We start from the raw sequence: 120,751 nt of genomic DNA on the forward strand, positions 1-120,751 counted from the left end.
TCAGCAAATGGTCCTTCCATCTATTCACCCATTCACCCAATATTATTCACCTATGTATATTTTGCAAATCATATATCTGATAAGGCATATTCCTTTCTCTTTTAAAAAATAAACTTAATTGTTGCATTGTATATATATAAAAAAAACCCCATACAAACCCGAAGGGTTCAGCTTGGTGAATTTTGACAAAGTAAACACATCCCCACATAGCCACCGTTCATGTCAAGAAACAATTAGGGCCAGGTGTGATGGCTCACTCCTCTAATCCCAACACTTTTTTGTCCCCTTTTCCTCCTGTGCTGTCTTCCTTTTTTTTTTTTTTTTTGTAGTGCCCTGTCTCTACTAAAAATACAAAAATTAGCCGGGCATGGTGGTGCATTCCTGTAATCCCAGCTACTTGAGAGGCTGAGGCAGGAGAATCATTTGAACCTGGTAGGCAGAGGTTGCAGTGAGCCGAGATCATGCCACTGCACTCCAGCCTGGGCAACAGAGTGAGACTCCGTCTAAAAAAAGAAAAAAAAAAAAAGAATTAAAAGTGACTTATGTACCACCATTACAGTATTACAGCATTCTGTATTTTTCTAAGTACATTTATCAGAAAGTTTTGTATTTTCATATGCTTTCGTGTTCCTGCCTAGCATTCTTTTGTTTCAACTTGAAGGGGTCCCTTTAGCATTTATTTAAAGGCAGGTCTAATGGTGATGAACTCCTCTTGTTTTTATTTATCTGGGAAAAGTTTTATATTTCCTTCATTTTTAAAGGACAACTCTCCTGGATATAGTATTTTTGGATGAGATTTTTTTGTTTTTGTTATTTTTTATTTTTATTATTATTTATTTATTTATTTATTTTGTGACAGAGTCTCACTGTGTCACCTAGGCTGGAATGCAGTGGTGTGATCTCAGCTTACTGCAAGCTCCACCTCCTGGATTCATGCCATTCTCCTGCCTCAGCCTCCTGACTAGCTGGGTCTACAGGCGCCCACCACCACGCCCGGCTAATTTTTTGTATTTGTAGTAGAGATGGGGTTTCACCGTGTTCGCCAGGATGGTCTCGATCTCCTGACCTTGTGATCTGCCTGCCTCAGCCTCCCAAAGTGCTGGGATTACAGCACTGCACCTGGCCGAGTTTTTGTTCTTTTTATAATGTGTCTCCTTGTGGATTACTTTGACTTTATCCTAGTTGGAATCCCTTGAGCTTCTTAAATATAGGTTTCTTTTCCTTTTTAAGATTTGAAACATTTTCAGCCATTATTTACTAAAATAAGCTTTTTGTCCCTTTCTCTCTCTCTCTCTCCTCCTTCTGGTACTACCATAATGCATATATTGTCCATTTGATGATGTCTCATAAATCCCTTAGGCTTTCTTTACTCTTTAAAATTCTTTTTTCTTTTTGCTTCTTTGACTGGATATCTTCAAGTCTGCTGATTTTTCCTTCTGCTTGATCAAGTCTACTGTAGATGACCTTTGAATTCAATTATTTTATTTTTCATCTTTGGCTCTAGAATTTTTTTTTTTTCTTTCTTCGAGATGGGGTCTTGCTCTGCCACCCAGGCTTGAGTGCAGTGGCACGAATTCAGCTCACTGAAGCCTTGACCTCCCAGCCTCAAGTGATCTTCCCACCTCAGCCTCCTGAGTAGCTGGGACTACAGGTGCATGCCATCACGCCTGGCTAATTTTTTGTATTGTTTGTAGAGACAGGGTTTCACCATGTTGCCCAGGCTGGCCTTGAATTCCTGAGCTCAAGTGATCCGCCCGCCTAAGCTTCCCAAAGTGTTGGGATCATAGTTGTGGGCCACCATGGCTGGCCTCTGGTTCTTTTCTATATTTTCTGGGTCCTCACTAGTATTCTCATTTTGTTCATGTATTGTTTCTGAGCTTGTTGAGCATTTTTATCATGGTTGCTTAGAATTCTTTGTCAAATAATTCATATACCTCAATTTCTTTAGCGGCAGTAAATTTGCAATTTACATGCATAAGTTTATTTTTTTTAGGAGTCCATTATCTCTTGCTCCCTCTGGTGTCTGTTTGGAGTACTGCAAGTTCTCTAGAGCTGCTACAAGCTTCCCCCAGGCCTCTAGAATATGCTGGGTCCTTCAATAGTCTGAGAGAGGCAAGACAGAAACCAGTCTCTTGGGTACCCCTCAAAGGCTAAGAAAGGCTAACACTGGATATATATGCTCCAAATCTGCTTCCTCAGGGAGAAGCTGGAAGTTGGGTTATTTTCCCTACTCATTCCTCAGAGCGGCAGGAGGGACTCTGATAGTGAGTGTATGCTAGTCTAAATTGTCACCTTTGTTCTTAGTAGCCCAGTCTGGTGCCCCTTCCTGTCAGTGCTTAGATTCAGGCAAGACAGAAACTGGTTCATCATGCAGCCCTCTGAAAAGTCTGCATGTTAGATGTACATCTCAGTCTTTCCCTCCCAGGGAGAAGCTGGAAGCTGGGGGTTCCTTCCCAATCTGCTTCACTGAGCCAGGAGGAGGGATTACAAGTGAGCACCATGAATTTTCCTACTGGCTTCAGTGCAGCTGGGGTGTGTGTGTGTGTGTGTGTGTTTGTTTGTTTTGCATTCATCTGGGATGAATGGTCCTGGTTTCTGGTCCATGTACTGTTGTTCAGTCAGTGTCTCCATAAGGGGAAGGAGGTGCTGGATCTTCCTATTCTACCATCTTGCTGATGTCACCCATTTTTTGTATCTTTCAAAGACGTCTTTGACTATCCCCTAAATATAATATCTAGTGTTTTTTTTAGAAGCTTGATTGTTTTAAAAATCAGATTTTTGAAGTGTAATTTATATCCAATAAAAGCACGTTTCAAAAGTATATAGTTCTATGAGGTTTCATGAATGCATAGAATTGTGTAATTGGTATCACAGTCAAGATATAGACATTACCCCAAAAAGCGACCTCATGTCTCCTCATGATAAACTCTATTTCCTTCTCCTAACCCCTGGCAGCCATTGATCTGTTTTGTCTCTATAGTTTTGCCTTTTCCAGATTATCATAAATGGAAACATACACATGTAGCTGAGTGAAATTCTAACTTTCACTTAGCATAATCAATTTTAGATTCATCTGTGTCGTTGAATGTTTCAGTAGTTTGTTCTTTTTATTGCTGAGTATTATTCCACTGTATGGCTCTGTCATAGTTTGTTAATCCATTCACCAGTTATAGGACATTTGGGTCATTGTCAGTTTTGGGTGATTATGAATGAAGCTGTTTTAAACATTGTTTTCATTTCTGTTGGGTAAGTATTTAGAAGCAGAACGACTGGGTTGTATGGTTAAGTGTATTGAAACTTTATGAGAAACGACCAAACTGTTTTGCATTTCTACCTCTGCGTCTTCATCAACATTTGGTGTTTGATCTGTTATTATTTTAAATTTTAATAATCTATGATTATAGCATGATATTTCAATACTCTTCTCTCAGTAATTTATAAAACAACTCTACAGAAAATCATTAATGATCTAGAATACTTGAATAACACTATCAAACAATTTTACTTAATTGACATTTATAGATCATTCATAAACAAAATAAACATTATTATTATTATTATTATTTTGAGACGGAGTCTCGCTCTGTCGCCAGGCTGGAGTGCAGTGGCGCAATCTCGGCTCACTGCAACCTCCGCCTCCCGGATTCACGCCATTCTCTTGCCTCAGCCGCCTGAGTTGCTAGGACTACAGGTGAGCGCCACCACACCCAGATAAATTTTTTTTTTGGAATTTTAGTAGAGATGGGATTTCACCATGTTGGCCAGAATGGTCTCGATCTCTCGACCTCATGATCCGCCCGCCTCGGCCTCCCAAAGTGCTGGGATTACAGGCGTGAGCCACCGCGCCTGGCCAACATTATTTTTAAGTGCACACAGAACATTAATTCAAACAGACCATATTCTGGGCCACAAAACAAATCTCAATAATTTCAAAAGGATTTATGCCATAGAGAGTATGTTCTCTGATCCCAATGAAACTGAATTATGAATCAAAAACAGAAATATCTTTGAAATATCCCTAAATATTTGGAAGATAAATGACACACTTCTAAATAACCCATGGGCCAAAAAAGAAATCCAGAGGGAAATTAGAAAACATTTTGAACTGAATGAAAATGAAAATATAACATTTCAAAATTTATGAGATGCCACAAAAAACAGTAGTAAGGGGGAAATTTATAACACTAAATTCCTATACTAGAAGGAAAAAAGTTCAAATCACTAGCCTCAACTTCCACATTAAGAAACTAGAAAGAGGCCTGGTGCAGTGGCTCACGACTTTGGGAGGCAGGTGGGGAGATCATTTGAACCCAGGAGTTCAAGACCAGCCTGGGCAACATAACGAGACCCCATCTCAATGAAAGAAAGAAAAGAAAGAAAGAAGGAAAGAAAGAAAGAGCAAGTTGAACCCAAAGTAAATAGAAGAAAGGAAATAATAAAGATTAGAATGGAAATCGATGAAACAGAAAAATAAAAAATAATAGGGAAAATCAATGAAGCCAGAAGCTGGTTCTTTGAAAAGATCAATTAAATTGATAAACCTCCAGCTAGACTGGGCAGGAAAAAGAGACAGAAGACACAAATTACCAATATCAGGAATAAGTGGGATGACATCACTGCTGATTCTACAGATGTTAAAAGGATAACAATGAAATACTATAAACAACTTTATACAATAAATTTGGCAACTTATATGAAATAAACTCCTTGAAAGACACAAACTACTAAAGCTTACACAAGAAGAAGCAGATAACCCAAATATCCTTATATCAAAGAAATTAAATTTGTAGTTTAAAACGCTCTTCACAAAGATATCTCCAGGCCTAAATGGCTTCCCTGGTGAATTTTACCAAATATTTGAAGGAGAAATAATATAAGTTCTACAGAAACTCTTCCAGAAAGTTGAAAAGGATACAATACTTCCCAACTCATGAGGCAACTTGGTACCAAAACCTGACTAAGACATTATAAGAAGAAAGTGAAAAAGAAAAGGAAAGAAAGAAAGAAAGAAACAAACAATTGATTAATATCCCTCATAAGCATAAATGCAAAATATCTTAACAAAACTTTTGCAGATAAAATCCAGCAATATATAAGAAGGGTAATATATCATGATCAAATAGGGTTTACCCCAGATATACAAGGTTGGTTTAATATTTGAAAATCAATATAATTTATTATATTAATAAACTTAAAGTGAAAAACTATGTGATTATCTTGTTATAATAAAGTCATTTGACCAAATTCAACATCCATTTCTGATAAAAACATTTAGCAAAATAGAAAAAAACTTCCTCAATCTGAGGAAGTGCATCTGTGAAAAAACCTAAAACTAACTTCACACCTAATGGTGAAAAGCTGAGTACTTTGCCCTAACCAGGAATAAGACATGCCACTTCGATTCAAAGTTAGACTAGAAGTGTAGAGGGCAGTTAGAGAAGGAAAAAAAAGGCATTCAGATTGGAAAGGAAGAAATAAAACTTTTTATTTGTAGTTGACTAATTGTCTATGTAGAAAATCCAGTGGATTTTACTAAAAAGAGTTAGTAAGGAGTTTAACAAGTTTGCAGGATACAAAATCAGTATAAAAAATCAATTGTATTTCTATATACTAGCAATGAACAGTCAGAAATGGAAGTAAAAGATACATTTACGATAACATAAAACATGAAATACCAAGATATGTAAGTACACAGAAAAGTACTACAAAACATTGCTGAGACAAAGTGTAGAAGATTTACTGTTAATGGGTAGAAGACTCTCTGATTAAGAATAAAATTATCTCCAAATTAATTTGTAGGTTAACTGAAATACCAATCAATATCCCAGAAGAATTTTTGCAGAAATTGACACACTGATTCTAAAATTTATATAAACCAGTCAAAATAGCTTTGGCAAAGGAAACTAAGATGAAGCGCTAACATTGCCTGATTTCAGGACTTATTGTGAAGCCATGGTAATCAAGACAGTGTGGTAATGGCATAGAGACAGACAACTAGATCAATGGAATGGCACAGAAAGTCCAGAGATACACCCATACATATACGGACATCTGTTTCCGACAAAGGTGCAAAGGCAATTCAGTGGAGAAAAGACAGACTTAAAGCAACGAACTTGGATCCACACTTCACACCACATACAAAAAGCAGCTCAAAATGGGCTGTGCATGGTGGTTCATGCCTGTAATCCAAACACTTTGGGAGGCTGAGGTGGGAAGATCACTTGAGGCCAGGAGTTCGAGACCAGACTGACCAACATGAGAAGACCCCATCTGCTAAACATACAAAAAATTAGCCAGGCATGGTGGTGCCGGCCTGCAATCCCAGCTACCCAGGAGGCTGAAGCACGAGAATGGCTTGAACCTGGGAGGTGGAGGCTGCAGTGAGCCCAGATCACGCCACTGCACTACAGCCTGGGCGACAAAGCAAGACTCTGTCTCAAAAAAACAAAACAAACAAAAACAATTCAAAATGGATCATAGAACTAAAGGCGAAAGTTAAAACTAAAACTTCTAGAAGAAATCATGGGAGAAAACCTTTGTGACCTTGGTTTAGGCAAAGATTGTTTGGATGCAACACCAGTAGAGCACAATTAATAAAATATCAAGTTAGTAACAGTTTATCAAACTTAAAAACTTCTGCTCTTCAAAAGACATTGTTAAGAGAACAGAAAGAGGCCGGGCGCGGTGGCTCAAGCCTGTAATCCCAGCACTTTGGGAGGCCGAGACGGGCGGATCACGAGGTCAGGAGATCGAGACCACCCTGGCTAACACGGTGAAACCCCGTCTCTACTAAAAAATACAAAAAACTAGCCGGGCGAGGTGGCGGGCGCCTGTAGTCCCAGCTACTCGGGAGGCTGAGGCAGGAGAATCGCGTAAACGCGGGAGGCGGAGCTTGCAGTGAGCTGAGATCCGGCCACTGCACTCCAGCCTGGGCGACAGAGCGAGACTCCGTCTCAAAAAAAAAAAAAAAAAAAAAAAGAGAACAGAAAGATAAACCACAGACTGGGAGAAGATATTTGCAAATCCTATATCTGATAAAGCTCCTATTTAGAATATATGAACTCTCAGAACTCAATAAGGAAACAAATAATACAATAAAAACATTAGAAAAAGGTTTGGATAGACCACAAATTTGAAGAAACTTCACTGTAAGAATTAAAGAGGAAACACGAAGGACAGCTCGACAGTCAGCAGGGACAGGTTTATTTTAAATAAACCTGAGAGGGGCGGCTGGCTGAGTTAGGTTAGAGCCACACTCTCTTACAGACTAAGAGTTTTTAAGGATTCAGGGTGGGAGAGTTTATCAGAGGCTTGGACTGCTTCTGTGTCTTTTTGTTGTGCTTATCTGGGAGGGAGAGTTGTGTGTCTGTTCCCATACATCTTTCTGCAGCTGCAGGCATATCCCCTCTGCTTTTAGCTTCCCTATCTTAGTGCACCTGAAGGGAAAGGAATGTGCTTATTAAGACCCACTGTTTTACTGGGGCCCATTGTATGAGGGTGAAGTTTAGCAGTTACCCAAGAGACTTTCCCCTGACCTCCCTCTGTGCCGGAGCTGTCTTATCAGTGTTTTACTGTCTGCTCTTTCTGTCTGCTTGTAGTTAGAAGTGATTTCCTTGAAATGCATGAGGCTAGAAAGGGAGCTGGAACTTAAAGTGGTGGTGTTTGTCCGCGATGACGGTGCTCCTGCTCTGTCATTCACCAAAGAAAATATATAGAAGCATGGAAAACAATGCTCAATATTTATTCATTAGAAGAGACATACTAATTAAAACCGCTAAAGATACCATTTATCTTATTAGAATGGCTGAAATTAAACAATATTGATCATACTAAGATGGTATATGAAGGAGCTGAAACTCTCCTGCATGGCTAATGGGAACGTATAATGGTACAACTGCTTTGGAAAGCATTTTGGCAGTTTCTTAATAAAGTTAAATGTGCCGCTATGATATGAGTCAGCTGTTCCACTTCTATGAAAGCATATGCCCGGGTAAAGACTACATACATAAATGTTCACAGCAGTATTTTTTATTTTATTTATTTATTTATTTATTTATTTTTGAGACGGAGTCTCGCTCTGTCGCCCAGGCTGGAGTACAGTGGCCGGATCTCAGCTCACTGCAAGCTCTGCCTCCTGGGTTTATGCCATTCTCCTGCCTCAGCCTCCCGAGTAGCTGGGACTACAGGCGCCCGCCGCCTCGCCCGGCTAGTTTTTTGTATTTTTTAGTAGAGACGGGGTTTCACTGTGTTAGCCAGGATGGTCTCAATCTCCTGACCTCGTGATCCGCCCGTCTCGGCCTCCCAAAGTGCTAGGATTACAGGCTTGAGCCACTGCGCCTGGCTAGATTTTTTTTTTTAGTTTTAGAGTGTCCATTTGATTCTTTTCTATAGATTGCAATTCTTCTTTTCCACCATTTTATTCAATTTTCTTTAATTTTATTTAACATTATTTGTAACAGTTATTTAAAGTTTTAATCTGCTAACTCCAATGTCTGAATCTTCTGGAGGGTCCACTTCTAATGCCTATTTCTTCTCTTGATTATTGGTTTTATTTGCCTTTTCAAATGTCATATATACAAAATAAAATTTAAAAAAATCCAAAACTTTTCTGGGCTTGTATAAATGGACTGCAAAGACTTTAGTTGATATTATTTCCCCCAGAGCATTTGCTCTTTCCTCTGTATAGGGCTGAGCATCTCCATCAAGTTGGGGATTGAACTGGGTTGGGGCTGAGTAGCAGCTTTAGGAGGACTCAGTTTGCCTCTGTGTTCAGTTGTCTCAAGGATGAAATCTGTGTCTGTTTCAGGCTCCTCCTTCAGTGGGACTCTGTTTCCCAATGATCTCATTCTGCTTTTCTATACCAGCACCTACAACCCCAGCCTCCCTGGTGCTCGGCAAATGTCCTAACAAGAAAAACAGCTGTGCATTCAGGCGAGATTTATTAATCATACCAGCCACAGTGGATGTCAGAAGCTCTGCTGGTCTCTGTCTCTCTAAGCCAAGTCTGATTCTCATTAAGCCCGTGTGTAGACTCAGGAGTGCCCCCGAGACAAGAAAGCAGCTCCTACTCCGAGCTTTTCTTGGAAAAACTTGTCCCTTTCTGTCATTTTAGTTCACCTGGCCCTCTGCTTCTATTGCTCTCCAGTGGTTTTTTTTGTTTGTTTTTAATGATTTTGTACCTATCTGTTTTATTTTTCTTAACTTTAAAAATCCTGCAGCAGGAGAATGGCCTGCTACTCACTATTCTCTGCCCAGGAGCAGGACTTAATTCTGTTTTCACTATCTACTTTTTACTCCAGCCCCATTCCTTCCCCCACCACCCCCAATCTCATATCTGATGGGTGTCTGACCATTTTATGCCATTGCCATTTTACACACAAGCTACCTGAAGCCCAACTGAGGATCATTCAGTCACTGCCATAGTACTCTCCCCATCTCAGTTCACATGTGGGGCAGGATGCTTTAGGCCTGAGCTCCGAATGTGTCCTAGGGCTTCTGTCTGGCTCCTCCACATATTTGTGGAGTACTCAGTGTCATGCTTGGCATATGGTGGGCACTCAACATTTGAGTGGGTGTGGGGGCTGAGGGTAGGGGTTGCTAGCTGACCCCTGAAGGTGGAGGATAAGGGGCAGAGGGCTTGGAGGAGGGGAGTATGCCAGTTGTGGTTCTGAGCAGTGTCTGGTCAAATCACAGGAACATTTGGCCTGAGTGTGTGGAAAAGACTACAGGATGCCCGTGATGGTCCTCATGAAAACAGAGCAAGCTTAGAGGAAGAGGGCAGCTCCACTGGCACCACCCAGAAGGCCTTCCATCTGGAACTGCAGTGAGTGAGCACAGCCTGCTTGATCTTCTCTGGCCTGAGGAGGGAGAGGCTGTGAGTCTTCCCAGGTCCCAGGAAGCCTCTGCCTGGGTTGAGTAGAGCTAGACATGGGTGAGGAGGACCCTCAGAAGGCCAGAGGCTTGAGAGTTGCAGGCAACTCTAGTCCACAGTGGCAGCTATGGCTGGAGAGCCCAGGCCCTGTTTTAGCCCAGCTCAGCTGAAAGGTTGAGTGGTGAAAGGGGAAAATACAAAAACCCAATTGCTTGGATGGGGCCCTGTCCCCCAGCCAGGCCCAGATTTGCTAGAGCTGACTTCCCTGCGGAGGTCATTGCTGCATGGCCAGAGGTCCCTGGCAGAGGAGTGCTCAGGCCCAAGGCCCTGATCCTGAGTGGACATTTGTGTTATTTCCCTGATTTGCAGGGAACATCAGGCTGCTGGCTACTTGTTCCTCCCCCTGCAGTTTCATCTCCTACCCACTCCATCCACTCCATCCTTATTCCTGACCAAGTCTCCAGTAATTCTGGTTCATTCAAGAAAATGTGTATTGAGATCCTACTGACTGCCAGACCTTGTGCTAGGTTCTAGAGATACAAGACATCCAGACACAGTCCTGCTTCAGAGAACTACAGTTTACTCGGGGAGGTGGACGTGCAGACTCATGGCTGCAGTTTTATGTGATAAGTAATGAGAGTATTAGGAACAGGGATGGCTCAGAGGACAATCTACGTGATTGAGTGGATCAAGTAAGGAAGGCTGCATAGGAGAGGTGATTTTGGAGTTGGGTTTTGACATTTAAGTAGGAGTCTGTCAGGTACCCACAGAATCTTTGTGGCTCCAGTGCTGCCATCAAGGCATACATCTTCACAGTGCTGTGGAGGGACATCAAACAAGGCAAAGGCAGGGTTTCCCTGGGGCAGGGGGCAGACATGTTTGAATAGTCCACAAGGGGAGGTCCAGATAAAGCCAGACGGGGTGTCAGGTCTGCATGGTGGAGAGGACAGAGTGGTGGGAGAGTGGCAGGACTTGCTGGGCCAGCTGCATCGATCCAGGATTTGCAAATTCCATACTTGCTCAGTGATGGGCTCTGGGAATTTGCCCTGGGGGAGGGATGGAAGTTTGGAAAGGATCAGGCCCAGGAAGGGAAAGCTTTTCAGGGTTTCTGGGAGGGTCACCCTGCCTTGTGGTGGGGGGACATCTTGTGAAGAAAAGCCCCCCACACTAGGGAGCAGCGGGATCTGGCTGAGGCCCTGATATACCAGCGGCGAGAGCAGGCGGCGCTGATGGCCCTCCTGCATGGGAAGGCAGATAAGGAGACAGAAGCTTGGGCCAGGCTGCAGAAGATGGCCCTGATGTCCCCATGGGCCGGAGAGCGCCCCCTGGAAGACATTGAGGACAGCTGGAGCAAGTGGGAGTCCAGGGACAAGCAGGTAAGGCTGGGAGGGGAGCACAGGGAGGGGTGCGGGGACCCCCAACTCGCAGGCTTCACTCTTGGGCGTGGCTCCTGCAGGTGAGCAAAGTCTTGGGAGCAGCGTATAAGCCCAAGGAACGCTTGCGGAATACCAGGTTCCTGTCCATGAGGGTGCCGTACGGCTGGATGAAGCAGCAGGTGAGGCGGGATGGGGCGGCTCCCCAGGAGGCTGGGTCAGGGGCCAGGGAATCCCATGTCCACCGGCAGCCACCCTTGTGCCCACACGGCCCTTCAGTGGGGGTGGACGGGAGCATTTGTCCTTTAACAGGATTCTGGGCCATAGACAGTTCTGGGATGAGACTGATGTGTCTGGTTTGTTTGCCAATGCCCTGGCTGAGGTCACTGGCGCAGCTTTTGTCCTTGAGAACAAGCCTCAAGGGCCTGTGGGACAAGGTCCCCCTTGGGCAGGGCCCCTGTCTATAGCCTCCAAGCATTTCCTATGGTCTGTGGCTGTCCATTTGCTGGTTAGCATATTTCCCACCTGTGTCCCCACTACCGTGGTGCTCAAACAGCAGACCAGGGTGTCGTGCCAGGCCCGTAGTAAGAGACAGGGTAAATGGAAGGAGTGGCTCTCCACTGGGGACAGAAAGGAGCAGGGGATGTTCGAAAGAGCAGATTAGAGCTCCAGATTTGAGATCCCAGCCTCTCCCAGCCTCCCTGTCCTTGTCTGCCATGGGAGATAACACTGAAGGCCATGTCTCTACAGGGCCCCCTGTCCCGGGCTGGGGAGAGGCTGGTGTGAGATGGATTGTTCCAAGGAGCTCTTTGCACCTGGGCCTCACCCAGCGTCCAGCTCGAGGCCTCATTCGCAGAAGCGGACAGTCTCCTCGCCAGCTCACAGGGTCGTCAGAAGCACCATAATTGGGTGGAGAGCAGGGCTGGGTGCCTGGCCTGGTGCAGGGTGGATGCATGGGTCTGCAGACAACGGTGATTAGTGGCAACCACGGTCCTCTGGACATGCCTTCTTGGCATGGGAAGACCCCAGGGCACCTGATCCTGGGTGTCCCTGGCTCCACCTGGTGCCCCGTTCCCGCTCCCCACTCTGTTCCCTGCAGATCTCGCCTCAGGTCTACCAAAGCCTGCACTTCAATGATCTGATGCCTACCCAGCAGCCCGACTTCCTGACCAGCAGGGGCCCAGACCAGCAGGACCAGCACATCCGCCTGGTAGCCCACGATGTCCAGAAGGACCTGGTGCCCAGCAGGGAGCAGGCTGTGCTGGATACCATGGACAGCACGCCTGCAGCCACCTCCTCCCCATCTTCCTTGTTATCTGTCACCGCCTCAGCCTCCAGGCTGCTGGACTCCAGCTTGCCTGCCTTCCTGAGGCCCCAGTTCTCTTTCTTGCTGTGGCCCCAGTCGGCCTCCACGGCCCATTCCACCCCCTCAGTCCCATCCCCGGTGTCCAAGTCCACCCTGCAGAGGTCAGCAACCCCCAAGCACATTGTCTCCTCCCTCGAGCAGCCCCCAAGGCCTCTGAAGGCCACCTTCATGTCTTCTGTGAAGGAGGGCTCCCATGTCAGGTTCTGAGGTGCTCTGCCATCTTCTCTAGTCCAGCAGCAGGGCCACCAGGCCCATGGCGGGCCTGCATGTCCCTGGCTTATTCCCTACCAGACCCAGAGGATGTGGCCCTTCCCCCGGCTGCCCCACTTGCCTCTCTGGGGAAGTCCACCTGTCTCCTAATCTTATCTTCTCTCTGGCCCCGCACAGAGCCCTGGGGCAGAAAATAAATGTTCTCAGCTGTGGGCGTCCACAGGCGATGAGGTCGGGCTGTGTGTTCCTTACCCCCTTAGGTCCCTCCTTATCTGAGACCGTTCACATCCCCTGGCCCTGGCAGAGGCAGAGAGGAGAGTCCCTCTCCAAGGACACCTGAGCGTGGCTGGTTGCCTTGGAAACTTGGTTCAGCCTCATTGCAAGAGTGAGGCCTGGCAGCCATCTGGTGAGGGTCATGGCTGTTTTTCTTCTGCCCCTGCTGTCTGTCAGTCTTCCCTCATCATCAAACACTCCATCCCAAGCACCCTTTTCTGTCCTGTGTGCAGAGAGGGCTGGAAGCACGGTGGGCAGCACCCCTCGTGGCTCTGCCGCTGTCTGGCTATGGAGTCCCATGTGTCCTTCCCCTCTGGCCCAGAGTCACCTGTCCAGACCTCTGCTGGGCCGTCAGCCCTCTCGGCAGCTGGAGACCCCATTCTGGGGCATGTGGGGTCTTCTGGACACATCATCTGCGGCCTGAAGGGAGCCGGGGCTGCCTGCTGCTGCTGAGCAAGGAGGAGGTGGCTATAGGCTTGGGGTTCTTGGGGGATCTGTCTGTCCCAGTGTCCCCACAGACCCTCCTGCCCAGTCCGAGGCTCAGCCCTGAGGGGCACCTGTGTCCTTTCTCATCTCTCTCTTTCTCCTTCCATCTCCCTTTACACTTCACAGCGGTGGAAACATGGGCTGCCCGCCACCACTCTGCTGGGAGGTGTTTTGGTTCTTTTTGTTGTTTCTGAGAAGGAGTCTCACTCTGTCACCCAGGCTGGAGTGCAGTGGCGCGATCTCGGCTCACTGCAACCTCTGCCTCCCAGGTTCGAGTGATTCTCCTGTCTCAGCCTCTCGAGTAGCTGGGATTACAGGCATGCGCCACCACACCCAGCTGATTTTTGTATTTTCAGTAGAGACAGGGTTTCGCCATGTTGGCCAGGCTGGTCTCGAACTCCTGATCCCAAATGATCCGCCCACTTTGGCCTCTCAAAGTGCTGGAATTACAGGCATGAGCCACCGCGCCCAGTCTGCTGGGAGTTTCTGGGTCACCTGTGCCTCCTTCCTGGGATCACTGCATCCTCTCCTGTGTGAAGAAATTATGATCTGAGCCCTCCCCGCTTGTTTCTTGCATTAAGGAGTCAGGGGCACCCAGGAGCCAGGCATTTTTGAGGCCAAAATCCATCTGCAGGTTGTATCCCAATTACCGTCTCTATCCGTTTCCTAGTGCTGCTGGAACAAAAGTACCATACTTGATGTCTTAAAACAACAGAAACTTATTGTCTCAGCTCTGGAGGCTGGAGGTCAAGGTGCCGGCTTGGAAGAGGCTGCAGCTTACGTGTCAGTAGCTTCCCAGTAAACCCGCCCAGCAGCCCTTGTTGATTTTCACTTTCACAGCAAACACCTATTAAGTGCCTTCTAATCTAGAAAACGCTTCCTTACGGCGGAGCTGAAAAAGGCGTCTGTCTGGGGCTGAGGAGAGGCTGCTGTCTGGGCCACAGAGGATCACGGCCTGTGTCCCTAGGAGGAGGTGCTGGGGATCAGACACCTTTGCGCTCGGGGTTGGGAGCACAGATTAAGGGGCCCTGCCCAGGCCACGCAGACCCCACGCAGTGCCTGCCGTGGCCTTCCCCTCATACCACCTCCCCTGGGAAGGGGCTTCTCATTTTAGACCTCTGCCTTTGCATCCTAGGGCTCCTGGATGCCCCTGGAAGTTGGTAACAGTTGAAGGCCACCACACAGGGGCCTTCAAGCACCAGATATTAATTTTTTCACAGTTCTGGAGGCCAGAAGCCCAAAATCAAGGTGTCAACAGGGCACCTTAAACCTGGTGGGGGAGGACCCTTCCTTGCCTCTTCCAGCTTCTGGTGTTTGCTGGTAATCCTTGCTTGGTGTTACTTGGCTTAGAGATGCATTCCCCGTCCCCCTCCTCACTCTGCCTCCATTGTCACACGGCCATCTCCGTCATGGGTCTCCATGATCCCTCCCTCCCTCTTTCTCTCTTTCCCGCCCTCCCTCCCTTCCTCCCTCCCTTCTTCCCTTCCTTCCTTCTCCCCCCCTTCTCCTCCTCCTTCTTCTTCTTCCTCTTCTCCTTCTTCTCCCCCCTCCTACCCCCTCCTCCTCCCCGTTTCCCTCCTCCTCCCCCTTCCCCTCCTCCTCCTTCCCCTCCTCCTCCCCTTTCTTCTTCTTTCTTCTTTCTTCTTCTTCTTCCCTCCCTCCTCTTCTTCTCCTTTTCCTTTGAGCCAGGGTCTCACTCTGTCTCCAAGGTGGAGTAGAGTGGTGTGATGATCATAGCTGACTGCAGCCTCAACCCCCCAGGCTCTAGAGATCCTTCCACCTCAGCCTCCCAAATAGCTGAGATCACAGGTGCACACCACTATGCCTGGCTACTTTTTAGAATTTTTTGTAGAGGCCGAGCACAGTGGCTCATGCCTGTAATCCCAGCACTTTGGGAGGCCGAGGTGGGTGGATCACCTGAGGTCAGGAGTTTGAGACCAGCCTGGCCAATATGGCGAAACCCTGTCTCTACTAAAAATACAATAATTAGTTGGGCGTGGTAGTGCATGCCTGTAATCCCAGTCACTCGGGAGGCTGAGACAGGAGAATTGCTTGAATCTGGGAGGCAGAGGTTGCAGTGAGCCTAGGTTGTGCCACTGCACTCCAGCCTGGGCAACAGAGCAAGACTCTGTCTCAAAAAAATAAAAAAATAAATGAATATTTTTGTAGATACTAGGTCTTGCTATGTTGCCCGGGCTGGTCTCAAACTCCTGGGCTCAAGGGATCCTCCTGCCTCAGACTCCCAAAGTGCTGGGATTACAGGCATGAGCCACTGCGCCCGACCACAATGTCTTCTCATAAGGACACCAGGCATATAGGATTAAGGGCCTGCCCTACTCTAGTATGACTTCATCTTAACTGATGACTTCTGCAACGACCCTATTTCCAAATCAGGCCACATTCTGGGGTACTGGGCCTGAGGGCTTCAACGTATCTTTTTGGAGGACACAGGTCAACCCATAACAGCCCCCGAGGTTGGGGAGTGGAAGAGAGTGTGGCTACACTGAAGATTTTCCCAGTTTCTTTTTTCTTTTATTTACTTTTGAGATAGAGTCTCTTGCCCAGGCTGGAGTGCAGTGGTGCGATCTCGGCTCACTGCAACCTCCGCCTCCCATGTTCAAGCGATTCTCCTGCTTCAGCCTCCCAAGTAACTGGGATTACAGGCATGCAGCACCATGCCAGGCTAATTTTTGTATTTTTAGTAGAGATGGGGTTTCACCATGTGGGCCAGGCTGGTGTTGAACCCCTGACCTCTGGTGACCCACCCACCTTGGCCTCCCAAGGGGCTGGGATTATAGGCATGAGCCACCAGGCCCGGACGATTTTCCTAGTTTCTAGAGCTTTCTTTCAGCTTTGTAACTGATGCTGTCTTCTTAAATCCCAGTTGTTCTCCCAGAAAATTTCAGCTAGAGTCCCGCAAACCAATGATGAACTCTAAGTTACCTGCCACCTCCCCACTGACCCAGGGACCGGCGTTTCCGAGCCAGGCACGGAATGGGGTGGCTGTGCTCGATCCCTCTCTTCCACCCTCACCGGATTTCCCTCGTTGACTTATCCCAGAAGGAGTGGGCTTGAACTCTTTTTCCCTTCTGCAAAAGGATGCAATTCCCAGCATTCCTTCTTTCCCAAAGTTGAAGGAAGTGAGAGACAACCTTTATTAGACACGTTCCAAGTGTCAGTCCCCGAACCAGATACTAAAAGTGCATTTAATCCTCACAGCATTCCATGAGGTGGGTGCTGATATGACCTCATTTTGCAGAGAAAGAAACAGAGGCTCAGAGAGGTGAAGTCGCTTGCCCACGATCACACCAGGAAGTGGGGGAATCGGTGTTTGAACGCTGGCCAGGCTCAGCTGCTTTGAGTGTAACTGCTGGGCTGTCCCAGATAACTCAGCCCCCACAAAGCTATGTCCAGTGGAGTTGGCTTTGGGGCCTGTCCTAGGCTCTGGCCTTGCTCCCTGGGAAGGAAGGACTCCTGGTCCCTCCTGACTGTCCTGTCCTGGTGTCTGTCCAGTTTAGCCCAGCCTGCGAAGGGCTTGGTGACCTTGGCCACCACTCGAGGTAGGAGGGGAGTGTCCCTGCCAAAGTCTCATTGGCTGATCCCAGAAATCAGCCTCATTTTACCAAGGTGCCCAGCTGATGTGCCCAGGCCTGGTTGCCAGCGCCTCAGTGTCCTGCCCCTCTGTCGCGGAGCCCTGGTGTAGTCTGTGCAGGTTTGGAAAGTGAGTTGTGGGCCCGGGCAGGGGCGCAGCTGGGATTGGAAAGGAAAGGCAGGACAGGCAGGGCCTGGGGTGGCCGTGGGCTCTCTCGAGGGGGATAAGTGAGATGCTTCTCACCAGTCCAGACTGTATTTCCAAAACCCTCTCCTGCCCATGAGCTCACTTGAGCTGGACAACAGTCTTCTTAGGCATTTGCCCCATTTGACAACAGGGCAAACTGAGGCTCAACGAGCAGTAAGGTTTCACAACTAGAAACTGGTAGAGCTAGGATTCGAACCCAGGGTTTTCTGAGCTAAAGCCCTCGATCCTTCCATTACATCGTGCTCTGCACAGCATCTCAGGTGGAGAACTCAGGAAGTGGGGAGGTGTGTGGATAAACTGGTGAAAAGGCCTGAGACCAGGCCTAGGGCTGGCCGCTCCTCTGCCCAGAGGAAGGACACGGGGGAAGGACACTGGGGCTGGGGAGTCGGGGAGACAGGGGTGGTAGCTACCAGGCTTCGGGGAATTTTCTTAGAGGCCTCTGCATAACCCTGACCTGGAGGGTGATTCAGGGTTTCCTTCAGAGACCCATGATCCTGACATGGGGCCACCTGGCTGGACAGCATGGACCAGGATAGGCCAACCTGTCCCCAATCCCCCAATTCTGGGACTCCTCAAACCTCCCCTGAGTGCACCCAGGCCCATTACAATAACCTTCTGTGACCCACCCTTGAAGGGGTCAGTTGACCCTAATGCATCCTATCCCTGCCCAGTGCTATTTGCGCCATGAAGACAAAACCCGGTTGGGCAAAGCAGAGTCAAACTTTATTTGTTGATCAAAGAATGGGGAAGGGGAGCTCCTGCTCAAAGCACCTTCTCCCTAAGGCATAGGGCAAAGGGGGATTTTAAGGGCTTTTAGGGCAGGTAAGTGGAGACTGGGCCAGGGATTCCTGGAGAAAGGTGGGTTCTTCCAGCGGGGGCTGGACCCTGCACAGTCTTGTCTTTTGCACCCAGCACTTTTTGTGCCTAGCAAAGTGCATTGCTCCCCCTGGGTGGAGATTTTCGCAGGGTAACGAGGCAAGATTCAGTCAAGGCAGCACTGCTCGGTTCAGCTCATCCTGTGGCTGGTTCATGGTTACTGGCTTCCAGCCTTCACTTCTGCAAGCACAGCTGCGAGCACAGGTCAATTTTGCGGGCTGTGGGGCTTTCTGAAGGAATTAAGACCATGCTGCTGTGACACTTTCACTATGTTTCTCACACACTCTAGATCTGGTGAGTTGTAGGCACTTAAATAATTGTAAGGTCTGAGTCTCATCTCCTACCCTGACTTCAGCCAACCCTGGAGATTTGCCTCAGGTACCAGAGCCCACAGGCCGTCCCTCCCTGCAGCAGGTATCCAAGATGCAGCCGTCACAGGCCGGGCATCACAGGCAGGGTTGAGCTCCAATAGCCAGTGAGCAGCCGTGTCTGCCCCGCTGCCCACACCCAGCCTCTGCCACCCAGGCCCTACCTGGGATGCCAGCTAGATCATTCCAGAACGCTAGAGTCAGAAGGAGCTTAGAACCCAGATGGGGAAACGAAGCCAACGTCCCCCGGGAGCCGGCACGAGGAAGCTGGATTGAGGCCCTGCCTCCTGGTCGCCGGTCACCCCGGTGCCTCCTCGAGTGCCCACGCCCTCCTTGCCTGCTCTCTGCTTTTTGGACCAATGGCGTAAACCCCACTTGGATTTAGCTCTTTTCTGATTCTAAAAGTAGCACAGACTGGGTATAGAACTTTAGAAAAACAGAGAAAAGCATCAACGTCAATAAAAACCGTCTGGACTCTATCACCCAGAGATCATTTTGGTGCAATTTTCTTCCAGATTTCTTACCCCCGCAAAAAAAAAAACCAGGGTTCATTTGCCTGGCGAGCCACAAACAGCTCTCTGCGAGCGCTCGGGCTTTGGTCAGTAGGGCTTCATTCCTTGGCACAAGTAAGGAGGGTGCTGGGTGTATTCTCCAAAGCATGGTCTCCCCGAGGGAAAGTGACGGGGGGATTCTGGGTGATGGAGAGGGGAGAGGGTGCGCCACAGCACATAGAGGAGCGGTCCCAGTGGCACAGACGCAGTGAGTCATCATGCGGCACACAGGTCTCATGTGCTGGTGATGAGGCTACAGCTCCTTCCGGGCAGGAGGCTTCAGCACGGTCGTGAGAAAGTTCACTGGGGTCCATCTGTAAGTTGCCGGTGTCTGTGTGGTGCCCGTTTTAACCACCTAGGCGACTGCATCCCACATAGGTTTTTTTTTTTTTTTTTTAGAGATAGAGTCTCGCTCTTGTCACCCAGGCTGAAGTGCAATGGCGTGATCTCGGCTCACTGCAACTTCTGCCTCCTGGGTCCAAGCGATTCTCCTGCCTCAGCCTCCTGAGTAGCTGGGACTACAGGCGTAAGTCACCACGCCTGGCTAATTTTTGTTAGAGATGGGGTTTCACCATGTTGGCCACGTTGGTCTCAAACTCCTGACCTTGGGTGATCCACCCACCTCGGCCTCCCAAAGTGCTGGGATGACAGGAATGAGCCACCACACCCGGCCCCACAGAGGGTTTAGGAGGACATGGGCTGCAGAGTGGGAGGCTGTCCAACAGGTTGACTGCCAAGTTGATCATGAAATTCCTATTGTCCCTGGAACTCTCCCTGTCTGTGTACAGAGACTTTTCTGTTTTTATGTGAATTTGTGCACACACCCACATACACACCCATGCATACCCTTACACTCACACTCAGACTCACACACACTCATTCACTCACTAAGATACTCACACACATGCACGACTCATAATCTTCAAACACATCATTCTTCATGTGATGAGTAAATGCCTCAGTGCTGCAATTCCTGGAGGCCTCGCCCACGATGGCTGCTCCTTGGGGGCTGAACCTTCTCCAGGATCTAGAGCCACTGCCCAGCTACTCTTGAAAGGAGCAGGAAGACATGCATGAGGGCATCCTGCCTGCCCCTAACAATGTACTTCTGCCACCAGACAAACGAATGCGCAGCCATCTCCCTGCACTGGAGCAGAACTGTCTCCCCGGGCCCAGCTGGGCTGAGGGGTCATGACCACAGGCTGGAAGCCCAAGGACGGGAGTCCCTCCATCAGGACATGGGACATGAGGGCACTGAGAAGAGTGTGGGGACAGCTTTGTCCTCAGAAAGAAGCCACCCTTGACCTCATTTTCTGGTACCACTTCCAAATTTCACATGTGCTCAACTCTTGTTAAGCATCGACTGTGTGCGGGGCACTGGGGACACCAGAGTGAGGAAGACCCCGCCCTTTCCTGTTGGGGCACGGATTATTCCTCTACAGCATGGATGCAGCTTCTTGTTAGCTTATCCAGCAGATTATCTGTCCTGAACGCAAGCCCAGTCTTCTGTGCTGGCCAGGCAAATCTCACGGGAGAGTGGGCAGACGTGGGAGAAGCAATCCAAGACGGCTTCCTGGAGGAGGGGGTCTATAAGCCCAGGGCCAAACAGGACCTTTGTGTCTGGAGAACAGGACCCTATTCTCTGCCTGAAAAGGCCTTCCCCCAGATGGAATGGCCTCTCCCTCAGGCTCTGCTTAGATATCCCCTCAGATACCCTGTCACCCCTGGCCTACTTTATCCTCTGATAAGCCCTGACTTTAGGGAGGATGGGGGTGGGGGAGGGAACGTGGCTCATGAAGGTGCCTGGGCACACAGGAAGTTCTCACCAGTTGCCGACAGTCCATGGGATAGGTCAGCTAGAAGCCTGGCATTGCCTGTAACCCACAGAAAGCAGTGGCAAGGCAGGGGGCAGCCGGCTGACTCAGCCTATGCCATCTCACGGCAGTTTCCTGGCCACGCATGTCCAAATCCTGGTCTCCAAAAGCATGCGGGAGCCGAGATCCTGCCTGGTGAGCCCTGGGGCCCTTGCAATTCCACTCATTCCCGTTGAGCCCGGAAAGGCTGGGCCATGGCCAGGGGTCATAGAGCACACTGGAGAGTGTCCAGCAGGCCACCATGACCAGGGACACACGCCTACTTTGCCCCGGCTGGTGGTGCCGCTTGTGGGAAGAGAAACATCCCAGGACCCAGAAACTGCTCGAGGCACCCAGAGGCTGTGCTCAGTCCCCCAGAATACTGCAAGGAAGGAGGAGAATAATGCAATGGGCTGAGCTGCGCCTATTATTCAGATGAGGAAACTGAGGCTCAGGAGGTGATGAGGACCAGGTGGTCTTGGGACATGGATATTTTGGAAAGTAGGGAAACTGAGCAGACCCAGGGGCCCAGGGACGTAGGCACAACTCTTGCTCACTTGCCCTATTCTCAGGTGGGAAGAGAGCTGCGCTTTGTGTTGGTGGCGTGGCCTAGCACCCTAACCCCATTTCCTCAGAGTTCACAGCAACACTGCAGGTCAGGGCAGTGGCCCAGAGATGGAATGGGACCAGGCAGGGGCCACACAACGAATCAATGGCACGGCCGGGTCCGGGTCTCAGCCCCATCCTGGCTCCCTCCTTCAGACCCCAGCCCTGTCTCCGGCCTCCTGAGCCCCTGGCTTGAGGCTGCGTTGGGGAGGCTTGGGGGTGGGATTCCTCTTCCACAGTGGGCTTGTCTTGGTCTGGGTGGGGCTAAAGTGCTGAGCTGCAGGGTCCAGGGGACACCAAGCCCCCTTTCCACCCTCTGGTCTTCTTGTCAGTCTTGGGGAAAGAGCTTGGGATCTGGGGCTAGCAAGGTTGGGTTCGAGTCCTGGTTGTGTGACCTCAGGTCAGAGATAGCTCCTTGCTGAGCCTCATCTGCAAAACCAGGGTGACAATACTGCCTGTCTCATGCCCGTTATGCCTGGGCATGCCGCCTGGCACACAGCAGCTGCTGGGGAGAGGCCATTATGCCCGGGCATGCCACCTGGCACATAGAAGCTGCTGAGGGAGGGCTGTGAGGTGCTTTCCCTTCCTCCCAGTGCCATGGGCAGCACGGAGTGGGCCCAGCTGTGGGCTCCAGCTCCCGCTTTGAGGTGCTGTGGGACCCCTGTGAGGCTCTTCCCTCCCTGAACCTGTCTCCCTAGATGGGGTACCGGCAGGCGGGGGCCTCTGTGCTCAACCGTGAACCAACATGAGCATGGGGTGGGGGTGGGAGGCAAGGTGGGGGGCCCAGGGCGGGAGGTGGGGGGCTGAGGGTTCAGCTGGGACAGGGAGGCAGTCACAGGGTCTTTGGATTGCCCCCAGTGAGCAGGAAAATAGGGTCTGGAGGCAGAGAACATAAGGCCAATTCCCACTTCAGCTAGGACAGGAAATATCCTCTCCATGGGGTGTAGGCCAAGTAAATAGCTTTGTAATTTTACTTCATCCTCTCTGTTTACATAGGGTGTACCTCAAGTAACCAATGGAATGCTCTAGAGGGTATTTAAACTCCCAAAAATTCTGTAATGGGGACCTTGAGCCCCTATGCTCGGGCCTGCTCCCACACTGTGGAGTGTACTTTGATTTTCAATAAATCTCTTCATTCCTTCCTTGCTTTGTTTGTGTGTTTTGTCCAATTCTTCATTCAAGATGCCAAGAACCTGGACACCCTCCACCATGAACGCCATCTCCCTGTCCCATTCCACTTCCTGCCTCTCTTTCCCCCGTCTCTGTGTCTCTAGCTGTGACTGTGTCTTCCTGTTTCTCCGTCCATTCTCTTTCTGCTTCAGTCTCACTGCCTCCCGTCTTTGGCCTTGTGTTTTCTCTGTCTCCACCTCTCTGCTCTCTCAGGCGCTGCTTCTCACCCTTATTCTCTCTCCTCTCAGGCATCCCGAGGTTCTAGTGTTATCGGCGCCCTGGGTTCTTGTAATCTGCCAGGATAGAAATCAAGAGCAATCACCAGACGTAGCAGCAAAGAGAAAGAGCTTTGTTTAGCTTGTGCACGAGGGAAGTCAGCAACGTGAAAGGAAAAGGGCGGGCTGCTCCCCAGGGGAGTGTGTGAGTTAGATTTCTAGGGCCTTTCTATAGGGAAGGGTTTCGCCAGGGCATGGACAGGAGGAGGGGTTTCTCTAGCATTTGCACAGTGGCTCAACGCGTTTTTTCAAACATTGCATGTAACATCAGCATTTTTAATCTCCACCCTTGTGTGTGATTTGCAGCATTAAATGAAGAAGTTAAGTCTAACTGCACATGCGGAGCCCCAGGGAAGTCCCTAGCCCGCTAAAGCAGAGACTCGTGGTTAATAGCTTCCTGTGTCTTTGGCTGCTGACTGGTTGGAAGTTAGGTGAGCTACAGCCTGATAAGGGGTTTTCGTACTTTTTCTTTAAACCACATCAAAATCAGGAAACCAGTCAGCCTGCTTGTGTCACTAGCCCTTATTTCCTGTTGTAGATGGTGACCAGCTTGTCCTGGTTTGCTTGGAACTGTCCTGGTTTTCAAACGTAAGGTCCCACATCCTGGGCACCCCCGAGTCCTGGGCAAACCAGAATGGTCGGCCAGACGGTTGCTGTGACTGGGGTGGGGCATATCCTGCCTGCTTTTCTCTGGGCCTTACCCGCTAAGTGGTGTCCAAGGAGAGGCCCTGGGGGTCCAGCTGTGGGATGGGCTTGTGACTCGTCCCTCCCTGCCCTTCCCACCCACTCTTGCCCTTAGTGCTGGTGCCCCTGGGCACCTGAGCATCCTGGACACTGTCCAGGGCATCGTGGCTGGATGGCCCATTTTCATGGGCCATGGTGCAGGGCTCAGGCTAGAGGCGAGTGGGGGATGGGGGGTCCGAAGCCCCTGCTGTGTCTGATGTGCCTTCGGTGTATCCCCTGTCCCCAGGTGGCTCTGCACTTGATGTCAAGGAACACAGCCATTGCCCCACAGCTTGGTCCTCTGACAGTGGCCCAGCCATGGCTCCAAGGGTATGCGCCCTCCCTGGGCATTCCCAGGCCTTCCTGTTGGCTTTGTTCTCTGTCCTGATCAACGTTCCCCCTGCAGACCCCTCCCTGCACGCAGAAGTTGGTGGTGAGGGGATGGCCCTGTGCTTCGGCCCCTAGATTCTCCGTGCAGCAATCACAGCCCAACCAGAAACTCCTCACTCATCAGGAGCTCACAATTACCGCAACCTCAGGCTTCTAGACTTTGGCTCGGGCCACGGATCACAGCCTCGGAACTCCACAGGTCCTCATGCATGATGTAGGTGAGATGTGTTTTAAGTCCTCTCTCGGTGCCAATTTGTTCAATGTGTTCACCGAGTTCTAACCACCTTGGATACAGGTTTTTCAAAGCTCAGAGCATGTTAGGCTGGTGATGTAGTATAGCTGTTAAGGGCATGGACCCAGATGGCCTGAAACTGAATTCGAATTCTGCCCTGTATTAGACCTTTTTTTTCTAAGCCTCAGTTTTCTCATCTATAAAATGGGTTCAATGGTATTACCTACCCCAGGAGATGTTGTGAGTATTCAATGAAATCATCATAGTGCCTGGCATGGAAAAATAACAATTTTTTATTGAGTAGTTGTTTTATGCAAGGCATGACTACATTTAACCCCTGCACCCATGGGATTCAGAGAGGTCAGGTAATTGGTCCAAGGTCACACAGTTAGGAGGAAGCTACATCCCTAACCAGCAGGCTGTCCTGCCTCTGCAGTAGTAATGACTAACATTTACAGAGCACTTGTTATGCACCAAGCACTATTCAAAAGGCTTGATATGTTCTAAAGATTTTACTTTTAATCCTCACAATTCTAAGAGGTAGCTACTAATATTATTCCAATCAGTTAGATTAGGAAACTGACGCACGGGTAGGTAAAGTCTCTTGCCAAAGGGTCACCTAGCTGGTTAGTGGTGAAGCTGGGATTTGAACCCAGGAAGAAGTCTAGCTGCAGAGATTGTTCTTCTTTTTCCTTTTTTTAGGTGATGCTTTTAACCACACTGTTTTTTCTTTTAAAACAGCCTGTGTCTTTATCTTGATCCTCTGAGGGTGCCTAATGCCCAGTAATTATGAGCTGTGATTATTATTATCATTATGATAGACAAGAAGCTGGAGGAAGGTGCAGGAGGCTTTGAGGGGAGGGGCATGCTGACAGCAGAGCGTGGAAAACTAAGAGCAGAATTCAGGTGCATAGGCTGGACATGGCCCCACGGCTCAGCAGGTGAAGGGGTTAACAGCTCTTCTTCATGGCTGAAGGAGCTACGTCCTTTCTGGAAAGACTTCCATCAAGACAGGGAGAACAAACAGAGATGTGACACCATCAGAGTGGGCCCGTGAGGACAAGAAATTGACACAGGGGACGTAGCCATGAAGTGGTGACTGCCAGCGCCCCTCTGATGTTTGCTGAGAACTTTGTTCCTCTTTCCATAGCCTCATGGCCGCAGTCCCATTTGATTCTCAGAATGGTCCCTGTCAGGCAAAATGACTGCTCTGTTTTATAGATTAGCAAACTGAGGCTCAGAGGGGAGCTGTGACTTGCTCAGTGGCACACTGGCTCCTGTGCTGAGTCCAGCCTCAGGCTGGAATGCTCACACACCCAAAAGTGGGCACTGCGGTCCTGGTTTCACAGTCCTGGGGTGTAGAGAGAAGTCAAACACGGCTTCCCGTGTAAACTGCAAGTATTGAGGCCGAGACAGGGTTTAACTATCAGGGCCTGGCAAGTTCAGTTTTCAGAGCTGCTGAATCTTTATCCCAGTGGTAGAATTACAGGAAGAAAAGGCCCATGGAGGCTTGCATTTACGCCCATTTTTACCATAGACACGCTGTGTACCCTTAGGCAAGACCTTGCTCCTCTCTGGGCCTCTGTTTGCCACGTGGGGCTTGAATTAGATCAGTGTTTCTCAACATGAGGACTCATTTTCTCAGCATGAGATGTCAGGATGGGGAGGACCCTAGAACAGGTAGTGTCTCAGGGTTGAGCTGATGCGCTGCAGAACGTGGGCTCTGGACTTGAACTGACTGGCTTGGGTTCAAATCCCAGCTTCTCTACTCACTCCTGGTGTGACCCTGAGGAAGTGTCTACACCTCTTAGAGCCTCAGTTTCCACATTCATAAAATGGGGATGCATGATTGGCAGCTGAATTCCCTGGTGAGGAGAAGACATGGGCTGGCGGCAGGGCTCTTGGGCTCTCATAGGGCCGAGGACAGTCGCAGGTACCCCATAGTGCTTCTTACACTTGCCAGCAGTGACCTTCGGGCTAAAGGTGACTTAGGCGCCCCCATGGTGCTGTTGGAGGAGAGCCGGTGGGTGGTAGAGATGTGCGCCCACGTGGAGCTGCTGCTGTGTGGACCCAATGGCTTGACTCGCTGCCGTTCCTGCTGCTTGGACTCAAAGAAGTGAGTGCTGCATGAGGCACCCTCACCCTCCAGTTCCTCCCCTCACTGTCCCTGTGCCATAGGCCCTGCCGGACTCCTCCCCACTGAGGGGTGAGTGACCGAGAGCAGCACAGACAGGGACAGAGCTTCAGGCCAAAGGCTCGTGATAGGAATGGAATGATCTCAGCAGCAGGCCCACAGGGAGCTGCACTTCCATGCACAGATCACCGGTGCCGGGTGGGGCTGGGGGCCAGGGAGAGTCCTGAGGGGTGGGGTGACTCATGGGTGTCACCTGCATGAACCCTGGGGGACTGAACAAAGGATGACAAACATGGTAATAAAGATAAAGACAAAAGAGTATATTTGGAAGAAGGGGTCAGGGGCCTCCTTGCTTCTAGTGAACAAGGGCCCTGAGCTTTAGAGCCCTTTGCATTTTATTGGGTAAAGGAGATAGGGAGAAGGCGGGGTGGTTGTCGGTCAGTGACTTGATTTACAGCAGGCTTTCAAGACTGCATTCTTCGAATAATAGGCTCTAGATGTCCCAGTAGATAACCTCAAGGAGCATGGCGCCAGGGCCCTCAGCAAACCTTCTGGCAGTAGGCGCAGTCGTGAGTTTGCCCACATCCTGCATTCATGATAAACAGTTTGCTGTTCGATCGTATAGCCTTCAGTGGAATGCTGAGTTGGTCTCGATTCCTTTGGCCTTTTTAGCTCCCAACACTTGGGAACTCCTCTTTGCCTCAGTCCCGATCCCCTTTGCAGGATCTGGTCCTCACAGCCATGCTTGTGGTTGATGGACGCAAACTCACAGTCTCTGTGGACGTGAAGAGATGAGCAGGATGGCTGCAGGCATGGCCCAGACTTCCTGGGGAGCAGAGGTTAGGCAGCGGGCAGGCTCCGCAGTCACAGCTGCTCAGGGAGTCCTCTCATTGCAGTTGCTCCCAGGAGGCTACCTCTCTTTCTGTCCCTCTTTGCCTGTGGATCCAGGGAATGGCTCCAAACCTTGCAGGGCCAGAGCTCACTCCCTCCTTGCTCCCAGGGAGTCTGGTCACATTGGCAGAAACAGAGGCTCAGAGAGGTTGAGACTTGCCCTCAGCCACACAGCGAGTGAGCAGGGATGAGTGCTGGATTCCTGTCCCAGGCTGTTCCAAGGCAGTCCCTCTTGGGGAGAGCCTCAGAGACGCCCTTTCTCTGCTGTGCCTCCCTCACCAGGTCCTCACTTTTCAGGAGGAATGTTCTTGTAAGTGAGGCCCTTGGGGATTCAGGCACATTCCCTCTGAAGGATGAAAGGTTGGTGGTGGAGGGAGATCCCCTCTGATGCCTCCTCCTTCACCAACCCAGGTGTCAGACCTCAGCCTATGAATTGTCAAGTTCCAGTGTGACCTCCTGGTGCCCAGCACTGATGGTCAGCTCCAACCCTGGCCTTCCTGGTGGGGTTGTGGTCGATAGCACTGCCCTGCCTGCCTGAGCCCCATGGCCGACCCCTGAGCTAGCTCCACTGGCTTCAGGACCCCACACAGTGCCCAGCAGGCCACTCAGTCATCCACACCTGAACGGAAGGGGAGGCATTGGTCTAGTCCTTCCTGAATGAACAAAGGCCCTGCGAGGGGTAGGGACTGGTGAGTGGTCACATAGCTGGGAGGTGGCCGAGCTGAGGTGTTGCTTACCCAGCTTCCCCCGGCAGTGCCGGAGTGCTCATGTCCTGCAGTCCAGCAGCCTGCACGTGGCAGGGCTCTTGTGATCACCAGATCCTGCAGAGACCTTTGGACTCGGGAAAGGAGGAATGAGCTAGCCTTGCCTGGTGTGGACACCGAAGGCAGAACCTGGACTCAGTGCCTCAGATACTGGCTGAGGCCCCCCAGCTCATGAGGGCGAGGGAGAGGTATTTGGAGGGTGGTGAGAAGGTTGGCCAGTGTGGGTCTGATCTCAGTCTCTCTGAAGGCAGCTGGCCGGGAGCCCACTGGAGACATAGCCCAAAAGAGTGCAGCAGAAGGCTCTGATTATTTTACGTAGATTAGCCTGATTTTGGCCTTCTATCCCATAACATAATTTAATATGAAAACACTGCTTAACAGCTGGGCGTGGTGGCTCATGCCTGTAATCACAGCACTTTGAGAGGCTGGGGGCAGGCAGATCGCTTGAGGTCAGGAATTCCAGACCAGCCTGTCCAACATGGTGAAATCCCGTTTCCACTAAAAAATAAAAATTAGCCAGGCGTGTTGGTGCATACTTGTAATCCCAACTACTTGGGAGGCTGAGGCAGGAGGATTGCTGGAACCCAGGAGGCAGAGGTTGCAGTGAGAAGAGATCGCACCACTGCACTCCAGCCTGGGCGACAGAGTGAGCCTCCATCTAAAAAAAAAAAAAAAAAAGAAAACACTGCTTAGGTACTTACAGATAAATTTCTTTACCTTTCTCTGCATGGGATTGACACCCCGTGTCTTCCCAACTTGCTGGCTTGGCCAGGGCATTCCTAGATGTTTTGGGGGCCAGTGGGTGTCATGGTTTGTGGGGGTAGGTTCTAAGTCTTGATGACTTTACTTTTTTTTTTTTTTTCCCGAAATGGAGTCTCGCTCTGACACTTGGGCAGGAGTGCCGTGGTGCAATGTCGGTTCACTGCAACCTCTGCTTCTCAGGTTCAAGCGATTCTCCTGCCTTAGCCTTTTGAGTAGCTAGGATTACAGGTGTGCACCACCATGCCCAGCTAATTTTTTGTGTTTTTAACAGAGACAGGGTTTTGCCATCTTGGCCAGGCTGGTCTCAAACTCCTGGCCTCAAGTGATCTGCCTGCCTCTGTCTCCCAAACTGCTGGGATTACAGGTATGAACCACTGTGCCGGCCGACTTTACACTTTCTAACTCTGGTCAGGATTAATAGGGTTGGTCTGGTCTTGTTCTTCCTTCCTTTCCTTCCCTTCCTTCCTTTCCTTCCTTTCCTTCCTTTCCTTTCTTTCTTTCTTTTTTTCTCTTCCTTTCTTTCTCTCTCTCTATCTCTCTTTCCTTTCTTTCTTTCTTTCTCTCTTTCTCTTTCTTTTCTATCTTCTTTTCCTTTCTTTTTTTCCCCTCTCTCTGCCCAGCATCCTGGGTGTCAGCTGGTGGGCACCATTGTGAGGCCGATAGAGTAGGAAGTGGTGTGCCCATTGTGTAGATGGGGAAACTGAGGCCCAGAGAGGGCTTTGGCTCGACCCCAGGCCTCCCACTTCTCAGCCCTTGCTTTCCTCCCCACCCATTTGTGGATGAACCACCATGAGATTGTCACCCTGAGATTGTCTTGTCCAGGGAATGCTGCTGGTGTGCTTGTGACCCTGAACCTAGCCTCAGTGAGGACTCTCAAGGAGTGTCCCCTGGGGACTTGGGCGAGGGCAGGCCATGCCAGCCCCCTGCCCATCCACAGCGGGCCTTATGCTGCAAATAAACGTCGCTGTTTGCTCCGGTCCCAGAGTCTGAAGCTCTGCCATCTCCCCCGCTGGCAGCTCCCGGCGTCGAAAGCCCTCCTGTTCACTCATCCGCTTCTATTTATGGAGCAGCTCTTGCGTGACAGGCTCTGTGCTAGGCTGTGGGGACCCCACTTATCATACAGCCAGCAAGAGCCTTTCACACCGGCATCCTGGGGGCCTCAGGCCACCTCTGGCAGGGAGGGAGAAGGTGAGGACAGGCATCTCCTGGTGCAGATGAGGAAAGTGAGGCTTAAAGACCGACTCCCTTGGGTACTCGGTGAAGGGGCACAGGCCAGGGGAAGGGCCTAGGCTCTGTCTCATCACTGGGGCCCTTGCCATCGTCTGTCCAGGGGTCTCATGCAGGGGTCTCTGAGTCTCATCACTGGGCCCTTGCCACCATCTGTATGGGGTCTCATCGCTGAGGCCCTCACCACCGTCTGTCCAGGGGTCTCTGAGTCTCAGAGAAGCAGCCTGCCCCAGCCATGCCTGGTCTAGTCTCCAGGGATTAGCGGATTAGCTAAAACCTCAGGGCTTGAACTGGGCTTAACGGAGGCGCCACTCTGGGGCCCTGTGGGTGGTTGGCACTCTGCACCTCCGGTTCTTGTCTTGGTTGCCTTGGATCCCACCCTGGCTGGCAGCCGGCTCCTCTGCTGTAGTCCAGTGGGTGGGCTGAGTGGCGGGCAGGCGGCCAGCCTTGTGCATTGTGGACCTGGACTGGGGGTAGGTGGGAGAGAGACCTTTGTTCTGCTGCTGCCCCAGAAACGAGTCCCTGTCCCTGCTGGGCTGAATCAAGGTCCTGTTGTGGGACTTGGGTGAGACCGGGTCCCTCGCAGGGCCTCAGCCTCTTTGTCCACACAGAGGGGCTATTCGACTGCACTGTGAACTGTAATGCTCCATCCAGGGACTGCTGACCTTGGAGGATGGGAGGGATGTGGGGAAGGGGTGGGTGGATAAAGGGGACCTAATCATTTGGGCAGGGGGCTGAGCTGCACGCAGTGGGGCTCCTCAGACGTATGACAGAACTCCCATTCATCGAGCACCTGTACATTGTTTGTGTGACGGTCTCAGCCATCTGGGTTGGTGGGGGCACCATCTGCTCCCTGGGACATCACTGTAAGAATCACGGTTCAACCTTCTACTCACGGCTCCACAGAGTTGGCTCAGCCAAACCCACTGGGACCTGAATGGCTGTAGGAAGGGTTGGGCAGGGACCAAGCATTCTGGGGCCTGGCAGGTCTGGACTGGGGGTCAGAGCATCACTGTGACTCACTGTGTGACCTTGGGAAGCTGCCACATCTTTCTGTGTCTTGGTTTCCTTGTTTAGGGGAATGTTCAGTCCCCGTGGTGGGGCGGGGAGAGGGGGGAGATGTGGTGACAGGTGTGACACACTGTGGATTACGTAGTGTTTGTGGACCGGGTGTCCTTCTGGGAGAATTACGTGAACTCTCAGGAGGGTGACATGGGGTTGGGGCGAGTGCCACATGAGTGTCAGGCAGCAGGAGCTTCCTCCACCACAGCCCTGACCATAGAGAATGTCACCAAGGGTAAGGATCCCATTCATCACAACTCTAAAACTGGTAAAGTATCCAGGATTAAATCTGGCAAGAAAAGTACAGAATTCATATGAAAAAAGTGAGGACACCTGACTGAAGGATGTTGAAGGAAAATCATAAGAAATGGGAGAAGAGTCCATGTTTTGAGAAGAGCTAACATGGCCAAGAGATTTGTTCTTCATGCATAAAACCAGTGTCAATTCAGCAGCATTTAAAAAATGTAAGTTGACAAGCTGACCCTCAGTTTGCCTGGAAAAGAAAGTGGATGAGAATGGCCAAGAAAGTTTTGAAACAGGAAGAAAGATGGGGTGCTGGCACGTACCAAATGTATTCCAAAGCTGGAGTCATAGAGCATGGTGCTGATGCAGGACCAGGTGGGGCTCAATGAAACAAAAAAGAGGCCAGGCACTGCATGGAGAGTGTTTCCAAGCTCTGGGAAAAGACAAACCATTCAATGATGATCCCATATTGTGGTCTTTGGGTAGTAACACACAAAAATTAAATTAGATTCCCTACCTTACACCATGCAAAAATAAATTCCAAATGCGTTAAGGAGGTTTTATACATTTATATCTTGTGTGGGTTTATGCACTAACAAGTGTATATATATTCATATATATGTATGTATAAAATATGTGTATAATCAAATTAATAGAAGACAAGCCTGGCCAACATTGTGAAACCCCGTCTCTACCAAAAAGTACAAAAATTAGCTGGGTGTGGTGGTGGGCGCCTGTAGTCCCAGCTACTTAGGAGGCTGAGGCAGGAGAATTGCTTGAACCTGGAAGGTGGAGGTTGCAGGGAGCTGAGATCACACCACTGCACTCCAGCTTGGACGACAGAGTGAGATCCTGTTCCCAAAAAAAAAAAAAAAGATTAGTAGAAGAAAATACAGGAGTATATGTCTATAAACTTGGAACTGGGGATGTCCTTCCCAACAATGCACACAACTTAGATGCCATAAAGAAAAACATTGAGTTGATAATATTTTCGAGAAAATCTGTTGAACAAAAGACACTTAAAAGACAAGTGATTGGGAAAAAAACACACGCCAGCTAGAGGAGTGAGCCTGGGAGGGGCATGAGGGGGTGGGGGAAGTGGGGTTTTTCAATGGATTCGCTTTTTAGAAAACCTCAGTTTGATTTGGCTTTTTAAAAACAAGAATGGTTTACAGAAAGACTGCCCTAATGATGCCAGGCTGGACGTGTGTGGCTTCCAGGTCCCCTGATTGCTGGGAGGAGCAGGGAGCAGCAGGGATGTGAGGTGACCCCTTGAAGCCCATTTCACTGTGAGGTCCATCAGAGATGGGCTTGGGCCAGGTGCTGGAGGAACCCTGGGTGCTGGCGTGGAGGCCTGGCAGATGGCCAGGGTGGCAGATTCTGCAGCAGGGCAGGCTGGTGCAGGGTGCCCTCCCTGGAGACAAGCATATTTGTGATCTGTCCACCCTTCTAATGCCCAGCTGGCCCTGTGCCAGCATCTCCACTTCCCTGCCCCTGCCTGCCAGGAATTCCCTCCTTTGAAGGCTCCAGTTCCTGCTGCCATTCCGGCTGGGCCAGTCTGCCCTATTCTGGAGCTCAGCCCCTCCCAGAGGACTAGGCCTCCTATCACTTGTCTGGGGCCAGAGGTTGACAATAACCTCGAGGATCATTTACCCAGCACCCATCGTGTGTCATGCTCTGTGCTGAGAGCCTTGTGCACACAGCTGCTGTAGGTACCAGGAATAGGCACTGTTTTTAGCACCTCTATAAGCTCTCAAGACAATGCTAGAGCAGGAGGGACCTCAGCTATGGCAAAGATTACACGGACAAAATATGAGTGACTGAAGTTTGCGAAACAATACTTACATACCTGGAAAAACTGAAGTCCAGAGAGGGTGTCTGACTTGCGCAATGTCACACAGTAAATTGTCAGTATGATGTTGAAACACTCCACAGTGGGTAGGGTTGGGACCTCTGATCTATCACCTTGTGTGACACAATAACCAAAATCCTGTCCGTATTTTTTTTTTTTTTTTTTGAGATGGAGTCTTGCTCTGTTGCCCAGGTTGGAGTGCAGTGGCCGGATCTCAGCTCACTGCAAGCTCCGCCTCCCGGGTTTACGCCATTCTCCTGCCTCAGCCTCCCGAGTAGCTGGGACTACAGGCGCCCGCCACCTCGCCCAGCTAGTTTTTTGTATTTTTTAGTAGAGACGGGGTTTCACCGTATTAGCCAGGATGGTCTTGATCTCCTGACCTCGTGATCCGCCCGTCTCGGCCTCCCAGAGTGCTGGGATTACAGGCTTGAGCCACCGCGCCCGGCCCCTGTCCGTATTTTATGGCTAGGGAGACCGAGGCTCCTAGAGGGTAGGGTGCTGACCGATGTCACACATAGTTTGGGGACAGAGCTTAACTTGAAGCAAGAAAGACTTCTCACGTACAGGAGTCAGACTGCTTGGGTTTGAATCCTGGAGCTGCCATTTGTTGGCTGTCACCTGCAGCAAGTCAGTTTGCTGCTTGGAGCCTTCACTGTCCCCATCTGTGAATGGGGTCTCCTGGGGCTGTTGAGAAGGTGCCTGGGCACCCGGCATGGGATCAACCATTGCTAACCATCAAATGCTCAGAGGTCAAAGGCTAGCCCACTCTCTCTCTTTGGGGCCAAAAGACACTCAGCCTTGGTCTGGGGGTGAAGAATAAATTTTAATCTCTCTCAGGGTAGGGGTTCTGGTGAGGCTTGCTCTCCGGGCGGGGCCACAGAGCCATGCACTCGCACGCGGTACAGGCAAGTGAAGGCTGGGTTCCCCCAGTTGCTTGAGATCTTCACCTTGACCGCACCGAAAGCCCGGGCCGGCTGATTCTGGAAGAGAATCAGTCACAGAAGCAGCTCACCCATAGACTCCCACCCTGCCTGTCCAAAGGTGGGAACTTTCCCATTTCATAGGTGGGAAAACTAAGGCCCAGAGAGGAGGATGGACCGTCCCAAGGCCTCACAACAAGTCGATATTCAGGAGTTCTTACTGAAGATGCTGAGGTCAGAAGGACGGACACGCTATGGGTGAGGAAATGTCCCAGCCTTGGTGCTGTGGGATCTTGGGCAAACCTCCACCCTTTCTGGGCCTCAGTCCTCCACTCCTGCCCTGCCCCCTACCCCATAAGATGGGAGTGGTAATATCTGCTTCCCAGGATTGCCGTGGGCATGAAATGAGATTTGGGGGCCAGGCGGCCTCTGGAAGCGAATCAGTCAAAGAGGCGGCTCACCCACAGACTCCTGGCACATAGTAAGTGCTCTGTAAGTGAGGCCCCTCCCCGTTTTTGCCAAGCAAGAGGGGGTGGAGCCTGTGTTTATTACTCTCCCTATATAGTGCAAAAAGTGGGGCAGGCTTGGCCTTCACTGGATGGTTTCAACCTCCCAGGGAATGACAGAAGGGGAAACTGAGGCTCCAGAGAAGCAGGGCTTGGTCCAAGCTCACACATAATTTGTGGTTGGGCCGAGATTCAGGCCAGTATGGGTTTGATTCCTAAGCCTGAACATTCGCCCTGTCAAGCCCCAGGGCCATTCCAGTGGTCACTCCTCCGGACCTGCTTCTGTCTCCAAACCCCTCTCCTTCAGGCCTCAGTTTCCCCACCTGTGGTTGGATCAGGTGCTGATTATGGGGTCACCCACTAGGGAGACTCTGCCTTTGGAACCAGCAGCCCCTGCCCAGTGGGAACCTCTTGCTCAACGTCTGCTGTCTCTGGGAAGAAACGCAGCAAGACGGCTCCCGGGCGCATCAGGGAAAAGGGGACACGGCCACAGGCGGTGGGATCTCCCTGGAGTCCCACTTGGTCCTGGGTAGCGGCTCCCACTCTCTGAGTCTCAGTTTCCCTGTCTGTCAAACAGGTTAGTCATGATTGGGCACCTCCTGGCGATACTGGGGGATGAAGAGGGGGCCCTGGGTACAGACTACACACTGTGCATTCAGCAGGTGCTCAGCACAGGCGGCTCTTCGCGGGTACCTGGAGTGGGAACATCTGGATGATGCTTTCTGGCTGAAACTGAAATGCCCCCAGGAACACCTCCTCCTTGGGGGAGCCCTCCATGCCCTGTGGAACCAGAACCAAGGTGATGGTGTCAGATACAAGCAGGGCCTTCAGAGGGTGTCTCCCCTCTCCAGTGGAGACTTGCACACTCCCCAGGATGGGAGCTCACTACCTCTTTGGGCACCGTTTCACTGCAGCACAGTGTAATGAACAGGAAAGAGCACTGGCCTGGGAGTCAGAGGCTAAGGGTCTATTTCTAGCTCTGCCATTGACTTGTAGGATTTCCCTGATCCTTCTCTGGACCTTATTTTACTAAGATAGTTCAGATAATGCTTCGGACCTTCTTAGCAAAATGGGGGCTCCATGGTCTCTGAAGATTATCTTAGCTCTGAAAAGCTGGGTTTGAAATAGAGTAGCTGTTTATCCCCTACCCTTGAAGGCTGAAATCAGACCCCAGCCCTGGCCACTTCCAGCCTTAACCAAGCTGCATCCAGCCCCTCCAGCCTGCATGCGTTGGGCAGACGCTGCTTACCCCAGGCCTGGAATACCACTGTTGGAAGGTTGTCCCCTTAGCTAAGCATAGCTCCCTACAGGGGAGTGCTCACGTAGATGACGAAGTCCTTGGGGGCAGTGTCCAGGCTGCCTGATGGCGAGATGGTCTTGGGGATGTGCTGCAGTGTGAGGTTGGACAGGTAGACCTTCTGAGCCAATTGGATGGTCACCTGGCCGCGGTTACCCTCAAACGCCCAGCAATTGCCAGGTGTCACGTTGGGCTAGAAGAGGCAAGTACAATAAGGGATATGCTGGGTGGGTAGGGGGGTCATCCCACCTTTGATCCCCTGCACTTCCTGGGCCCTCCTGGGTAAGCCAGTCCTTTCTCGTCTCCAAAGCTTGGCTCAAGTGCCACCTCCTCCAGGAAGCTCTCCTGACTGCCCATGCAGGGGTAAGCCTTACCTCAGTTCAATGCAGTAAGGGAGGGGCCTGCTTGGGGCCTCCCAGCCTCCACCCGCTCCCCATTGGCACCCATTCATTCATTAATTTACTCACTCACTCATTCATTTATTCATTCATTCATCCCTCCCATTATTCTTTACATGGTCTCACAATCACCCCATGACTTAGGCACCATCACTATCCCCATTTTGAAGGTGAGGAAACTGAGTTGGGGGAGCAGGACAATGATTGGTCCAGGGCCATGCAGAGCTGGAAGTGCAGCCCAGGGAATCTGACCTTGGAACTTGCCATTAACTACCACAATCTCCTGCCCCACAGGAGGGGAAACAGGCCCAGGGAGAGAAAGAGGTTTGATGGAAATCACCCAGGAAAGGCGATTACTCGGTGGGTTCTGAGCCTTTGGAGCCGTGGCATGGACAGTCCTTATCTGAACAGTAGATGCTAGCCCAGGGGTGCAGGGGGCTGTGGGCGTCAGGGAAGGCCTCCTGAGGAGCTGGGGCCAAGGGAGTTGAGGAGCCAGCTGGGAAAGGGAGCTGAGGGAACAGCACAGGAAAGGACCAGGGGCGAACCAGGCTCGATGATGTGGGGACCTGGAGAGCTCAGTCAGGCCGGAGCTGGGAGAGGGCCCAGGAGGGGCAGAGTCTTGCCTGGGCTGCCTTTCACTACTGCTCCAAACCTGACGGTAGCCAGTGCTTTGCAACCCAGTCACTGCCTCCCATACCCCTGCCCCAGCCTGGATGTGGGCACCACCCTGCACTCCCGGGCCCTGTGCTTGGCCTGTGCCCCTGGGTTCTCTCTGCCTGCAGATCTGCTAGTCCTTGGCTGCCTCCACCAGGAAGCCCTTCGCCCCGTCCAAGCTGAGCAAGGTCAATACCCCAGCTTGACCTCAAGTGCCAAGATCTTGGAGCTCCTTAAGGTAGAACCCACGGATGAGTGGCTTGTGACCTTCCGGCATCACCCAGGGTCGGCCACTGGGATGAGACTCTCAGCTGGTGTTCACTGAATGAAGGCACCTGCTTTGTGACCAGGACAAGCCCTTTCCTTCTCTGGGCCTCATTTTCCTCATCTGTGAGGCAGGATCCTGGAAGGGTGAGGAGTTCAGGTTTGAACTCTGGCTCTGCTACATACTAGTGACCAGCTGTGTGGCTGCAGTCAAGTGACCTGGCTCTTTGAGCCTCAGTTTCCTCTTCTGCAAAATGGGTCTATGATGGGTCCATGCCCAGTGTAGTCCTGAGGTTTCTCTGATCCTCAAGTCTTAAGGGCTGAGTGGTGGGGTCTCTTCCAATGCCAAAGCAAGCTGTCCCTCTGCTTCACTCCTACCCTAGCCCCAGCAGCCCCTGCTGTCTGTTCTCACCTCCTGCCCCCTGCCTTCTTCCCAGCCCCTGCCTTGTCAATAGCCCCCTCCTTCTGTTCCCTGCCTTTGCCCCGCATGTCTCCTGCTCCTACCTCTAACCCCGCCCCTGCCCCCACTCCCTTTGCTCCCACCCCCTACCTCTTCTGCCAGCTCCTGTCCCCAAACCCTGCCCAGACCACTCCCCTGCCGCTGTCCCATCTCCCGCCATCCCCCCTGCCTCGAGGATCACGTCTGGGGGCTGTGCGTAGTTCCACAGCTGGATCCAGTTCCAGTAGGAGTGGGCCTTCTCATGGTTATAGGTGGCTGATGTGTGCTCAAAGTCAATGCTGGCCCCTGTATAGGAGAAGAGGGTCTCAGTCAAGCAGCCGGGCTTCTGCCTGGTAGAGGGGCCCACTGACGGGCCCTCACTATGTGCCGGGTGAGCACTTTGGATGAGTCACTGGTCCTGTTCTCCTCTAGGAAATGGGATTACAGCCATGTTAATAATGGTAATCATGGTGGCTATTTATTTATTTATTTATTTATTTTTTTGGGACAGAGTCTTGCTCTGTCCCCAGGCTGGGGTGCAGTGGCGCGATCTTGGCTCACTGCAACCTCTGCCTCCCAGGTTCAAGCAATTCTCATGGTGGCTATTATTAGCAGAGCCATGGTGGTGGCAATGGCCCTCACGTCATAGGGCTGCTGTGGCGCTGAGATGAGCCATCAGAGCACATTTCCCAAAGTGCCTGGCACAGGGTGAGCGCTCCCCATGTAACAGTCTTGTGATGACGAACGATACCCATTGTGCAGAGGAGGAAATTTCAGCTCTGGGAGGCTAAGTGAGGCCCCGCATCACTCAGGGGCTGGGCTGACACTATCTGACCCCACGTCTCACTGATCCTGGGGTGCCCGAGTTGGCGGTGCTGCCTGGTAGGGGTCTGCGCCCCAAGCCTGCAGCCCATACTTCGCCTCCTCCCGGCTGTCCCTGAATGGCTCTCACCCGCCTTCTCACAGCCTGCCTTGGTCTGGAATACTTTCTCTCCTCAGCAAGTCTCAGCCCAAATGTTCTCCCGAGTGGGAGGCCTCTCGGCCCAGGTCCCCTCCCTCCTCGCCACCTGCCTTATTCTTCCGGAAGCACTGATTCTTTTTTTTTTTTTTTTATTGAGACAGTCTGGCTCTGTTGCCCAGGCTGGAGTGCAGTGGTGCAATCTCAGCTCACGGCAACCTCCGCCCCCCGGGTTCAAGCAATTTTCCTGCCTCAGCCTCCCGAGTAGCTGGAATAACATGTGCCCATAGCCACGCCTGGCTAACTTTTTTATTTTTCGTAGAGATGGGGTTTTACCATGTTGGCCAGGGTGGTTTTGAACTCCTGACCTCAGGTGATCCACCTGCCTCGGCCTCCCAAAGTGCTGGGATTACAGGTGTGAGCCACCGCACCCAGCCAAAGCACTGATTCTTGACTGCGGGGTGGGGATGGCTCTGTCCTGCTGACCTGTGTGCCCAGCACCGGGTTTGGAGAAGAGTGGTGGGTGGAGGCGGTGGAGAGGTAAAGCCGAGAACAGCCCGAGCACATAGTAGGGGCTTTATAGATCTTCTCATAGCAGTGGGGTCTGGATTCCTGTGCTCTCTCCCACCCCACCCCGTCTCCCATACCCCACCCCGTCCCCAGACCCCACCCGTCCCCATACCCCACCCTGTCCCCCCTACCCCCTGCCCCCCACTTACCCCTCTGTCCACCCAGACCCCTTGCGTCCCAGACCCCACACATCCCCCAGACCCCACCCCTGTCCCCAGATGACCCACCCTATCCCCAGACCCCACCCATTCCACCACTATCCTTCCACCACTATACCCTATCCCTACCACCATCCCTTCCAGACCCCATGAGAAACAAATTGTAGCCAAGTAAGCTTGGAATTAAATCTAGGGATGAACTTCCCAAGTGGCTTGAATTCAGTGCACCACACCAAGACCAGAGCCACCCACCCTTTGTGAGGCCGAGATGCTTGAGGCCGGTGGATGGTGGGATCCGCCTACCTGTGGACTTCAGGAATAGAGTCTGGCACCGGTGTAATCACCATGTATCATCTTCATTATTTTCTGGGCCACTTTTTGCTGAGAAGGCAGAAAACACAAGTTGTCCCCTGGTGTGTTGTCACGGACTGTGATCTCCACGTGTCCACGGGAGGTAACAGGGGGCTGCAGGATGCTGTCCTCTCCCTAACAGCCTGCCCCTGCCTGTGGAAGCCTGTGGCTCTGTGAAAGCCCAGGAGACACAAAGCCATCCTGACCCCACCCGTGGGTTTACTGGGTGCTTTCAAGTCCATGTGACCGGATGTCATACGGGGGTCCCGGAGTCTCAGTGCGGTTCAGACAGGGGCTCCGATGTCAGGCCAACCTTTACTGTTGTGGGGCCTTGGGCAAGTTACTGCCCCTCTGAGACTCGATTTTCTCGCCTGTAAGATGGGGACAATAATCGTGGCTCCCTCCCACTGTAGGTCCATAAAGCCCCTACTATGTGCCAGGGCTGTTCTCGGCTTCACATATGCTCACCCTTTCCCCTCCCAGCACCCCTAAGAAGTATCACTATTATCATCCTTGTATTAAAGATGAGAATACTGAGGCACAAAGGTGTGGCTTGTTCAAGATCACCCAGCTGGCATGAGGCAGAGCGATCACTGTGGTTCCAGAGTTCAGGCCCTTAACCATTCCACTCTGCTGCCAGATGCAGATGGCAAAGCACTTAGCACAGTAGGTGCACAATAAATACCAGCTGTTCTTTTTATTAGACTCTTCCCAGTGGTGGAAGATTCTGTTTTCCAAAAACGACTGCAACAGGGTCTCCCATTCCAGGCTCTTCTTTCAGGGTGACCTCCCACTGAGAGTTGGGGTCTCAGCCTACCAGTTTGGGCTTATGACTATGGCAGAAGTGATGCTGTGTGACTTCTGGGGCTAAGTGCTAAAAAAACGATACAGCACTGCTTGGTTCTCTGGGCACACTCACTCTTGGAGGCCAGCCGCCATGTTGAGAGGAAGCCCAGGTCACTACTTTTTTAGTAGAGACGGGGTTTCACCATGTTAGCCAGGATGGTCTCGATCTTCTGACCTCATGATCCGCCCGTCTCGGCCTCCCAAAGTGCTGGGATTACAGGCTTGAGCCACCGTGCCCGGCCCCGGCTAATTTTTTTTGTATTTTTAGTAGAGATGGGGTTTCGGTCTTTAGTAGAGACCGTGGTCTCGATCTCCTGACCTCATGATCCACCTGCCTCAGCCTCCCAAAGTGCTGAGATTACAGGCGTGAGCCACCACGCCCGGCCAAGTCTTTTTTACTTTATTCTGCAGGGTGAGAAGTGGTATCTCACTATGGCTTTAATTTGCATTTCTGGTTGTTAATAATGTGGAGTGTCTTTTCATGTATCCAGTGGCCATTTGGATTTTGTCTGTTGCCTTTTGGGGGAGAGTGCCGTTTCTTATTGATATGTAGGAGTTCTTATGTGTTCTGGGTAAACATATTTTATTGGATGTATATATTGCAAATATCTTCTCCGAGGCTATAGTGTAGCTTTTCACTCTCAATGGTGACAAAAATGTCTAATTTTAATTAAGTCAAGTGCATCTACCTTTTTGAAGCGAGTCTGCGCTCTGTCATGGGCTACTATGATCCCGATAAGCTGGCGATCTCGACTCACTACAACGCCTCCCGAAGGGTTTCAGCCGTCTCCTGCCTCAGCCTCGGTAGCTGGGACTACAGGCATATACCAGCCGGCTAATTTTTGTATTTTTAGTAGGGCAGTACTGTGATCAGCCAGGATGGTCTCGATCTCTGACCTCGTGATCCAGCCCGTCTCGGCCTCCCCAATTACGGGATTACAGGCTTGGAGCTACCCTTCCCGGCATAATCTACCTTTTATGTTACGGTGCTGATTGTCCTATTTAAGAACTATGCCGCAGCTCCCAACAGAAGCCCTCTGTTTTACCCTCTCCAGAATAACTTCTAGTCTTCTGCTGGGGAGCAGAAAATCCTTTCGGCTTCTCCAGGTAAAGAGGAGTCCCAGAGATGAAGTCCTCTTAAGTAAACAACACCCAATCCTCCACCCCAATTTCAGAGGCACCCAAGACCACCAATCCTGAACTTTTTGAGGATGGCCAGTTTCAGATTCAGATTTCTCATTTTTGCTAAATCAGTGGTTCTCAATTGGGGATTATTTTGCCCCCTGGGGAACAGTTAGCAATGTCTGGAGATATTTTGGGTTCTCGTCTTCAGAGCCTCTGATTCAGAAGGTCTGAGTGAGGCCTATTAATTAGAATTGCTAACATTTTCCCAGGTGATACTCGTGATGCAGGCACGTGGGCCGTACTTGGAGCTCCATTGCCCTAGAAGGGGTGGTAGTGAGTCAATACTGTGCTTCAGCTGCATTTCACCTGGGGGCACTAAACCAATTCTGGGCACAATTAGCAGCCAAGAATCCACGTTTGCCACTGGCAGAGAAGGCTGCCTGCCACCAGGTCCAGAGATTTTTGCGTTCATGCAGGGGTGAGAGACAAATTTGGAGACTTGTGAGGCCTCAAACATATGGTAAGTCTTTGCCACTAAGACAGTTGCCAAATTTTTGAAGCTGCATGGGAAGGAGTCTAAAGAATGAAGCTTAAAACCTCTGGATAAATCTTTTAAAAATTGTGATCCAGGTCTGTCTGAACTAGCTTAACACATGTCTAGATAGAAGTGACCAGTCTATTTCATCTTCCTTATAAAGAAAAGGGGAACTTTCTCTAGTGGAATTATAATTATTTGGAACAGCTGCAGTTCTTTCATATACAATGTTCAGAAACCACTAAAAGTTACTAGACTTGAAGAGGCAAGACCATATGATTGACACCCAAGATAAAAAGCAGAAAACAGAGGGAGGCCACAGATGATCCAGATATTAGAGTTAGCAGACAAGGATTTTTAAAATAACTGTTGTTAATGTGTTAATTAAAATAAAGGAAAAGATGGACAACATAGGTTAAATGTTGGAGAATTTCACCACAGAATTAAAGTCTGTGGAAAAAAATCAAGTGTATATCCTAGAACTAAACAATGCAGTATCTGAAATTAATAACTAAGGCTGGAAGCGGTGGCTCAAGCTGTAATCTCAGCACTTTAGGAGGCTGAGGCAGGTGGATCACTTGAGGTCAGGAGTTCAAGACCAGCCAAGTCGACAGGTGAAACCCTGTCTCCACTAAAAATACAAAAATTAGCTGAGCGTGGTAACACGCACCTGTAATCCCAGCTACTCAGGAGGCCAAGGCATAGGATTCACTTGAACCCAGGAGGCAGAGTTTGCAGTGAGCCAAGATTGCGCCACTGCACTCCAGCCTGGGTGACACAGGGAGACTCCATTAAGGAAAAAAAAAACCAAAAAACAAAAAACTAAATGCATAGATTTAATAGTAAATTGGAGAGACAGAATGATGCAAGATTATTAGTAAACCTGAAGAAAGGTTAATAGGAAAATATCAAAACATAAGCACATACAGAAAAATAATGAAAAACAAACCAGGTAATAGCATAGGAATCACATGAAGCATTCTAAAGGCCTTCAAAGCATAGGCCTAGCATAGGTGTAATTAGAATCCAAGGAAAGGAGACAGATAATGGAAAGAAGAAATATTTTAAGAGATAAAAGGTAAAAGTTTCCCAAAACTATTGAAAAATATCAACCCACAGATTCAGTAAGCTCAGTAAACCCCAAACCAGTTTATATGAGGAACATTAGAGACAAAAAAGAGTGTTCTACAAGCTCCCAGGTATAAAAAATAAATCAGACTCAAAGGATCAATAATAAGACTGACATTAGACTTCTCAATAGCAACAGTATAAACTATAATACAGTGGTGGGCTTCCTTCAAAATTCTCAGGAGAAATTATTTCATATTTAGAATTCTATACCCAGCCAAACTATCAACCAAGTGCAAGGATAGAAAAAGATGCTTTTAAAAATATAAGCACTAAAAAATATACTTCTTTCACTCTTTTCCTGGAAGTCACTGGGGGGTGTGCTCCATCAAAATGAGAGATAAAACCAAGAAAGAAGACTTGAGGTATAGGAAACAGGACATCAAACAGAGAGAAATTAGATGTTTGGGGCAGAATGGCCAGTGTCTCACCTCATCAGACATGGCTTCCATCTCCTGGAGCTTGGCAATGAGCAGGTTCATGCTACCTCGGAGGTCCTGGATTTCCCCACTGTGATGTCTCACCTTCTCCTGGTACAACCTTATCAGGAAGGAGTGATAACAAGAATGGGTTGATTTGTGATGCTGTTGTTGTTACCCTCAGATTTTCCCTTTGCTAGTTGGCTCTCAAAGAATGAGTTTCAGATTTTCCTACTCTCTTGGTCCCATCCCTCGACCCATTCACCAGGTTATTATCTCTAAAACATTACTTATTCTCTTTTCTTCTGCTTGGAATATCCTTATGCCCAGCTCATTCCTTCCACATATTCCTATTTTGTCTGCAATTAAGGATGCTGCCATCATGTGGTGTCTTGGTTAAAATTTCTTCTCAGCTACCATTTGCCAAGTACTGACTATGGGTCAGGAACTATTCAAGACACTTCACATCTTCTTTAATGCCCATAGTTGCCAAGAGCAAGATGGGTGTTATGCTTCATCTCATAAATGAGGAGTCAAAGGCCCAGAGAGAAGAGGTGACTTGCCTAAGGTCAGCCATGTAGAAGGTATGGGAGTTAGGATTTAAACCCAGGTTGGTCTGACTGCAGAGCCTACATTTGTAGCCAATACACCTCAGATTCTGGCTATAGCTCTGCTTTTTAGGTAATAATATGGTTACTCAGAAGATTCCTCTTACCTCAAGCTCTGCAGTGGACCATTTATGCTGTCATCCTGGTGGAGTATTGAGAAAAGTAAGGGGTCTCCTTCAGGTGGCGTAATCTGGCCCCAGGAGAACTTCATCCATCTATTCTCCCACAATTATAAACCCATACATTCATCCACTTTCCTGTTGACTCTTCCATCCATCTACCCACCTATCATTTATCCAAACTCTAATTTACTGTCCTTTTTATTCATCTATCCACACTTTTATCCATCCAACCACACCTTCATCCATCCACCCTTCTACCCACCCACCCTCATCAATCTCTTCTTCCAACTCCCCAACCTCCCCGACCTGTTTACACTCCAACCCATATACCACTATCCATCTACCCACTCTTTCATCCATCCATCTATCCACCAACCTACCCATCCACTCATCTATCCCATCTGCTCTTCCATCCACCCATCATTTCATCCATCTATTCACCTATTCATGTATTCATCTAGCCTCCTATCTCTTTCCCCCAGTCCTACATCCATCAAATCCAACCTTCCATCTGTCCATCCTCCCATCCATTCTCTCTCCATGCACACTCCCATCTGGCCATCCAGTCATCCAACACTGACAGTGGCAACCCTCTTGCTGGCACCAAACTAAACATTGCTGCGGTGAATAGGACCTGGCTCCTTCTTTCAAGAAGCTGCCAGTACAGTTGGAGAGACAGTCATGACCACAGAAAATTATGGGAGGAAAGAGGAATGTGACCACTTCTGCCTGGGTGTTTCTAGAGGAGGTGACATTTTAGCTGGACCTTGACGGATATGAAGGGGTTTAGAAGGAGGAAAAGAGGAGAGGGAGGTACAGGCCTTTTGGATCCCCTTTCTGAGGTCCTCTGAGACTTTTTGCGGACCTCAAGTAGGAGTTTCGCCACTTATTTCCTCCTCCTTCCTCCTCAGAAACCCGAAAGCAAATGAGTATCATTGCTGTTAAGCAGAATGACAAGCTGCCTTAAGTACAGAAATGTGTTCCCTGTTATCACCACCCCACTTTAAGTGGGGCCTTGAGAAAGGAGAGATGGGTCATCTTTGAGAGTAAAAGGCAGGAGAGCCATCTTGGAGGAGGGACTATCGCATCCAATCTTTGAAAGTCACCTCTGGCAGAAGAGATGGGTTCTAGGTGGGTGGCACGATGAAGACAGAGATTTGGATCTGGATCTGGGTTAAGTCAGGAACTGATTAGGGGCCTGATTTGGTGAGAATGAGTGGAGCTATGGAGGTGATATTGACTGGTTAGGGTGAGACCAGTCAGCCGTGGGGCCTGAGGCGGGGGCACACTCACCTGCCAGACTTTCATTTTCGATGGTAAGTGAATAGAAAACATCCAGAATCCTGTGAGGCCATGAGAATAAGAATGAGCCATTTAACATGCAAGATGAAGAGCTTAGGCACTGGAGTTAAGGCGTCTGGGCTCAAATCCCAGCTATGCCACTTGCCAGCATTGTGCAACACTGGGGGAGTTACTTAATGCTCTATGCCTCAGTTCCCTCCTCTGTAAAAATATGAATAACAATAATATCCACTTTGTGATCAAATGATATCAAATGTGTAATATGTGGCACATCAACCAAGTCATCTGTGGCTCTCCCTTCCCTGTTCCAACTCTACTGGGGACAACTGGCAAAGAGAAGAAGGCACTCTGCATTTTATGATCTCCATGCTGGCTGAAAAGCCACCATTCAAGCCATTATTTAAAAGTCTTGAGGGTGCAGTGGCTCACGCCCATAATCCTAGCACGTTGGAAGGCTGAGGCAGGCAAATCACTTGAGCCCAGGAGTTCAAGACCAGCCTGGCCAATGTGGCGAAACCTGGTCTCTACAAAAAAATCCAAAAATTAGTCAGGTGTGGTGGTGCACGTCTATAGTCCCAGCTACCTGGAGGCTGAAGTGGGAGGATCACTTGTGCCAGGAAGTCGAGGCTGCGGTGAGCTGTGATCCACTGCACTCCAGCCTGGGCAATAGAGTGAGACCCCGCCTAAAAAAACCCAGCTTTTACTGAGGCAAGAGAATCGCTTGAACCTGGGAGGGAGAGGTTGCAGTGAGCAGAGATCATGCTGCTGCACTCCAGCCTGGGCGACAGAGACTCTGTCTCAAAAACCCCAAAAACCAAAAAACAAAAACAGCCTTTAAAATTTATTTGTTGTTCTTGATAAAACCCTCAACGAACTAGGAATAGAAGGGAACCTCCTCACCGTGATAAAGACTATCTATGAAGAACTCACAGCTCATATCCTCTTTAATGGTGAAAGACTGGGCGCTTTCCCCCTAAGATCAGGGATGAGACAGGGATGCTTGTTCTTGCTAATTCTATTTAACACGGTACTGGAGATTCTAGCCTGGCCAATTAGTCAAGAAAAAGAAGTAGGCCAGGCGTGGTGTCTCGCACCTGTAATCCTAGCACTTTGGGAGGCTGAGGTACGATGGTTTGAGGCTAGGAATTCTAGACCGAACTGGGCAATACAAGACTCCATCTCTACAAAAAAAATAAAAATAAATAAATAAACAAAAATTAAAAAATTAGCTGGGGGTGGTGGTGCACGCTCATAGTCCTAGTTACTCAGGAGGCTGAGGTGGGAGGATCACTTGAACCCAGGAGTTCGAGGCTGCAGTGAGCTATCAATGCACCAGTGCACTCCAGCCTAGGTGACAGAGGGAGACCCTGTCTTAAAAAACAAAAAAGAAGTAAAGCTCGTCCAGATTATCATGCAGAAAAGAGTTAAACTACCACTATTTGCAAACGACATGATCTTGCATTAGAATTCTAAGGGATCCGAGATTAGGTGTCTTGCCTTGTGTTGTAACTAAAAATTGGGTTCAGCAAGGTTGCAGGATATAAGATCAAGGTACAAAAAGTCAGCGGTATACACTAGCAATAGATAACCTGAAAACAAAATTAAGAAACCCATTTCTAATAGCATCACAATAAAGGTGTTATTTAGGCCGGGCGCGGTGGCTCACACCTGTAATCCCAGCACTTTGTGAGGCCAAGGCGGGTGGATCATGAGGTCAGGAATTCAAGACCAGCCTGGCCAAGATGATGAAACCCCATCTCTACCAAAAACACAAATATTAGCGGGGGGTGGTGGTGCGCACCTGTAATCCCAGCTACTCAGGAGACTGAGGCAGAGAATGGCTTGAACCCGGGAGGTGGAGGTTGCAGTGAGCCGAGATTGTGCCACTGTACTCCAGCCTGGCAACAGAGTGAGACTCTATCTCAAAAAAAAAAGGTGTTATTTATCGAAGTCCTGGTTGTTGGATTTTAAAGCAGGACAGTTCTCTAGGATTCAGTGTTCATTTTCCCACGGGAAGCTGATTCTCCCTGCTTCCCCCAACCCCAGCCTCCACTCCAAAGCCAGTATATTTCAGTGGAGGGAGGAGATTCCTTTGCTTGGGAAAGCTAAGTTGTGTGGTAGGAGGTTGGGGGCGGGTGGCTGGAAAGAAGCCATGGAAACCCAGAAAGCGGGAGTAACAATGTTTATAACACGGTTTGGGGAGAGCTTTATAATTTCCGAAGCATTTCTTGGCTTCCAAAATATTTTCATGGTCATCACTTAATTTCATAATTTTCACAGCAACACCCATCAGGCGGATGGGGAAACTGAGTCATGTGGAGGGGCAGTGTCTTGCCCAGTGTCCTATAATCAGTGCCAGGGCCCAAGAATACCTCGACCTGGGACTGGGCAGGGCCCTGGGACGCACCGAAAGCACAGAGGAGCAGAATGCCTGTCTTCTCCATGAGCTTCTGGCACAGCAGCTTGCATCTGGAAGGCAGGGAGTGGTGGTCAAGGTCAGGTGGGCGAGGCCCTGCCAAGTGTTCACCCTCCTCTTTGTCACTCTCCTTCTCCGTAGGCATGCTGTTTGCCCTATCCCTTCTTCTCTCCCTGGTAAACGTGTCCTTCAGGATTCAGCTCAAATGTCCCCTCCTCCAAAGAGCTCCACAGGCAGCACTCCCAACCCTCCAAGCTTGCATGTTTTGGTGCCTGCCTTTCCCGCCTGAGTGGGAGCTCATGAGTGGCAGGGCTGAGCTAGGCTCAGAATAGATGTTAAGAAAACATTTAAAATTTAAACTTCAAATGAATGAATGAATGAGGTGGATATCTCTGCTGGAGCTGGGAAGAATTTCCAAGGACAAGAAAGGAAAAGGGAAAGAATGGGGCAGGCTGTCAGGGCAGGAAGAACAGCATGTGGTGGGCTGGGTGCGGTGGCTCATGCCTGTAATCCCAGCACTTCGGGAGGCTGAGGTGGGAGGATCGCTGGGGTTTGAGACCAGCCTGGGCAACATGGTGAAACTCTGTCTCTACAAAAAATACAAAAGTTAGCCAGATGTGGTGGTGTGTGCCTGTAGTCCCAGCTACTTGGGAGGCTGAGGTGGGACGATTGCTTGCACTTGAAAAGTAGAGGCTGCAGTGAGCCGTGATGGCATCACTGCACTCCAGCCCTGGTGTAGAGTGAAACCCTGTCTAAAGACAAAAAACAAACAAACAAAAAACTTAACAGCATGTGCAAATGTGTGGAGGCGGGAATAGGAATAGGAATGGTGTGTCCAGGGAGTGAGAACCCTGGCCTTGCTGCCCAGTGGGTCCCTGGCAGGAAGCCAATTGAGAGCAGCTTGGAAAGGAAGGGTGGGACAGGATTCCAGCGCCCTGCAGGCTGAGGGGCTGGAGCAATGGGGGGCCACAGTGGTTCTGGGGTGGGGGTGTTTGATAATAGCCAGGTTTGGGATAGCTTTTCTGGTCTGGCTACCAAGGGGTGATCCAAACTGATGGAGGGGCTGTTATGGTCCCCAGCTGCCATTTCCCCCTCCCCATCACCCTCCCGCTGCCTTCCCTGCTCACCTGCACGTGTTGAACAGAACCTGCTGGGCCTGAGTTCTCAGGGAGCAAGCAAAACAGGTGAACCAGGCTGTACAGGAGACAGAAAAGCAGTGAGTCACTGTGCCCTCATCTTCGTTCCACTACAAGGACCTGCTGACCTTTCTGGGGCTGGGGGAGGCCCTGGAGCTGGGCCACTCTCTCAACTTGTTGGCTGAGCCCAGGACAGCACCAGGCTCTGCTTATGGGTACGCACTAGCCTGGAATGAGTACCGGTCACTACAGGTGGACACTGCTTGCCACTGGCAGTTAACAGACGTTTTCTTTCTCCTTCCTTCCTTCCTTCCTTCCTTCCTTCCTTCCTTCCTTCCTTCCTTCCTTCCTTCCTTCCTTCCTTCTTTTCTTTTTTCTTTTCTTTTCTTTTCTTTTCTTTTCTTTTCTTTTCTTTCTTTCTTTTCTTTTTGATAGAGTCTCAGCATGCCATTAGGCTGGGATGCACTGCGTGACCTTGGCCCACTGCAACCTCCACCTCCCGAGTTCAAGCAATTCTCTTGCCTCAGCCTCCTGAGTAGCTGGGACTGCAGGTGTGAGCCACCATGCCCGGCTAATTTTTGTATTTTTTAGTAGAGATGGGGTTTCACCGTATTGGCCAGGTTGGTCTCAAACTCCTGACCTCGTGATCTGCCCGCCTCGGCTTCCCAAAGTGCTGGGATTACAGGCTTGAGCCACCGTGCCTGGCCAATAGACAATAGTGACTCAGGAGCACAAAAGGCCTGGAAGGTAACAATGCCCATTTCTAGACACTGGGAGCTTGGCAAGAGTGGGGGCCTTGTCTGGTTTATCCTAGAATGCCCACTATGGAGCTAGTCAAAAAGTACGGACTCAGAATGGACGGGAAGGTGAGAGGACACGGGGTGGATTGAAGAAGGAAGAAGGGAATGGCTGTCTGGCTTGGAAGATGGATGAATCGGGAGATAAGCGAGAGAATGGGAGGCTGAGAGGATGGGTGGATAAACAGAAAGAGGGATGATTGGGTGGATGTGCCTATGAAATAAGGTCTGGGTGAATTGAACTCAACAGGTGGATAGATGGGTGAAACCAGCAGCCAGACTGGTGGTAGAGGAGGGTTGGCAGTTAACTCCTCCTCCAGACTGTAAGCCTCCCTCCCGGTTCCCCTCTCCAACCACCAAAGACATTGGCAGGAATGACACCTCCGATGGGTGGAACTCCAGAGTTCAACCTGCAGCTCCCCACCACCCCTGCAGCCCAGAGCAGGCCTTGCCACCCCCAGGTGGACCCTCTCCCCAGGCCCATGTTGATGACCAAGGCGATTATTCAGTATATACGTACACACACATCCCAGCATGCACTGAGTCAGGCCTAGGGCTTGGGCGTTGATGCGCACAGGCAACAGGAAGTTGTCATCTGCAGAGAGCACAGAACTGTCATGTCACTGCCAGCCTCTGGATTTGGTGCTTGCAGAGACCTGGGGAGCATCCAGAGCTTGGTGCAAACATCCTTGCCCCCTGCCCCTTGCTGGGTAGCCCCAGGTTGCCCGTTTGACATCCCTGAGCCTCAGCCCCTCAGCTGCCCATGAAAATACCAGGGCACCTGTCCTTGCTCACTCATGTTTGAGGAGGTGTCCTCTACCATTCTGCTGGTGTTCCGGCCTCGCTGGACGATCCTGGGGATGATAAGATTCACGGTTGCATTTTACAATTATGAGGAACGTAGTGACCTTGGAATGTGCATACCGCATTCCAGATTGGGGAGCTGAGGGACAGAGAAGCTTTCCCAACACCACCAGCCTGGGATTCAGGGACAGACCCAGGTCTGGCTGACCCCAAATCCAGGTATCCATCAAGGAAAAGACCCAGGTTGCAGTGGCAGTCACAGGTGGTTGTCGCCATGTCCCAGAGGTTGGCAGAAGCCTGGTTTTGTTCCTTTGTCTGCTCCTACCCCATGTGATTTTAGGCCATTTTGATTGGTCAAAGCCTGCCGTTGTGCTCCCATTCCCTGTGCTGTGATTGGTTCAAGCGTGAGGAAGTCTGCAGGGGTGAGGTGGGGTGGGGTAGGGGGGTGGTTATGCGGTAAGGGACTTGGGGGAAAAGTTAGGTTTAGGATTAGCTAAATGAGAACCACAGAAAACGATACTTATTCTCCTTCCCCTAGACGGCCACATTTCTGCATGATATCTGAAACTGTGGTGGCCATCTTGTGACCATGAGAGGGGACTAAAAGAGCAAAATGATGATAGGAACCTGGGTCTTGGGTGGCAGAACCAAGGAATTAATGCACTCCGGAGCCCCCTGCACCTTGGGACGTCTTGATATGTGAGATTTAAAATTTTCCCTTATTAAGTCAAAGCTCCCTAAACATTTTTATCATACCCTCAGTGTATTTATGTTGGTTTATTAATAAATTATGTATACACCCAATTATACTAATACATTATTTACCCTTCCCAAATGTGCAGATTTAGTGATAACATTCCTGAAGAATACAAATTAAAAGAGGATGAAAGACATACGTTCTAGCACGGCCATTTCTTTTCTCACCTTTGCGGATTGTTTGGTATACTCTCTTGGGATATACACCCAGATTTGGGTGCCCAGAGATAGGCATCATTTTGAGTTGGAATTTCTGTCACCTGCAGCCAGAGGCCTTCTGACAGATAAAGATGGCGAAATACTTGTTTCCTTGTTTCATATCAGTCTCCTGCACTAGACTGTGCGCTCCATGAGGGAAGGGAGCACATCAGGCTGATGCCACACCGTGTTCCCTGTCCTCTGTGCATTGCCTGGCACACAGTAGATGCTCAATATATGTGCTGAAAGGATGGCTGCCTCGCCACTTCCTGGCTGGGAGACTTTAGGAATACCACTGCCAAACCTCTCTGGTCTTGCTGGCTGCCTCTGTACAGTACAGTTGACAATGCTGCTCACCTCCAAGGACAGGGTGGAGGGGCAGCATTTTGTAAACTGCAAAGGGCTGGGCAAAGGGAGGGGGTGCCCTCCTCACCTCCGGGGTCTGGGATTGTGGGCCACATCTTCGAGTGGGGCACCTGGGTCCCCAGGGCTCCTTGAGGACCGTGGCATCAATATCCTTCTCTAGGACTGGGGATGGAGGCGGGGATCTCTGGGAGCTGGTGAGAAGGAAGTGGCTGATGCCTCTGAATGTCCTCTGAAAAGTGCCAGTGGAATCTACCAGGATCAGTGGAGCAGTTGGCACTGTGACCTCACAGAGCAGGTGAGTGAAGGGACAGGGGGTGGGGGCTAGTCTCCAGCTTGGCTCTAGAACCTCCCCCAGAGGAAGCCATTGTGACCCACTTTCCTTTTTTAAGATGGGGAAATTGAGGCATCAAGACAGGAAGGGCCATGCCGGGGTCTCAGGAGCTAGACAGGGGCGAGAGCTGAAGCTCCAGTAACCCAACCATGATTTTCCGTGTTCCCTAGACCCCTTCCTGCCCCAAGCTTCCCAGGTTTTTCACCCTCTTAGGTTGCCTGTGAATGCATTTTGTAATGCTGAGCTTCTCACTGGTGGACATTGTGCATAACACAAAATACATGGCATGTGTTGTTATTTTAATAAAGTTCTACTTTTTGGCTGGGCGCGGTGGTTGATGCCTGTAATCCTAGTATTTTGGGAGGCTGAGGCGGGTGGATTGCCTGAGCTCAGGAATTTGAGACCTGCCTAGGCAACATGGCAAAACCTCTTCTCTACTAAAAATACAAAAAATTGGCTGGGCGTGGTGGTGTGTGCCTGTAATCCCAGCTACTCAGGAGGGAGGCATGAGAATTGCTTGAACTCGGGAGGTGGCAGAGATTGCCATGAGCCAAAATTGCGCCACTGCACTCTGGCCTGGGCCACAGAGTGAGACTGTCTCCGGAAAAAAAAAAAAAAAAAAAAAAAAAAAAAAGTTCTACTTTTTTACTGGGAAAAAATAAAAGCATAACCAAGTGGAAATGTCAGGCTAAGTTTTTTCTGTTAGCCCTGCCTGTAGGGAGCTTGACTATTTGGACAGCAAAACTAAAATGAATTCACTTTTGCCCCCTAGTGGCAATTGCTTAAAATTGCAGGCTAATGACCAATGGGAAGTGGTCCACATACTAAAACTTGAACATGTAAATATGTTAAGTCACAAGGCAAAGGGGAGCTAAAGCTAGAAGAGGAATTTAAGTTGCTAATCAGTCGATCTTGAGATGGGGAGAATACCCTAGATTACCCATGTGGGTGCAATGTAATGAAAAGGGTCCTTATAAGTAGAAGAGGGAGGCAGGGAGATGGCTGCACAAGAAGCACTCAGCTCAACATGCTGGCTTTGAAGATGGAGGAAGGGACCAGGAGCCAAGGAATAAGGGCGGCTTCTAGAAGCTGGAAAAGGCAGGTGGACAGTTCCTCTCCTACAGCCTCCAGCAAGGAACGCAGCCCTGCCAATATTTCCTTGATTTTAGCCCAGGGAGACCCATCTGAGACTTCAGACCTCCAGAATGGTAACATGATAAATTGTGTCTTAAGTCACTAAGTTTGTGATAATACATTACTGCAGCAAGAGGACACCAATGCAAACCCCCTGAGAATATTCAGTGAAGGGGAAACTCTGAAATGCCACCACTACAATTGTTACAAGGGTCTTTCAAATGTATACTCATTCATTTATTCATTCAACAAATATTTATGCATCCTAGTATGGTCCAGGTGCTGGAAACAGGGCTGAGCAGAACCAGCTCCCATCCCTGTAGATGCAGGCAAAGTGGCTGGCAGAACATTCTGCATATGGCAGGTGCTCACCAAATGGTACTTACCATTGCTGTAGGGAGCTGGTTGAGATCTGAGATGGGCTGGTGAGAGTCTTCCTCTTTTATGTCTACTGGCTGTCACCCAGATGGCTCCTGTGCTGGAAATATTTAGGAAAAGGAAGTGTCCAGGCCAAGAGCAAACACCAAGAGCGGCTTTGGTCAATATTTGCACCTCTGTCCATTGAGTCTGCTGTTTGCATCATCAGCTATGGTGAGGGTGCAGGAGGGCCCTGTCTTATGCACTGGTGGACAGACCAAGGCCAGGAGCAGGGTGTCAGGGAGCTCACAGCAGGCTCTTCTCGTTCCTCTTTGCCTCTAGAATAGGGGCAGGGGAGCACTGGTTGGGAGGCAGGGCTGGTTCAAGTGAGCTCCAGCTGCTCAGGGGAGGGCTTGATGGTGTCTGTGGTCAGCTTTGTAGGCACTGGTGGGGGCCTAGCACAGGGTGGGCCTAGGAGCTGGGCCTGATATTTGAGCTGGTGTGGGGTCAGTGGGAGTCAAGGAGTGCCCTGGAGTTGGGGAAAGGCCCCAAGGCATCCTGTGCCAATGAAGAAAAATGGCAAGGCCATCACCTGCTGTGCCCACGTGTATGCACAGACATATATGTACCTCCCCATCCCAGGAAACAGTCCACTCACATACACACATGCACCTAACACCACACACTCACAGACCCACAAACACTCAGTAGGCCAAGCCCACACATGCATACATGTACACAGAACTCCCCACTTCTGTGGTCCTGTCGGATTGTGTGAATAGACACGTAACACCATAAACAAAGACACCAACGCGCCCATTTCATGTCCACACCCACACTTAAGAGCACACATTTTCCCTGCACATGTGTACATGTGACTGTGCACACACAACCACACACATGTATCAACACACACAATCCTCATCCACACACGTGCATGTACAAATTCCTTCATGGGCACACACAGTTCCTTAGATCCCATATAGTCAAGGCAGAGGCTGGCGTTTGTAATGTAGAAAGAGACGGTGGACGAATCCATTGTGAATGGAATGTGCATTTGGAGAGGGGCTGGGGTGTTAAGCTGCGGGGATGGGTCACGCACACTTTCTCTTCTGTTCCCTACTGAGTTAGGGCTCAGTTTGTCACTGGGATCAGGGCTCAGCATGTGATCAGGGTCAGAGCTCGGTAACTGGGGTCAGCACTCAGTGTGTGAATATGTGACAGGGTCAGGGCTGTCAGTGAATGAGAATGGTGCTCAGGTAGCCTCCTGCCCCTCCTTCTGCCCCTCTCTCTGAGAGAGCTTGGAGGTACCACGCTTGAGGGGTCATTGTAGCCATCCCCCTGCCTATGGGAGGGGGGGTGGGGTCCTCATGGGCCCCATCCTCCCAGGCCTTGGCTGGGCATAAGGGTACCCTCCTAGAAGCGGCTTTCCTTCCAGAGATCTCCTGGCCCCTAAGGCCATAGCTGCCTAGCCCCAGGGGCTTGTAGTCGTTGGGAGCTGGGCCCGGCTACTGGCTACGTGGCAGCCCCAGCACACATGTGGGATGAGACACTTTGGCAAAGGCCATGTTTGCAGGGAAAACACTTGCAACCACAAGCAAACTTGCCGCTCCCTGGGTCCCTTCCCAGTGGACCCTGCACATTGGGAGCCTTATAAAGTAGCCTCTGCATCTGCCTGCCTGGGGCAGAGGAGGGCTACCCTGGGGCTGAGAGTTCACCTGTCTCAGGAACCACCTGAGGTAGGCACGGGGTTGGGCTGGTACTCCACCTCCGAGGAGTCTCAGCTTCTTTATCTGTTCAATGGGGATGCTACTTCCAGCCACCCTCTGCAGAAGGGTCCTTCCATCCCTGGCCTTGCTGTGGGACCTGGGCAAGTGCCACCGTCCTGGGTCTCAGCTGACCCACCTGAGCAGCAGTCCCTCATTCCTGCCTGGCTCCCTCTCCCTGAGTCAGACACAGATCTGCCTACTTGGCCAGACTGCGTCAGGAGTGGATGGGGGCCATGTGAGAGGCCTACTCTTAGGCCATTTCTCACCTGGCCAGGAGGGGATGAGGACAGGAGCCACCCTGGATCTTCCCCTGGCTGAGTTTGGACAGCTGGACACCAGGCTGGGCTGTCACACTGGGCTGGGCTCCAGCATCAGGTGACACAGTCCTGGGTCTCTTCTTAGGACAGGAAACTACCCTCAGTCTCCCCATTTGGGAGGCTCACCATCCTTCTCTGCCATGGCTTGGGTCCTGCACCTGGTCCCAGTCCACTGTGTGGCCCTAGGCAAGACCATTTCTTCTCTGGGCATTGGAGGTCATTTCCAGAAAGGACTCTCCCATGATTCCTGAAGAAGCAAGCAAGGCAGGGTGATGGTTACCAACGCAGAGATGCAAAAACGATGTCTGTGGGCCTGGGGTAGGGCTGGGATCACCAGTCAGGGCTTGTTCCCTCCAGGCTGGAGCGGGCTTCGGGCGGCTCAGGGGTGGGCTGTTCTGGCTGAGCTCCCTGATGCTCGTTTCTACCCCAGCCCACAGATCCTGTGGCCAGCGGCCAGGGCAGCCATGGCTTGGGCGTGTAGACTGGGCCTGCTGCTGGCACTGCTGCTGCCCGTGGTCAGTGCCTCCATGCCGGGCACCGTGGTCCGACTCAACAAGGCAGCATTGAGCTACGGTAAGGGGGCGTGCCACCCAGCGAGTGCCTGCGAGCCGGTACATGCGTGCGCAGTCCTAAGTGTGTGTGCTCATCCGTGAACTCAAAAGCCCCATGAGGACCCAGATTTTAATCGGAAATTGTGTCCCTGGCACCCAGACAGTGCCGGACACCCAGCGCTGCTCAACAAATGCTTATTACATAAATGCGTGAGGGGGAGTACGTCACGTGGCCAGTGTGCAAGTGTGCACACATGATCTGCTCACGTGCTTTAGTGATGTGGGCATAGGTCAGTTTGAGGGGCTGTTTTTACCTGTGTGTGTCTACTTATGAGTTTGAAATTTCATAGAGCTGTGCCCACGTGTGTACTTAAGTGTCGGGGAGGGTGCAAGCCCATGACGCTGCCTGGATGTGTGTGCACAGGTATGGATGTGCACCCTGGGTGTACAGGTTTGCGTATGTGGCGTGTGCACGCACACGTGTGCTTGGGAGAGATCTGTCCAGCACCGTGATGCAGGGAGTGTTCTAAAGTATAGCCCTTCTGAGCTCCGTTTGAGAGAACCATCTGCTCTCTGGGTCCCACTTGTGTGAGGGCTCTGTCTTATGGCTTTGCTGCTAGATCCTTCCAAGTCTTGCCCCAATCCCCTACGGAGGGCACAATGAGGAAACTTAGGCCCAGGGAGGCACAGACATTGCCAAGGTCCAGGACGCCAGCACAAACATGTTTATTCACCTTCAGCTGCCTCTCGGTGAGAATTTGGTTTCCCACCAAAGCCGGAGATCAGAAGCTGTTTCCCCCAAGGCCAAACACAGATGATCGTGTGAGAAAGTCAGGTCAGACAGTAGATGGGACTTTCAGTGGCCCAGGACACGAAGCAGGGGCTCAGGGAAGTAGCAGGGTTCCCCCACCCCTGGGTACACGCAGCCTTCCGGGACCTTGTATCCGGGCTGATGGGCAGGCAATGAAAAGGGTCAGTGATCCGTGCCAGAGCGTGACATGGAGCCATTCATGGATGCCCGCAGGTAGGGCCATGAGGTCCGCTCCCTCTGCTGCCTTCCTGCCCTCTGCCTATCCTGTGCAAGCCTCCTGTGTTCCCAGGGAGCCCTTCCCCGCTTGCCTGCCTGTGTTTGTTCTTGGCAGAAATCCGGCTGGAGGCCCAAGCTGGATGCATTGCTCCCCAGGCTGGGCTTAGTGGCTACTTCCAGTGTCCTCCCCACCCCATCCTGCAAGCCCCAGAGTTCAAACCCTGTGTCAAAGGAGCACTGTAGATGGAGTCTGAGGTCTGGGTGTGAGTCCCAGCTCAGCTGCAGATGGTTAGGTGGGAGAGGGGTGCTGGGAAACGTGGAAACCGGCGCCTTTATGCTTCTTGTTGGGGGAGACTAAGACCCAGAGAGGTGCAGGGACTTCCCGAGTTCCCACAGTGAGTCTGAGCAGTGGGCAGTCCTCTTGACTCCTCATCTGAAGCTCACTTCCAGCACCATTACCTCTTATTTTAATTCAACTTCCGTTTAATTAGCACCTCTCTGGGGCCCAGCAGCACAGGTGAGTGAGGATGCCCAGAGGCTCGGGAACCAGGTCCCTTGTCCAAAGCCAGCTTCCCCCGGCCAGGTGCCCTCACCTCTCTGTAAACTGGGCATGATAGTAGGAAAAGTAGAGCACTCAGAACAGGGCCTGACACTACAGGATCATGACATAAGTGATCGCTGCTATTATTACAAAAATAAATAGCAATGGTAGTAGCTAGCATTTGGTGTGCACTGAGTGTTTACAATGATCCTACGTGACAGATAACATTAGAATCATTGCAAATGTATAGATGGGGAAACTGAGGCACAGAGTAGCCACAGAGGCAGTGAGTAGCAGTGAGCACTGGGGTTTGAACCCAGGATCTAAGAGACTCTTGAGTCCTCAGCCTCCAGGTGAGGCTGTCCCCTCCCCTCCTAAGGGATGTCCCCCCTGCTCCCATGGGTGCCTCTGCAGCAGGCCAGGGATGACTGGGAGATGCTCCTTCTGCTTGGGAACTTAGGGAAGGCTCCTAGAGGAGGTGGGATCTGATTGAAACCTTGCAAGAGGCAAAGGATTTTGTTGCTTTTGAAGGATGGGGTGAATCAGCAGGATTTTGAGAGGCAGAGTGGGGGAAGGAGGCCATGCCCAGGTGGAGAAGGCCTGGTGCGAGTGGCACACCCAAGGTGGGCTCATGGGGAGTCAGCTGCCCTCCGCACATGCTTGGAGCAAGTCTACCCCTTCCAGTCTGAGTACCCTCTGCCCAAGGTGCAGGGTAGATGGCAGGCAGTGTGTTCTTGCTACTTGGTGGTTCTCGAGGGCACCCTGACCTCAGTCTACCCTGGCCCCACAGTGTCTGAAATTGGGAAAGCCCCTCTACAGCGGGCCCTGCAGGTCACTGTCCCGCATTTCCTGGACTGGAGTGGAGAGGTGCTTCAGCCGACCAGGTGAGTGCTCCCCTTGTCCAGAGAAGGTGCTCCTGCCACCAAGTGGAGTGTTCCTGCTTGCCAGGTGGGTGCTTCAGTCCACTGGGTATGTGTTCCTGCCTGCTGGGCAGGTGCTCCTATCCACGGGGCAAAGTGTTCCAGTCCACCAGATGAGCACTCTTCACTGAAGGTGAGTGCTCCCTCCCACCAGGTGAGTGGTTACAAGATGATTTAAGAGACGGACTCAAGGTGGAGATGCCGGGGCCTGGTGCCTCTGAATTAGTGAATTTCTGCCCTCAGAGGCTAAGACTGGCTCCTGGGTCCCCAGGGCTGGCAGGACCCTCTGTTTCTAGAAACTGGACACTGAATTTAGACACGAATCTGAGCCTCCCTTACCTCCACGCCACCCTGCTTAATGCAGAGACTGAAGACACAGGGAGGTGGAGCATCCCAAACTTAGACACCCCCAGGGCTGGTCAACAGCTGCCTTCCACATAGGAACTCGGGCTCACTACTGTCGGATCTTTGGGTTTCCAAGGGAAAATATACATCTAGAATCCATCAAATTTGGAAAGATAGCAACTAATTAAAAAACATTTAAAGGCCAGGCTTGGTGGCCCACACCTGTAATCCCAGCACTTTGGGAGGCTGAGGCGGGTGGATCACCTGAAGTCAGGAGTTCAAGACCAGCCTGGCTAACATGGTGAAACCCCATCTCAACTAAAAATACAAAAATTAGCTGGGCGTGGTGGCGGGTGCCTGTAATTCCAGCTACTTGGGAAGCTGAGGTGGGAGAATCTCTTGAACCTGGGAGGCAGAGGTTATAGTGAGCCGAGATCGTGCCATTGCACTCCAGCCTGGGCGACAAGAGAGAAACTCCATCTCAAAACAAACAAACACAAGCAAACAAACAAACAAAAAACATTTAAGACTTTAAGACCCTGGAATAGTGGGTGGGTGGTTAAAAAAACAAAACAAAACAAAAACACATCTGGCTTGGGGGCCACTAGTTTGAGATCCCTTAGGTAGAGCTGAAATGCAGTTCATGACACGGTTAATAAAGGTAGAGAACTGGACATAAAGACCCAACGACCAAAGATGCCTAAATCACTTGTGGTCTGGCCACACAATGGACACCACATGGCTGTTTGAAAACAGCACCCATGGTTCTCATTTGTAGACACAGGATCGAACCCAGGATTGTTGCGTGTACAGAAGCAGCTTCTGTACAGGGGACCTGAACTGTACTGTGCAGAAATGACTTTCATTTAGGAAATAAAAGACATCACAGGTTAGCTGGAGAGTGCTTGGAGCTTTGAAGTGGGGGCGTTTCTGTTGCTGTAGGCTACGAGCTGCAGACATTGACTAGGATCCCAGAGAGAGGATTTCTGCCTTCTGTGGTTCCCGAAGTTTTTCTTTTCCAACCTTTCCAATTTTCCAGGCAGGTGTCAGAAACTGTCAAAAACCTGAGCAATCATCTCACCCAAGTTCTACCCAAAGCGGGGGCCCCCTCTGCATGTTCTCCCTACCAGCTGGTGTCCAACCTTGGTTTGCATGCCCCGTGGTGATGGAGAACTCACCACCTCCCCCTCACCTCATGGTTCCAATTGTCAGAAAGCCCTTCTTTATAACATCGTGTGGGTATGACTCAGAGCACCCAGCTCAGAGTTGATCCCATGGTTTAATGGGGGCCATCCCGTCATCTTGATTACTATCCTGCAGGATCCGGATTCTGAATGTCCATGTGCCCCGCCTCCACCTGAAATTCATTGCTGGTTTCGGAGTGCGCCTGCTGGCAGCAGCTAATTTTACTTTCAAGGTGTTTCGGTGAGCGGATCTCCTTGTTAGGGGGTGAGAAGGGTTTCAGGGATGCTTTGAGGGGGCACAGTGAGGGGATGGGGGGTAGCAGCTCCTCCAGGACTCTCATCCAGGCCTCTTGACTCCCTGTCCAGTGCTCTGTCTCCCCTCACCCTTGGAGGGGAGCAAGATAGTGAGAGCATTTCTGAGAACCCTGCTCAACAGCTCTGCAACTGGGCAGAGTCACTTCACTTGTTTAGCCCTCAGCTCCCTCATCTGTAAAACGGGATGAACTTCTGCAGAGTGCCAGTGGGTTCATTGCTGTGGTTATAATGTGAGAGACGCTCAATAAGCATAATGATCAGAGTTATTTTTGTGTGCCTGGCATCTTATATGTTACTGTATTTAATTTTCACACCGTGAGCTGTGCAGTCAGAGGGGTCTATTATCTTGCTCCTCTACCCTGACACTATGATTTTATGCATGCTTCCTGTGGGCCAGGCTCTGTGATTATCTCACAGGAAGCTCAGCACAGCCCTGCGACATAGGTCCCACCAACCTTATGTCCATTTTGCAGAAGAGGAAACTGAGGCTCAGCATGGTAAATGGCTGGCCCAAGGTCTCACAGTGAGAGGCTCTGGACAGCCAGTGCTCACACCCACTGCTGCAACGTCCATGACCCCAAGTGGAGTCTTGGGGCCGGGGGCTGTGGGCCTGCCCCAGGTAGGGCCATCTCAGTCTGGGAGCGGGGGGCCTGCCTGGGCCAAGTGGAGGGCAGGCAGGGGCTGGGGAGTTTGTAAGATCTCTTGTCAGTCACGGTAGGCTCTACTGGGCGGTGCTGCTTGGACTCAGGACTGTCCTCCCTGCAGCGCCGCAGAGCCCCTGGAGCTGACGCTGCCTGTGGAACTGCTGGCTGACACCCGTGTGACCCAGAGCTCCATCAGGACCCCTGTGGTCAGCATCTCTACCTGCTCTTCATTCTCAGGCCACGCCAACGAGTTTGATGGTAGTAACAGGTGGGTGCCTGGTGAGGGCAGGGCCACAGGAATCCTGGATGCCAAAGCTGTGCTGCTGTTTCCTGAGCTGCCCACTCAGGACTTTAACCAATGGCCACAAGGGCCTGAGAGGCCCCCATTATTGTGTTTGTTTTATGATGGAGTACACTGAGGCTCGGAGAGGGGGCGAGGCATGCCTGAGGTCACACAGCAAGTGAGCAGCCAGAACCTGGGATCTTTCCATCTCCTTGACAATACACTTTCCATTCCCTTCCACCACTTGACAACACACACTAGCTATTAGCACACTCTTTGGGGAGAGATTTTGGGTGGATTAGACTGGCTGTTAGGACCTCGGAGACCCACCCCTCCTTACAGAGATGGAAGCCAGGCAGGGGCGGGACCCGCCAAGAGTGAGCTCTCGCAGGTGGCGGCTCCCTTCTGCATAAAGGCTGACCGCAGCTCCCGCCTCCAGAGCACCTGTGTGTGCTGAGCACTGTTCCAGGCCCTGTCGGTGGATCATTTCGTTTGATCCTCACAGTATCCTACCAGGTAGGTGTTAAGTATTTCCTGCATTTTACAGGAGAGCAAACGGAGGCCCAGAGCAGTTAAGTGACTTGCCTAAGACCACCAGCTGACAAATGGTGTAGCCAGATTCAAGCCCAGGCAGCCTGACTAATCCCATGGCTTGCAAATCCCCCTAGATGATGTCTGCACCTTCCCAATGTGAGCAGGACTTGCTGAGGTGTTGAGCATCTTGGAGGCTTAGAAGAATGCAATGTTTGCATCAAGACTGAGCTTTTTCCCCAGAGAGGGGTGTGGCTGTATAAACCCATTCACACTTGTGTCCCGTGATCATCATGTGTGACTCGTGACCCCTCGCTGTCCTCCCAGGCAAGGGATGCTTACAGCTTATTGAAGGGGAGATGAAAGCCAAGAGGCTTTGGAAACACAGACGCCACCCTCCTACCTCCCCAGGGAGCTGGTTCAGCGAGGTTGGGCTGTGGCTTGGATCGACATTTTTGCAAATCAAGGAACCATTGGTGCCTATGGAGCACTGTTGAGTTGTTTAAAGGAGAAACGGAGGCCCAGAGCCAGGAAGGTATTTTGTTAGGTGTGTTACAGAAAATTGGACCCAAACCATGAAGCAGACCCAGGATCCCAGCTCTAGCCCCTAACCCAACCTTCACTAGGCTTAGAGTGGCCACGAACCCAGCTGGCCAAGGTCATGGCCACGTCTGGCTTTTGCAACGCCCTCCTGGTCTCACTTGCCACATTCTTGGCCATTTCCAAACCTTGAGATAAATGACCCTCTCTTTTGAGACTCAATTTCCTTATCTGTGGGGCCAATTATGCCAGCACTGTGTGTGGCAGGTGGCAGGGCATCGAATGGGATTGATGGACCTCCTGGCTGAGGACAGAGACTTCTCTTCCCAGACACTGCTGAGCGACGGAACCTAATGTGTTTGGGGGCCCAGGAACTCTTTCTCTGTTTCCCCCTCAGCACCTCCCACGCACTGCTGGTCCTGCTGCAGAAGCACATTAAAGCTGTCTTGAGTAACAAGGTAAAGGGCTTGCAGATTTCTCAGAAAGGAGGGCATGGCTTCACCAAGAAGGCACAGTGAAGAAAGAGTGGGATTTCAGGCAGCGGGTACTTTGCTTGGGATTAAAAAAAAAGAAGCCCCTTCATGGTCCCCATGAAGGCAGGGAAGAGGCTGGTGCCAGGGTCCAGGGGAGTGATGGGGAGATACAAATGAGGGCAGAGTTTATGGGGTTGGAGGAGAGGGAGGTTCATCCTCTTGGGACAGCTCCAATTTCATGCCAGAGGGTGGATGGAGTGGGGTTCATGGGCCTGTGGTGTGTGAAAAGAAGACAGAACGAGAGTGAAGGAGGGTGTGGGCATGGGGCCAGCTGTAGCCTGGATGGGTCCCTGTCCTTTCCAGATGTGCACTGTCTCTGCTTCTGGTTCCACATCTGTACTGAAAGAGACAAAGCCCCTCCTTCGTGGGGCGATTGCAGGCACAAAATGCATTAACATTTCAGAAGAGTTCGGGACAGTGGTTGACAGAGTGGGTGCTGCTATAATTATTGCTGTCTTAGCTCTTGTCATTGTCTGCATGGAGCTGACTTGGTGAGAGAGGGTAGCCCAGGGGCTAGGGTCCCACTGCCCAGGGGGAGCTCATTTTCTCCCTGCCCTATCCCATCCCAACCCCACTTACTGCTTTAAGGGGCAGTAGTAGAGACGAAGTCAACCTTCTGCGTGCCACCCCACGCCCCCCAGAGGGCAACTGCAGCATGCCCACCTTACAGATGAGAAAACCGAGGCTCGAGGGGCGAAGGTGGGGCAGCTCCTCTTGAGAGTCCTATGGGATGCCCAAGTGGACGGCTTGACTTTGCCTGTTGGTCCAGCCTCTTCCTCTCCTTGTAGTCCCCCTGCTGCCCTCATAGCCAGCCTCTTCTGGGCAAGGGGCTTCAGGCAGCACTGCAGGAAAGAAGACCCACCCTCTCCTCTTCCTCTTGACCTCGCCCTGCGCAGCCAGCTCTTGCCTGGTCGAGGCTGTGAGTGCCCCTGGCCTTGCAGTTCCTCCTCTGCCCCCATCTTCTATCACACGGATCCCAGCATAATATACTTATCTGGCTGCCCATGGTGCCCAGGGGAAACCTCTGTAGCTCCCTGGCCTGGCATCTGAAGCTTGGCTGGTCTGGCTTGCTGATCACTGCCTGCCCCTGCGTGGGCACCACCCTCCCACCAGCTGAGCTCCAAGAGTGAGCTCTGAGCCCCGTTGCAGCAGACTCCCTGCCTCAGTTGCTCAAGCCCAGCTGTGACCACCACTGCTGGGCTCCACGGCCCCTGTTCTTTCTTTGTGCCTGGGGACCTATGCTCACACTGCCATCAGCCTTTGGGCTGCTTCTCCTTTGTTTCTTCGGTGCCTGGAAGGGGTCCTAGGAGATGCCCACTGGCCGGTGGAGGAAGGGGTTCCAGGCATGGCGTACAGGTTGGGGAGGCTTTTAGACAGGGACTCTAGACCCCTCCCAGCCTTGTGCCCTCCAGCCTGAGGGCTGCCCTAACCCCAGCCTCCTTCTCTCTGTCTTACCACAGCTGTGCCTGAGCATCTCCAACCTGGTGCAGGGCGTCAATGTCCACCTGGGCACTTTAATTGGTAAGATCTGGGAGCCAGGGGAGGGGGGTGGGGCCTCTGGGACCCCCTGGAGCCCCTAGGACCCTCCAAAGGTTCCACTGTGGATCACCATCGACCTCTAGGAGGGTCAGTTGTAGGGTGACTGAATTGTGAGCTCCCAAAACAGTATAATTATTCATGAAATCTGGGAATCTCCAAATTCTGGAACCAAAACCAAGTCTTTGATTCTAGGATCTGCATATCTTAGATCAAAAAAGCTGAAAAAAATTATAATTTTGAAATCATGAGTCTTAACATTGGAGAATCCAAGGACCATTGACACTTACAATCTAGAATCATTCTAGAATCTAGAATCCTCATTCCAAAGACCAGCTCTTGCCTCGGCCTCCCAAAGTGCTGGGATCACAGGCGTGAGCCACTGTGCCCGGCCTTGCCCTTTGAAACTTCCCTGCAAGAGTATTCTGAGGCTCAGAGGAGTTGGGCTCTGAGCTGTGCCTCCCTGAAGGCTGCTCGGAGGGTCTGTTAGGGAAGCTGGACTTCTGTGATCTTGTATAACTGGCTCCAGTGGGGTGTGCCCTTGGAGTTCCCATAGGAGACAGTGTGATGAGGTGGGGAGAGCATAGCTTTAGGGTCAGACTGACCAGGTATTACACTCCTGGGCAAGACCGAACCTCACCAGACTGTGTGTGCGTGTGTGTGTATGTGTGTGTGCATGTGTGCATGCATGTGTATAAAATAACCCTACACGATTGTAACGAGGATTGAATGAGATACTATAAGTCCAATGTCTGGACCTTGATAAGTGAGAGCTCTCTTCTTTTTCTGTGGTTGCTTCTCACTTTTGTCAGGGGATATTTGTGCCTAAACTGGGCCCTTCTCCTTCCTTCTAACTTGGAGTCACTAGTCTTCCACTGAGGGGAAAAGCAGAAACCATACCTGTTAGAATTGTGTCTAAACTAAGAGTCAGCAGGCTGTGAGTAGCTTAATCCTGGCCGTGTGCACTTTGCCACTTAAATTTGCTTATTCAGAGGCTTGCTCTGCCTCTTTTGTTTTGTGGCCTGGCTCTGGCTAATCAGGATAATCAGACAATAAATAAACTTTTCTGGATAGATGAAACGTTGGTGAGCAGTGCTAAATATGTCATCTTTTCTTCTCCACCCTGGTTTCATGAAGGCCTCAACCCCGTGGGTCCTGAGTCCCAGATCCGCTATTCCATGGTCAGTGTGCCCACTGTCACCAGTGACTACATTTCCCTGGAAGTCAATGTAAGTGCCTCCTGGCCAGCCCAGAGCTGGGGGCTTGCTGCCCCTGGAGTCCTTGGTGTTCCAGAAGATTCCTAAAGGAGCGGGGGAGTGGGAAATGAGAGGAGGAGCTGGAACAGTGTCCCAGCCGGGGGCACGCCACACGGGCAAAAGTGTGAGCTAGACATATGGCATCTTGCAGGGGGTGGGGGGGCAGGGAGTGGCATCTAGGAGCCCAGGTGCTGCCATGGAGCCACCTCCCTGCTGAGGCCCTGCTGCTTTTCTCCCATTTCCCCCTCCTACCCCCACAGGCTGTTCTCTTCCTGCTGGGCAAGCCCATCATCCTGCCCACGGATGCCACCCCTTTTGTGTTGCCAAGGCATGTGGGCACTGAGGGCTCCATGGCCACTGTGGGCCTCTCCCAGCACCTGTTTGACTCTGCTCTCCTGCTGCTGCAGAAGTCCGGCGCCCTCAACCTGGACATCACAGGGCAGCTGGTGAGGGCCCGACCTGCAGCCCAGGGCCTGTGGGGCAAGAGCTCCCTGTGGCCCAGCCTAGGGAGACCCCCCAGAGGCCATATTGTGGGTGGGTGGGACTGCTAGAGTTGGCGCCACAGGGTGGCTGCTGGAAGGATTAAACAGGGGCTATGGGGAGCGATTGCTCGGGGGGGACAGTGGTGATCTATCTTGGGAGCAGCTGCCCTAAAACCTGTTGTGGCCTGGGGGGCTGATTTCAGAGGTCGGATGACAACCTGCTGAACACCTCTGCACTGGGCTGGCTCATCCCGGAGGTCGGTGATATTTCTGATCATTCCAGGGGTTGAGACAGGGGACGGGGTTGGGGTTCTCTGGGTCGTGGGATCTCTGCTGGGTCTTATCTGTCCCAAGTGAAGTTCAGCATCTGTCCTTAAACCTACTCCTCCATCTTGGGGAGGCTCCACCTTCTGCCCAGACATCACACTCTGTCTCTCCGGGCCTTCACTTGAGCAGTGTCTGCTGTTTGGAAGGTCTTTCTCCTCCCTTTCCCTTATCCTTCTTCAAGACCAAGCTCAGGGTCACCTCGTCGGGGAGACCCAACCCCTCATCTGGTCCAGCAGCCTGTGGGGGACCCACCTCTGTGCCCAGTCACATGCGGCACCATGGTGGCCCAATCAGCATTGGAGGAGTGACTGACCAGAGAGCCTGCCAGCCGCTGCCCCAGCAAGGCCTCCTCTGCCTCTGCCTCCCCAGGTGGCCCGCCAGTTCCCCGAGCCCATGCCCGTGGTGCTCAAGGTGAGGCTGGGTACCACACCTGTGGCCGTGCTCCACACCAGCAACGCCACCCTGCGGCTGCAGCCCTTCGTGGAGGTCCTGGCCGCAGCCTCCAACTCGGCTTTCCAGTCCCTCTTCTCCCTGGATGTGGTGAGTGTGGTGGGGCTGGCCGGAAGGCGGGCAACTGTCACGGAGACCTCCCTCCCTGCTGTGCTGTCCCCTCGTCTTTGCTCTACTCACACTAGTGTCTTCGCTGTTCCTTGAACATGTCAGGACACTCCTGCCCCGGGACCTTTGCATGTGCTGAGCCCTTGGCCTAGGACTCTCCCACCCGGGCTCTTGGCATGGCCAGCTCCCCCTCCTCTTCCAGGTCTCAGCTTAAATGTTGCAGCCTTGCTGGCCCACCCTGAGTAAGAAGGTCCCTTCAGCCTTCTCGGCACCTCCTCTCTGTGTTTGTGGCCCCTGCCACTCTCTGAAAGGATGGCTTCTGGTTACTGTGTTTACGGACCCCGTCTCCCACAGCTGGCGGCTCGTTCCCAGGGCAGGGAGCTGGTCTGTCTTGTTCACACTGTGTTGTTCCCAGCGTTCAGCGTGGGGCCTGGCGCATAGTGGGGGCTTCACAGCCACCTGCTGCCTGAATGAGTCGGGGGATGGGTGGGAGGCTGGGTAGCAGGTGCCCCCCTCATGCCTCTGTGCCCTCTGACCCTGCTCTCCCCATATGCCCAGGTAGTGAACTTGAGCCTCCAGCTCTCTGTGTCCAAGGTGAAGCTTCAGGGGACCACGTCTGTGCTGGGGTAAGCGAGCCCACCTGGAGCCAGCAGCCTCAGTGTGTTCTTGTGTGCAATGGGTCCACCACTACCCCGGGTCACGGTGTCAGCCAGGGAGCCTGGGGGTGGGGAGGTGCCAGACCCTGTCCTGAATTCTCCTGCTTCTCTTTCAGGGATGTCCAGCTCACGGTGGCCTCCTCCAACGTGGGCTTCATTGATGTGAGTGTGGGGCTGTGGCCTCTAGAGACCCCCCTCCTGGGTGGGGCATGCCTTGAGCCTGGGGAAGCCATGTCTGTGTGTGTGTGCAGACCCGTGTGCTTGTGTCTGCCACTATGGTCAGGCTTCCCCGGGCTGCTTGGGGACAGTGGCCAGTCAGTCCGTCTGCCTGACACTCTGCCTGGCAGTCGATGTTCTGTCACCCAGCCCTCAACCCAAGAGTCCATCGGCCAGTTGGACAATGAATGTTAGCTGTCCTTTCAGCCAGGTGATGTGACTGGGTCATCGGCCACCATACATCCACTTGTCAGCTGGCATGCCATCAACATGCCCCCCTTCTGCCCAGCTGTCAGTCTGTCTGTCTGTCGGTCATCTGTGTCAGGCAGTCTGCTGGCCAGTCCATCTGTGGGTCACACAGTGCGTGAGTGTCCACAGTCAGTGCTGTCCCTCAGCCTCCCATCCGGTGAGCGCTGCCGCTGGGTGTGATCCTGCGGAGGCAGAGCCAGCCCCGGAAGTGTTGCTGGGCCCCACTTGAACCCAGGACATGGATGATCTGCCCTCCTCCCCCTGCCTCAGCCTTTGCCACCCATCCATTGTCTATCTGTCTGTCTCTGTGTGTATTTATGTATGTGCCTTACTGTCCATCTCTCCTGGCCCCTCGGCTGGGACGGGCTCATCTCCCTGGCTCCGTGGCCACAGGCAGATCAGGTGCGCGCACTGATGGGCACCGTTTTTGAGAAGCCCCTGCTGGACCATCTCAATGGTAAGCCCTGCCCTCCACCCCATCAGGGCCCCTCTGGCCCCCTCTGTACCCCACATCTGCTCAGTGTGCAATCCCAGCCCCCTTCCCACTTTCCAGGCTCAGAGGGTGAGAGGGGGCCTCTGGAGTCTAGCAGCCCATGTGTGCATGCCCCTTGGCACATATCTGTGTAGCAGCTGTGTGATCTTCACCAAGTTCCTTTTTCTCTCTGAGCCCCAGCTTCCCCTTCTGTAAAATGGGTGTAATAATAATGGCATCTATCTCCCAGATGCCTGTGAGGACTCAGTGCCGTGATGCATATGAGGGCTTCAGCATAGGCTGGTTCCTTTCTTCTTTCTCGCCTGCAGCTCTCTTGGCCATGGGAATTGCCCTCCCCGGCGTGGTCAACCTCCAATATGTCGCCCCTGACATCTTTGTCTATGAGGTGAGAGCCTTTGGGTGTGACCAGAGGGATCTTCTTCACTCAGAGGGACTGAGTGAGGTGGGGGTCACCTCTCTCCCTCCCCACCTGCTGCCGCAAAAACCGTCCCATGAATCCTTAACTGCGATGAAATGAAAAGTCCAGGATGCCAAGAGACCCTGGGTCGAAGGTTTCATTCTTCCTTTAGTCCTCATAAAACATCATACCAGGCCACACTCGGGGAACTGGGGCTTTCACTTATCCCATGATCCTGTGCCCTGGGATGGGCACGACCCCTTTGGTATCTGGGGCAGACGACAGTGAGACCCCATCTGCTTTGTAGACAAACTGTGCAGGCTGGGTGGGAGTAGGGAACTTCCTGAACTTTCTAAAATTGCTTTCCCTGGATCTGAAATCATGGGCCCAGGGTGCGATTCAGTCATAACACTGCCCAGGGTGAGATCTTACCTGGGATATAAAAGGAAATTCACTGAACAAGACACGCGTAAGACAGAAAGCTGAACCCAGGTCTCTCAAGCCCAATGTCTCAGGTGCTGTTCATACCCCATGAGTGTGACCTGCTGATGTAATTCCAGGGAGGATGCCCTTGTTCCTTAAGAACCACTGTCTCAAGGCACTTGGGTGATCCGCCCCCACGAGAAGGAACAATTGACACACAGAGGAGCAGGGCTATGTGGGAATTTCCCTAGGACTTCCCAGAACAGGCACGGTTAGTGGCTGACCCACCTTGGCCCTTGACCCAGACACTGGGTCAGAGGTGACAAGTCCCTAGTCCAGTACTGTCCGATGGAACTTTCTGCAAGGATGGAAGTTTGTACTGTCCAAAGCAGCAGCCATGATCAGTCACAGGTGCATGTGGCTACTGAGCACTGAAGTGTGGCTAGTGCAACTGTGGACCTGAATTTTTTATTTTATTTCATTTTAATGAATTTCAGTTTAATTAGCCATAGGACTAATTAGCCATAGCCGCCAATTGTGGTTGCCTTATCGGACCACATAGCCCTACACTATGAGCTACATTGTGGCAGGAACTGGGTCTGGCTTTTTCTCTGCTGGTTCCCAGCACCTGCCACAGAACTTGGCTTGTAGTAGAGGCTTGATGAAGCTTTACTGAATGAATGAATGAATGAATGAATGAATGAATGAATGAATGATCGGCAGCCCTCCAGAATGCTCCTGCAGTGGAGTGTAGCATAGGGGAGCTATGGGGGGGGCGTGCCTGACTCTGCTGGAGAGACTTGGACTTGGAGAAGATGCTCCATGGTTCTGCGCTCCCATTCATAAAGCATCAATGATATCCACCATCGGAGCAGCAACCAGTGCCTTCCTGGGGGGTCTCACTGCCTCCTCACAGTGCCCTTGTGAGGTGGAGCCTGTTACTACCCCCAAAGTGACAGACTGGGAAACTGAAGCCCAGAGAGGCAAAGGACTCTCCTCACAAACCAAACCAAGAATGGCAGAGCAGAACTCAGAGCCAGGCTACGGGGGCGGCTGGGGTCCTGCCTGTGCCTGTGCCTCCTCTGACCCTCTGACCTGGTCCATCGTTTCCTTTGCCCTTCAGGGCTATGTGGTGATATCCAGTGAACTCTTCTACCAGAGCTGAGGCAGGACCACTGGGAGGCCTGAAAGTGGGCCAGCTCACTGCTCAGGCGAACTTCTTATCTCAAGTCACTGGGGAAACTGAGACAAAACCATACTTAGTAATCACCAACAAGCTGGACTGCCCAGCTGGGCTGTTTTATCTTCCCTGAGTGCCTGGGTCTCCCTCCCTCACTTCTGCCCTATCCCTTCCTCCTCCTTTCCTCCACCCTCTTCCCTCACCTCCCCACTCCTTCCTCTGTCCAACCCCCAGGGGGAGCAGACTGCTCCTACAGGCTGTATAGACCTGCCCTCTTGCATTAAACAACTTCTCTTGAGCTGCAACTTTCAGCCAAACACAGCAAACTCTTTGTGTACCTAAGGCCAGTTCCCTACATGCAGTCTCCAGGTTCTGTCTGTCCCTGGAGCCACCAAAGCTGCCTGGGAGAAGAAGAAGACATAACCACATCTCTGTCGATTACATCTCTGTTGATGACATCTCTGTTGACTGTATCACCTCTTTGCCTGGGGGAGCTCCTATTTTGAAAAAGGACCCTGGAGAGCCACACGGATGAGTCTGAAGTTAGAGCACCATGGTGGCACTTTGGGCACAGTGCCCCTTGCCTGGCGGCTTGCCCCATCTTGTAACTAGAACCTCATAGGAGCCCCATGAATCAGGCAGGCAGAGACTGGAGTTCCATTTTATGGATGTGGGGACTAAGGTCCACTGAGGACGGGAATGCATGGTGTCTGAGAGCTGGATGGTGACACAACCTTCCTTCAATCCAGACATGAGCTGTCTGTGTCCCTCTCCCATTCTCCGGCTCCCAGAGCTGGACCTTGTCCCTGAGCCACGAACTTCAGGTGATGGGGAGTTCATTGCTCTTCTAGGCAGCTTCCCCGTCTTTGGTTTACTCCAGTTACGAGCAAGATTTTTGTCCTAAGGGGGCAACATCTGCTTCCCAGGCCTCTGCCCTTCTGGTCACACTGAACATGTCTAACCCCTTTTCCCTCTGAATGCCCTTCACACCCAGTGAATCACACAGGACAAGATGACCTAAGAAACGCCAAGGGATGTAAATGCCAGCAAGTCAAAGTCATGTGATTTTCTAACCCTGATAAGTTAATCTCTTAGCCAGAGATAGGATTCCTTCCTGCCTAGATATATGGGATTTATGTTCTGTTTATGTTTCCTTTGGGAAGTAAAAGGTGCCTCAATTTTTACCACCAGTAGGCAAAGCCTTTGGTACAGTGTGACCCTAGCCACTCTTCCTGTGAGGGTTCAGGTTTCAGGTTCATTCCTAAAGTTTCCAGTGTGAGAGATTGAAGGGACTGGACCAAGCCAGGAGGCTTGGTGGTGGAGAACAGGTTGGGGGTGGTACTGAGAGAGTGGCAAGGGGCAGGTTGGAAAATCCACCCCCATGAGTTTGCTCAGGACAATGTGACTTGTATTTCATTTGGTTATTTGGTTAATTAAGTCATTCATCCTACTTTTATTGAGGGTTAAAATAGGCTCAGTTCTAGAAGTGAGGAAGGGAGATCCAGGCACTCAGAGTGCTCTGGAGTATGAAAGAGACAAAAATCTTAAGATAGAGCCATAGTCTATAAAGTTAATAACCTAGGGAAAGATTAGGAGCTCAATATGTCAGTCCAGTGATCGATCTATCTATCTATCTATCTATCTATCTATCTATCTATCTATCTATCTATCCTTCCACCCACCCACTCATCAATCCATATAACCATCCATCCATTTGTTCATCCATCCATTCATCCATCCATCCACCCATCAATCTATATAACCATCCCTCCATTTGTCTATCATCAATCCATCCATCTATGCATCCAACTACTCACTATCCATCAATCCATATAACCATCCATACATTTGTTCATCCATCCATCCACCCATCAATCTATATAACCATCCATCCATCCACTCACTACCCATCAGACCATATAACCATTCATCCATTTGTTCATCACCCATCTATCCGTCCATCCATCCATCTATCCATCCATCCATCCATCCATCCATCCATCCATCCACCCTTTTATTCAGTCATTTTTTCCAACCAGCCAGGCTTTGTTTGTACTCATGATATACCTATTTCAATAATACATATTCTTTTAGGAGAAGGGGGGATGAAAATGCCTGAGTCAAGCTCCCTGCCCTGAAGGAAGCTGGTGGTCTGTCCAAAGAGAGTTGCCCTAATCCTAAGGGACACCCTTTGGTCATTCAGTTAGGCGCCTGATGGGCTCTGGCTGCTGAGAGGGACAAATGGGTGTAGCAGTCTGAGTCCAGTTAGAGGATAGAAATCACACAGGAGCTCAAACGGGGGAAGTTTAACATGTAGAGTTATTAACTATGATAAAAGAGTCACTGCAAGACATAAGGAAACTCTATATGGTCCTCTAGGGCTGAGGGAGAGTACCCAAGGAAAGACAAACTCAGAAGGGCTTCAGGCCTCATTGGAGAAGACATTGCTCAGCCTGCTGGATAGCACAGATGTTGGCTGGTGTGGCCAGGCTGGAGATGACCTGAGCTGGCCTAGAGTTTCTGGGCAAACAACAGGCAACTAAGACCTTGGGAACCAGTGTGCAAGCAGCATGGGGGGACGAAAGAGGGGAGCACTGGGGTGTGACTTGCACATGGAACAGCTCAGGGTGTGGCTCTCTGGGCTACAGGTGACTGGATAGAGGTAACATGGGGCTACTTACAGAGGAGTCTGGGCACTGGCATGGGCAGGAGGCCTTCAGAGGGGCTGGGCCAGATGGGTGGGGGTATGGGGAGTAGCTCTGATTTCCGTTTGGAAGGGCTGGCCCCAGGCTGAAGCTGCAAGTTTGCAGAGGGATTGAGTTCTGGACCCATGGCTGGGACAGGCTTCACCTGCACACACTCACATAGCCAACCACAACCCACACTGGAAATTGCAGGAAGCCTCTTCCTCGTGCACTGCCCTCTCCTAAGAAAGGTTGACATCATGCTCACTGTAAAGGAGAAATGCTTAAATGAGTCCCATTGCTTATCATGGAACATACACTGAAAGGTGCTTTCAGAGCTGAGGGGCGGTAATAAATTGCTAACTGACACAATGGGGCAGAGGAGAAAAGGTCTGTGTTTTCCCAGCTCAGGTTCCTTTGCAAATCTCTCACTTGTCCACTTGCATGGCCCACTCTTCGCCCTGAATGTCTACCCTGCATATTTCCTTGCTAGGCTCTTTGCCCAACATGGGATGTCTTTACTGGAGCCTGCTACCCCCACACAGCAGCTCAGATGCAGTCTCCCCTGGCCACAGTGTGGGGTGACCTGCCTGCCTTGTTTCAGTCTCCAAACCCCTCCTCCCCAATCACTCTGATGCCCTTTGATTGCACACCATGGTTATTGGTGTCCATGGCTTCCTTCTCCACCACACCTCCCTGACCCCTCCCAGAGCCCAGCACACAAGTGCGTAATAAATGTGTGGCGAGTGAGCTGTTTGCACACATAGACAGTGGAGCTCTGGCCCAGGCTTGCCTCAACCCTAAGCCCTGGGCAGGCCATGTGGACAGCCCTATCCTCATAGGCAGGTGACGGCTGCTAGACTTGGAGTCAGTCCCCTGTGTTGGGTCCCCAGAGAGGGTCAGTGGGGAAGGGAAAAGATGACACTGAGCTTCAGGACCGGCCCGGTCTCCAATGTCTGAGAGTTAGAGGGAGGAAAGGAGGCTAGGGAAGGCTCCCTGGAGGAAGGATTCTCAGCTGCTGCTGGAAGCATGACTGAATTTAGAGCTGGAGGCAGGGAGGGTGTTATAAGGAACCAGGCAGGGCGATTCTGGGGCCCGGGAGAAGAGAGGAGCCCTGTTGGGTATGCCTTGGAAGGTGTTGGCCTGGGCTCTGGAGCCCTTGGATCCACATTCAACCCCCAGTTGTGCCATTCACTCGCTGTATGACCTTGAGCAAATGACTTGACCTCTCTGAGCCTTAGTTTCTCTAACTATAAAATGGAGAAAATTGCTGAAGCGCCCGCCTCGTAGGGTAGTTCTGAGGATTAAGTAGGTGAGTGTAAATAAACACTTAGCATGATGCCTGATACAGGGGGGATGCACAGTACATGGGTCCTACTGTTATTGGCAGCAGCATAGAGTTCTACTCCCTCATCCATCATAAAGAGGATTAAATCAAAGTGGCCCAGAGAGGTTGAGGGAGCTGCCCAAGGCCACACAGCTTGCAAGGGCAGTGGCTGGGACTGGGTCAGGTCCCTGAACCCATTCAAGGGGTTTCTCCTGTTTCTCCCGCCCCATGTCCTTTCTGCTCTCCACCCCAAATACGCTCCTTAATACCCAGATGGCCCTGGTGGGAGGCAGGGAGAGCCAGGAAACTGCAGTCAAGACACACCGGGGTGGATTTGTGGGCAGTAAGAGGATGTAAGTCCTGTCTGTCTGTCTGTCGGGGGCGGGTCAGCAGGGATAAGACGATGCTATCTGTGGACCTGGCTCCTGCAGCTCAGGGCTTGGATCAGGGTAGAGACCGTCTGGCCACCCTGGGTCCTGCTCTCACCCTTCCCGGCCTGGCTTCAGCCACGGCTTGTGACCTCAGGCAGGCCCTCACTCCCCTCGCCTCAGTGGCCCCACGTGCAAACGAGCACACGAGCACAGTGGCTTCCTCCATCTTCCTGGACCTGTGGAGTCCGTGTGGGGTGGGAAAGGAAAACCCCAGGCCCCCAGCAGCCTCCTGGGGACTGTTCCTCAAGCACAAAAGCCCTCAAGGGGCCTCCGAGCCAAGCCTCCCCAAGAAGCTCATGATGGGCAGAACAGAGGCTGAAAACCCCAGGCCGCCTGGTCCCAGCTCTGTGGCTGGCTCCCCTGTGCCTCTGAAGTCACCCCCGCATTCATTTCTCCCAGGTTTGGACCTTGAGAGAAAGCACCCCCTGACCTGGTACTGCATGATAGCATCTTCAGGGGGTCCCTTTGAAGACACCTCACTTGGCCATTAGCTCCTTGTGCCCGCTGTGAATGAACCTTGGGGGACACAAACCCCAGTGGGCTCAGCCAGCATCTCCTAAGCCTTGTGCACTTGCTGGCCCCTGTCTGAAACACCTTCGCTCCCGTCTTGCAGAGCTGTCTTTGCTCACCCCCCGGCATCAGCTCCAACAACCCTTGCTCATGGGTCTCCGGGTTCTGATGATCACCTTGTTCTTCCATCTCTGTCCCATCTCTCTGGTTTAGTGGCTTTCATCACCCTTGCCTCCCTTGGGAACAATAGGCTTTGCGGTTGTTGACTTGCACAGTGCCTGTCTCCCCCTTTGGCCACCAGAAACTCTCTCAGGGCAGGAAGCCCAATTGCCTGCTCACTGAGATAAACCCAGTGCCCTGCACAGGCGTGGCACGCAGTAGGTGCTCAATAAATGTTTCTTGAAGAAACAAATGCATGCCCTCTGTGTGCCCAGACTTGTGGGAGGTGCTGGGTCTAGGAGAGGGAACAGTGTGAGCACTGATGGCCATTTGCGCAGCCACATCCTGCCCCTGGTACCCGCTCTTATGCAGCCACCGGGATTCCCAGCCACTCTTGTCTTTCATGCTATTTACATTGGAACAGACTGAAACGTCACGTGAGCAATGGGGCTCCTGTTCTTCAAGCCTCTAGATAATTATCTGGGCCTTATTAAGCTCTTAATTATTCCAAGCCACCAATCAGGCTCCTGAATATAAGGGCTTCCTCAGCTCAGGGTCAGGAGGAAGGGGTCAGTCATCTGCAGAACTTCCCTGAGCTCAGCAAGGTAAGGACAGTCCCCTACCTGTGGAACTCTCCCCAGAGAGTGTCTTATCCAGCTTTGTCATTTTACAGATGAGAAAACTGAGGCCCAGAGAGGGGAAGAGACTTGCCTGAGGTCACACAGCAAATGGATGGCAGGGTCAGGGCTTGGATCTATGTCCTCACCTCCAACCAGTGCTCCCCACCTTACAGGTGACCACTGGGCATTGCAATTTTCTGATGCTGTAGGAGTTCGGAAAGATCAAGGAGACAGCAGATCAAATGGGTCTCCCTTGGGCTCCATCTGAGGCTGAAGGGAGACTAGGGAGGGGAACCCCAGGCTCTGCTTTGTAGGAGCTCAGAGCCGAGCTGGGCACCCAGGAGTGGGAGGGCATCTAGGAGTATGTGCCAGGCAGAGAAAGGGAGGAAGGGTCTTCTGGTGGGAGAAACCATGAGCAAAGGATGAGGGTGGTTGGGGGTAGCAGGAAACACTCATCACAGGTAGGGTGGATTATTTGCACGGTCAGGTTTAATTTGTGATTTTTGAGGACAGGGGCAGTAAGGGGTTGAGGGAGGCTTTGTGGTAGATAAGGCAAGGGCTGAAATTAGGACTTGAGGGTTGAGCTGGTGATAGATGGATGGAGGGAAGGCATTCTAAAAGGGAGGGACAGCTTAGGACATGCACATTCAGAAACAAAACCCTAGCATTAGCCATTTGTCCCAGAGACACCTGCATGACCATGTTACCTGAAGCCACTTATTATTCTGAGAGGGCAAAAAAAAAAAAAAAAAAAAAAACCCTGCGCCGAGTGACCATAACGCCTGGCATCAGTTCTGGCCTGGGTATGGGAGACTGGTGAGGCTCAGTCACCCCATCTGTGAGATGGGACTGGGGCTGGAGGAGACCTTCACCAAGCCCCTCCCAGCTCTGTTGCCTGGCTCAGAATTTCACAGCCCCTTTGGGGATGATTTTCAAAAAGATTTGACATGGGGTGTGCAGGGACATCAGCATATGTCATGGCACACACCTGTGCATTCACGGGGGTCGAGAAGCGCTACTGTGGATCATTTTAAACCCAGATATATCTTCCATGTAGTGAATATTGACTATTGACTTGAACGCTTCTTGATACTTAAGTTCCTTTTCATCCCTCAGGTCTCAGCCTAAATGTCTCCTCCGTAGAGAGTCTGTTCCTGACCCCTTTATCCCACATCCCACGCTATTGCTTCTCATTCCCCGCCGGACTTTAGGATTTAGGAGGAGCAGGGCTGTCTCTGCCACAGAGACAAAAAAGATAAGCCCAGTCTGCTTGGCACATAGAAGACACTCAATAGATGTGAGCCGAATGAATGAATGAGCGAATGAGTGAATGAGTGAATGAATGAATGAGTGAATGAGTGAATGAATGAATGAGTGAATGAGTGAATGAATGCAGGCATCGGCTCAGACTGGGAAGGCAGGCCCACGGTAAGGGCCCATCTTAGTTTGTGCATTAGGGGAGCCCTCAGTGACTTAGCCCGCTGAGAGCAAGAGAGTCCGGCCGGAACCTCCCCTCTCTGGGTGGAAACAGGCCCTGCTCCCAGGGGCCCTGCCTTCATTCTTTTCAGCCAAAGCTCAAAACTGAAATATACGCTTGGTCCCTGGTTGGGAGAGTTTCAGGTCTTGATAAGTAAGAGGGAGAGATTTCTATGGGCCCAAGGTTGGGATAGGACTTTCCTGGGAACCTGAAAAGGTCTGGGGTGGGAGGTCCTTACTCAGTTCACTGTTCACTGGCCATGATACCTAATGTCTGTGCCTCGGTTTCTCTATCAGGGAGGCGATGTCTCAAGGGGCCTTTCAGAGCTCATAGTTGAGCTTTCTGAGTTCCACATGGAAGTGAGCTGAGCTGGAAGAGGTCAGGGTGCGGCACTGGCTGTAGGATCAAGGTGGGAACACAGGACTCCCCACTCCTACAACATAGTGTGGGGCTCAGGGAAGGTCTGGAATTCTCTCTGTGGCTCCAGCATTGAGCTGCCCTTGAACCCATGAAAAACTGCAGTTGAACCTTCCTCTAACCCCATCTTGCAGGCTGGTCAGAACACATCATGCCCACGGGGAAACTGAGGCTTACAGAGGGAAATGAGCTACCTGGGCGTGGCTCCAGAGGCCCTGTGTTTAATCTGGGGGTTCCTCAATCCCTTGGGAGAGGGCAGTGCTTATGTTTGCTGAACTGGCTGGAGTCCAAAGCCTCTTGGACCCCAGAAACATCCAGGGGGCTCAATCTGCTCAGAGACAGGAGGTCCCCTAGGGAGCCAGGGTCTGGTCTGGTGGGCTGCACCCAATTCAGGCCCCTCGGCACAGGTGGCACCATGCTGCGGATCCTGTGCCTGGCACTCTGCAGCCTGCTGACCCACGTGCGAGCTGACCCTGGGGCACTGCTGCGGTTGGGCATGGACATCATGAATCGCGGTGAGATTGTGGGCCCGGGCGTGCGGCTGGGAGGCGGTGCTTGGGGTAGATGGTAGGTAGTCACTGCTCATGGTTGCACATCCTGGGGCATCCTGTGAGCTCAAAGTAAACTTATAAGCAAGAGTTATTATTATTCTCCCACTTTACAGAGGGGAGAAACCAAGGACCAGAGAAAATGGGATGATTTTCCCATGCTCCCTCTGCAAGTTAGAGGCAGAGCTGGAAATCCTGCTCCCTTGGAGTCTCTCCTTGGCCCTGATGGCAGGGGTGTTTAGCCACAAGTGGGCTGTGGGAGTGACAGACAAGGGTCAAATCCCAGCAACAACTTGCTGTGTGACCTCAGGCAAGTTGCTTGGCCTCTCTGTGTTGCTCTTTGTTCACCTGTAAAGGTGAAATGTAAAGAAATGTAAAATAGGGTGACCAGTCTGTCCCTAGCAGGACAGAATAAAATGTGAGATTAAAATCTCTTGGAGGAGACTTTAGTAAAATGTATTTTCCACCTCCACCTGCCACTCCACTAGCACAAGGGAAGGGGAGTCCCATCCAGGTACAAAAGGCTAATGACTGTTCTACCAACTCAGTGTTTGGCCCCTCTCTGGAATTAGCTTGTGGCCATAATGGAGGGGTTTCTGGTGGGGTGTTACTTGGGGTTGGGGCCTCTAGGTTTGGGGAATCAGAATTTCTCTGCTTCAGGCCCAAAATCTAAATTCAAGTCCCTGGAGGAGTGCCCTAATCACCTAGGCCTGGGAGTGGCTGGTCCACAGGACAAAATCAATACCCTAGGGTTCAAGAGCTTCACTTCATGCCCCCTGCAAACTGCTCCAGTTTCTCTGCCATGTCTGTCCTCACCCTCCAGCCATGCTGAATCTGTCCTCTTCCTCCCACTGTGCCATCTTCTTTCCCAACCACCTTTGCACTTTGCTGTGCCCTCTGCCCAGACTGATACCTTTTATCCCTTTGCTTCCTGCCGAAGATTACTATTCCCCCTTCAAGGACCAACTGATCTGTCGCTTCCTCCTGGAAGCCTTCCCCAGCTCTTCTCTTCCTGCCTAAATTCTCGTGTGGCTCCTACAGCTTGTTACTGTCGTTCCTGGTGACTCCATCTTCCCCCATGAGGCTGGGGCGCGTTGGGACTCATCTCTGGGTCTCTGCCATCGTCCAGCCCAGGGTGGGGCACAATGACTGTGAGTGGCCTGGGATGCCTGAGAGACTGGCCCAGGGATAATCTCTCCAACTAAGTGTCTCCACTCCAGAGGTCCAGAGCGCCATGGATGAGAGTCATATCCTGGAGAAGATGGCAGCTGAGGCAGGCAAGAAACAGCCAGGGATGAAGCCTATCAAGGGCATCACCAAGTAAGTTGGGAGTGAGGGGAGCTGGAGGGTGGTGGTTAGGGCAGAGGGTGGTGGGGAATGCTGTGCCCAAGATCTCAGGAGGCCAGGTGAGGGAGCTGGTGAGGGACGTGGGGTCTCTTCCCTGCCTTGTGCTGTCTTGCTGTGTGGCCTTGGGTAGGTCGCTGCTCCTGCCTGTGCCTGGACCTCCTCAGCCATTCACTGGGGAAAATTTCTGCCCTGTAGTGAGCAGGGTAATTTTGAGGAGGAAATGAGGTTGGAATGTCAAATTTCAACTCTGCATGCAACATGAGCTCACTGAATGTACATGAAATTAAATGAAAACGTCCTCAAATGGTAGAGCTGGAAAGGTGTCAACAATCATCTAATGACAAGAGGAAATTGGTTCCTCTGCCAGTGCCATGAGGGATTGATCAGTAGGGGCTGCCTGAAACGATGCACATGGGAGGGCTCTGAGGCACTATCTGCACTCTGCACACAGCACCTAGCAGGAACTAGGACTGTGATCAACCAGCAATGTCTGCCAAGAGCTCAGAATGGGCAAGTTGGGGTATGTGTGCTACATATTTTGTTACCCTGGATCTCAACTGGTGGTTCTCAACCAGGGGTGATTTTGCCTCCAATAGGACATTTGACAATGTCCAGAGACATTTTTGGTTGTCACAAGTTGTGGGGACTGGGGGAATGCTACTGGCATTTAGTGTGCTGAGGTCAGAGATGCTATTAGACATCCAATAATGAACAAATCAGCCTCATGACAAAGAATTATCCTGCCCAAAACGTGGATAGTGCCACTTTTGAGAAACCCTGATCTAAGCAAACCTCCCATTTTGTTGATGGGGAAATTGAGGCCCACATAAGGAAATGACACAGCCCAAGGTCACACAGAGTCAGCCATGTGTCCCACCTCCCATATAATGAGTGCTTTCTATATACAAATTGACTCATGTCCAGCCTTTTGTTTGCATTTCATAATGGCCCCATGAGGCAGGCTTACCCCCGTGACATGGGATGGGGGGCTGGGGTTATGGAAAGACCTCCCAGTAAAGTGGTGGAGAAGTGGGTGGAGGTCCTGGGTCTTGCCTGCTCAGATCTTACTGGTGTGGCTGCCCGTCCCTCCCAGTTTGAAGGTGAAGGATGTCCAGCTGCCCGTCATCACACTGAACTTTGTACCTGGAGTGGGCATCTTCCAATGTGTGTCCACAGGCATGACCATCACTGGCAAGAGGTGAGTGTGGCAGGGGAGGGGCAGCGGGGAGGAGAACAGCCTTCCTGTCTCATCCTTACATGCACATTTATTGAGTGCCTACTGTGTACCATCTGAGTGTTGTAATCTGGGATGATGTAGACTTGGTCCCTACCTTTGTCAGGAACCAAACCTAAGCACAATCACAGACTGAGTGACTGGTCTAGGGCAGAAGAAGCATTGAGCAGTGGTGGGGGATGGTCAGAAAATGTTTTGGGGAGGCAATGACAGCAAAGCAGAATTTAAAGGATGTGTAGGGGTTCACCGAAACAAGCAGGGAGGGAGAAAAGCTGGTTGTGTGACCTGGGGCAGGTCCCAGCCCCTTTTCTGTCTTGTAGGAGTGGTCTCCTACCCTTTCCCCCTCTCAGCTGCTGAGATTGTGAGCAAAGAGAAGGCAGGGAGAGTGGACACCATGGCAGAGATGCCCATGGTGCCTGCCTGCTCTGTCCTCCAGCTTCATGGGAGGGAACATGGAGATCATTGTGGCCCTGAACATCACAGCCACCAACCAGCTTCTGCGGGATGAGGAGACTGGCCTCCCTGTGTTCAAGAGTGAGGGCTGTGAGGTCATCCTGGTCAACGTGAAGACCAACCTGCCTAGCAAGTGAGGGGCTCTGTGGTTGGGGAGGAAGGCTGGTCCATATTGCTATACCCCCCAGTATATCACTTCCTGAGCCATGGAGCCTCCTTAACCATGCCCCTTCATATCCTGTGCCTAAACTCCTGCCCTGATGCACCTGCTCACCTATCCTTGTTGCCTGTGTCCATCTAGCATGCTGCCCAAGGTGGTCAACAAGTTCCTGGACAGCACACTGCACAAGGTCCTCCCTGGGCTGGTGAGTGGCCCAGAGAAAGCCACCACCCCTCGTTGCTGGGACTGCCTAGGCAAGGGCTGGCAAATGCATTTCATGTTTGGTGCTGACCCTGATTGGCTGATAGTGGCTGGGAAGTGTTCTGAGACTGTGGCTGGCTCAGTGGAAGAAAGTGCCACAATCATCTAGTGATGTCTGCCATGAACAGGGGAGGAGAAAATGACAGCCTGCATGCACAGCTTGCCAACCCTGCTTTGATGTCCAGTCCCTGGGAAAGAGTCCCTGCTAATTTTTGCAGACTTTGATTTGGTCAACAGATCTGCACTCTAGTCTGGGCTCTGCCATTGACTTTCTGTGGGACTTGGGACCTCAGTTTTCTCACCAGTCCCTATCCCACCAGGGCTCTTGGGATGCCCCATGGAGTACCATTCAGCTGTGTGGAGGCTCTCCATGCAGGGACCCTCTCAGCCTAGTGCCTTCTCTGCTTCCAGATGTGTCCTGCCATCGATGTGGTCCTGGTGTATGTGAACAGGAAGTGGACCAACCTCAGTGGTGAGTGTAGCCCTGCTCACACCTTGCCCCTACCTGAGGACATCAGGATAGATGGCTTTGATGTCCCATTCCCCATCCGAGTGCCTGCTTCCAGCCCAGTCTTAGGACTAGAGGAGGCTTGAGGTCATGATGTTCAACCCCCCACTGTCCCAATGGGAAGCCTGAAGTCCTCAGGGAATCTGGGTTCCTTTTCTCTCATCTCCCTATCCAATATTGCATCCCAAGCTCCACAAGACTCCAGAGACAGCAGCCCTTCTCTGCTCATCCACAAGCCTCATGCCTATATAGTAATGCCGCTGGTGGTAATGCCTGAATCACCTTTGCTGAGGGGATATACTGCCTCCATCATTTTGGGGTCCCAATGTGGGAGAGAGGAAACCTCCGTGACTGGGACTGAAGAAAACTCATTCATGTCCCCAGCAGTGTGGACTGGGAAAAGTCACTTCACTCTTCTCAGCCTCAGTTTGCTCAGCTGTGAAATAGAGCTGAAAATCCTGACCATGCCAGTCTGTTGCAAGGTCCAAGCAGTGACGGCCCTTGGTGAACTCTCAAGCTCTGTGCTGGCTGAGTGATGTGATTTTCCAGGCCAGGCACCATGGCCTCCATTCTACAGATGAAGTTACAGAGGCCCAGAGGTGCTAAGCAATTTGCCTTGAGTCACATGGAGGGAGAGGCGTAGGTAGCCGCTGGCTGGTGCCAGCTTCTCTGGGCTGTTCCTGGGGTTGGTGCCTCTTTTAGTGGAACCTCCTTTTCACACAGACCCCATGCCCGTGGGCCAGATGGGCACCATCAGATATGTCCTGACATCCACACCGGCCACCACAGCCAGCTACATCCAACTGGACTTCAGTGTAAGGGACAGGGGCCACCTGGGGTCTCAGGCTCACTGGTCTGGGTAGTGGGTGCTGCTTCTGCCAGGACAGGTGGCTGGACTAGGGCTGTGGAGGGAGGGAGGCCCCTCAAGCCCTGGAGGTCAATGCCATGAGTGTGTTTGTGGGCCCTGGGCCTCTCCCTCTTTCTGCTCTACATGTGAACCTTCAGTGCCCCAGCTGGCTTCTGAGCCTGCTGACTTCACACTCATGTTGCCCGCTAGGCTGTTTGCTTTTCCTAGTGAGTGGCTCACCCAGTTGTACCCTGCCATTGTACAGATGGGAACACTGAGGCCTAGCGGGAGGGTAGGACTGGGCTAGGGTTCTGCAGCGAGTTGGTGTCAGAATTGGGCCCTCACCCAGATCTCCAGAGCTCCAGGTGAAGGGGTGAGATGCATCTTCCAGGAATGCGAAGTAAAATGCTAAGACATCACCTCCCTGTGAAGTCTTCCTCCAGCAGGGTCCTTACATGCTCCGTGTCCATTTCCGCCTGCCTCTTTCTTTTGAGAACAAGGCAGAAATCATGTTCTGAATAAATGAAGGCCCCAACCACTCAGAGCAACTGAGGCTACCAAAGCAGTGCTAGGAGAAAGTGCCAGTGGTTTAGTGACGGACTCCCTTATCCTCCCAGGCCTCAGTCTACCCACCTGTACACTGGGAGGGTTGGCCCACTGTAGCCTGTTGTGGTTCTATTAAAAACATTTATTGATTTGCTGACTTTGGGTTTGGCTGGAGCCCCATTTTCTCAGAGGACTGAGACACTCCTGGCCACCATCCCTCTTGGCCAAGGCTGAGTGTCTCTCTCCCGCTGCCCCACAGCCTGTGGTGCAGCAGCAAAACAGCAAACCCATCAAGCTTGCTGATGCCGGGGAGGCCCTCGTGTTCCCCAAGGGTCATGCTGAAGGTTCGTCGCAGCTGCTGCTCCCAGACACCCTCCTTTCCGCAGAGCTTGCCCTTCTGCAGAAGTCCTTTCATGTGAACGTCCAGGATACGATGGTGAGCTGTCCAGTTCCCCATCCCATCTGCCTCTGTCCATTACAATGCAGTCCCTGCCTAGTTTTTCTATTATGAAAATTATCCTGGCCTTGTGGGCAACACTAGGACTGGAAGATGCAGGACTGATTTGAGTTTCTCTCAGCAGTTCATCTCACTACCCACCATCCCTCTGTCCATATAACTACCATCTACTCATCTGTATATCCATCTGTCCGTACAACCAACCATTTATCAACCTGCATCTCTAATATCTTGGCCATCCATCCACCAGTATCAAAGTCTGATACTGTTGAATGAATGAATGTATGTACCTGCCTTTTACCACCCAGACACCACTACATCCACCCAACTTTACGTTATCCATCCTCCTACTCATCCACTCATTCAGCCATCCATCTATCCAACCATCCACCCACCTGTCCATTCTTTCCCCACTGATCTATCCATTCATCTTCCCAACCATCTGTTTACCATTCATCTATGTACCTTCTCATCCATCCTCCCACCCATCAGTCCATTCATCTATTTTCTCATCCATTTATCATTCTACTCCACCATCTTCCCATCCACCTATCCTCCTATCCACCATTCCTTTCATTCATCCACCACCCATCTTTCCATCCACACATCATCCATCCATGTATTCTCCCCTAGATTTCCACCTACCCATCCATCCATTCATCATCCTCCCACCCATTTACCCACTTATCTGTTTATCCATTTCCCCATTCATCTGTCTATTCATCTCCAAATAGATCTACCCATCCCCTTTACCCATCACATCTACCACTCTCCCATCTATCTTCCTGCATTTTCATTCAACAACATTTTCTCAGCATTTGACCTTGTGCTAAGAGTTATGAGCACTGAAATGTGTAAGTCATCACCTGGGCTACCCAGAAAGCACAATATTTAGTTAAACCCAGAGTGGTAAGTATTGTGATGAAGGGAGCCTCAAAGGGTACACCTTATTACGTCAGTGGAGATGTTTGTTAGGATGGGCCAGGGAGGACTCCAGCAACCCTAACCTTGACTTTTATTTTGTAGATTGGTGAGCTGCCCCCACAAACCACCGAGACACTGGCTGGCTTCATTCCTGAAGTGAGTGCCCCACCTCCCCATCACCACTGCACCCTGTCCTGCCCTATTGTCCTCCAGTCTGTCCTCCAGTGGGACTTGGGAGACAGCTTCTCACGCCACATGTTCCTTGTCCAACGTTGAAACATCTTTTCTTCTTCATAAAGTACTTTTTGAGTCCAACGTAGAAAACAGCTCTACTTTTGTGCATTGTACTTTCTATGTCCATTAGAGAATAGCCAGATTGTGTATTTTGTTTCTTTTATTTCCTGATAGACACATCCTGGCCTTTGCATGTTGTACTTCCTGTGTCCAAGGTAGAAATTACCTATGTCTTGAGGGAGCCCTTATTTCAACTGAAGCCACCAGTCTAAGGACTGGCCCTGAGTGAAGTGTTCTGGTTTCTGTAGGTGTCTGTAGCTTATCCCAAGTCAACGCCCTTGACAACCCAGATCAAGATAAAGAAGCCTCCCAAGGTCACAATGAAGACAGGCAAGAGCCTGCTACACTTCCACGGCACCCTGGAGATGTTCGCAGCTTGGCAGAGGGGCAAGGCTCCAATGTCCCTCTTTCTCCTAGAAGTGGTGAGGGAAATCATTCCCTTCCCCGTTTATTCCCAACCGCTTGGATATTCAAGGCTGGAGGATGGGATTTTTAGTTGATAGCCAAGTCATGGATCAGAGGGTTCTCGGTTAGTTTTGATTATGTCTGATCCTTGACTCTGCCATTGAACCTTTGAATGGCTGGAAAGCCCAGCAAATGGAGGATCAGTGGCTTAGTCCTTCCTTTCTCTTTCCTCCCTGCAACATTCTTCAGCAACTACAAAGGCAGTGAAGGGTGCACTGAAGGGACTATGGGTGCCTAGGGAGATCCCAAATCCAATTTGGGGAAATCACAAAGGGCTTCCAAGAGGAGGTGATAGCTGAGCTATGTTTTGAAGGTTGAGTAGGAGCTTGCCAGAGAAGGGTTGGGGACAAAGAGTCTTACCAGGGAAACTGGGGACAGAGGACACCCCAGGCAGAGTTTCCAGCATGTGCAAAGACCCGGATCAATAGTATGATGTGTGCAGGGACCTACTGACGGTGCCAGGTATTTTGGGGGGTGCTGCCCTGGCTCAGGACAAGGAGGGATGAGAAGCCTGGGCTGGGGCTATGGGGAGATGGCTGGGTTCAGTTCCTGAGGACGGACAGAGAGAAGATCCCCTGCTTTGTCTTGGCAGTTGTGGTGGTGCTGGGAGGGTGATCATCTCTGGCTTTGCCAGCCCTGATGGTGGGGAACACACTGCCTTTTCCCTGCTTCCTCCCCACCATGTCAGCACTTCAATCTGAAAGTCCAGTACTCAGTGCGTGAGAACCGGCTGCAGATGGCCACCTCTTTGGACAGGTAGGACCCTGCTGCCCCATGCTGGCATCCCTGTTACCTTCACATTTGGCCTTCTGCTCCAGCACACCCCACACTACCGGGCTGATCCACCCAGCACACCCCCAACTACGAGGCTGCTCTAGTTACTCTTCCTGCTCTAGAACCCTCAATGGCTCCCCATTGTCTGCATAATCTTTTCTCAAATCTTAGCCTGGTACTCAAGGCCCTTCTCAGTTCTTTCGCCTCTACCCTCACTCTTCCCCTAGGCTCTTTTACAGTGAATCTGGTCATCACGCCCCCTTTTCCATCAATAAGCCTTTACCCATACCATTCCAATGTCACCTGAGAGTCAGGGTCCAGCTCAAATGCCACCTCCTCCACAAAGCCTTTCCTTATACTAATAGCAGCTAACATTTATTTACGGAGCTCTCTCTACATGTGAGGCACTGGCTGCATACATTATATTCATTATCCTATTTTATTCTTATGCTTTGGGAGGAGGGTACTACAAACATCTTAGCTTAACATTCAGTCCCTATTAATTCTTGTACTTGCCTTAATAATGAAGCACCTCAGGATTCATTCTGTCGGGATTCTTTCAGTTGCAAGAGAGAGAATTCCAACTTTAACTGGCTTAAGCCCCAAAGGGAATCCCTGGCTCATATAATTGAAAACTTTAGGGGTAGTTCTTTCTTTTTTCTTTTTTTCTTTTGAGACGGAGTCTCGCTGTGTCGTCCAGGCTGGAGTGCAGTGGTGCAGTCTCGGCTCACTGCAAGCTCCACCTCCCAGTTCACGCCATTCTCCTGCCTCAGCCTCCAGAGTAGCTGGGACTACAAGCGTCCGTCGCCACACCCGGCTAATTTTTTGTATTTTTAGTAGAGACAGGGTTTCACCATGTTAGCCAGGATGGTCTCGATCTCCTGACCTCATGATCCGCCCACCTCAGCCTCCCAAAGCACTGGCATTACAGGCATGAGCCACCGTGCCTGGCCTAACCTTAGGGGTAGGTCTGCCTTCAGGTGTGGTTGGATCCAGGCACACAAACAAACTCCTCGATAATCTATCTCCCTCTTCCTCTTGACTTTGCTACCCACTCTGTTGGCTAAATTCACAAGCACTTCTCCCCTCAGGGTGGCAGAGTGACCCTGGCAAGCGAAGCCTCTTGTCCAGTGGTTCTGACAAAATTACCAAGGCTTGGATGTAGTTTGGGTCACATGACCAACTCTAAGCCAGTCACTTGACTGAGAGATGGAATATGCTCTGATTGGCCAGACCTGGGTCATAGACTCACCCGAGGGACTTTGGGTTCAGTCCATCTGAATGACTTGGAATCAGAGTGGAAAATGGAGGATGTGTTACTGGAATACAGAACAGAAGGACAGAGCCACCAGATGGTCATCACATGGCCTGTTCTGGTGCCAACATATGTTAGTGCCTCCTGGAGATTGTGCAGGGGAGGGGGTCAGGGGAAGGGCTCCTGCTCTGTGTCCTGCAAGGACCTGAGACTGCCCAGTTGGGCTGTAAACTTCTGCATAGCTGGCCTTGGGCAGGAGCAATAGACACAAATGGGGGTCCCAGAGGGAAGAGTCAGGACCAGTCTACCGGTTTGAGCTTTGAGAAATCATGTGCTGTAATGAAAGGTGGTGAGTGTCCCATCACAGGCAGCAAGCAAGCAGACTCAGGAGCACCTGGTCTGAAGACTGTAGAGGGAACTCCTGCATCAGGGAGGCATTGGGGTGCTTGGGACCCCCTTCTCCAGGGCCAGGGCCACTGGCTCTGACAGTTCTTTCCCCTCCCCACCTGGCTTGCTTCCCCACTCCCCCACAGATTACTGAGCTTGTCCCGGAAGTCCTCATCGATTGGCAACTTCAATGTAAGTGTCCCAAGTGCTCTTGCCTGGTCCAGCGTGAGGACAAGACTGGGCCTATTCTCCCTTGGAACTGCAGGGCCGAGGCCCTGAAATGGAGGCAGATGAACAGAGCAAGGCCACTGTGAGGCCTGGCGCACCTGACTTGCCATGTGAGCTCAGGAAAGTCCCTTAGCCTCTCTGAATCCCTGTTTCCTTTTCTGGATAGAATCTGGACATCTCCCTGGATTGGTTTTAAAAACATTGTCATGAACAGTGGCAGCCTGGGTTGGCCTTGGTTGGCCAAGCTGTTATTTTTATTAGTCTCTGTAGCCTCAGGGCCCAACACAGAACCTGACGCCAGTAGGTGCCAACACCGCCATCACTTACTCTGCAATCGTATGCTTTATCCAACCTCTTTTAATCCTCATGGAAACCCTCACCTGGGAGCAGGTGTGATTACAGTTCACTTTCAAAGATGGGGAAACTCAGCTATAGAGAGGTGGTAAGTGAGTGACTCATCAAAGCTACTGAGTTTCTATAGGATCAGGAGTGGGGTCCACAAAGCCACCTCTTGTATCCTGAGGTTTCCTGTTCCTGCACCATGGGCCAAAGCCCCACATGTCATAGGTACTAAGCAGAGGTGATGGGCATGGGTCTACAGTTCAAACAGAGCCAAGGCCAGGCCCAGTTTTGATGCCAGCTGGACAAACCATTTGGTGTCTAATATTCACTTCTGTGGTCCCCAGGCCTAGCCAGAGGGGACCGAAAAGATCTGTTGAATGCTATTGGACTGAATGGAATGTGGATATTTTCTCTTTCTTCCTCTCTCCAGGAGAAGGAGTTAACTGGCTTCATCACCGACTATCTCGAAGAAGCCTACATCCCAGTTGTCAATGGTGAGGGCTCCAAAAGGCTTTGGACCATGGTGCCAAGAAGCACTTTAAGCAAGAAGGGATGCCACCTGGGTGGTCTCAAAGCCCTATCACTGGATCCAGATGGGGGAAGCTAAAAGGGGATAGAAGATAATTGCTGAATCTTTGAAGTGAATATAGTCTTAATGTCACCTGTCTGAAGACAAATGTCTCTCCCACAATTTGGGCTCTGACGCGGCCCCGTATCATAACCCTACATCTTGACCTGGGATGTAAATACATGGCAAATCAGGCTTATTAGCTCTTTGCCTGTACAGCTGGCAGGCATCATGAATCAATCACTGCACTATTTTCCACTATCCCTACCCCAGGCTGCCACTCTTTAATCAACTGCACAGCAGTCAGACTGATATGACTCTTACTCTATTTCTCAGATGTGCTCCAAGTGGGGCTCCCGCTCCCGGACTTTCTGGCCATGAATTACAACCTGGCTGAGCTGGATGTAGTGGAGGTGAGAGGAGGGGCTGGGGAAGGTCATGTCAATCAACACTGTCAGCCAATGAGTGATGAGCAAGAGGCTACCTCTCTCAAACTGGAAGGGGTAGAGCCTGGGAGGGCAGGTGGCCATCAGTATAATCCTGCCCTTTAAAACCTAGAACCCTCCTTGACCAGGGATTCCATAGAAGGATACTTGGACTCTGCTACTTTCTTGTTCTGCCATCTTGGGCCAATTACTTCACCTCTCTCTGTGTCTCCATTTTCCGGTGCTTAAAATGGAGATGATAATACAGATATTGTCCTCATAGAGCTTTTATTATGCTTCATTGAGATAATTTACCTAAAGGCACATAGTAAGTACTCAATAAATATTAGCTTTGCATTGCATGCCAGCCTTTGAGCTTGGAGTGGTAAATGTACATTTTTCTTATTTGATCTCTCTGCTCTGGGAGGTGGGGGTGCTTGTCCTTACTTAACAGTTGAGAAAATTGAGAGTAAGAGAGGTGAAGAGACCTCCCCAGGGTCACAAGGGAAGTCTACTTCAACCTTTGCTTAAACGCCACACTGGTTTCCATGTCCTGGCAAGAGGCCCAGTTCCATTCCATCCCTGGGCCTAGGTGGTCCCTGGTCATTGCTCGCCTACCCCTTTGCCTTTTGTCAGAATGCCCTGATGCTGGACTTGAAGCTTGGCTGACCATGGCAGGACTTCCCTGCCAGCTGCCTGCTTACCACCAACCGCCTGCACCCCATGGAGGAGCCCCCCTGATTGGAGCCAGGTGGGCCTGGCCCCCTACCACTTGTGGCTGCTTCCTTTGACAAGGAGTGAATGGATCAGGTCCGGGCTGGAGCCTTGCCAATAAACAGGAGAAAGGCTCTTACAAATATCTGATGCTTCGATCTCTTTATTTTTTTAAGTGACAAATCTGTGTGTGGCTATTCTTTCCCTTTGGTGGGCTTTGGGGTCTAAGACCAGCTTGGGATCTGGAGGGCAGCTGGTCACAGCTTGGGGGAGTTCTTGAGCACATACTGAGTACCTGTTCAATGCCATGCCCAGGGCTTTACTTACACCATCTCATTTAATCTACACAATAACTCTATGGGTGGAGGGCAAGTGTCATCCCCACCTTACAGATGAGGAAATTGAGGCACAGAGAGGCCAACTCCCTTGTCCACGGTCTTACAGTTTAGCAAGTGGCAAAGCTCTTCCTACCTTAGCTATGTGCAAAATCTTGGCAGCTTAAAGATGGCTCTATTCACTTGGAACCTGTTACCCCAGGAGCCTTTCCTGTGTCACCTTCTTTAATCCTCACAGCAGTTGACAGGGGTGGGAACTGTCCCCATTGCACTGATGAGATTGAGGCTCAGAGAGGTGGAATGACTGGCTTAGGCCACCTGGCAAGTCAGGAGGCAGAGCTGGGATTGGAATTCAGGCTGTGAAGCCAGCTTGCCTGGGTTCAAATCCTGCCTCTGCCTCCTCTTTGCTGCGTGTCCTGGGCAAGTCACATCACCAATCTGAGCCTTCGTTTCCTCACCTGTAAAATGAGAATGATGACAGTACCAACCTCAGACCAACCTCAGCAGAGTTGTGAGGATCACATGAGTGAAATCATAAAAGGTGCTTAGCACAGTGCTTGGCACACAGTAAGTGCTCAACAGATGTTAGTCACGGGTGGATTTTTGAGTCAGAGAGCTGTGCACAAGTGTTTCTGTGTTGGCGTGTGGGCAGGTAACCATGTGGCCCTGAACCAGTGCACGTATCAGTGTATGAATGGCCTGTGGATGAGGTGACCTGGCGGGAGGGTCTGTGCAGAGGCAGGGCCAAGAGTGGAGGTTTGCGTGCATCTTCAAAGACAAGGCACTCCTCCACAGGAGGAGGTGGAGAGAACCTCCTGGCACAAGCCAGGAATATGGCAGGGTCGGGCTTGCAGCTCTTCACTTCGAATCGTCTCCCAGCACGATGTGATGGAACAGGCTGAAGAGTTGCTTGTGCCTGCTTGTCTTCACCTCGAAGGATGCGGACTCTGAGTTGGTGGCCAAGGCAAAGGGAATGTTGTGTTTCCGCAGGTGGAGGATGAGTTTCTCAGCCCCTGGCATGAGCGCCACGGTGGGGAACACGTCCCTCGGCCTGGCTTGCCTTTCTTCCAGCAGCTCCTCCTTGGACACCAGGAGCCGCAGGACGTCCACGACCACCTGTGCCACCTCCAATGCCTTCTTACCCATAACCAGGGACTTCACATCCCAGATGTATTCCTTTTCATAGCAATCACGTATGTCTTGAAACACCACTGAACGGAGTTGTTCAGTATCCAGAAGCAGGCCGTCCACGTCGAAGAGGAGGTGGGCAGCAGGCCACAGGGGTACAGCCATGACACCTCTGCCTTGGGTCGCGTCGAGGCAACCAGGAGGTGTGCACGCACCCACCTGCCCCGCGCATGCGCACTGCGAGTTCCCGCAAAGGACTTCTAAGCCCGCAAATCAGTGTCCCTTGCTAGAATGTCTTTTAAAAAAATCTAGGCTGGGCACGGTGGCTTAAGCCTGTAATCCCAGCATTTTGGGAGGCTGAGGCGGGCAGATCAGGAGGTCAGGAGATCGAGACCATCCTGGCCAACATGGTGAAACCCCGTTTCTACTAAAAATCCAAAAATTAGCGGGGCTTAGGTAGTATGCACATGTAATCCCAGCTACTCCGGAGGCTGAGACAGGAGAATCACTTGAACCCGGGAGGCGGAGGCTGCAGTGAGCCAAGATCACGCCACTGCACTCCAGCCTGGGTGACAGAGCAAGACTCTGTCTCAAAAGAACAGGTATAACTTCGGGGAAAAAATGTATCATGGGCCTCCTATGATCAACTGGTGCCCTGGCCCTGGAAATTATGGGGATGGTGGCTATGTGTGTCCATATGTCTGTTGGGGTGTGTGTGTGTGTTTGTGTGTGTGTGAGAATGTCTGTCTCCCTGGGGTGAGGCTCTGGATGTGGAAGATTGGGGGTGTCTTTGTGAGTGGGTCTGTGTCTGGGCACATACATGTGTCTGTGGGTGGTGTGGTGTAGCCAGAGGCCTGATCAGGTCAGTGCTGCCCTAGCCATGGGGCCCTGGCAGGTACACCCTGTCCCAGCCTGGGCCAGGCCCATGCCACAGAGGAGGGAGAGCCCCTCTTGCCTTGTCCCGGATGCCAGGGCTGTCCCCTTGTCCCTCACCGTGAGCTCTAATCCTGTTACTCCTCATCTCCCCAGCTCTGGGACAATGGCAGCCTTGAGGGAGGCCTGGCAGGTGCAGACACCGGGTAATCCATGGGCTGCTGATGCCTGGCCCTGGGCATGCCAGAGACACCCCTCCACCCCCAACCCCACTTTTGGATGTTCCCACAGCATACATATGGCTCCCTAAAGTCTTGCTGCCACCCTCTCCAGGCTCAGTGTGCTGATGGGGAAGCCAGGGCACAAGCTGTTAGGGTTTGAAGACCCGGCTTCTTGCCAGGCCTTCGGTACTGTGAGGCCTTGAACAAGCCACAGCTCCTCTCTGAATCTCAGTTTACTCATCTTTACAGTGAGGAAGGGGTTAGATGCTCTGACCTCTAATCTGACGTCAACAGTCTTTGAGTGGTCAGTTCCTCCAGATTCACCCTGAGCAGAAAATGTGGGTTGGACCAGCAAGGGAGCCCTACTCCATGACCCCACTCCCTGGGGAGGCAGTGATACGAAGTCTGCTGGGCACTGCTCAACTCCCAGACTCCTCCAACCCCAGATAAGGAAGTGGAAGCCCAGAGAGATGAAGTGATTTGCCCAAGGGCACATGGCACACGTGGAGCTGGGCTTGAACCCTGTCTTCCTCAGTCCAAGTCTCTTCCTCGCTCCTTCACACCACACTCAGCAGTGGAATGCAGTGTCCTCCTTTCAAGAAACTGAGGCTCAAGCCCACAGAGTGAGAAAAGGGCAGAGCCAGGTCTTCGGTCCTGGTCCCACAGCTATTGACCCCCAGGGACTTGCCAGACAGCATCACCCTGGGAAAATGAAGACTACACAACGTTCCCCGCACCTGTGTTCATGCCAGTCCCCACCTACCTTGCCTTCTCCCTTCTCAGCCCACTCTCAGCTCGAGTAGCATGGGGAAGCCTCCCAGGGATCTCACCACCATCTGCACCCTTGGCCCCTCTCCCTTGATGCCCTAAAGTTCATTTCTAGGATACCTGTCCTCATGGCCATACCAATTAGGTGAGGGTGGCCACGTTTAATATGAGCCCATCTTGCAGATGGGAGAACTGTGGCTCTGTGAGTTAAGTCACTCAATTGTGACAGAGCCAGAATTTGGACCCAGAAATTTTGACTCCAGAACCTTCACTCTAGGAACTAGTGCCCCAGGGTATTTTTCCTCATCAAGTCCCTCCCCTGCTCTAATCCCTTCCCTGGCTCCCCATCACCCTCACCAGGGATCTCAAAAGGGCTGCATATCGCATTGCCTTGGGGGCTTGTTAAATGTCCCCCTAGGTGCTTGTCAGTGGAGTCAGGGTTGCCAAAGGTGAGGCCAAGAGATACGCATTTTAATGAATCCCTTCCTGTGGGAAGGCCCAATCCCTGACCCGGCTTTGGTGCATGAGGGGATATAGGGATGCCTGGGGAGCCTATAGGGGCATCAGAGTCCCCTGTGGTGTGGGGATCAGGAAGGAGGAGGAGAGACGAGGAAGGCCAGAAACTAGGTAGCATTTTCCTCTCTTCCAGGAGGCTAGGCTGGGCGGTGGTAAGACAATGGGTGTTAGACAGGCTGGCTGGACTCCTGTGTGACGTCCAGCAAGCTGGTTACCCTTGCTGAGCCTTGGCTCCTTGAGTGTAAGAAGAGGAAATAATAACAGCACTGACCTTACTGGGTCTTTGTGATGACTAGATGTGCTCACATACAGCAGGTGCCTTGTGCACGGTATGTGCTCAATAAACGCTAGTGTTAGCTTTCTTTCCTCTTCCTTCAAACAAATGCCTTAAAAACATTGGGGATGCCCAGCACAGATGAGGCTGTGGAGTAGCAGCAGTGACCATGTGCAGTGGCATAATGCTTGGGGGAACTGTAGCCATAGAGAGTATGGCTAAACATGTACATGCATGCTGTGCTCCAGCAATTCCACTCCTTGTTATTTACCCAAAAGAAATGAAGAATAAAAACATATGCCCAAGCTGAGTGTGGTGGTTCATGCCTGTATTCCCAGGGCTTTGGGAGGCTGGGGTGGGAGGATCACTTGAGGTCAGGAGTTCGAGACCAGCCTGGCCAACATAGCGAAACTCTGTCTCTATGAAAAATACAAAAATTAGCTGGGTGTGGCAGGGTGTGCCTGTAGTCCCAGCTACTCGGGAGGCTGAGGCAGGACAATCGCTTGAGCCCAGGAAGAGGAGGTTGCAGTGAGCTGAGATCACACCACTGCACTCCAGCCTGGGTGACAGAGCAAGACTCTGTCTCAAAAAAGAAAAAAAAAGTCCACCAACAAGAGTGTTCATAGCAGCGTCATTCATAATAGCCAACACCTGGAAAGCCCAGGCACCTCTGGACACGAGAACGGATAAACACACTGTGGGGATTCACACAGTGGAGTAGTACACAGCAAAGAAGACCCAGTCACCGCCTCACACAACGGAAGTGAGAAAGCTGTGCACATACAGCACACTGCAATTGCACTTAGTGACCCCCAGGAACATGCTGGACTCAGCACTGGGTTAGCAGTCAGGACAGTGGTCACCCCCAGGTGGGCAGTGACCTGGAGGGGACACAAAGAGGGCTTTGAGAGGGCTCCATTTGTAAAAATTCATCACACTGTATACTTGTGATCCGTGCCCCTTTTTGTGTACATGTTTTAGATTTTAGTAAAAAGTTTATTTTTTTAAAAAGTGTGGTGTGGTTGAGTAACCTGGCCCAGGGCCTAAAGTCATCAGCATGAACATTGTAGGGTGAGGGCTTTAGAGATGATTGAGGTAAACAAGGCAAATGTCGTCCTTCTTCTCCATCTCAGCAGGCAGAGGTTCAGGGCCCCACGCAGAAGACAGACCCACAGACTCACAGAGCCACAGACACAGTGACAGCTTGGCATGTCACAGATTCTGAGAGAAGAAATCCCAGGGGAATGTGGGAGCTCAGAGGCGATACGTCATGCAGCCTGGGGCTCATGAAGGCTTCCTGGAGGAAGGGATGCCTGAGCTGGTGCCTTCAGAGGAATTGCCAACGAAAGCCAAAGTCAGTAAATCCATACAGTAGGTTCCAAGGCCTCATCACACATTGTTGGCCCCTTTTCTGTTACCCCCCTCCAGTCACATGGCCCCACTGCTGTTCCTGGAACACCACCCTAGGCCTTTGTGTGGGGGGTCCGTCTGGTCAGCAGGCTCTTTCCAGACAGCCATCTGACTCCTTCCCTCTTCTCCTTCTGGTCAAAAGTCACCCCTGATCCAATACGAGGCCTTCCCTGACCGCCCTATTGAAAATGGCACCCACTCCCCACACTCCTGAGCCACTTCCCTGCTTTATTTTTGTCGTTAGCTTCTAACTTATCGTATTTTTTCTGAGATGGAGTCTCACTCTGTCGCCCAGGGTGGAGTGCAGTGAGGCAATCTTGGCTTGTTACAACCTCCGCCTCCAGGTTCAAGCGATTCTCCTGCCTCAGCCTCCCATGGCGGTGGGATTAAAAGTGTGCACCACTATGCCTACTTATATATATATATATATATATACACACACACACATATATATACACGTGTATATATATATATATTTTTTTCTTTTTCTTTTTTTTTTTTTTGAGATGGAGTCTTGCACTGTCACCCAGGCTGGAGTGCAGTGGTGCGATCTTGGCTCACTGCAAGCTCCACCTCCCAGGTTCACACCATTCTCCTGCCTCAGCCTCCCAAATAGCTGGGACTACAGGCAACCACCACCACGCCCAGCTAATTTTTATATTTTTTGTAGAGACGGAGTTTCACCATGTTGGTCAGTCTGGTCTCGAACTCCTGACCTTAGGTGATTCACCCGCCTTGGCCTTCCAAAGTGCTGACATTACAGGCATGAGCCACCGCACCTGGCTAATTTTTATATTTTTAGTAGAGATGGGGTTTCACCATGTTGGCCAGGCTGGTCTCAAACTCCCGACCTCAGGTGATCCACCCGCCTTGGCCTCCCAAAGTGCTGGGATTACAGGCGTGAGCCACCGCGCCTGGCTCCAACTTACTGTATTATGTGCTTATTTGTCCCTTTCAGAGCTGTGCTGTCCAACACGACAGCCAATAGCCACACAAGGCGATTGCCTGAAATGTGACAAGTCCAAATCTTGGTGTGCTGTAAGCAGATTTTGAAAACTTAGCATGAGAAAAAGAGAGTAAACCCCATTCATAAGTTTCTGTTGGTTATATGTTAAAAGAGAATATTTTGGATTTGATGGGGGTAACTAGACTATTATAATTAATTTCACCTGTTTCTTTTTACCTTTCAAAGAATGTGGCTACGAGAAAGTTTTAAATTGCATTGCATTTCCACTGGAATGGAATCCTGGCTCCTTCGGGCAGCGGAGTTTGTTTCTTTTATTTACTGCGATCTCCCCAACATCTAGCAGACAGTGGGTGCCTCACAAACGCCTGCAGTGGACTGAATGAATGCGTGCATTCCTCGTTGCTGTCATCTGGACCAGCCTCGGAAAGGGGACAAAGCTCTGGAATTCTGGGAATACCGAGCCTTGGTAGGTGGGGGTGGAGTTGATGCCCCTCCCCCAAGTGTGCCCAGAGTCCCTGTCTCCAGGCCCACAGCCCTTTCCATGTGAGGCCTGGGGTGGGGGTGGTGGAAGGTAGAAGACCCAGCAGCTTTAGGTCCCTTCCTTCCCTCCCTAGGCCTTTGCTGGCTGAGGAAGGGTAGGGGGTAGGCAGGGTGGATTCTGTGCCACTGGAATGGCTCTTGGGGAGCCTTGGAGGGAGCCCAAGAGATGGCTGAACGGGTAGGTGGCAGGGCCCCACACCTCACCCCTGGCTCTGAGGGAGGTGGCTGCCTGTGCAGTCCCCAAGCCTTCACTCCCACTCCTGGGCACCGACCCCAGTCCCCTTACTCTCCTCTAAGCAGGAAGGCTTAGCCCAGGCCCTCGGGGAAAACCGCAATTTGCTTCTGACATGACATATTGATGGGTTTCTGGCGGCCGTGGCCCTTTTGTGTCCTCAGAGCCGCGTGGGCATATAAGGGCCACCCCTCAGCTCGGGTGGGTGGAGGAACTGACAGGAGGCCGGGAGCCCCCATCCACCCCTTGTGGAGCTGCAGGAGCAAGGGTAAGACAGCTTGAGGCAGCCCTGGGCTCGTCCTGCTGCCCAGCCATTGACCCCACCACCTTCTGCCCTCCCGTATGACTGATGGGCACGGAAAGAGCTCACCTGAGGAGGAACTCACCCTAGGAGGGTACCAAGAGGGTGGGTGAAGAGAAAAACCATGTTCCAGATCTGGGGCCGAGAGAGAGGCAAAGACTTGTATACATTCATAGCCGGAGGGGTGGGCTGTGATCCCTGTGTATGGAGAGAGTTCCAGGAGCGCCCATGTTTCTCCTGGCCAGTGACATGCTGCTGAATGTCTATCTGCTGCCTCCTCAGCAGGGACCCCCTTCTGACACACAACCACACGCAGAGGCCTTAGACAAGGTCCCTGCCTTCATGGAGTTTACAGGGAAGAGAAACGAGGACACAAACAGATGCAAAACTGCAAATGGAGATCAGCACCTTAAAATAAATATTCTGGGTGATGTTTAGTGACAGATGGATTTCTTCAGACAAAGTGAAGGAGGGATGCCTCTCCAGGGACGCAATGTTTATCTGGAACCTAAATGATAAGGAGTCAGCCATGCAAAGAACAGGGGAGGAAACTTCTTAACAAGGAACCGCATGTGCAAAGGCCCTGGAGTGGGAAGGGGCCTGGCATGTTCAAGCTCAACGAGATCAAAGAGGCAGGCAGGGATTTTGTGGGTAATGGCAAGAAGCCTGGGTTTCAATCCAGGGCAATGCGGAGCCACTGAAGGGTTTAAGCAGGAGTGACGGGTAGGCATAGATGGATATGTGATTGGGTGGGCAAATAAGGAACTCCTTAAAGAAAAATCCCACTCTCTGAAATTAGCAGATTAGCCATGCCCCCACCGGCCACCCCATTCCCTTCTTCAACAAGATTTGGGATGGAGGTGGGGGAAGGAGAAAGACAGGACATGTTAAGTCTAAGTGTTGGGTGTCCCCAATCAGCTAGACCTTCTGAAACAGCCTCATGAGCCAGTGGGAAGCAGGTCCTGGAAACAAAGCTCTCACCCTGCTGTCCTGAAGGGGAAGCCCCTCTGTCTACAGCTGTCACTCCAGACACCCGGCCAGGCTCACTGGGCCACTGAGGACTAAGACTTTTCTGTCAGATGGACTCAGGCTTGAATTCTGACTGTGTCTCTGATTAGTTCTTTGGTCTAGTCTCCTATCCCTTTCAGTCTCAGTTTTCCCATCTGAGAAATGGAACCCAACAAGGGAGAGGCTTGGAAAGTGCCTTGGAGATTTGAGTGCATTGGCAGCTGCACCATGCCACCTGCGTGTTGGCCCTGCTTACATTTGGGAGGAGAAGGCTTTCCTGGGAGTGAAGCTGGATTTGGGCTGTGCCAGGTGGGCAGGGAGGAGGAAGGCTGACAATGGGAACAGAGAGGGGAAAGGCTGGAGCAGGAGGAGGGTCTCAGAGTTCCTGCTTCTGCTCCTCACAGGCGTGCAGCCAGCCATGCTGGGCCTGTGGTCCCTGCTTCTGCTCTGGGGCCTGGCGACTCCATGCCAGGGGCTGCTAGAGACGGTGGGCACGTTCGCTCGGATTGACAAGGATGAGCTCGGCAAAGGTGAGCCCCAGGTGGGCAGTCTGTGAGGGGGCTGCGGCAATGTCAACGACTCAATCTATGTGCTCAGAGCATCTGTTTTAAGAGCAGATAAGAGCAGGCTGTGATTCCCAGCTGCTTAGAGAGCACATTCTCCTGGGAGTAGCTGTGCAGGAGTGAACGTTTCCCTTGCAGGCTGGAATGGGTGATGAATTCCCTCTTCTGGGAGGTGGACTGGGTGATATGAGCTGAGGCTGTGTGGGGACTGCATGTGGCTCAGGGACAGGGACAGGGTGAGATTGAGAAGGTCGAGAGGAGGGCACTAGCTGGGCCAGTGTCTGCCTCACATTACTAGGGTAGAGGAACTGTACTTGGCATTTGGTGCTACAGAGCCCAGTGGCCCGTGGTGACAGTCTCAGGGATGGAGTAGATGGGTCATGAGCAGGAAATGCTTCAGGGAGGCCCCTGGCCTGCCCCTACTTCTACAGGGCTGTTCCTCCATCCTGCCCTTCCCACAATCTGCACTGAGTCAGGCCTGGAGTGCCCAAGAGAGGAGCAGGGTCCATCTCCTCCAGCTCAATTGAGCCCTGGTGGCTACAAGCTCCCCCTTCTTTGCCCTCCCTTACAGTGCTGCAGGGCAGGGCAGTCCAGGACCAGGAGCCCAAGTTACACTACTGACCCCAACCCAATTTGCTGTGTGACTTTGGGCAAGTCTCTGCCCTTCTCTGAGCCTTAGTTTCCCTACTGGTAAAATGAAGGGATTGTCATGAGATTTGCTCATTCATTCTCCAAACACTTACTGGATACCTCCCATGTGCCAGGCAGGGAGGGTGGCCACAGGCCCTGTAGCGGGAGTAAGAGGCTGTTATGGCTTAGTGGGTTCCACCAGTTGAGTGTAACCGCTGGGTTAATTCCGTTTTAAAAAAGAAGCCTACTCAATCTCAGAGGAAGGAGGCAGCTGCCATGGTCCTGGGGGTGAGGTTGCAGTTTCTAGTACCTTCCTACTTCCACTCTCTCTGCAGCCATCCAGAACTCACTGGTTGGGGGGCCCATTCTGCAGAATGTGCTGGGATCGGTCACAGCCGTGAACCAGGGCCTCCTGGGCTCAGGAGGGCTGCTTGGAGGAGGCGGCTTGCTGGGCCACGGAGGGGTTTTTGGCGTTGTGGAGGAGCTCTCTGGGTGAGTCCCACCTGCTGCATGCGCTACAGGAAGACTTGGCTTTGTTTCCGGGAACTGAGGAGAGATTGACTCTTTTTATTTTGTCTGATAGGCAGTGAGGGTGGTGTGGGAGGGTCGTGATCCAGGTCTAAAAATGATGACTCTACTGCATGCCTGGCAGGACAAGAACAGCAGAAGGCCACTGTGGTTGAGGGTTCCAGCTCTGGGTCAACACTAGTTACTCACTGTGTGACCTTGGGCAAGTTGCTTAGTCTCTCTGGGCTATCTAGCTATCTGCATGGCTCCCTTTCTCACCTCCTCCAGATGTCCGCTCAAAAAAGCTCTGCACCGATTAGCCCTTTCTTATCCCCACCATACATTTTACAGGTTTGTTTTATGTCTCCTTTGCTAGATTATAGGAGGGGTAGGATTTTTGTCTGACTTGTTCGCCACTGTGTCCCCGGGATCATAAATAGGGACACAGTGGATGCTCAAAAAGTTTTTTGTTTTTTTTTTTTTTGAGACAGAGTCTTGCTTTGTTGCCCAGGCTGGAGTGCAGTGGCGTGATCTTGGCTCACTGCAACCTCCGCTTCCCAGGTTCAAGTGATTCTCCTGCCTCAGCCTCCCGAGTAGCGGGGATTACAGGCGCCCACCACCATGACTGGGTAATTTTTCTGGTTTTAGTAGAGATGGAGTTACACCATGTAGGCTAGGGTGGTCTTGAACTCCTGACTTCAGATGATCTGCCCGCCTCGGCCTCCCAAAATGCTGGGATTACAGGTGTGAGCCACTGTGCCCAGGCTCAAAAAGTGTTTTTGAATGAATGAATGAAGAGCATCACATTATACCTAATATGTGCTAACTCAATGACCACCTATTCAGGCTTTTCTGTGTGTCTAGCACTGTGCATTGTAAATGAATCATCTCACTGAGCCCAAAGGTAGGACTATTATGAACTGCATTTAACATCTGAGGAGATAAGAGGCTCCCGGCAGTGAAGTGACCTGCCCAAGCTCACCCAGCTAGGGGAGGAGAGGGGAATGTGTCTGTGTGTTTCATCGCAGCCCACACTGCCTGGTCAAGTCCAGGGGAAACCAGTCTGTGGCTGGTGGGCGAATTAGAGGAAGGTCAAACGACAGGGCCCAGGCGAGGCTGAAGCCCAGCGTATGGAGAAGAGTCACTGGACAGGAGGCAATGGGGTGCTGGGAGCGGATGGGTGTTCACTTCCCTAAACGGAACATAATGTCCGGAAAGCGGGCTGGTAAATGCTGATGTTGCTTGAGGTTTGCTGTGTGTCATTCTGTGGTAGGTGTTGTCAATGTCCCCATTTTACAGATGGGGAAACTGAGGCACAGCAGCACTGTGACTCACCCAAGCCCATCCAGTCAGCTAGTGGCAGAGCTGGGGTTTGAACCATCTGCCTTTTACTGGCTGCAGTATTAGCAGCTACTCATGGGGTGGTTGCCAGGACAGTGAGTCAATCTGTGCCAAGCAGCTAAAAGAGAGCCGGGCACACAGTAAGTGCTGGATAGATATTATTATTATTATTATTATTATTATTGATACAATATTCACTCTCCCTCCCCTGTGAAATCTGCCCTCTCAGTGAGGCTGGAGTCTCAGACATGAACCTGGCATTGTTCATGCCTCGAAGAGCTTCTCATAGGTGGTGGAGTCTGACAGTGAAGATCCCATGGGCTCAGGGCAGTGATGGAGGCAGCCCAGGCAGGGTGGGACAGGTGCTCAGAGGGCATCTGCCTGAGGCAGAAAACCAGGGTGGAAGGCTTCCTGGAGGAGTGCATGTGAACTGGGAGGAGTCAGCAAGCTGAAGAGGGATGCAGAGTGGAAGGAGGGTCAAGGGAAGGGTGTTCCAGACAGAGGGAACAGCCTGGGCAAAGACCCAGAAGACAGAGAGTAATGACTTGTGAGGGGCTGTGTCTCAGAACCCACGTGGGTTGCATTTGTGAGTGTGTGGGGGTATAGTGGGGCGCAATGTCAAGGCCAGAAACCAAACCAGGGCTGAGACTGTGGGGATGGAGTGGGGAAAAGCTTTAATTCCTTGAGCCTCCAGCGGTGATGATGATAGGACATTTGTTGAGCACACACTGTACCAGGTTCTGCACTCGAATTATCTCACTTGTCTTTGCAACACATCTACGAGGTAGGAACTAGTATCGCCCCACTTTACAGATAAGAAGACTGAGGCCCAGAGAGATTAAGTGATGGGCCAAGGGCTCACAGCTGGCTCTGTGGGTTTGAGGTGAGATAGGGAACACCACCAAGAGCCACTCTGGGCGCCGCCTGGTCTGGGATGGTGGAGGCACTGGGGGGTGTCTGGGAGTGGGCAGCCCTCTCCCTGACTCCCATCCCAGTCTGAAGATTGAGGAGCTCACGCTGCCGAAGGAGTTGCTGAAGCTGCTGCCGGGGTTTGGGGTGCAGCTGAACCTGCACACCAAAGTGGGCATGCATTGCTCTGGGTGAGTGTGCCCTGGGGACCTCTACCGTCCTGCTTCCACCCCCTGCCCTGTTGGAGACTCCTACTCTGCTGTCCCCCAACTCCCTCCCCCTGTATCCCCCATTTCCTTTCACCCTATTTCCTCCCCAAGGGACTCTCAATCCTACTGTTTCCCCCCTGGATCCTATGCCATTGCCCTTCCCCAGGGACTTCCATTTCCCTCTTCCTCCAGACCCGGACCCCACTGCCCAGGCTCACCGGAGAGGATGGGGGAAGAGGGCGCAGGGAAGTGCAAAATGGGGCTGGGAGGCAGAGGCTGAGAAGGGGATGCGGTGCCTAGGGCACTGGCAGGGCCACCCTCAACCCGCCTCTGCTCAGGACCCAGCCGACCCCGGTGGGCGGGGCCAAGGGTTGGGCCTGGCTGCCTGGCCAAGCGCCCAGCGTCCTTTCTTGCAGCCCCCTTGGGGGCCTTCTGCAGCTGGCTGCCGAGGTGAACGTGACGTCGCGGGTGGCACTGGGTGTGAGCTCGCGGGGCACGCCCATCCTTATCCTCAAGCGCTGCAGCACGCTCCTGGGCCACATCAGCCTGTTCTCGGGGTGAGTCTGCAGGTTCCAGTCTGCAGGCTCCAGCCTGCAACCCCGACCCGCTCGGGATCATCTCGCACTCATCTGGGCGTCTCCCGGGTCTCCCTGGAGCTGCCAGCTGCGTGGACCTGAACTCATCCTACCCCTGCCTGCCCTGCCCACCGGTTTCAACCCGCTCCACAGACCGACAGATTGAGTCCCACCACCGACAGGGACTTCGGCTTAATCCATAGCTTGCGCCACCCACTCCTGGGCATTCCCCTATTCTGGTTCACCGGATCCTGCCGTCCCCTCTCCTCCAGAACGGGCCCAGGGTCTGCTGGGATCCCTCCATCTGCGGGATTTCAACCCCTGCTCTCAGCACATGAGAGGCCCAACTCTGCCTCTGACTTGCTATGTGACTTCAGGGAGACCCACTCCCCATCTCCCCATTCTGGGCCTTCATGTCCCCATCTGTATATGTGGAGCTGGATTTGATGATTCGGAAGGCGCTATGACATCATCTCTTCCCAGGGGCTGGCCAGGTGGCCCTCCCTACACCTTGTTGAATCAGGTGGCCCTCCGTACACCTTGTTGAATCATCACAATTTTTTTTTTTTTTTTTTTTGAGAAGGAGTCTCACTCTGTCACCCGGGCTGGAGTGCAGTGGTGCCATCTCAGCTCACTGCAACCTGTGCCTCCCGGGTTCATGCTATTCTTGCCTCAGCCTCCTGAGTAGCTGGGATTACAGGCGCCCGCCACCATGCTAATTTTTGTATTTTTAATAGAGACAGGGTTTCACTATGTTGGCCAGGCTGGTCTTGAACTCCTGACCTCAAGTGATCCGCCCGCGTTGGCCTCACAAAGTGCTGGGATTACAGGTGTGAGCCACCATGCCTGGCCTCTGAATCATCACTTTCATGGGACCATGGAGGCCCAGAGGTCTCCTTGCCCAGGATCACACGTACAGATCTGGCGGGGGTGGAGAGGGACTGCTCTCTGGCTGGGTCCAAGGCCTCTGTCAGCACTCTGAGCCAGGCCACAGCTGCCTCCCACTAGTGTCTACTGTTCTGTGTCCACCTTCCAGGCCCAATCCCAGCTCCTGCCCCATCTTTGTTGGGTAACTCTGAGCAGGGAGGGGTCATCAGGCGGTTCTGCATTAGCTAACAGCTTGCTCCTGTCTCCACAAGGGCCCTAAGAATGGGATTCCAGGCAAGGGCTTTGGGCTCCTTAAATTCCAGTGGTTCTGTCCTGCTCCTCCGGGATAGAGGGGGCCTGGGGAGGAGTGGAGCCCAGGACAGTGTTGGTGTCCTGTGGTTGGGGCTCTGTGGTTGCCACCCTGCACCCCCATGGTCTCCAAACAGACCTGAGCCCATCTACATGCACTTATCCTCAGGTGTCATTCATTCATTCATTTATTAATCTAACAAATACTTGTTGAACCTGCACTCAGGGAGCTCAATAGCAATCATTGTCCTAGGCCTGAGTGTCTCTTGTTTACAAATATTAGAGGGACAAAGGAGACAGACATTTGTCAAGCACAGATTGTACACCAGCCACATACACACTCCCATAACCCAGGCAGCAGCAACTCTCTAAGGTGGGCACTGTACAGTTGGGGAAAATGAAGCCATTCCCTGGGTCCCCTGGGGAGGTGGAGCCAGGATTTAACTCAGGTCTCCAAAGCCTCAGCCAACACCATCCCCAAGAGAAGAGACAGGAGAAATCCAGAGCCCCTAGTGTCCCCCCGACCATGTCATCCAGGCGGAACCGTCCACCTGGCAGCCGCACCCACACGTGTCTCCCTCTGCTCAGACTGCTGCCCACGCCACTCTTTGGAGTCGTGGAACAGATGCTTTTCAAGGTGCTTCCGGGACTGGTGAGTGTGGGGGCCGTGGGCCAGCATGCCCTCTCCCTGGACTGGGCCTCTTTCTCCCCCAGTTTTGGGTAAAGTTGGGTGCCAGGTGGGATTAGGCTGTACTTCCCTTCCACACCCACCAGGTAATCCCATCCGGGCCTGCTGACCGGCCTTCCTGGCGCGCCTGCTAGTCTGGGGGTGGATGACACGATCCTTTCAGATCCTCAAGCCCGAGTGTGTGGCTCCAGGTGGCCTGGGTCCCCTGCTCCCAAATCGGAGGCTCCTTCTTACCCCCTGCTTTGTTTCTGCCATTTGTGTTAGTACTTACTTTATGTTTTTCTTTAAATTAGCTTGAAATGCAAATTGAATCACTTGATGGTTTTAAACTGAGCCCTGTGTTTGGCAATCATGTCTAGAAAAACATGTACCTATATTCATACATCATATATAAACATATGAAGATTAAAGGATGTCTGTCCATGGCCTGCCCCAGACCATCCTGGTTTCCACACCCAAGAGAGCTGGTCTGGCCCAAGCCCCATATCACCGAGGGAGAGGGGAGGGCCACATACACAGCAAAGGGCAGTCAGGCCTCCTGGCCCCACCGCCTGGCTGGCTCTCCCTGTGCGTACTTGTGAACGCCGGTGGGGGCGGCAGAGGAATGGGAGCCTAGGGTTGGCAAAACTGCCCTGGGCTTGAGGAAGCCAGTTTGGAAAAGAAGCTTAGCAGGAGGAGGGGCCCCTAGGCAGGACCATGTCAGGCAAGTTTCCCCCAGGGCGTGAGGGTGCATTTCAATTGCAGCCCCTAACTTAGTCTCTGGGGCAGTTGGCCAGCAGCTAGGTTTTGTGTGACACAAAGAGGTTTTGAAAATGAGCATTCATTGCCCACATTTAGCATTGAAGATTTCTCGTAACAGTCCAGATTTGTGGCTTCTATTGTGCAATCGGTCAGCCTGGCTGCCGAATACCTCCCTCCTGTAAGTGGGAAGTATCTCTGGTACCTCCCGTCTGGTGCGCAGAGGGTTTGCTTTCTCCACCCCCAGCAGAGTCCCTCTCGTCTCCTCTCATTTCTGTGACTTGCCTGACCTCAGAAGTTCTGGAGTTCGGGGCCCCCACTTGACATGCAACAGCCCTCTTTTGTTTCTCTGAAAACAGCTGTGACCTTGGACAGGTCACCTTCTTCTCTGGCCTCAGTTGGAGGATGAAGGGCTGGAATGGTCCTCTCTGAGGCTCCCACTCCAGTGGGCTATGGGACTCAGGCTCTGTGATTCCCAGACTTGGATTCTGAAAGTCAAACCGCTTGCTCCCTGTTCTCCTAGCACAGGGCTTAGGAATGAACACGTGGTGATATGCTGGATGGACACCCCAGATCCAGGCCTGACTCTCTGGGTGGAGGCGAGGAGGTGCCCCGCTGTGGGGTCTTGATCCTAGGCTTCCCAGTGCCCACATAGGATGGCAGGGGATGGCCTGTGACTTTATGGGGAACCAAAGCCACTTTTGCCTCCTCAGGTGAAGGCCTTGTCCGCATGCCCAAACCAGCCTCTGAAACGTGTCTCCCATGGTCCCCCAGCCACCTTTGGGGGTTTTCTAATGGGGCTCTTGTAACCAAGGAAAGACAGCTTGGGGGCCCACTCAACCCTCTGACACCTCAGGCTCCAGCCCCTCCCCTGCCTCCCACCTGTGTGTCTCCTGTCTGTCTCTGCCTTCTGCCTTGGTCCCCAGCACCACGTAGCACCAGATAGCAAAGCATTTAAAGAACATGCAGATGTCCTCGCAGCGAGCTCTTCTTTGCCCTGTAACATCCGTCTCTCTGACACAGCTGTGCCCCGTGGTGGACAGTGTGCTGGGCGTGGTGAATGAGCTCCTGGGGGCTGTGCTGGGTAAGTTAGGGCGCAACGCCCTCCTCTTTGCCCCTTCTACCCCTCTCTGTACGACCCCAATGGGGTAGGGTACTAAGGGGAGCCGAAAGGGGCAGGATCTCGGGGTCCTTCAGTTCCTCCTCACACTGACAGGCTGCCCCTTTGAGGAGCCTCATGGAGGAGGCCTGGGCTGAGGCCACCTAGCAGGGACTGCAGACCCAGAACCATCGGTTCGCTCTATGTTGGGTGCTGCAGACCAACATTTATTGAGCACCTAGTGTGTGCTTGGCACTGTCAGAAACAGGGGGAAGATATGATGACTACCTGATCAGACTAGATGACCGAGGCCCAGAGAGCTCAAGTACGGAACCCAAGGCCCCGCAGCCCCAGCAGACCCCAGTCTCTCTGTGCCTCATGGAGACACTAGTGCCTTCGGTGTTCATAAAATGGGTTTGGGAAAATATAAAAAGGCACAACCAGGAAAAGAATAGAAAACCTGGGGCCGGTATGTCTCTGTAGGTGGTGTTATGTAAGAGAGGCAGGGTGGCAGTGTGTTAGTGGCACCAACTCTGGAAAACAGGAATCCTGGTTTTGAATGCTGTGACTGTGTGGCCTTGGCCTGGTGACTTCCCCTGTCTGAACCTCAATTTCCACATCTGTAAAATGGGGATGAAGTCGCGGCCAAGTGAATGCTTAGCAGAGTGCTAGGCACTCAGCAGACATCAGTAAATGGAAATAGGGGCTATTAGGATTGGGAATCGGGCTTATGGGGTCGTTCTCACCCCTCCCTTTCCCATGCAGGCTTGGTGCCCCTTGGGGCTCTTGGGTCCCTGGAATTCTCTCTGGCCACACTGCCTCTCATCTCCAACCAGTACATAGAACTGGACATCAACGTGAGTAACCAGAGGGGCCTCTCCTGCTGCTGGGGGAGGCTAGATAGGGGATGTCGGGTTCAGGCGGGTGGGTGAGTACCTCAAGACCCTCCTCGGCCCTGTTTCCTGCCCCTGCAGCCTATCGTGAAGAGTGTAGCTGGTGACATCATTGACTTCCCCAAGTCCCCTGCCCCAGCCAAGGTGCCCCCCAAGGAGGACCACACATCCCAGGTGACAGTGCCACTGTACCTCTTCAACACCATGTTTGGACTCCTGCAGACCAACGGTGCCCTCGACATGGACATCACCCCTGAGCTGGTGAGTGTGGTGCCTGGGGGATGGGATGGGGGGTCCCTGCCCTGCTGTGCCTTGGCATTGCTAGTGCTGACCTACGCGCTGATCAGCCCTGCTGAGCCCTCTTCTCTATAATAAAAGGGAGTTGAACACGTTTAGAGTGTGTACACTGCTGTTGTCCACTCCTGTACTTAAGGGAGACGTTGCTAATCGATCGTGGTCCTCTACCTGGTTAAACGTGACTGGGACCTCTGAATCCTTCTCAACTTGGCACTCCAGGAGGTCACTTTCAATTGGTCAGGACTGGCATATGGAATGAAGCCCACTTTCCGTCCCTGTATCAGATGAGCCTTTCTACAGTCTAAGCACTAAAGTGTGAACCACTAACATTTCCACTGCTTTCTCAAGAGCAGATTTGAGTGGGCCAAGAGCAGATTTGAGTGGAAGAAAAGAAAACTAGGCAGGGTGGCTCATGCCTGTAATCCTAGCACTTCCGGAGGCTGATAGGGGGAGGATCACTTGAGCCCAGGAGACACCCCATCTCTACACAAAATACAAATATTAGCCAGGCACGGTGGTGCATGCCTGTGGTCCCAGTTACTTACGAGGCTGAGGTGGGAGGATCACGTGAGCCTGGGAGGTCAAGGCTGAAGTGAGCTGTGCTTGTGCCACTGCATTCCAGTCTGGGTCACAGAATGAGACCTTGTCTCAGAAAAAAAAAAAGAAGAAAGAAAGAAAGAGAGAAAGAAGAAAGAAAGAAAGAAGGAAAGAAAAAAAGGAAGGAAGGAAGAAAGAAAGGAAGGAAGAGAAAAAAAGAAAGAAGAAAAAGAAAGGAAGAAAGGAAGAAAGAAAAAGGAAGGAAGGAAGGAAAGAAAAGAAGAAGAAAGAAAAGAAAAGAAAAGAAAGAAAAGAAAAGAAAGAAAGAAAAGAAAAGAAAAGAAAAGAAGAAAGAAGGGAAGGAAGAAAGAAAGAGAGAGAAAGGCAGGCAGTGACGAACTCAGGTTAAGGGATTGTACCAAGAGTTACCTGAACTTTTGTTCTGTAGCTTCTAGTACCTCCCAACTTCCATTCTGTCATTTCATTCCTCCCACATCCTGGAGAGACCCAGACCCCAGGAGAAATACAGGGGCATTTATTTTGGTCTCAGCCTGGGCTCCCCACTTGTAGCTCAGGCCCAAGGAAGCAGGGGTTGGTCACTCACTTCTTGCAAGTGGGATCCAGACAGCACTCTGAAGGCCTCTGGGAGGCTGGAACAGGACCCTGAGCTGCGGGGAAGGTGTCTTCTAGTTGGGGGATGGGAGCAGTCATAGCCAGGCAGAGACTCTGAGTGTAAGAACATGCCTGTCTGAGCGGCCTGCAGACGTGGGTGTGTGCATATGAGCATCATGGCAAGAGAGAGGAATGTCAGAGGCCTCGTCCTGGTGCTGCGTGTATGCTTATCCTGTGTGAACAGGGTGGTTGTGAGAAGTGGGCATGTGTAGTTCAGGGCGGGGGGGTCTCAAACATCAGGGCCCCCGGAGGCTGGGCCATCATCAATTAGCAGCCTGATGGGACTGTAGTGAACTGGGGGCCCTGTGCCCCATTTCTCAGGCAATTGCCACTCAGCTGACGCAAGGGGAGGGGGTACAGGCTCAGCGTGACCAGATTTTCCAACTCTTTAGCCAGAAACTGAAAAATTTACATACTGATTTATAAATACTGATTTATAAAAACTTCCTGATTTATAAATACTAGAGACAAATTCATAGTTTTTGAAAATACTATTTGGGTAAAAGGCAAAAAGATCTGGGGTCAGATCTCTGGGTCTTTAGATCATGAGCCCTGGCAGAGTGAGTAAAAGGTTCTGAAGTTAGCCTGCCTGCGTTCAAATCCTGGTGTCACCACTTACCAATTGTGTGACCCTTGGCAAGAGCCTCAGTGTCTCCATCTGTTAAATGGGGGCAATGGCAGCACTCACCTCTTTGAGCTGTTGTAAAGGTGAAATGAGCAAAGGCGTGCAGAGCCCCTAGCATCTGCCTAGCATGCAGTAAGTGCTCAATAATTGCTAGCTGTTAGAACAAACTTGAGTGTTTGTAGTGATATGTGTATGAAATTGACAGGGTAGGGGGAAGAGTGGTGAACAAAACTGCTCTGTGTGTGCCGAGGGATTCCTGTTCTGTCTCTGTGTTCACCAACTTTCTCTCCCATTGGGGGTCCAGGTTCCCAGCGATGTCCCACTGACAACTACAGACCTGGTAGCTTTGCTCCCTGAGGTGAGTGACCCTCTCATGGGTTTTGATCATTGTAGCTTTTTCCTGATGACCATGAATGGGCTCCAGAATCCTTCTCAATACAGCTCTCCAGGCAACTGCAATTGAACAATTGAGTCCAAATTCACACTAAAGTGTGAATGGCTAACACAGCATCCTTTCCTGATAGCAGATTTTGCTTAGAGAGTAAAGGATTAGTGTTTGACTGCCCCAGAAATCAACTGGGCATTTATCCTATGGAAATTGTTTCTGTAGCACACAAGGGCAAAATTCCTTTCAGGTTACTGAGCTCCCTTCCTCCAATTGGCTTACTTCATCCTGACCTTAGTCTTCAATGTCCCCAGAAAAAAGACTCAGGGCACTGGTCTTGGAGAGGAAAGAAAAGGGAGAGGGTCAGGTGGGTCTCCCTAGTGGACATGAATACATGACTTCAAGGTCTGGCCTCAGCTTTCCCATCCTTCAATTGGGGCTGGACCAGCCGCTTTCCAGCTGTGAGAACTGGAATTCGTACTGAAGGTAAAATGTCTACTACAAGGTCCTTACATCACAGCAGATTCTGAAACAGGTTGGAAAGAGGCCTGGGGGCCTGGGCTCTCACCAGAGAGGATGGAAATGGAAGCTGGTTTTGGGGGTACAGAGGACAAACTCTGAGTCCTTGAAGGTGGTGATTCAAAGCAGTCTGGATGAATGAGGTGGGGGCCTCGGCTTTCCAGAGTCCCCTGGCTAAAGGGCATAGGAGCCTCGTGGAAGGGATGCGATTGGAGTCAGACATTCAGAAGAACCTGCAGAGAGCAGGAGTGGAGAGGGACATGGGGCAGGCAGAGATGACTGAAGCAGGGGTATCCAGATGTAGCAAGTGGGGCCTGCCCCTCCAGGGGAGGGCTAGTCTCTGGAGGCTGAATCCTTTGGCCTCCATTTGCTGGCCTTGCAGCTTCAGAGCCCCATGTGGCTTCAGATTCTGTGGCATGTGAGGGTGGAATGAGGCCATTCCTGGTCCTGATGATCCTGCCACTTGGGGATTCTGGGCTTGAGGAAGCCTAGACTCAAATTCCAGCAGGTAAGCGTCCCAAGGGACGTAATTATGTGTTCTAAGCTTCTGTGGTTCTGTAATTTCCTTAGTTTCATGACGTTGCAATCATGAGACCCAGAATTTCCTGATCGTGTGACTCATTTAGGCAGTCAGCGAATATCCGCTGAGCACCTACTGTGTGACAGGCCCTGCCATGGAACACGGGCATACCTGCAGCTGGGGCTGCACAGAGGGCAAACAGTGAAAGGAGACAAAAGCTTCTGCACTTGAGGGGTTGCCATTCTGCTGGAGGTGACAGTGCACAAATAAACAAAAACAGAAACAGTGTCAGAAGGTGGAAGGCATGGAGTGGTGAAGGTGGCTTAGGAGTGCTGGCTGGTGCTTTTAGACACCACCAGCAAGGCCTCGCTGAGGAGGTAACACTTGAGTGAGGGAACTTTGCAGTTCTCTGGGAAGATATTTCCAGGCAGAGGGAGCAGCAAGTGCAAAGGCCCTGGGGCCTGCCGGGAGCATCCCTGGCAGCTGGAGGAGCAGCCACGTGGCCAGTGAGTCTAGAGGGAGAATGCAGGGGGGGGAGCAGGTGAAGTGGAGAGGCGGGGAGGGGGGATGGAGGACACAGAGCCTGTGGCCTCAGCGAGGATTCTGACTCTGCGTGAGACCGGAAGTCTGATGTGGCAGTCCCGCAGGTTGGTGTCTCTACCCCTGAGTGTAGCCTCGTGGGGGCTGAGACCAGGCCTGTGTTGTTCAGGCTGCAACCTCATTGCCCAGCACGTTGCCCGGTGCCTGGTAGGTGCTCAGTGAGTGTTTGCTGACTGACTGACTGACTGTAGTCCTGGGGCATCTGAGTTCTGCCCCTGCATTTCTCTAGGCCCTGGGGAAGTTGCCCCTGCACCAGCACCTCCTGCTGTCCCTGCGGGTGAAGGAAGCTCCCACAGTCACACTCAACAACAAGAAGGCCTTGGTCTCCCTCCCAGCCAACATCCATGTGCTGTTCTATGTCCCTCAGGGGACCCCTGAATCCCTCTTCGAGCTGAATTCGGTGAGTGGTCAAGGGGTAGGTGGGGGTCTGGCATTGGGGTTCCGAATGGGGCTGACCGTCTCCAGGACTGTGGAGGTGCCGCCCCCGATTTCAGGGTGGGAGCCCCACATAGCCCAGCACAGGAAGCCCCCCAACAACCATTGTCATCATCTGGGCTGAGCCCCAAGACCCTGCCTCAGTTCCTGCCTGCTCCCTCCCGTCATGTCTGCCTGGGCCTGTTGGGGCCGCCCACGCTGCTTCTTGGGGGTCTCAGGCATTGCTCCCCATCTCCCCAGCCTCTCTCTGCCCAGCTATCTCCCTGATGACGCTCCAGCTTCCTCTGACCCTCCCTCTCTAGTCGGCTTCCTCCACCCTACCTCTGCACACATCTGGACGGAGGCAGGCCCCTCCCGGGACCGTCTGCCCTGGCTCCCCATGGCCAAACACCTGAGCCTGACATTCATTGTCCTCCTGTCCCATCCTCGCCTTGCACATCCTTGCCCCCTAAGCCTCAGCTACTCAAGTCTACCAGGTCCTCCGCCTCTGGTTTGTCTGTGCTGGGTCCACCACCTGGAGTGCCATTTCCCCCTTCCCTCCACTAGCTCCTCATCTTTCATGATTCAGCTGCTACCTCACTGGAGAGGCCTTCCCTCACCGCACAGCAGGCGTGCTTGAGGGGCTCTCCAAGCCCCTGCAGCCCCAGAGCTTCCTCTCCTACAATACCAATTGCCCTCAATTTTAATACTGTGGTTCTCTGCTGTTCAAGAGAACAGCAAAACCTTCAAATTACCTCCTCAGAGCTCAGCACGGACCCTGACACACAGTAGGGCCTCAGTAAGGTTAGTAGACCGAACAGATGGATGGAGGCAGACCTGTCTTCAAGCTCCTTCTGCTGATTGCGGGTGACCTCTGCCTGCTTTGCCCATGCAGGTCATGACTCTGCGTGCCCAGCTGACTCCCTCGGCTACCAAGCTGCACATCTCCCTGTGCCTGGAACGGTAACGTGGGACCCTGGGGACAGGATCTTGCTCTTGTCTTTAGGAACAAGAATTAGGGGCTGGCAGGATCCACCTCCCATTTCTTGGGCATCAACAAAGTTCCAGGTGTTTTCCCAGCATCCTCCTTGCCTTCAGCACCTGCCAGGGAGGAGACAGTGTCAGTCCATGTTATAGACAAGGAATCGGGGGCTCAGAGCAGCAGGCTCGAGTGGGCTTCTTCCACGGCACCCCTTGCTGCTGAAAACCTGCCTCTGGGAGATAAAGCTGCTGCCGGGATGTGGAGTCCAAACTCCTGAGTTATCAGCCCCAGAGGCTAACCAAGAGACAACCGGCCTTGAGTGTCAGGAAGTGCGTTGTTATTCATGTGGACTTCTTACTTCTCTACTCTCCTCAGCCTCGTGGTAACTAGGCATCCATCATGATAATCATAATGACCAAGATGATGGTCCTTCATCTACATGCACAGTACTTTACAGTTTGCAAAGCACCATCTACATGCACAGTACTTTATAGTTGGCAAAGCACTGTGCTGGCCCAGGCTCACACAGCAGGCTGTCCCTAGAGCAGGTCTGCAGTCTGGGCCTCGGTGATGTCACCACGGTGGGGCCCCGGCCTGTCTGTCCCTCCCCTGGCAGTAGGGACTTTCCTGGAGATTGCTGAGACCTGGTGTCCTGTGTCACAGGCACCCATTGCTCCTCTGACTCCATCTTAGCGCCCCCACAACAGGCTACTGCTGCCCCCGCCTTCCATTGTTGCCTCATTGCGGACTTTGACGGAGGGCCTTGCCTGCTGCCTGGGTGCACCTCCACTTCCTGATGCTAGTTCACGCGTCCGCCTTTTAGGAAGTAGAGATGGCCCTGAATCTGCGCTTGGGCCAGATATGATCCATCAGTGAGTTGCTGCCTTGAGTGGACACCTGCTGTATGCAAGGCACTCTGTGTCCAGTGCTCAGTCTGGGGGAGGGCCACTCTTCTGAAGGGTTCAGCCATCTGCCCAGGGTCAAATAGCCGGGAGTCAGACAAAGGCGCCAAGGCCAGAGGTGGTGGTCATGATGCCTCAGAAGGGAGGTTAGGTCCCTTTGGGTCCATTTTACAGGTAGGAAAACTGAATCTCCAAGTCAAGGCTGGATAGAGGGAGAGTGTTGGGCCTGTAACCCTGTTTCCTGATCCTGAGAGCTATGGTGGGGCAGGCTGGGGGTGGGACAGGGGTGGTTGGGGGTAGTGGGGGCCCCAGCATCTCTCTTCTCTCCACCAGGCTCAGTGTCAAGGTGGCCTCCTCCTTTACCTATGCCTTTGACGTAAGTTCCTGGGAGAGTGAGGGGCTTGGAGGTGGTGAGAGTCTTCAGGTGTGGTGTGGAAAGGGGGTGGCCATGAGTCATGGGCCGTATGGCTGAGCTGACCTCAGGATTGGGCTCTGCCCCAATAAGCCAGAGTGGGCAAATATCAGGGCGTGTGTGGGTGTGTTGGGGGGGTGGGGGCAGTGGGGAGAGAGAGAGAGAGTGGGGGGCAGTGGGGGCAGTGGGAAGAGAGAGAGAGAGAGAGAAACAGTGATCATCTTAGGAAAGTGAATCTCATGATCTTCCATGGTCTTGGAACCTCACAAAGTTGTGGACGTCTAGAACCTCACAAGGGTCCATCATTCTGGAACTTCACCCAAGTAATAAGTTTCCCAAACTCAGAAAGTTCCATTTCAGAGGTCACAGAGCCCCGAGGTTCCTGCTTCTTACAGAGTTCTGAGGCTCTGGAATTTCACCATGGGCTCAGTTTCTAGAACATTCTTGGAGTCCCTAAACTGACAGGAATCTAAGGTCAGACCCCACAGACTGGAGCTGGGCACACTTCCTTCCCTCTTTCTTAGGCACTGCCTACCTCCAGGCCCCACAGACTCTTACAGGAAAGCACTTCTTCCAAGCTCATGGGGCCTGGGGTAAAGCCAGCCTAAATCACAGAATCTCTTTCGGGATCGCTGGTGGACAGCCCAGGCCACCCCCAAGTGCCCTGTGCCTGCCAGGAGCTGTGGCCTCAGGCTTGGGGGAGGCTGAGGCGGCTGGGTCCCTGGGTTTCTCTCTCTGGGAAGGGGGTGCTGCTGCCTGCAAGGCCACACCCCAGAGCACCACCTGCACCACCCTGTGTGTTCTGTTGCAGGAATCGCGTTTAGAAGAATGGCTCAGTCATGTGGTCCGGGTAGTGTATGCACCGAAGCTTAACGGTATGGCAGCTTTTGCTCTCTTGGACACATGGAGTGTCCAAATATGGGATTGTCTAGTCTGTTGCCTCTCTTTATGGTTCTGATGGGGGCACTGAGGCCAGAGAGAGGTCGGTCCTCATTTGCAAGATGCAGATACTGAGGCACCAATTTTTCCATTTCAATAACATTGATTAGCACCTACATCATGCCAGCCTATGGGCTTCAAGAGCTGATCTGACCTCAGTCCTGCCTTAAGCTCCCTTAAGCTCCCTGTCTCGTAGGAAATAATCATATAAACAAATGATTAGAATATAGATGACCCAGAGTGTGTAAGGGATTGATGAAGCCTTTAGGAGGCTGGATACAGGGGCACCACTGACACAATACAGAATAGGGACATTTTTGTTTGGGTGTAGGAGGATAAGTAGGAGTTTGCCAATAAGAAGCTGATTCCCTGAGAAGAGAACTGGCTGGCTAGTGAAAGTGATGGAATAGGGTCAGCAGGGTCCGAGGGTCCCTAGAGTCCAAGACCTCCCCACCAACATACCTTTGTTTTCAACGATTCTCTCTTCACAGTGGCCCTGGATGTTGGAATTCCCCTGCCTAAGGTTCTTAACATCAGTTTTTCCAGTTCAGTTCTGGAGATCATAGAGGTGAGTCTTCTCTGCAGATATGGTGCAGATGGGCCTTAAGCTTGTCTCTGGAAAGCCCTACTTGAAACTCATGAGGGGAATGCTTTGCTTCATCCTCTTGTCTGTCCCTGACCCATTTTCTAAATTTCTCAGTGAGTTACAAATTACCTAACTTAGGAATGGCAAATATATGACGTGTGTGCTACCACTCCCCCATTACTTGCCCATGGCAGGCATCATCAATCAATCATGGAGTTCTTTCCCATTGGATTCAGACACATGTCTGGCCTCTAGAATGGAACCTAAGATTTACTCACAGAATCACAGTTCCCCTGGTCCAACAGCAACAAATACATATGCTGTCTCTCCCTTATCTTGTGTCTGCAGCAGATATGACCAATGGATCATGACATTTTTTCTTGTGGAATATTGATATGGCCTCACAATCCTTTTCAAACCAGCACAACTCTGGGTGGTGGAATAGCTCTAGGAGGGGAGCAGAGCAGAGAGTTCTGCACCCATTTCTCAGATGAGGACCAAGGCTGAACTAGGTCAGATTTCTGGCCCAAGATCACACAGTAAATTAATAGCAGAAATGGCACTTGAACTTGAGTCTATTAAGTCCTCAAGTCAGAGCCTGTCCCACACTGGATGTCATTTGTTCATCATTAATTTATTCATTTAATGAGTGCCTGCTGTGTTCCAGGTACAGCACCAATCCCAGGGCAGGGGGGTAAAGATGGCTGCAGGGGTGGGGCATTGCAGAGACTCAGGGGCGTAACCAAGAGTGGTTCTTCCTTACAGAATGCTGTTGTGCTGACTGTGCCATCCTGAGGCTGAGACATGGCCACCAGCCCTCCCTGTTGACTACTAGAGACCACCTGTCCACTCTGCCTCAATTTCCCTCCCAGTCTCTAGCTGGTGTTGGTGACAGTAAAATTGCCCTCTGGCCCTGCAGCACTACTCCAAGTTTGAGGTGGAAACTGCCTGGGTAATCATAGAATTGCCTCAGAGAGAGCTCTGGGACCTCAGTAGCAAGCCCTGAGCTTTCAATAAATGACTCCTCTATCTCGGTATCTCCTGGCTGGTTTATTCCCCAGTGACACAGGACTTGCCTTGGCCTTTGCCTCCAGTGCCCTCCTTAGCTCCAGGTAGGAGCTTCTGGGAGGTGAGGGGACTCAGGGCCTTGACATTGTAGCTTTGAGTCCCTAACTGACCTTGTTGGCCTGGACAGCCTCTGTGTCCTGTTCTGCCTTCCTCTCTGTCCCTTCCCTCCCACCTCCATCTCTCTCTCTCTTTCTAAATACTTTTACCTTTCTCTCTCTCTCTCTCTCTCTGAGTCTGTGTTTTTCTCTGTTTCTGACTTTGGGATGCTTATCAGGAGTGACATCTGAGCTGAATTTTGAAGGGAGAATAGGAGCTTTCCAGGGAGAAGAGGCACTAGCACCCCAGGAAGCAAGGATAAGTGAGACTTGTTCTTGCCCTGTGGTCTGTTGGGGTAGGGGGTCCCTACTGGCTGCACATCAGATGAGCTGTGCCAAACGCCCTTGGTGCAGATGGGGAGACTGAAGCCAGAGCAGGGCTTGGCTGGCCCCGACCCACACACAGCAGAGTTGGGATGAGAGAATAAGGGTCCTGCCTCTAGGTCCTAGGCTTCTTCCCACTGCTCAAGATGGGCCCCTTTGGTGAAAAATGCCCCCAAGTTGGCACTTATGGATGGCCTGAGTGAAGAAGTGCCAACCAAGTTTCGATCACTGGCTCAGAGGATTTGAGGCTAGGTGATAGGGTAGACTTGGAGCTCATCTGAAGGTTTGTCCACCACTCATTCATTCAGCCGACCAGCTAGCCATCCATCCGTCTGTCCATCCATCCATCCATCCATCCGTCCATCCATCCATCCAGCCAGCCAGCCATCTTCCTCCCTTCTTCCTTCCTCCTTCCCTTCCTCTTTCCCTTTTCTCCTCCTTGCTTTTCATTCATCCACCCTACATTTATTGGTGCCTGCTACATGCCAGTGCCGGGTGACATGCTCGGGTTTATCTTCCTGTGTCTGATTTCCAGACACTTCCAGTGCTACTGATTCCCATCATGGTTAAATCAATGGCTTGAGTTAGCTGCCCATGTTCAAATCCCAGCCTGGCTTCTGGTTGGCCATGTGGCTTCAGGCAAGTCATTTCATCTCCTTGAGCCTCAGTTTCTTCATCAGTAACTTGAGGATGTTCTATTATGGCTTTGAGGATTAAACCAGCACTCAGGATGGTGACCCATCCATAAGAAGCCCCCAGTTCCCGTTAGCTCTTATTACAGTTGCATTATTCTATCTCCTCTCCATGCACAGCTCCAGCTGTCCCTCCTCATCTCTCACAAGGAACACCCTTCCCTGACTCCCACCCTTCTCTCTTCCATCCCATTCCCGTCCTGCCCATCCTTGACCTCCTCTGACCATCTCTCACTGTTACTGACAGCCCTGCAGTGGCTGGATTCCTGGTGCCAACAGGAAAGTCTCCAAGCTCCGAGGCTTGGCATTTAAGGCTGCCTGTGACCTGACCTCAGCTGATTCCTCCTGGAGCATGCAGAGGGAGCAGAGCTGTCTCTGTGCCTCGGGCTCCTCA

General features: G+C 51.7%; 5 protein-coding genes and 1 pseudogene across 9 annotated transcripts in view; 4 read left to right on the forward strand and 2 right to left on the reverse strand.

The window, feature by feature from the left end:
- Window positions 1-13,814, forward strand: part of EFCAB8 (EF-hand calcium binding domain 8) — a 104,516-nt gene extending 90,702 nt beyond the window's left edge. For 3 of the 5 annotated variants that reach the window (XM_021921134.2, XM_021921135.2, XM_021921137.2), the window contains 4 exons: window positions 9,694-9,823; window positions 11,043-11,247; window positions 11,328-11,426; window positions 12,344-13,814. In XM_021921134.2, coding sequence (XP_021776826.1) covers window positions 9,694-9,823; window positions 11,043-11,247; window positions 11,328-11,426; window positions 12,344-12,817 — 908 coding nt within the window. In that variant the 3' untranslated portion in view covers window positions 12,818-13,814. Of the gene's footprint in view, window positions 1-9,693; window positions 9,824-10,240; window positions 11,023-11,042; window positions 11,248-11,327; window positions 11,427-12,343 lie in introns of those variants that run through there. The other 2 variants (XM_009216328.4, XM_021921136.2) reach the window with 2 other exon arrangements.
- Window positions 13,815-34,180: 20,366 nt separating this feature from the next.
- Window positions 34,181-53,135, reverse strand: SUN5 (Sad1 and UNC84 domain containing 5). Its single transcript, XM_031656028.1, is given in 14 exon segments — window positions 34,181-34,213; window positions 34,215-34,337; window positions 35,477-35,563; window positions 36,106-36,273; window positions 38,026-38,181; window positions 39,852-39,902; window positions 43,938-44,046; window positions 44,641-44,675; window positions 45,949-45,998; window positions 48,365-48,426; window positions 49,501-49,567; window positions 50,827-50,901; window positions 51,102-51,160; window positions 52,498-53,135. Coding segments are annotated over 14 exon segments (1,152 nt in total). The 5' UTR covers window positions 52,575-53,135.
- Window positions 53,136-55,700: 2,565 nt separating this feature from the next.
- On the forward strand, window positions 55,701-71,836 carry BPIFB2 (BPI fold containing family B member 2). Its single transcript, XM_021921133.2, has 15 exons — window positions 55,701-56,911; window positions 59,248-59,341; window positions 61,043-61,147; window positions 61,987-62,133; window positions 63,617-63,677; window positions 65,213-65,273; window positions 66,426-66,517; window positions 66,805-66,990; window positions 67,230-67,283; window positions 67,723-67,893; window positions 68,470-68,537; window positions 68,684-68,729; window positions 69,426-69,489; window positions 69,834-69,910; window positions 71,469-71,836. Exons 1-15 carry the CDS (start codon window positions 56,611-56,613, stop codon window positions 71,508-71,510), a joined length of 1,569 nt encoding a protein of 522 aa, XP_021776825.2. The 5' UTR covers window positions 55,701-56,610; the 3' UTR covers window positions 71,511-71,836.
- A 2,514-nt stretch (window positions 71,837-74,350) lies between these two features.
- BPIFB6 (BPI fold containing family B member 6) lies at window positions 74,351-91,321 on the forward strand. Its single transcript, XM_021921132.2, has 14 exons — window positions 74,351-79,662; window positions 80,919-81,018; window positions 82,139-82,243; window positions 82,716-82,865; window positions 83,034-83,097; window positions 83,565-83,625; window positions 84,385-84,476; window positions 85,314-85,490; window positions 86,538-86,591; window positions 86,978-87,151; window positions 87,883-87,950; window positions 89,757-89,802; window positions 90,611-90,674; window positions 91,085-91,321. The coding sequence occupies exons 1-14, from the start codon at window positions 79,302-79,304 to the stop codon at window positions 91,297-91,299; spliced, it is 1,731 nt and encodes a 576-aa protein (XP_021776824.2). The 5' UTR covers window positions 74,351-79,301; the 3' UTR covers window positions 91,300-91,321.
- Window positions 91,322-92,782: 1,461 nt separating this feature from the next.
- On the reverse strand, window positions 92,783-93,697 carry LOC101009791 (annotated as a pseudogene).
- A 5,796-nt stretch (window positions 93,698-99,493) lies between these two features.
- On the forward strand, window positions 99,494-119,215 carry BPIFB3 (BPI fold containing family B member 3). Its single transcript, XM_031656029.1, has 16 exons — window positions 99,494-99,557; window positions 100,571-100,990; window positions 101,989-102,145; window positions 104,497-104,601; window positions 105,036-105,176; window positions 106,959-107,022; window positions 108,820-108,880; window positions 109,661-109,752; window positions 109,870-110,049; window positions 112,224-112,277; window positions 114,173-114,343; window positions 115,253-115,320; window positions 116,575-116,617; window positions 117,465-117,528; window positions 118,084-118,160; window positions 118,944-119,215. The coding sequence occupies exons 1-16, from the start codon at window positions 99,494-99,496 to the stop codon at window positions 118,971-118,973; spliced, it is 1,791 nt and encodes a 596-aa protein (XP_031511889.1). The 3' UTR covers window positions 118,974-119,215.
- Window positions 119,216-120,751: the final 1,536 nt, after the last annotated feature.

This window comes from Papio anubis, chromosome 16 (assembly GCF_008728515.1).
Source record: "Papio anubis isolate 15944 chromosome 16, Panubis1.0, whole genome shotgun sequence".
Classification (NCBI taxonomy): domain Eukaryota; kingdom Metazoa; phylum Chordata; class Mammalia; order Primates; family Cercopithecidae; genus Papio; species Papio anubis.

Excerpts from the sequence above, each read along its gene's own strand:
- BPIFB2 (XM_021921133.2), top strand. The coding sequence starts at position 56,611 with ATGGTTACCAACGCAGAGATGCAAAAACGATGTCTGTGGGCCTGGGGT. Across the intron at positions 62,134-63,616 it reads GAGTTTGATGGTAGTAACAG|CACCTCCCACGCACTGCTGG; the intron begins GTGGGTGCCTGG and ends TTTCCCCCTCAG. Across the intron at positions 66,991-67,229 it reads TGGACATCACAGGGCAGCTG|AGGTCGGATGACAACCTGCT; the intron begins GTGAGGGCCCGA and ends GGCTGATTTCAG.
- BPIFB6 (XM_021921132.2), top strand. The coding sequence starts at position 79,302 with ATGCCCACGGGGAAACTGAGGCTTACAGAGGGAAATGAGCTACCTGGG. Across the intron at positions 82,244-82,715 it reads ATGACCATCACTGGCAAGAG|CTTCATGGGAGGGAACATGG; the intron begins GTGAGTGTGGCA and ends TCTGTCCTCCAG. Across the intron at positions 82,866-83,033 it reads AAGACCAACCTGCCTAGCAA|CATGCTGCCCAAGGTGGTCA; the intron begins GTGAGGGGCTCT and ends GTGTCCATCTAG.
- BPIFB3 (XM_031656029.1), top strand. The coding sequence starts at position 99,494 with ATGACTGATGGGCACGGAAAGAGCTCACCTGAGGAGGAACTCACCCTA. Across the intron at positions 107,023-108,819 it reads TCAAGGTGCTTCCGGGACTG|CTGTGCCCCGTGGTGGACAG; the intron begins GTGAGTGTGGGG and ends TCTCTGACACAG. Across the intron at positions 114,344-115,252 it reads CCCTCTTCGAGCTGAATTCG|GTCATGACTCTGCGTGCCCA; the intron begins GTGAGTGGTCAA and ends TTGCCCATGCAG.